The 102,734-nt window shown below is 38.8% G+C and overlaps 1 protein-coding gene across 1 annotated transcript; it reads left to right on the top strand.

The window, feature by feature from the left end:
• The first annotated feature begins 12,955 nt into the window (after window positions 1-12,955).
• Window positions 12,956-86,725, top strand: LOC135467111 (cysteine-rich motor neuron 1 protein-like). The gene is given in 15 exon segments (XM_064744871.1): window positions 12,956-13,452; window positions 36,827-37,081; window positions 47,018-47,129; window positions 51,188-51,309; window positions 54,808-54,990; window positions 60,635-60,808; window positions 68,562-68,678; window positions 74,335-74,589; window positions 76,809-77,075; window positions 77,615-77,769; window positions 77,771-77,831; window positions 78,350-78,565; window positions 79,436-79,624; window positions 80,008-80,103; window positions 84,053-86,725. Coding segments are annotated over 15 exon segments (2,985 nt in total). The 5' UTR covers window positions 12,956-13,118; the 3' UTR covers window positions 84,502-86,725.
• The last annotated feature ends 16,009 nt before the right edge of the window (window positions 86,726-102,734 follow it).

The raw sequence follows: 102,734 nt of genomic DNA, 5'->3' as shown, positions 1-102,734 counted from the left end.
TCAGTCGTGGCTGTCCTCATATGTGAGGAAGTCCTGTAGGACCAGACACTTACATTGTTGTTCTATTTTCTGCACCACTCAGTCATGGCAGTCCTCATATGTGAGAAAGTCTGTAGGACCAGACACTTACATTGTTGTTCTGTTTTCTGCACCACTCAGTCATGGCTGTCCTCATATGTGAGGAAGTCCTGTAGGACCAGACACTTACATTGTTGTTCTGTTTTCTGCACCACTCAGTCGTGGCAGTCCTCATATGTGAGGAAGTCCTGTAGGACCAGACACTTACATTGTTGTTGTATTTTCTGCACCACTCAGTCATGGCAGTCCTCATATGTGAGGAAGTCTGTAAGACCAGACACTTACATTGTTGTTCTATTTTCTGCACCACTCAGTCATGGCAGTCCTCATATGTGAGGAAGTCTGTAAGACCAGACACTTACATTGTTGTTCTATTTTCTACACCACTCAGTCATGGCAGTCCTCATATGTGAGAAAGTCTGTAGGACCAGACACTTACATTGTTGTTCTGTTTTCTGCACCACTCAGTCATGGCTGTCCTCATATGTGAGGAAGTCCTGTAGGACCAGACACTTACATTGTTGTTGTATTTTCTACACCACTCAGTCATGGCAGTCCTCATATGTGAGAAAGTCTGTAGGACCAGACACTTACATTGTTGTTCTGTTTTCTGCACCACTCAGTCATGGCTGTCCTCATATGTGAGGAAGTCCTGTAGGACCAGACACTTACATTGTTGTTCTATTTTCTTCACCACTCAGTCATGGCAGTCCTCATATGTGAGAAAGTCTGTAGGACCAGACACTTACATTGTTGTTCTGTTTTCTGCACCACTCAGTCGTGGCAGTCCTCAGATGTGAGGAAGTCCTGTAGGACCAGACGCTTACATTGTTGTTCTATTTTCTTCACCACTCAGTCATGGCAGTCCTCATATGTGAGGAAGTCCTGTAAGACCAAACACTTACATTGTTGTTCTATTTTCTGCACCACTCAGTCATGGCTGTCCTCATATGTGAGGAAGTCCTGTAGGACCAGACACTTACATTGTTGTTCTATTTTCTACACCACTCAGTCATGGCAGTCCTCATATGTGAGGAAGTCCTGTAGGACCAGACACTTACATTGTTGTTGTATTTTCTGCACCACTCAGTCGTGGCAGTCCTCATATGTGAGGAAGTCTGTAAGACCAGACACTTACATTGTTGTTCTGTTTTCTGCACCACTCAGTCACAGCTGTCCTCATATGTGAGGAAGTCTGTAAGACCAGACACTTACATTGTTGTTCTATTTTCTGCACCACTCAGTCGTGGCTGTCCTCATATGACCACACATCTGTGTTGTTCTTCTCTCCGTTTCTCTCAATCCTGATTGCCCTCACGCGGGACTTAATGACAATAAGCTGTCGATGACACTTGTGGGGTGGTTTGCACGGTTTTACGTTCGTCGAAGAACACTTGTCTTTCACCAACATTAAGTTTGTCAGAGAATTTCCAAATTCCGGTGGGTATCACTTTCTTATACCTGTATGTGAAAATGCATTGAGACTAATATAGATCTTAGCATTCTGCTTTATGAACTACATACTTCCGGAAGTTCTCCACGTGCGAATGCAGCTATCTCTTTTATGGCGTTGATTTCGATAATCAAGTAAATCCACATAAATTGTGGTTAGAAACTGTGGCTAATTGAAGCTTTTATCTATGTCCTTTATTTTTGTTTAATCCAACAACAGAGGATACATATAGGCCTTCATAATTAATAAACCAATATTCATTCAATAAACCAAATATTCATTAAATGATTCAAATTATGTGCAAACTACATAAACAATTGTATTCACAACCAACAGAATAACCTACATTTTATGATTAAAACTGAAAAACTAAAATAGCATTAGGTACTTCAAAAATTAATTAATTATTATCTCTGGCCTAAGTATACCACTCTTCTTGTATCCACAAATACATATAGCTTTACTCAACCGAAAGTTAATGTGGCTGATTCTGTAATTCAGCTATTTTCATATAAAGCCATTCGTACCTTTTTTTAAATTAATTTTTGATGGTATATAATTCCAGACTTGGGTGTACAATGTGGACATTGTTTCATAGATGTCAATCATTGTTTTCACTAACTTTATACGAGTGAGGTCGTGACACGGACATGATACTTCAATTATACAACGCCTGTTGAATGCAGAAATCAAGGCGTTTGGTCATTTTCAAGTTTGACATTTTTCTTCATTGGAAAAAAAAACCCCAATTAATCTCAAGTTTTATTAACTGTAAATGTCTGTATTGTGGTAGTTTTCATTTTTTTTCAAACATATGTCACTGCCATTTACTTAGAAAACTGGATGTACTAACAGTTTATGTTGTCACTAGACTTACAAGCAGGTAAAAGCAGCCATGCGTGTTTTGACTATGGAACAGTAAAGTGTCTTATCTTAAGGTCACAAGATTTTAGCGGAAGATAACATAAAGAAAATTTCTCAGAGTAGAGGTTGAATCCATTGGTAAAGACGTCACACTATATTCACAGGTACTAAAAATGTTCCAGACTATTCAGCATTTTCTGTCCGAACAGCTGCTGGGATAGAATGTATATTCTATATCCTTCATCTAGGAACACGCAAGCGTTGCTTTATCGTATCTCTTGAGTGACCGTTTAAAGGCTAACTCCGGGACAGTTGGGGTCACATCTAAAACTCGGAACTAAAAAGTTGATTTTCCACACCAGAATTCCAACCAACCACTTCCTTAACGACAAATTGTGTCAGATTGTTCCCCTAGTTATATTATCGGACAAACTTGCTCTCCTTATTTACCTCCGATCTCAACACAAATTTTATCCTTTTCGCTATTAAAGTAGACCTACTTTAATCTTATCTGTCATGAATAATTTAATAATTTTATGTTGTTTTCCACCCAGTAACCCTTGTTCATCGATTTACACCAAATTATTCCCCATCCTGTATCAATAACTCAATCAATATCAATTACCATCTTTCTGCATCTCTTCTCCCCACTATGTTGTCTCCATTTCTCTAATGATATCATTGATTTTCACTCAGAAGTCATATTAATTTAAATCTGACACCCGCTTTGTGCACAATGGGTGTCAGATTTATATTCCTTTCCTATATGACTGTTCTCTTATACCACGCCATTTTATGTAGTTGAGCTACTCTTAATCTTAGATAAGAGACAATTATTGTCCAGCCGTTGGACGTTGTCCTTCGATTAAGCAATGTTATTGTTCAGTTTTCACTCTGATATCACACTGTTATCTTACAGCCAGCTAAAATGCCATTGATCTTCAACCGGAAACCATACTGTGTAATGGATGACAATTGTTCTTCAAGAAAACACCAACATTGTTCAGCCACCGATCATTACTCTTCGAGCATACGTCGAAGGCGATAGTATTCCAGTGTTACACCATTCTTGTCCAGATAATAGCAATTGCTCTTCGATCTGACACTATTCAGTATTGCACCATTCATGTCCTGACGATGATAATTCCTCCTCGATCAGACATCATTCAATATTACACCATTTTTGTTCAGATGATAAGAATTGCTCTTCGACCAGACACCATTCAATATTAAACCATTCTTGTCTAGATGATAATAATTCTCGACCAGACACCATTCAATATTACACCATTCTTGTCGAGATAATGATAATTACTCTTCGACTAGACACCCTAGACACCATTCAAAATTACGCCTTTCAGTATAACACCATTCTTGTTGAGAGAATGATAGTTACTCTTCGACCAGACACCATTCAATATTACACCATTCAGTATAACACCATTCTTGTTGAGAGAATGATAGTTACTCTTCGACCAGACACCATTCAATATTACACTATTCAGTATAACACCATTCTTGTTGAGAGAATGATAGTTACTCTTCGACCAGACACCATTCAATGTTACACCAGTTTTGTCCAGGTGGTGACAAACGTCTTCCAATATTACACCATCCTTGTAAAGATAACAATTGCTCTTCGATCATACACCATATCCATTATAAATTATATACTGATTCAAACTCATGGCCGTACGTTGGTTTGATGATAATAATGAAGTCGAGACATCTACAGGTAAATGCATTAAGCTTCACAAAGTACATCTACGTGGTGATGCCTCATCTTCATTATCTTCCTTATTGTCCAGCCTGTGCACCAGTACCCTTTAATCAGATCCCAGTCTTTTCTAGTCAGGAATAAGCTGAAAGTTTGTCTGACTTTGGACAAGGAGGTTTCTTGTGTCAGATGCCGACTTGCAATATTTATCCTCATGATGTAAATTGAATAATCGTACGTACAACATGTTAGCTGACGTCCGTAAAAAATATCTGAAACCCATCTCAATAGCTTACAATTTTTATCTGTAAATGGACAACATCGACAGCGTCGCTTTATGGGCAATATTTTGACCTCAACAAAAGTTCCTACAGATATGGTTTCATCGTTTCTTACGCCTTGAGAATAGTCTCTGCACATCTGGCTGTGAATTGCGTGCAGCGTTTAAACTTAAGTCCACACAGCGACTTCCATGTATCGCCAAGTTGTTTGTTGTTCCGCTGATATATTTTTGTTTCTTTTATCCAGCTCATGCGCCATGTGAACATCTATCAGACGTCTCTTTATCTACCCACTGACATACCTACCTAAAGGCTGTCTGGGTCCTGCACTAGACCCCCAGACACCTGGCGATGTGTCCACGCACCATTTCACCTAAACCAGACGGGGTCAAGGCAGGCCAGGTAGAAAATACAGGTTACAGATTTACACTGTCTTCCAACTATTCTCTTAATAGACATAGACCAGCAATTACGTACAACTCTAACTTACGGTCTTGTTTTGTTAAAAAGTTTTCCAGACCAAGGTATGACACCGTGGATGTCTGTTTGGGGGGCAAATATCAAAATATGGCCATCCTGTATGGCAACTCAATACTTCACACGTAATTTTATTTTTTTTTTTCACGCCATGTCCTTGTGATATGAAAAACTAAATTAAGCGGTTCCCATCCATTACCCCGTGTTTAACTGCAGTACAGTAAGGCAGGGAATGCCAGATTGATTTCCCAGCCTACGGTATCTTATACAATCGCATTGAGTATAAAGGTTTATAAGCCGGGAATTGTGCAGAAAGGGAGTCTAATTGTGACGTGTGAACGGGCAATAAAAATATCTACCCTCATAAATAATTCTTAAGGAGAGAAAGTGCATTCAGATATACACAAACGGATAAATACCTGAGATAGCATGGTTATAATGGAGATGTATAAACGTTACATACCATATACATGTATACGCGTCACGTGAACACATATAGTAATAACTACATAGGTCGAGCTTAGGCGCAGACACGCTAATCTTTTTGGTAGACGTTATCATGAACTAAACCCTCTGTAAACTAGATCGATGTTAGTCTCCACGAAAATTATTAAAAATCCGTGGAAATCGCCAAAATTTTCGTGAATTTGTCTTATATAATCACGCGCCATCGCCTTTTCTTCTGTAATTGAAATGATGCTTAGCGAGGCCAGATACAAATCGCTCCTTCGCTCTCATATTTTTTTGGGTGTATCCCACGGCTTACGTTATGAAAAATTGGTTTCTTTCCATTACTTCCTAATTATACCTTATATCGAGCAAACGTATGCAGTTATCAGCAGGTCTTGTGTCGTCTGTGAAGACTAAACCTCATATATTTGACGGATGGACATTCCAGGCGGACACTTTCACTGATCGGTCAGAGAGGCTCGTCCATATGAATTGTAACACAACCTTCCTACCATGGTTAATGTTTCGTTTTTGATGTTCTCACCACCACATCGAAAACCTTAACCGTCTCGAGTTCTCGCCACGATATGGTTGAAATATTGCCGATGTGGCGTTAAGACATAATTATTTATTCATTCATTCATTCCATAACCATGGCGTCTTTCCTCAAGACAAGGACGCGATACCTTAACATATGATGATTAAAAGCTGAAGAGACTATGCACTCTTGTTCAGCTTGCAGGTATGAATATATATATATTCTATTATTAATATATTATCAATAGCTATATATATGACTGTTCTCTTATTACCACGCCATATATCTCTCCTTAAGAATTATTTATGAGGGTAGATATTTTTATTGCCGTTCACACGTCACAATTAGACTCCTTTCTGCACAATTCCCGGCTTATAAACCTTTATACTCAATGCGATTGTATAAGATACCGTAGGCTGGGAAATCAATCTGGCATTCCCTGCCCTTACTATATATATATATATATATATTAATATCATTTGTTACGCAATTTACTATGGTTTTTGCCATACATTTACACTTCGTTGGGAAATTAGTCATATTAAAACTCTAAATATACAATATAACCTATGAGTTGAATAAATCGTAACTCTTACTTATAAACACTTTGAGCATAACATGAACACAATAGGAAGGTAACGAATATATAATGCTAAATCATACCATTAAAAAATTTTATTTACTGAATGCATTCATACTTAAATCACATTTATATGTATCATGATAGAATGTAAAAAAATTTGCCCACGGGGATTTTATTCAAGATACAATAGTCTTAAGATTCCATTTGTTAATTTATGGCAATAAAACATATCAGTAAATTTATAAGGAATACGATTACCTTATATGTATGTTTGTCTACACGAGGTTAGTTGGACATGCTCAAATTTTTGTTCCGTTCAAACTGGTTGACAAGCAATATCAAGAGTTAGATGTTTCCGCAGGGAATTTCTTCTTTTTTGCCTCTCTGAATAGGGAGTTCAGAAATGACTTAGTGAAACTGAAAGACCCCCTTTGAAAGTCTTTGCGTCAAGATTCTCATCTGAACCTGAAGTTTTGCTGAAGAATATACCTGTATATTTAAGCTTTTATGTATGTAGTAGATCTAAATATGCAAAGCCCACAATTCATATACGGTGAGTTAATTCGCTCCCTATAGCGTCTGAGGTCTGATGACTCGTGAGTGACTTGTCATCGCAGGTATGTCACTATATGATGTTTACAGACACACGGCTCGTTATAATTACATATGGTATAGGACAAAGACGCGATGGGGAAATTGCCAAACACCGGACATTGGTCCATGACAGATCATCTGAACCTTTACGACACCACGTCCTGATTAACAATAATCCGTATTGTACGTATCAATGCTCGCGACATTCCGCGAGACTAGCTGAATGTCGCGACAGACATCTGGGCGGTACAGCTGAGCATAATGACCGCTTATTCCTCACAGTGTACCAAAAGGGTTTATGCGTGAATCATAGGACTTGATAGATTTCACGGCTTTCAAGCAATCGGCCACGACAGATCGATCTGTCTATGTCACCAACGCTGTATTGCACGGTTGTTAAGATATTAAGAGGAAATCACTGCGTCCCAATGTTTGGCGGGCTGGAAAATATCACTTGGGCGCCCCAACTTGCCACGGGCTGTATTAAAGACACATAGACTCATATCTAATAGCAATGTATCATCTCTTCATGACAGGTGATTGGGCATTTAATATACATATTTCTTATTCGTTCACATATGAATTTTCATAAAAGTTTTCATCTACAAGACTGAAATGAATTCTTTATCGGATATCTCGAGCTAGAAAACGAAGTGTATAGATGCTAAACAACAGATAATTTCTGCAAACTAAGATTTTTCTCTGAATACAAAATGATTTTATTCCTCTCACAAGAGTCTGGGCAGATGTGGTCGTAAGATTTTAGGAAGTCCTGTCATTAGAGCATATATCAAACCTTAATAAAGAACAGCATCGTCACTGCATGGAAATATTCAGTACAGTGAAAACTGCATGGAATATTCAGTACAGTGAAAACTGCATGGGATATTCAGCACAGTGAAAACTGCATGGTATATTCAGTACAGTGAAAACTGCATGGGATTATTCAGTACAGTGAAAACTGCATGGGATATTCAGTACAGTGAAAACTGCATGGTATATTCAGTACAGTGAAAACTGCATGGGATATTCAGTACAGTGAAAACTGCATGGGATATTCAGTACAGTGAAAACTGCATGGGATATTCAGTTACAGTGAAAACTGCATGGGATATTCAGTACAGCGAAAACTGCATGGGATGTTCAGTACAGTGAAAACTGCATGGGATATTCAGTACAGTGAAAACAGCATGGGATATTCAGTAGAGTGAAAACTTTACTCAGAGTCAATTCTTTTCATTGCCAAAACAAATCTGAAAGAAAATAATTTTAAAAATATAATAATAATAATTAAAAACATTTAAACTAACATTTAACCACCTATTTTAAAACCTTTTCCAACCTGGAGGAACACTAGTCTGTGAGCAGCCTGCGATGGCTGTGGGTTTCCCCTGCGCTCTGTCTAGTTTCCTCCCCACTATAATTCCGTCATATAAGTCAAATATTCTGGAGTACAGTGTAAAGCACGAAATCAAATAAGTAATAAATTGAGGAACACATCAGTGATGAACTCCATATGGCAATTTCTTCAGCTTGTATTCAGTAAATCTTACGGAAGAGAAAAAGAAAGTCTGAATAGAATCTCTGAACTATTTAGCTATTAGATTCGTGTTTTACGCGGGACTAATGGGGTATACATGCATATGTATGCATCGTGTTGAATAATATCTCCTCGATTTATTGATTGGTATTTTACGCCGTTCTCAGGAATATTTCAGTTATACGACGGCGGCGAAATCGCCATGATGGATAGGCCGATATGAACGCTCGCCATTATAAAGCGCAGCTGAGATACATCGTTTGATTAACGACAACTTCCTTGTGTCTTTTCGGAATCAATGAAACTGTCGATTGCTTCTCTTACACTGTCTTAATTCCTTGGTTGGTTGTGTTGTTTTGGGAACTGGTCATGCGATTATTGATTAAAGTCCATTATTATATGCAAGACGAGTGGTACGACGATGTCTGTTATGACGGGCTAGGTTTACGAGATAATTTCACACATGTAATTAAAATATGCGAGACTCAATGTAATACATTATTTGATACCGATGTGTATCGTACACGTTTAAAAGAAACAAATCCTTGTATCCCTTCACTCGTAGAACCTCGTCTTCACTCGCATAGTTTTATACATACAAGCCTGACCCTTTAACTATACAACTTAATGGCGCACGGTATTTTTTGTATATTGTACCAATGTAACAGGGAAAAAAAACACAAATAATCCCACATTTGTTGTCGCCTTTTTTTGTCCGTGGTACCAACTTCAGGAAAAAAGGGTCATCTGAAAATGAAAATAAACCGCCAGAAATAATGGTGCCCCTTGTACCATGAGGACGGGACCACACTTCTTGTACATCGTCATTGGAAAGGTCAGAGATTAAAAAAAGAGGGCCGTGCTGGAAGTGACATTTTCCGTGTAGCTGTCCCACCTGTTCACACATTTATAATGTAACAAAAACACTTGCACCATTACATCACTCTCATCACCGGCGCTGTGGCAACACTAGCCCACGCGGAGGCGTGCTTCCATAGACTTCACATTCCACGGCTTCCCATTCACAATCATGGATCTGGGAATATCACCAGGCTCTGTCGCTCTGCCCTCTCCCCGTAAAATATGTCCGGGCACGTCTTTTGAAGAATTGGTTGGGGGAGGGTGATGTGATGAGCAAAGGTATGAGACGAATTATATATAGACAGACTACATACAGGTTAGCATCCGAAACCAAAACTAAAATGTTCCTCTCCGAAAGATTCTCTCAGCAGAAATAAAAGTGGAAGGGTTTGCTTGCTTGATTCATTGAATTATTGATTTATTTTTAGATCCATATGCAGGCCTTTTTCAAATTGTACGCCTATATGACGTGCAAGCTTTCATGTGTAAGGAAATGGGAGAACAGAGGCTTTCACAAGTGTGGCAAGTAACAGATTTACAGGTCCAGTGAATGCGATAATTGTCCAGATTTTACGTGTACCTATGCATATACTGTTATAACAATATATAAATATTGTTGACGTTGTTACGATGTATGCGACAAACGCATGTAGTTGTGTAATTTAAGCATTCAGGCTGCGTGTTTTTTCCCAGCATAATGCTGGGCGCCGTCCTTTGAGTGAAATGTTCTTGAGTACGGGGTAAAGCACCAGTGAAATAAATAAATAAATCATTACTGCGTGGATCCAGCAACTCATTCTGTAGCAGATTTATTCTTAAGTTTCTTCCATGATATCTTGCATAAATATGCAACGACATGACTCTGCATGTGTGAATTTCGATATGACAAGAAATAAACAATTATTAAAAAATTAAGGAGGATTATATATATACCCGTCGATATAAACTCTCGCTTCAGGTAAGAAATGTTTCCTTTAAGGTTATAATGCACCATGGAAACTGTTTGGTCAATTTCTCCATGCACATCTGTCATTCACGGATGAGAATGTAATGTACCACTATTCAAACAAATCCACTCCATAAATAAAATGATAAAAGATGGCTGTGCGTGGAAAAAAACAATTACAAGGTCACCTGACTCCAATCCAGCCGCATCCGCTACTTAAAGTTGCATCGCGGGATTCACAAATGTCAACAGTCGATGCATACATTGTGCTCAGATCCCCGCAGCTGCATATGATATAATCATGTTTGCACCTCAAATGTTTTGCCCTCAAACGATATACAAAACTTAAATGACATTCAAGAACGAGCGTCACTCCCATGAATGGATGGATGTATACGAGTTCAGTAACATATACAAGTCTAAATTATGTACAGATATATGTCGGCGCCATTTTAATTTCACAGGTTGTACACTGAACGCTTTAACGTCATTATTTATTTCCTTATTTGATTAAGCCGTACCGTATACTCAAGAATATTTCAAATTTTTTATGATGGCAGCCATCACGATGGTGGGAGGAAACCAGGACGAGCAAGGGTTAGACCCACGAACTCTGTATGTTGCTGGCAGGCCTTGCACGTATGAATGGAGAGAAGCCCGAATGAGCTGGACTTAAACTATGCTACTGTGCATACAGTGTATGGAAAAATCGCCCTATCCCTTTGCATGTTTCAAACCATACATCTTTCACAGCACCTTTATTTGTGATAGTTGTGAAATTTTGTAGTACCAGTATTTCAGAAAGATACTAAATGGGCATCCATTATGCAAATGATACAGCTGGATCATGTATTTCTCAATATACATCTACCGCGTTGATCCAAATATAGTCAACTGTACTTGACGTAAGACGTGTAAAAGTCGCGGCATACAGAGATATACTTAGGTAGACTGCTAGTATGTGTTTAGGAATCAAACGCAACTAAGTTATAGGCCTACCCGCGCTGATGCAATTAAAAGCCAGAATAGACGTCTGTCAATTTATAAAGCAAAGAACGGACCTGCGTTAATGTACTTTTATACCCTATACCAATAATCCGGACCATTGTCAATAAATAATCCTATGACATATTTTATTTATTTAGTTGATTAGTCATTTACACCGAAAGCTGGCCCGACCAGTACGGCGTAAACACCAATCAAATAAATAAATTCAAATCAAATAAACTGACACTGTATACCTAAATTATTTCTCAGAACTATACGATGGCGACAAGCATCGTAGTGGGAGGGAAACTCACCACCATCAGCAGGTAGCCTTATACTACCGATCTATGAAGCTTTGGTGTTTTAATTCTCATTTTTTTCTACCATGATTTATCCGGTGGGTGAAAGACGCATTCGGTGACTACATAGATAGTAGTAAGCGCACCCCCCCCCCCCCCCTTCTCCTCCCATGAGCCTTAGTTCGGTAGAAATTAATTTATTTATTTGTCTGTTTGTTTTTTCTATTTGATTGGTGGGTAAAGGAAACCGGAGTTGCCCGGAGTAACCCACTGACTTGAAAACCTTTCTGACCTTAGAGAGTGGCAGCCGAAATATCGAGAGCTGGAATCGAACCCGCGACCTCTTTGGTCAAGCGGCTGCATGTTAGTTGCGGCGAGCCGGCAATTTAAACATCTTTCAGTGAGGCCTAGCCCGAGCAAGAAAAATACCAGTTTTAGGCCTATGTATACGTATATATGTATAGTCTATAGCCTATTTGTGTTTAATTATTTCCAATCGTTCGCAGTAGGCCTCTAGCATATGTAGCGTATGGGCTTACCGGTAGCCTATAGCCCTGCGTACTACACCTGTAAACATAGCGACCATACATGAACTCAGCAAAACCCTACAAAAAGCCTATATACGAAGTGTAGAAAGATTCCATGCATGTACAGTCTATAGGCTAAGGCCTAACTGAATATTACGTGAAGCCTAGATTACAGGCTGCCTACATGTCTCGGCAGCATAACACCTGTCTGCGTGTGGACCGATAAAGTTTAGAAAAGTTAACGGCCCAAAAACGAAAAATCTTTTAACTGCATTTTTACAACCGAGTTTTTTTTACACAGACAAATAAGACCTACTGAAAGACACGGCTCTACATATTGTGCTCAGTTTATGATGGACAAGCATTTGTCCGATTTCTCAGCATATGAAAATAACAGCTTTTACTTCTCCAGTGCATGGACAGTTAACGTTCGGCAGTTCAGACGGTTTTATTTCGCCTGTCTGTCTCCAGTTTACGTGCAGCGGTTTGTAAGGGGAGCTTTTTGCGCGGTCTGTTTACGACCATAACGTCCAGCGATAAGAAACAAAGTTATCGGAGTACATTTTATTGTTGACATCTCGGAGCAGACTTGTGTCATTTCGGGGCGCTGACCTATCTTCGACATGGGGCAGGGCTTAAAGTGGTTGGCCCTCTAGCGGCGAAGATTGACAGCGCGAAAGAAAGACCCGGATGACGGGTATACCGGAAGGGAACCGCGGTATTAATCGACAAACCTTCGGGGAAGAGAAGCAGTTAGTTACTTGATTTCACAGCGATCGAGGCGCGTCCTGAGTGCGATGCGGCTTTACCGTAGAATGGTGACTGACAGGCTACACGGTCACCCTCATCGAACGACTCACAGGCCACTTTATTAAATCTCCAGCGCTGTCGGGCTCTCGGAGACTCAGTCTCTAGATGAAGGCATGCCCTACCGGGCCCAATGCCCGTGTCAGGGGCCCCATGCCACCCTGGTCTGCTGTTTTACCGCCTTTATTATTGTTTTACTAACTCAGGTTCAGCTCTCGGAGTCTATACTTTGTGGACCTTGCAATCCTCTGCTATGTGAAGAGCTAGTCGACTGTCCGAAAGGCATAACAACTGACCCGTGCGGTTGTTGCGAAGTTTGTTCCAAACTTGTGAACGAGACATGCGGAGGAAAGTACGGTCTACTGGGGCGATGTGCTCCCGGCTTGGAGTGCTTCATATCCCCGGAGATAGGACAGCCTATCACCGGACACGAAGAAGGGGTCTGCAAAGGTGAGTTGAACTTTCGCGTTACTGATCAACAGGTGATTGGAACAAAGTTTGGAAGCAGGTGTCGTTATTCGCGCTCCACATGTATTGAGTTCATGTTTGTAGCAGTTGATTTGTGTTTTTTGTTTCAGTCTGTATGGGTTCGTTATACAGCTCTGGTGAACTGTGTACCATGTATATTGTGTGTGACCTTAGAAAGCCTTCTTGATGTTGACAGAGTTCAAGTGGCTTCTTTGTTAATAATGGCCACAATTTCGCCATTGTAAATTTAACTTGAAATTTATTTAGTCCTTTATTCACTGTTGTGTGTAAATGCAGTCTTTGGTTATGTCTAAATTAGCCTGAAAATCTGGTTTAAGGATGGCTTATATTTACTCATACGCAGACTGCTGTCATTGTTGTGAACTAGATCTTACCCAATTATACAGGTTTAAAAGATGGATTTATTATTTTTTTGAATATTTTACTTATGCAATGGTGGCTTAAAAGGTGAAAGTACTTGTACCATGTATAAGTGTACAAGGCTGTGAATATAATACTGTTGCTTTAGTAATAGGATTGAATAGCAGTCAGGACTGATTGCATTTAAACTTTGCTTGTGATTTCAAAGAAAGTATACATATGTACTCCAGAATTAAATGGAGGGAGTATGATGACATATTGTGATAAATATGAACATATGTGTCTTTAGAGGTAAAACACGGATCAGTATTTATTTGTACTACATGTGATCTTTATTAGCACATTATAATTTCATTTCTATGCATATCGTACAAAAGCTGCACCTGCCTATTATTCAGTAATATACAATATGAATATAGTCAATACCTCTGCATGTAGCCATCCATGGGCCCTGGACAGCATGCTTTTATAGTTGCTACTCCTCCCAAAAAGGCCATAAGTTGAAGTCAGAGCCCTCTTTTTTTGATCACTCTAATCCTGCACTTTAAGGCTTGTCTCAGAGAGCGGTTGAAATCTAGCTTGGATGTCCTGATCATGTGAACAGTCTATATGTCAACTGCTGTTCTTCCCCGTACAACATCGTCATCGCTGATCAGACTCAGAAGTTATTGTTCTAAGCTGCGCTTAGGGAAACAATAGCCATGGGGCAAATTGACGACATATAGGTTTTCTTACAGGCTACTAAAAGTACTTTCTGCTGAATTCAGACAGAATTTTACAAGCAGAAGAGTTTGAGAGACCGCAGATCTATACTTTGTGCCTCAGGTGACCTATCTGCTCATTTTCCCGGATCTCGTTTGTTGCGTCACTTAGTTATTGCCTAAGGTGACATGAAAGATCTGTATGTATAAGCCTGCAGTGTACATGTATATATACATGTATGACTTTAGTTTTAATTAAGATTTTCATTTCCTGATCTAATAATAATAAAGCTGTGGTATGTTCGATGCTTATTGTCCATTGTTTTCTTAACTGTGGGTAATAAACTCTTGTTCAAGTCTTATTAGATCAGGATGATTAACAGATTAATTGCAGATATTTTTAAAATTATTATCATTGTTATATGTTATAAGTATTTTTATTTTTTATTGTTGAATTTTGTTTAACAATTGCGAACTGATAAAGTTACAGTAAGGCCAGTTACATGTATGCCATGTTAAAATAATGCTACGCTATTAATGCTAATGATGGCTGTATACATAGCAGCATGTTAATATACAATCCACAATGTAAAGATTTATTTGGTTGTTCCCTTTCACTTTAAAGACTTGGGTGTAATTTGAAGCATTTGTTTAAAGGCATTCAGGCCAAAGATGGCATTCATGTTGTTGTTTGTTCCTTCTTCTTCCACCTATAAAACTTTTGAAAAGTTTCACTGCCACTTACATTAGCATTCCTCTGTCTTCAGATTCGAAATATTTCATCACATTAGGTGCATTTTAAATGTATTCATTTCAGATAGGTTTCCTCTTGACTGTAATTTATGTTTTGTTTTAGTCTTATCTTTATTCATGTGAACATTTTTTAAGCCATGGTAGGTGTAATTTTGCATATCTTGTATGTCTGTAGCAGATCAAGACTTGGTACTTATGAGCATTGGGTGTTGTAAGGTTCGCAGTGCCCCTCTCAGCACCAAGCCTGAAACAGAAGAAGTTTGTTGGTGCGGTGCCATTAATTGATGATCTGTTGTATGCTGTAACTCACTCGCTTCCATGAAGACAGTCAGTTCAGAGTTTAACCTTGTAAACACTGCACCAAAGCAAACAAAAAAAAAGACAAAAAAACATCTCAGTTGGCTGAAAACGTGAATTGCATGTTTTTCTGCCCAGTTTATAAGGGTATTTGTTTAGGTTTGTCCAATCCGTCCTTTGTGGTCTGTTGATTCCAGACTGCAGCATTTTTTTTTTCTTTGCAAAAAAGTCATTTTGCATCCTTTCTGCAATTCAGGTTGCGTGCTGTTTTCTTCGACTGTGACATAACAGTTGTGTGAGTTCCTGCAGCATAGATGCTGTATAGGACTGGCAGGCTGCCATGTGGTTAGCATGGCATGTGTATGTGTCAGCAGACAGATTCGACCCAATACCTGGGCTATGAATGAGTCAACAGAACGCAAGTAGAAGGGATGGCACCTAGTCCAAGGCTTGTTTATGCAGAAAGGCCCTTGCCCACAGCACATGTTGTTGCGTGGTCTTATTTGTGTAGTGTCTGTATTTGTCCGTCTCCTGCTTCCTCAATCAATTTGGTAGGGACGGGGCCAGGATTTAGTTTTAAGACATCAGCACCCATGATGTGTAAGCCAAGGCTTCAGACATACTGTGTAATCAGCATGCAAGCCAAGCATACAAATAGCCGATGACAGACTTCAGCTAGCCATTGACATGTAAGTCAAGGCTTCAGACATACATGTACTCTGTCCTCTGCATGTAAGCCCAGGCCTACAAATAGCCGATGACAGACTTCAGCTAGCCATTGACATGTAAGTCAAGGCTTCAGACATACATGTACTCTGTTCTCTGCATGTAAGCCCAAGCCTACAAAAAGCCGATGACAGACTTCAGCTAGCCATTGACATGTAAGTCAAGGCTTCAGACATACATGTACTCTGTTCTCTGCATGTAAGCCCAAGCTTACAAATAGCCGATGACAGACTTCAGCTAGCCATTGACATGTAAGTCAAGGCTTCAGACATACCTGTACTCTGTCCCCAGCATGCAAGCCAAGCCTACAAATACATGTAGCCTAGCTAAGGACATTTAAGCCAAGGCTTTAGCTGTGAAGTGTCGCTATAAAGTTTAAGCCCAAGGCTTCAGCAAGCCAGTGACATGCAAGCCAAGGCATCAGCTACATGCAGCTCATATGTAAGCTAAGGTTTCAGCTAAGAGTTGGCATGACACTTAAGCCAATGCATTGATCCGCCAATGGTGTGCTAGCCAAGGTTCAACTATTAAGGTCTCACCATGACATGTAAGCCAAGGTTTGACTATTACGGTCTCAGCATGAGGTGTAAGCCAATGCTTCAGCTAGAAGTATAACTACCTTGTGTATACCAAGGCATCAGCAAGCTCATCATGTGTAAGCCAAAGCATCAACAAACCTGTCATGTGTAAGCCAAGGCATCAGTAAGCCCATTATGTGTAAGCCAAGGCATCAGCAGGTCCATCAGGTGTAACCCAAGGGATCAACAAGCCCACCATGTGTAACCCATGGCACACTTGTAAGCAAGCCCATCAAGTGTACGTCAAGGCATCAGCAAGCCCATCATGTGTAAGCCAAGGCATCAACAAGCCCATCATGTGTAAGCCAAGGTATTAGCGAGCTCATTGTTAAGCCAAGACATCAGCAAGCCCATCATGTGTAAGCAAAGCCATCAGCAAGCCCATCATGTGTAACCCAAGGCATCAACAAGGTCATCATGTGTAAGCCAAGGCATCAGCAAGCCCATCATGTGAAAGCTAATGCCTCAAAGCCCATCATATGTAAACCAAGGCATCAGCAAGGCCATCATGTGTAAGTCAAGGTGTCAGCAAACCCTTCATGTGTAAGCCAAGGCATTAGCGAGCTCATTGTTAAGCCAAGACATCAACAAGCCCATTTTGTGTAAGCAAAGCCATCAGCAAGCCCATCATGTGTAACCCAAGGGATTGACAAGCCCACCATGTGTAACCCAGGGCACACATGTAAACAAGCCCATCAAGTGTATGTCAAGGCATCAGCAAGCCCATCATGTGTAAGCCAAGGCATCAGCAAGCCCATCATGTGTAAGCCAAGGCATTAGCAAGCCCATCATGTGTAAGCCAAGGCATCAGCAAGCCCCATCATGTGTAAGCCAAGGCTTTAGCAAGCTCATCATCTGTAAGCCAAGGCATCAGCAAGCCCATCATGTGTAAACCAAGGCATAAGCAAGCTCATCCTGTGTAAGCTAAGGCATCAGCAAGCCCATCATGTGTAAGGTAAGGCATCACCAAGCCCATCGTGTGTAAACCAAGGCATCAACAAGTCTCCATATGTAAACAAGTGCATCGGCAAGCCCATCATGTGTAAGCCAAGGCTTTAGCAAGCTAATCATGTGTAACCCTAGGCATCGGCAAACCCATCTTGTGTAAGCCAAGGCATCAGCAAGCCCATCATGTGTCAGCCAGGGCATGAGCAAGCCCATCATGTGTAAGCCAAGACACCAGCAAGCCCATCTTGTGTAAACCAAGGCATCAGCAAGCCCATAATGTGTAAGCCAAGGCATCAGCAAGCCCATCATGTGTAAGCCAAGGTATTAGCAAGCCCATCATGTGTAAGCCAAGGCATCTGCAACCCCATAATGTGTAAGCCAAGGCATCAGCAAGCCCATCATCTGTAAGCCAAGGCATCAGCAAGCCCATCATGTGTAAGCCAGGGCACACATGTAAACAAGCCCATCAAGTGTATGTCAAGGCATCAGCAAGCCCATCATGTGTAAGCCAAGGCATCAGCAAGCCCATCATGTGTAAGCCAAGGCATTAGCAAGCCCATCATGTGTAAGCCAAGGTATTAGCAAGCCCATCATGTGTAAGCCAAGGCATCTGCAACCCCATAATGTGTAAGCCAAGGCATCAGCAAGCCCATCATGTGTAAGCCAAGGCATCAGCAAGCCCATCATGTGTAAGCCAAGGCATGAGCCAGGTGTACATGTAACCAGTGACATGAAAGTCATGACTTTAACTGCGTGGGCCCCTTGAAGTGTAAACCGAGGCTTTTAATGCCAAAAATTTCTAGTGCCAGTAAGGTATCACCCTACCTTTAAAATAAACCTGAAAACACCTTTCTAAGATCAGTAGAGCTTTCAGAATGAGGCAAAATAAAGAACTTAAGTCAGGGATGAAATCGTACTCAGCAGTTTACTGGATTTCCCAGGCACTAACTATGAATTTATGACTGAATGTTTTTTGCTTTGCAGAACACGTCATATGTGAGACCTCAGAAACTTTGTACATTTGTCTGACATGTTATCTTTCTATTATTTTATGGTCTTAATTTTATTAACGTGCACTCTAAAATTATCGTGTAATGGGGTTGTAAAAGATTTCCACCACTAGCTGACACTTCACCAGTGGTACTTTGACAGCCACAAGGTTATGTCTACATATGGAGGTCTCTGGCCAATCTTAATGTGCACTTATAGTTGCACAGATGATGCTTTATGAGTGTTGACGCTTAACACAGGCTGGCAGACCTCATAATATGTTTTGAATCATACTGATTTCCCCAGGTCATGGATGCGCCAAAACCACTTTTTTAGTAAATTAGTAAAGTATATGTGAAGACAAAAATGTGAAGTTTTGATGCCTGCGAAGTTAGTACAGTGGTTTTTCCTTCAGGCTACACACTGATCGGGGGACAACAAACACTTCTTTATATACACACATTGTAATTCAGGCTGTCTGAGTTACATTGCGGATGTCTTTTCACATTTATGAATATCAACTTGGTACAGATTAGGAATTCTTTTTTCCTGAAATAAAAGTGATTTAGTCCTGGTAGAGACCTGTGGTGTCCCTACGACCGCAGGGACGTAGCTAGAGCCATTTTTGTTCTGGAAACTGATCAAGTTGTATTACAAGTAAATTGAACCAAAATATGATGGTTTACCAAAAAAATTTAGGTCTGCATAGAACATGCCTTTAATCTCCGAATTAAAGGCTCTTGGAAAGCATCGTTTAGAGTTGCATTTCTTTATGCACATCCATTATGTCACCTTTAAAGTTTGAGGTCAGAACCTTGAAGTTTGTGTAAGATTTCTTTCAGTTAACTTATACATTCTGTACTCAGTAATCATCAAGGTTGAGGCCCTTCAGAAACACTGTTGTATACCAAACACACATACACAAGAACAGGTACACAGTACTTTTGTTCAGCTTATTAGCAGAGTTTACAGGGGCAAGTGCTGTGTAAAGAGGCTACAAACTTCTGTCTGTTCTAGAAATAGCAGCTGCCTACTCGTAATATACTAGGATCATTCAGCCTGGTAGTATCAAGCCATTCTAGAATTGCATTTCATTCAGTCCCATGCTTGCCTGTTTGACTCTCATCTCTAAATTTGAATAAAAACCTGGTTTTGTAGTTTGAATAAACACTTATATGTGGATGGAAGCGTAATCATAAATAGCATTCATATACATGACCTACAGACAAAATTATCAGTGTTTGTATTTGAAGCACAAGGTCTTGTTTTAGAGCAATGTTTGTTTATCTCGACCATGTTTTCAGGTTGTACACACAGTGATCGCACTCCAGATGTTTTGGCAGAATAAAGTTCACACATCTCTGTCTGGCTTATGTCTAATCACGCTTTGCTTTTCTAGTCACTTACATTGAAACAAATTGAAACCTCTTGCTTAATTACTTGTGTTTGCAAACAAACAGCTGGTTCATATTATTACAGTAATACACATGTACCTAGCCCAAAAAAGTTGAAAAAAAAATGTTTAGCATTTTTTTTTTTTTTGTTGTGGAGAAGTTTTTTTTAGTTTATTTATCCTGAGGGGATGAAGCCAGACTGAAGTGGCAGTGTGAAATGCCTTGAATGAGTGGAGGGAAACTGCTCAAGGCCTTATGGACAGTTTGACACCTACTATTGTTATAACCAACATGTGGAAGTGTTTTTTTTTTTGACCAGTAAACACTTGCAAGCTGAGGATATGTGATGAGTGCAGAACAGCTGACCACATTCCAACCTGAGCGGTCAGTATTGGAGCCAGTTTGTGCACAGAGGCCTGTGTGCATGGACACAGCAATAGATTTGGTCATTGGCATAGCTAAGATCTTTTTTGTCCTTAAATATACATGCTCCTGTTTCTTCTTGCACTATTAGGGCAGCTGATATTTGGTAGATCACTGGTTTTGAGCTGACGGATTTGTCTATAGTCTAATGTTAATGTCAAAGGAGCAACTCCAGGAGATAAAGTTATTGCATCTTTGGATTTCAGTATTTTACTTTGGCCAATGGCTTGAATGTATGATCAGAGCTGTCTTGAAGGAATTTGAAAGTACATGTACAACTTGGTGTCAGATGAGGGGCAATGCTGTTAACGTCACTGTAATATGTATTGCAGCCTCTGGCAAGTCGTATCCAATCTTTATTCAGGGTTTACTCTTTCCTTGGGGGACACCAGCTGTTTTGATATACAGACATGTATCTTATACATACATGTACATGTATATGGCCAGTTCTGTCTGGAAGACATTTGAAAGTATTACATGGTATCAAACAAGAGGCAGTGCTGTTAACGTCACTGTAATATGTATTGCGGCCTCTGGCATGCCGTATCCAGTTTTTGTTCAGGGGTTATTCTTTCCTTGGGAACACCAGCTGCTGTTTTTATCCAGCTTTTATGTATATATGTACATGTATGATCAGAGTTGTCTTGATGGCATTTGAAAGTATAACTTGGTATCAGACAAGGGGCACTGCTGTTAGCATTGCTGTGATACATATTCCAGACTCTGGCATGTCTTATCCCATTATTTAAGGGTTTATTCTTAACTAGTGGTTGAATCAATATGTGGCCACAACCTTAAATGGTTATTTACATACTCATGTTTAATGGAGGGTTTGTTTTGACGCCCTTTATGGGGAATACTGTTGCCAGTTTGTGTCTTATGACAAATTTGCTCACATGGACTAAAGCTGTCAGGCTCAGGTAACTGTTCTGTTTATCAATTACAGAGTTAAAAGGTGTTTACAGTACTTCAAGTTAATACCGAGAACAAACACAGTAATGTAGCTGTGACTGAAAAAGGCCAATATCTTGCCATTAACATTTTTGTATATCGGTGCACTTAACAAATATTGCCTGGCACCCATTAGATCATATAACTATCAAGATGTAGCAAACTCTTCAAGAGTACAAGTCAGGTGACCCAGTTTTTGGGGCATGGTTTTCTGGTCAGGCTGCCATTGACAAGTTATTATGCCCTTTTAATGTAACAGCCTATTGAAGTAAAACATGACATTCTCTTGTGCTCAGGTATGAATTGCCATAACTATGAAAGCAGATTCACATACCTGAAGCCTTCTCGCTCTTGTGTCTTGTAACAGCTAATCATCATGGTAAACTTTATTGCTCATTAAAAAAAATTTGCATTCGCTCTTTTGTGTTCATTGGCCTCATTTTTGTATGATACCATGTTATTCATATGTACATGTATATAATGAAATTTTGAGCGACCCAAACAGAAATAAGTCATCTTCAAGTCTGCGGTATGAACACGTGATTAAGCATAGTTTGAAATAGAACTCCCAAAATAATTTCCAACAGGTACATGTACATTGTGATGTTGTTGAAAATTGACACCTTTTTTAAGTGATGATGCCGTTTTTCTTTGTTTAGACAAACATCTGCTTGAAACATGTTGAAGTCAGAATGAAATTACAAGAAAGCTACGTATATCCACAGTTATTGACAGTTTACAGTACTACAGTGTATTTTGTTGCGTTCAAAATTGTTTTGAAAGTTTTGAAGGCTGTGTACCGTTCTTCCTCAAGAAATTACAGCATTAGCTTGAGTAAATCAAACTAGGATTTTACACTAGATCCATACTATAGATCAGATGCACGAACTTTCTCCTGCATCTCCAGGACAGTAGCATAGACTTTATCTGATTTGTCATCTAATGTATTGAAATAAAACCTGTGCGCAGATTAAGGAGGAAGGTTCTGGAGCCCTGTTGACATATTTAGAGCATTTGATTCAAAAACACGATAGGCAACTCTTTGTTTCTTTGTATGGGGGAATCCTTTACCGCTGAGAGCACCAGCCACTTTCACTTTTTACTGCTGCTATTTCTGTTCATCCCTGCCATGTGTTGCAAGACAGACGTAACGAAATGTCATTTACTAAATGGGTGGGTGCTAGGTTAAACCTTTTACAGGTTATCAAAATAAAGTAACAATGCTTGTGAAATATGTCTTCAAATCTGGGTGCAGCCTGTGTTGTGGATGTACTTGACCCAAATGGATGGTCCCAGGAATTGCATATGTGGCTTTGTTCTTCACAAAGCGAGAGTATCTTGGAGTTTCGTGACAGTGTCCATTCTGTGGTTTGACATAGCGACCAGGGGAAGGGTGGGGGTGAACTATAAGCTGAGGTCTATGCTGTAAGCATTGATATACATGAGCTTGACATTGATGTTTATTGCGCTTTAGTTCAAGCACATAAAATTGCCGTGTTTTCCATTGTGTGGATTTATTGAAGGACCTGGCAGTTTGGTTCAGCAGGAATGTCCTGACAACCTGTCAAAGCCACTTTTGTTAAATTGTAAACAATATTAGCACTGTAAATGAAGTACAAATATTCCTGAAACCAAATGATTTCCTGTGGTTGTGAGAACTATATATATAGATAGTGTTTGTATTCTTGTCACATATACATATACATGTTAGCTTGATTGTTCTTGACATAATTAACAGCCAGGAAGGTCTGGCAGCAACCTGCAGATGGCCAAGCGAGAAAGCTTTTCCCTGATGCCATGGGGCTCTGCCTGGTTTCCTCCCACCGTAATGCTGGCCGCTGTCATAGATATGAAATATTCTTCAGTATGGCGTAAAACACCAATCAAATAAAATAAATAAATATTAACAGCCATGTTGAACAGATGCGTTGCTTTCTTCTCCATTTATTATACTACAAAGTTATTGTACTCTTACATAACCAATATCCTGGGGGTATTTTCCAGAACATTTTAACCACAAGTGAAATGAGTGACACTTTAGATAACTTTGCCAATTCAACTTCTTTACTTGTCCATTTCTCTGAAAGAATGGGTTCATTTTGAAGCTTTGCTTTTTTTTTTTTTTTTATACTGATTTTCATGTAGTTCACAAATTGTAGGCTGTGAACAATACTGAGAATCAGTACATGTATTTGAACAAAATATCACCTTGATAAATGTACATAGGAGTTGACTAAACACTCTGTTCACATGCCCTATATAGAGCTATGGATTGTCTGTGAACTTTTGGCTGTGCTGTAGTTTAGCCAGAGCTAATTTCTGGGGTGTTGACAGTATACAGCCCCATTGATTGTCATGGAATGAGAGTAATTCTGGTTTATAGACAGACACAGGTTGCATCCATCACACAGTTAAGGTGCATGTAATAGCCGTCTTCATTGGAATGGATGGTGAGCAAATGGCCTATGTTTCCACCTGTTCCAATTCACTCCTCTGAGAGATACTGTGTTGGGGTATCAGATGGCTCTAGGTGGAATGTGGCCCCTTTAAGAGATACATGTACATGATGAGGGTGTGATTAGGGTATGCCTACCAATGCTGGCTCTGGGGGCAGGGATATAGATGTAGGACATTTTCATTGGTACATCATAAAGTTCATGTATCATGTGTATTAGGTGTTAGGGGTGGTTTGCTGATTACCCCCTCACACACACACACACACTCACACACACTCACACTCACACACACACTCACCTTATTATTTCAAGAACGTATATTTCATTTTTGTTAAAGATGATTTGACTGACTTTGTGTATGGAACATACATGTATGCATATCAATGCATGTCCATCATGTCCTCTGATACCAAGTTTTCGGGGGAACACATTACAAATTATAGCTATAATGTACCTACATGATGCACATGTTCCCATATTAATGGAAATTAAATCCATTGTACATACATGCATTGATGTAGTCCTTGATAATATGAAATTGTTACTTGTTTCATGATGAGTTTACTCTAATTTGACCTTGCACCTTGTTTGTGTGTGTCTGTATGTGTGTGTGTGTGTGTGTGTGTGTGTGTGTGTGTGTGTGTCTGTGTGTGTGTGTGTGTGTGTGTGTGTGTGTGTGTGTGAGTGTGTGTGTGTTCTCATTGATCACTAGACAGGAAATTAATAGGACTCCATACATCTGGGGTCTGTAGGTTTGTACACATACACTGTGCATGAACTGTTAAAGAGTGTGTAACGAACCCGGACTAATACTCTTCACCCCCTGAGTTAGGAACAGGGAACAATGGAGCACTTTTTAGACCACCAGATAGAGATCTATGTGAATTTTAGCTTGGACTATACCCACAGGTCTGTTTCACAGCGGTGTATATATATGTTTTTTTTATATATATATGATATAAACCAGCTGATCTCAAGACTTAGTTAAAAAAAAAAACAACAGGGTCAGAATAAATGCTGAGCATATATATGTATAGTATCTGAATGGGGATCTGCAAATTATTTTTTTATTTTGTTGATCGCATAATTAGTTTTCTTCACAGTGCTAAAAAATATCCAGCTTTGTTTCGAATTCACTTTTGTGGGTAAAGAAATTGAAAAATTCACCTTTCTTTGGATAAAGTTGGTTTTGAAAGGTGTTTATTTTTACAGATAAAACTACATGTATTCACATCTGACGTCTCAATGCTGTGTTATAGTTTGCACCAGATATTATACATTTGCCTCTAGTTAAGGTTTTAAAGAATACATGTACATGTAAGTTGTTTATGGTATTTTGTTTTTAAAATCAGCTACAATTTAATTTAATTGTTCTTATTTACATGAGGTGTTTCTTTGTATAGAAGACGTTTGACATTACACCTTGCTGGAGAAGCTTTCTGATTGTTTTGTCCTGTGAAACCTGCACATGTGCATGCTGTCTTCGCCTGTAAAACAGCAGATGCATTGTCCTGCAACTTGTTGTTGAGAGTGTTGTCCAAAAACTGAAATAGAATGCCAGTTAAAAATACCTGTCTGCAAAATGCATGGTCAGTTTTTAAGAGAAAGGTGTTAAGGTATTTGTGTTTCAGCTGTCGATTTGATCAATGTTGATGTGCTATGGCTAGTCTGGACTTAAGGAGAGACAGGTATGCGACCATGTATACGAAGTTTAAAAACAACACCAGGTGTGACGACCCTGGTCATTGATTTCCAATGATTTCACCGGATGGATTGTTAATTTCACTGGGAATAATTTGTCTGGATTTGGCCCATTCTCTTTGTTAAACACCTTTCTGAGTCATACTCAATATGCAGATACAGTGTGGACAAAGTGTGAAAGTGCATAAAGGTGTCCATTGTTTTTCTGTGCAGGTTACATATAGTGGATGATTACGTATACAGGAAGATCTATGTGCACATATTAAAATATGTATATTATAATCTGTACATGGTTAATTAGACACTTTGTAAAGTTAACAATTAAGCTCTATTGTCTATGTTGGGTCACATTAACTTTCTAGAAATTGCGTCTGAAACAATTATGTCTACATCAGATAAATGATGAGTATGTCAACTAATTTAGTTTGGTCATGTGAAATGCACCGAAACTGTTCTTAAGAGTATTGCAGATTTTCCGGTTGTTAGTATTTAGGCATTGTCATGACTATTTTATTATGTTGAAGTTTGTATTCGACAGTTGTGTTTTTGCATCACTGCTTTGGTATAAAAGTCCGGTCGTTCACCTGATCAAAAAAGTTGTTTTTGTCAAAGAAGCCTGCATTATGGTGCATTTATGAGGATAAAATAGTACACATTAAGCTCTAATACACATGGAGATATATTTAATACAATGGTCTCGCAGTAAATGTCCTAAAATTTTTACCCCAAACATTTAAATATTTAAGGAAAACTAAATGCGCTAAAATATAGCTTTTGATGCTGAAACTTTACAACAGGAACTGGAGAATCATACAAAAGGAGGAAATTTTTCATGATTGAAAGTTTGGGTCATTTACTGTCATAAAGGTTACTTTGTCTTCTGAAAAAAAACTTGAAATATTTATTCATGAAATGTACAAAATATTCAGTGTGATCTGTATACGTGCAAGTGTTCATTCTCCATTCATAGATTTAGAAGAGAGATGTGATTGAATATTGTTATCCCTCCCCCATGCCCCACCCCTTCCCAAATACATGTACATGAATAGCTGAACCCAGGCAGCTCTTCTGTCATGTGGGGATTAGGTTAATCCCAGAAGTAACCTTGTTAGGTCAACTATGGTCAGACCACTGGTCAAGGGATGGTCTGACCGGTCAAACTGAATATTGATATTGTTATTGTTAAGAATCCCATTCAGGAAGCAGCTGTTGCATTTGCATTGATCCGCAGTCTGTGCTGTCATAATTGTCGTAAACATACACAGTTGAACTTTCATAAGTTGAGTATATATATATATATATATATGTTTCCGAACCTGCTTTTTATATTGTTGTTAGAAAGCTGTTCCCCGATTTTTTGTTTTTGAGTTTCTGTTTGTTTTTCCTTATTTTTGTGCGATTTTCACACTGCTTGAAAATTGGTTCATGTAATTGACTTTCTGAACTTGTAAACTGTTTAAAAGCAACTTGTCTTTGTTGTTACATAGCTGTGCTGATAAAAGCATGTACATAATGTGTGCGTAGAGTAGTATTATTTTAGCAGTTTACATGTAAGTCAGGCTTTCGGAGAGGTTTTGCTGAGGAACAGGGTAGTCCTCAAAAGATAAGGCTTTGTACTGTATGTATGCATCATGTACTGTATATGCTTGAGATTTTACTGTGGTACTTAGTTTTTCAGTCACATGTCAGTGAGCAGTCACTAGATGTGTGTACATATACTGTGTCTTCTTGTGGCATGGCAAATCCATGCTGCTAAAGTGCTGCAGACACTAAAGCGTCATGCCGAAGACACTAAAGCATCATGCCGAAGACACTAACACTTCACCCAGTCACATTATACTGACACAATACATATATAGATTTTCTAGCTGTGTGTAACAAGATTGATTTTCTCATTTTTGTACAGGTGTCTGGTCTCCTCCATGCATAATACTGGGCGCTGTTGTATGAGTGAAATACATCTAAAGTATGGTGTAAATCACCAACTGAATAAATAAATAAGTCATGTGTAGGTAAATGCATATTAAAGGAAAAATATAGAATTGTATTTTTGTTTTTTTGTGATGCATGTAGTGTGTAGGTTTTAAAAGCACTAGTAGTGTCTACAGTTTTACATCCAACAGAAATCAGTGGTTTTTGGTGGGGGGGGGGGCGGAGAGAGAAGAGATGCCCATCCTTTAGCTGCCTTAATATGCCTGTTCAAGCGCTTGCCAAGGTCATGTTAATGGTAGCTGGTATCAAGCTGTATAACACACACATTGATGTGGTGGGAGCATTGGACATTGGTCTGTTTAGTTGGGTGTGCTAACAGGCTGTCAGTGGGGTATGTAACCTGTGGTTTGTATATATACACAGATCACTGGGGCACTGACAGGCCTGCTGACCCCAAACCCACCCATATGGCAGCCTCTTGAAACTTGATTTAGATAAACTCATTCCTTGAGCTGTGTAAGGAGGTGTTAACACATGTACCAGTAGAGAAATTTAGTAAATATTTCCTCCACAGTGGACCCCTGATGACAAAAATTTATAAATAGTCCATGACAGATGGGGCAACCTTGTCTCACTCCACTCAGGGCTTAAAATGTGGGCTAAGGATTTCCTAGTAATTGACTATGCACTGTCTCCGGTTTAACCTCAGATATTACTGATATAAAAAATTACTGCTGGATGGTAAGAAAATAATGCTTTGAAGTATTTTTTTTTTATTCTTATACACAACAAAGGTTGTTTACTGTATATTGAATCATCTGCAAATACTCGTACAGGAGTACACTTCCTGTGGTATCGAGATATTAAGATGAGCTTATCAAGCGTTGAGGTAATTCAATCAAATTTGTTTTTAATAATACCATAAATAAATTAAAAAGCAGGTAAGAAAAACCATCAGTGGTAATTGATTGAGTACCTCTTCAATTTCCCAGCAGTATTTAATTGATCACCTTGGCCTAGCAAATTATTTGGGAATGAGTGCTGTATTAATACCTTCTCCACAAAGCATTACTCAGTTCATAACAATTAGGAAAAGGGAAGGTGATCCTGCAGCTAAAGCCTCACTTAAATGAATGAATGAATAAGTCAGACCAAAATCATTACATAGCTTGTTTCATGCTAACACTAAGATACCAGGACACAGCTGTAGTCACATGACTGCATCGAGTTACTATGATGTCAAAGGTGAATTAGGTGTATATTACCTGCACAACGCTGCAGGTAAAGATGAAAGGGAAATTAAGATGTAAGGAATGCTCTGAATGTCCTAAACACATGTTGACAGTATTTAGATAGTCTATTGATGTTCTCAGGTACATGTAACACATTTTTACATGTGCTGTATAATAGGTCTGTCTCCTAGATAATGTGCCTTGGTTGGATCCGTCTTCCAGTGTTCTACTTTGTGGTCAGCCCTGGACCAGCTACCTGTCACTTATGTACAGTGAAAAATATTTACACCACGTTCCGGTAATTTATGACTTCAGACTAGGGGGCCTATTGTAAAAGATTTACATAAATGGATTTGCATTGTGGGTTGTAAGAGGGTCAAATGAGACCATATGGCACAGGTCAGTACCAAAGCTCGTCATCTCATTGGGGTTGTGTAGCCAAGTGAATAGAAAAGCCTCCAGTCAAACCAGACCACAGAAAGCTTGACACTTTCAACACTCAGTGATAATAAAGTTGTAAATCAAGGCCCGTATAAGAGTTATGATGAAGGTTGATGTGGCAAGGACATGTGCTTATTCTGAGACAGTGTGGATTTTTTTATCCATTCCTACATGCAGGATGTACTGTAACAATGACACTGTCCAGAACATGTAGCTTTGTGTTCTTGTCTACTTTCAGTTTTATTAAAGTTTACATGCGTCTCTTCAGTGATATACATGAACATTAATTTAACTGAAATATTTCTTTTAAATAAATCAATCGAACTCTTTTTTTTTAATATAACTGACTCCAAACTTGCCCTCTCCTCTGTTTCTTGGCCCTCGTCGGACATAAAATTATTTAGTGTAGTATGAAACATTATTTCTGGCTATATAGTTTATTTTAGATGAAAAAGATATTATAAATGATGACATTTTCTATAGATCTTCATAAAATCTTTTTGATTTATTATTTGTGCATATATGCAAGTCTTCAGGAAGTCTCCATCTTTATGATCTGAATAGTATAATAATTGATGCCCAGCTGGTCGCTGCATAAACAATTGGTGCGGTGGTACATGAAAGACATACATTTGCTTACACTAGTGTACATGTATGTATAGGCAAAATTTGTTTTGTCATGTAGGTTCTGTCTTTGTGCCGTGGCTCAGTCGGTTAGCGCGCTAGCGCAGCGTAGTGACCCAGAAGCCTCTCACCAATGCGGTCGCTGTGAGTTCAAGACCAGCTCATGCTGGCTTCCTCTCCGGCCGTACGTGGGAAGGTCTGCCAGCAACCTGCGGATGGTCGTGGGTTTCCACCGGGCTGTGCCCGGTTTCCACCCACCATAATGCTGGCCGCCGTCGTATAAGTGAAATATTCTTGAGTACGGCGTAAAACACCAATCAAAAAAAAAAAAAAAAAAAAATCTGTCTTTGTGACGCAAAGTTACATGCAATCTTAAGATAAGAGATGTCTTTGCCAGATAATGTACATATGTGACTGACTTTCCTTTTTAGTTTCCACGGTTTTGGACATATCTGAACATAAAAACAATTATTCAGGGCTTTATAATCTTTATCAGATGCACACTTACTAGTAGCTACATATGTAGTGTACATACATAGAAAAGTCGTGACCATGTGTTTTATCGGACAGGTATGTAATCATTGTCCTGGTATGTTCTGTTTGAGTTATATCTACTTTCATACAGTAAGCTACGTATGTAACACAGCCTTATGAAAAGACCCCTAAACTGCGAGCTTGTCAGACTGGTATCAAATCTGAGTGACCTGATAACGAATAGGTCATCTTCAGCTCCCAGTGTTCCAAACTTGTTTAACATGCGCTTTAATCCTAAAGTTAAAGAAAAAGCCATTTATAGGTTTATATGAAAACTCATATGCATATATGTGCTATGTTGTTTGTACTTGTACGGTAATGGCTGTTTCTTTATGTTTGTCTAACTCTGTGAAAGTACGTATCACATACCTGCATGATTGTTCTTACATTTTGGATGATATATCAGAGACTTTTATTCATTTGCCACTGAATATCATTGAGCTGTGAGCTGAGAATTTTGTCACACTTACACAGTACAAGCTGGATCTAAGCTTACATCTGGATGAAAACTCAAGGTGTAATGTATACTCCAGTGTTTAATAATACATTGTATTTGTCGAGCCTTGAGTTGTAATAATTACTGTTGTACATTCGTAACTTTTTACATACATGTATATTGGAACCATTTGAATGTTTTTTGAACATTGATAAGACATTTACTTGATTGTTTACTAGAAATTCCAGGATAGTTCATTTTAAAATTTACTTGTAGTTTGTGACAAGGAAGAATTATCCTGACAAAGAATACAGCTCAAACTGTTTTAATTAATACTGTCTAGATGCCATTTCCATTGAAAGTCTCTTGGGAAGAACTTTATTATGGATTAAGATGATCACATCTTTTAAAGTAACCTGCTGTGAGAATGGAAATTGGATCAGGTTGTTATGTGAACTTGAACAGAAAGAAGCAGTGTTGGTCCTGTCTTAGAGATGATCAGAGGTGACTGTCAAGAGGGACATCTGATTGAAGGAGTTGTTGGAATTTCTGCCAAGCAAATGATTTGATGCCATTCACTGCAGGGAAGCATTTTCAGCTTCACTTCCTGCTGGATATGTCATTGTTTAATCCTGACAGATGATTGTCACTTTTGTAATAAAATTGGCGGTAAATTGAGATGGCAGCCGCCAAAATAGACATCTAGTCGTTGAGCGGTCGTATTCAAACACGGACTGACTGTAACTGTAGAGGAGTAATCATGCCAGGGCACATTGTGTAACCTGTACCTAATGAGGCAGACCTGGGTTTATGACCAATAATTGTAGAAGATGAGCTAGTGCGGCATATTCTATACCGTCCGTCTGACATTCCTGTCATACCGTCACCTCACCGCGTTCTACGCGGTCATGCACACCGTCCTTCAGCAGAAGGCCTCCCTTTTCTCCCACTCCACGGGCTGCTTTATTACCCAGTCACGCCTCTAAAATGTCGTTAACCTGATCCTTTGAGTGACTTTTTCAAAACATATTTTGGAATTTAGGCTCATCTCGGCCATAGATTTATCCATGCTTTGAAATCAGGGCGTCTCAAATAAAATTTTTCTCATATTTTTTTTCTGTGCATTGCTCCTATTTTAATTTCATCAGAATGGGATGTCTTGAAGACACAAAGACACTCTGTGGCTAAGATAACCATCCTCATCTTACATACTTTATGGGGTTTGTCCTGGACATCGTCACCTGGATGTGTAAACTAAATACTTCTGTACTTGCTTCTGTTTTCTGAAGACACCTTGATATGAAGGTCACCATAAGGACAAGATAGTTTATCTGTCTGAGGCAGCTTAATACCCTAATGTATAAATAAATGGTTGCTGGAAATCCAGCAGTGAAGATAGAAATTATGTTTGCATCTTCGTCCATCATAAGACTGTTTCACCGTTAACCTCGTTTCATAAAATTATTTTCTTTACTATTATGAGACTGTTTCACTGTTACCCATGTATCATAGGATTGTTACTTGTGTATCATGAGACCATTTCACTGTTACCCGTGTGTCATAAGATTGTTTCTTTTATATCATGAGATCATTTGACTGATACCCTTGTATCATAAGATGGTTACTTGTGTATCATGAGACCATTTCACTGTTACCCTTGTATCATAGGATTGTTACTTGTCTTTCATAGTCCATTTCACTGTTACCCTTGTATCATAAGATTGTTACTTGTGTATCATGAGACCATTTCACTGTTACCCTTGTATCATAGGATTGTTACTTGTCTTTCATAGTCCATTTCACTGTTACCCTTGTATCATAAGATTGTTACTTGTCTATCATGAGACTGTTTCACTGTTACCCATGTGTAATAAGATTGTTTCTTGTGTATCAGGAGATCATTTCACTGTTACGCTTATATCATAAGGTTGTTTCTTGTCTATCATGAGACTGTTTCACTGTTACCCTTGTATCATAAGATTGTTACTTGTCTGTCATGTGCTCAAGCATGTGCCAGTATTAACACATTGTACTTATTGTATTTTATTGTAACTTTGTATCAAAGCACTGTTACATGTATTTGTTTATCAAGGGACCAGATCTTGTGTATCACAGGATGGTTACTTGTTTGTCATGTGATTGCTTCTTTGTACATCGTGGAAATATTTCTTTTGTAACTTTATAAGCATGTATCACAGGACTGCAATAATGTCATTCATTTGGACATTCAGTAGGACTGTTTGTAATGTGTGTGGCAGTTCTGTTTCTTGTGTATCACAGTACTCTTACTCACGTACTTGTGTGTGACAGGGTTGTTACTGTTGTACATGTACTTCTGTAGGGTGACAAGACTGGCCTATTTTAGCACCTTTCACTATACACCTGTTGATGAAGTGTCATTGTAGCTAAAGCCCAGCCCTCTTATCTCAGCCTGGTTTATTGATTGTTCTACTGGCGATTGAATGGCTTCATTAACCCATATAACAGACCCCCAATGATCCTTACCTGGCCGAATGTACCTGCCAGGTAAATGTAAACAGGCCGAAGGGGCCAGGCATGGGGGCTGCAGACAGAGAAAGATATGTACCGTAAACCATGTAAAAATCTGTCTGTCCAGACTGCTTTGAGAAGCCTGTCTGGTTTAATTAGATTATCTTGTTCATCTGTGTGAGGTGTAAATAGAATAGATCCTTGCTGAAGTATGGTTTTGGGACAGTCAGGGATTTTCAGAAGCAGGAGGTGGCTCAGTTACTAAGGCACACATGCCCTAACCAGGAGGCAAACTTTACATTTCAGTAGGTGTGGGTTCAATCCTGGGTTTGGATGGGGACTTTGTAGATTCCACTGCTCACATGTATTTTTTGGGCCTACATGTTGGTTGCAGTAATTTCCTGGAACTATTTTAGCAGTTGTGCACTTGTTGAAAACCTTTTGTCTTCAAACAGTATGGCATGCAGATCTGTAATTTATTTTATTTATTTTATTGGTGTTTTACACCGCACTCAAGAATACTTTACTTAGACGACTATAGCCAGCATTGTGGTGGGAAGAAAGGCACGTCTGTATAATGTCCAAGTTGGGAAAGATTGTGAGTAACTTGCTGAAGCTCAGTGGCACTGGAGTTTCCTCTGCATATACACGTACATGTATTTAGCTAGTTTAAAAACATGCAAACAAATAAATCATTATGGTTTGTACTTGTATGTTCTCCATAGTTAAGCCATTTTGGTACAAACATGATCTAAACCATCCAAATATATCGACAGAATTTAGGGTTTCCAGAGTGCTTAGTTATATTTATTATGAGTATTTAGTACCCTATTAATTGCACTCACTATATATAAATGTATGCAGTTATTCTTCAACTTTTTTGCATGTTGGCAAGGTGTTTGTTCAAGCATACTCTGAAGACATTGTTCTGTGTAGACTGATGGAATTATACTGTTTATGGAGCCTTGAAATAGGCCGATTCAGTCAAAGTAGTTTTGTCTCCAAAATCAAGTTTAAAATGTGCATAAGTTGCATCTTTTATGTGTGGAGAGGTTGAGGAATATTGGGGATATATAGGTGGTAACATGATCGTTATAGCAGGGTAAAAAGCATATTTTTGTATCACCTTTTCATCTTCTTATTCATACAGAAGCGAGTGGAAATCTTGAGAGAAAACTTGAAACTGGACCTGAGGAATATTGGGCCAGTTTAAGAGCAAAATTCTGACACTGAGGATTTGGGAGCAATATATAGCCGTTGTCTTGGAATATAGCCATTTGGATATACTCCAGTGTAGTCTAAATTTAGCTCATTCGAAGAATTTCTCTGAGGTTCAGTTTCCTTTTAAAATGATAAAAATAGACAAAAGCATAAAGGACTCAAATTTTTTTTTTTTGTGGCCGAGAAATTGGCAGCTAGACGAAGACTGGTTTAATTCTGAGAAAACATGGTATCAAAGACGTGGCCGACGTGGTATTTAGGCTTGAAGGGGCCTCTTGAGCCTGGCTTGGGATTGATGAACAAACAAGCCTCTGTGTGTTGATTATAACGGCACACTTGTGTGGAAATCCAACATTACCCAGTGAGAGTGCGTAACATTCCACAGGCTGGTGTGCGCGCACAGAGCGGTTCTGACATGCTGCTCCCGTGCCTTGGAGTTCTGTAGTGCCGACTCAAGTCCTCATCTAAGGCTTATAGCAAGGTGTCCCGTTGAAGATATGTCTGCTGTATTTCAGCTATGCGAGCAAATATGAGAAATATTTGATTGAGATTGTTAGGTTAGATTTTTACGAGTGGGCCCTGTCATTGTTGATGTCACACAGCATGGTGATGATCACCAGTAAGTCAGTCCTGGCCTTGCGTCTGACCCATTTATACCTCCAACAGAAATCACAATATTTATCCAGCCAGAGAATGTTGCTCGTTGCAGATATTTTTCCTCAGGTATTGAGTGTAAGGTGAAAGAAAAAAATCTGTCTTAGCCCTTTGAAGATGTACTCCTTTAGTCCGTTAGTTGGAACAAGTACAAATGTACTCAAGCATTCATGTAGTGTATATGTAGAGATTTGTATCAGTGTTCTGTTATTCTGCAATTAATCAAATTCAAGATGGTCTACTTTGTGAATAAGGGCTACTCCCTAATTTTTGCATATGAAAGATCAACTTTTAGTGCATTGTATGCACATTTTTAATTTGATTTTGGAGACTAAACTACATTGGCTGGGTTTTCCAGTTTCAGGGCTTCACAAAAAGTGTAATTTTTTCAGTCAACACAAAATAATGCCTTCAGAATATGCTTGAATAAACACGTTGCAACCATGTGTAAAGGTGGAAGAATTACGGTAATATATCGTTAATTTGTCATACAAAGAACCAACGTATACCCACTTTAGCATGTGATTTTGTAACTCTCAGTGACTTGCTGGGCAGACAGCCAGTTCTTAGTAGAGCTCAGATGTCCTTGACCAGTGATGATATCATGTTTTATTGTTATGCTTTTGCCATTGCCTTCGTATACATGGTAGGTGTCACAATAGCCAGGATGTGCACTGGTGATTGTTACATGTACGTGCTTGTAGGAACACACATGTATGTTGTAAATCAAATGATTGATGATTTGAAAGATCGTAAATAAATGATGATGAATTTTACCAAGTAGTGATTTGAACATCTTGAAGTCAGTATTATTGTCATGAGCATTACCATCATCACGAGTATGGCTGACAGTGTCTTTCAATCATAATCACTCACTCATTCATTCTTTTAAGTTGAATGTATTACTATGAACTGTAGTGTCACTGTGATATAAGTAATTAAGGCCATGGATCTGTATCATAATTTATAGTTATATATATATATATATATATATATATATATATATATTTACATGCATATACATGTTCATAGACTTTTCCAGAAGTATATATATAATATATATATATGTATGGTTATGTTTTTTGAGTTTTAACAAAGAACTGCTTCTTTTAGCTGGTCTTAAGTACATGTACATGTACAGGTATGTCTGTCTGTGTTATTTTATTCGAAATGTTCTCATTGTGACATCAAAAACCATTCACTGCTTCTTAATTTCAATAGATTTTCGCCACAAAATGGCAGAAATATTGCCGTTGTGGCTGTAAGGCTGAGCCATAGTCATTCATTCATTCTGTAGTGATGTTTGATTTCATGACCATGTGTTGTTTTTCTCTTGTTGCTGTTGGTGTTAATCAGCTCTCAGACCAAAATACTGAATGTATTATTAATAATATTAATAATAATATTCAGGTGCTTCCCTGTTCATTTACTCCACCTGTTAATAGCGTTATGCTAATTTTCCTCTTTCTTTCTTCTCTCTCACTTCCTTCCAGAGGTAGGACTGAGTAACTGTGCCAATGTGAACTGTGAAGAAGAACCCGTGTCCCAATGTCCCATCGACTCCATCCTCATCCGCAACATGAGTCTGAGGGTAGCTCACAGCTGCTGCAAGCCGCCGCTGGCCTGCGAGTGTAACCGTACTGCCTGTGTGCGACGGGCGTGTCCCGTGGGCTACATAAGCACCCTGGTGGTGGAAGGGCTTGGGAAACCAGGAAGGTGTTGTGATCAGTACAGGTGTGAACGCTCAGGTGAGATACCTTTAATCTCATGATAATCAACCTAATACTGATACCTTTTCAACGATAAAAACACAAATAAAAAAAGTAAAGGTGATTAACATATGCAAGTTGAACCACAATATTTCTGATCGAAATATCGGTCTATTAATTTGGTCCCGAGCAGAAGATCAATTTAGTCGTTGAGGTCATGTTATGCATGGCTGGTATTTTTTTATCTCTTTTTGTCTGATCCGTGTTTAGAACTAACTTACTGGCGAGGCTTTTGGCTTTAAGGCAAGAGTATTTTTGTGATGGAACCCAGAGGAAGCAGTATCATCCTACTGATGATCTGTTTCACAGATCAAGTTCAAGTCGAGTTCAATACTTAAACTTTTGTTAAAATTAAATTTTTAAAACTCGATGGTAAAATTGTACCACCTGATTGGTACAAAATCAGCAGCCAGAGTGTTATCAATTTGATATAAATATATATATATTTTATTTTGAGTTTAATGTGGATAGCAATGTAAGGCTAAAACCTTATATCGCTGTGTGAAACAGGGGCTGATTTGTCATCTAGTAACAGTCCATTTCTGTAGTACTTCACCTGTTAGAAATGGTACTTGCTGTTGCCTTGCTTCATGCTTAACACTGAGAGGTTTTAACAGAGTAAGGAAACCAGACTTGTTGACCCGGTGTCAGGATAATGTGACTGGGTGGGGTGTCATGTCTGGTGTCTTTGGTATATTTCAGTGGTGACAGCAATTTGGTGGCATTGACTCGCCCTACCTCAAGAAGATACAATATATGTACACATACCTGAAGACTCCTTGTCGTAATATGATAAATTGTTAAGTACATGTACAACATAAAGCCCCAAACATGCATACATTCATATGACTCCATCAAGCAGTTTGGCAAGTTTTTTTTTTTATGTTTTTGTTGTATTTCTGTGTCTTTAATTCTTCTAGGCATCTGTGGCTTTGAGTGTGGAGGTTTGTTAGGAACTCGTTGAAGTTGTTTGTGGTGTTAAACAGTAATCAGATGAATAAGTATTTAAATAAATAGAGAAATAGCCATTGTGGTTGTCTTGTCATTTGAGTGACAACCAGTCTGTCAGTCTGAACCTTCATGTGTTCGTGTACTTCACCAACTGGTGCATGTCTGTCATTGTAATAGTATAGCCTGAGTTATGAGAGGGCCAGGGGCTGGCATAAATGTGTGATTAGCAGGCTTACTTGTTGTATGGTTCATGGTCCTAAAGGGAACCACCCACACACACACAAAGCTGGAACGTTCCTCTATCATTAATGTTATTCCAAGTGTGGCAGAGACGTGTTAAATATGACTGTGACATAAACACAGCCAGTTATGGTATGTCCCTCATCTGTCGCTGGAAGCTGGCCTAGCTTTGACACCCCCCTGCAGAGTCATGTGACGCGTCCGTGTGTCGAGAGGTTGTATCAAATATGCAAGCTATTACATAGTGGATAGAGAATTGAACACTGGGGGGCAGAATGGTTGGGGCAGACCAAGGCCTAAGGTCAGTGGATGAAAGCTCACAAAATCTTAACTGTTTTGACTTCTGTTGACAAGGATAAGTGTGCGAATGTGAAGGATAAGACCCCATGCATCAGTTTCAATGCATCTCGATGCTTGGCATATCTACTGGAAAAAATCTTATCCAATGAGACGGATTGACACTGAAGTGGTATTCATTCGCCCTTGTCTTTAAATGGTCACACGCTGGGTGTTTTGTAATAGGCTAGAAACAGGCAGTAGAAAGCTGTTTGCTGGTGCATTTATCCTAGCCAATCACTTTGGATTCACTGACCATTTAAAGAGAAGTAAAAGTTCGGTTAGACATTAACACAATCATGAGAGTCTAAATTTGCATTTGCCTAACACTTAGACATTGTCGACAAAATTCTGTTTGGCATCATATTTCAGTTAACTGAAGATGTACTTATAAATTAGATGTATGTCCTCAAAGGAGACAGATGAAACCGTTGGGTATATAAATACTTCTTTGAAAAGAGAGGATCTTACGTAGAAATAAAAGAAACTGCTTACATTTTTAACTTACTTGAAAACAGTCTCTCAGTACATGTAGTCTCTCTCTCGTAGGCCAGTGATGTCACGGCATATTTTCATGATGTTTCACTTGTATGGTCACATAAGATGTGTTGCCAAACCTCTCACATACAGGTAACTACATGTACATTCATCTCCACTATCACTTAAGATGCTCTGATCATTCCATCGCAGTTTTTACGTTCAACTCATTTCTTCATAATTATGTAAAAAAGTGGTTTCAAATACACCAAAAATATTTATATTTGAAAAAAAAAAACAAAAGAAGATGATGAAAATGAATATATACATCTAAATACAAAACGGCTCAATTCACTTATGGTGGAGATGAAGGGTGTCAGAGCAAGCTGTCTGTTAAAACAAGATAACATTGACTACATGTCGCTGTATGAGGCAGTGATAAAGGTGGAAGCATTGAAGAATCATGTATTTTTGATTGTACTCTGTAGACAGACAAGATTAAAACAGAAAAATTTGTACGAGTAAAATTTGGTAGGTGGCTGTAAAAATTTATTTCTAACTGCTGCCTGTGGCAGGTCATTTTTTTTTCAAACATTTCTACCCGTGATCTCCATGCTCTCTAGACATCCATGTACTACATTGATTGTGTCAGATGTCGACAACAATAGTATACTGATTTACATGTGCTCATCTGTGTGTGCGATGTGAGGACACACAGAGAGGTGTGTGTGAGTAAATGCCTCCAGATAACATCAACGATATATCAGCTATCACCCATACTGCCCTTAATATAATGTAGTGGCACGATGGTTTTCTTTGAACTCGCGGGACAATAATTAATGTAACCAGAATGGCGAAACTTCTGATTGGTTTAGCTCCTTCTGTAGTCTTGGGTGACGGTAGGCAGTATGATGTATGTATTTGTTTGAATGGTTTAATTCAGCACCTGTCAGCTACTTTTGAGTTATTAATTAACTTAAATTATCTTTAATAGCACAGCTGTCAGGAAACGAGTTAGATAAAGAGCCATTTTCTTAATAAGTTTTAGGACTTGAAGCTAAAGGTGGCCATGATAAAGTTAAGTAGATGTTGATACACAAAAAGGTTTCTTTGAAGATTTTTGTAAAGCGTGGCATTGATTATGCCGACATCACTTTCCTAAACTGGTCATTGTTGATTGTGGAAGACAGGTTCAAATGATTGATCTAGATGCTGTTAATCGATTGGCGCAGCATGAACCACAATATGATAAGTTAAACCCTAATATCATATATTAAAGCCAAAATCTTGATGTCGTTAGTGTCCTGATTTAATATAATTTTGACATCAAAATTTAGTGTACTAACTATTGAATATTTAGATTCCTTGTGAGTCATACATGTATGTTTATGCAAATTTGCAGTGACCACTTCAAATATAATGTCCATTCAGCAGTTAATCACAATAAGTGTAGACCGTACATGTGGTAATGAATTTTCGGTGGCTTCTATTGACAGGTGGATCATGTAGTACAGTTTTGAGAATTTTCAGTGACATGACACCCCACACCTCCCAAACCCCCAATTTCTTTTTCTTTTTTCAGTGCAGATCTTGCCAGTGTCTGGTTTTTGTGCACTTTTTTTGTGAATCTTGCATCAGGTAGCGAGAGGTTTATCCATGTTCTATTTGCATCAGATCAGACCAGACATTACATAGCCTGTGGAGTGCTTCCGTAAACAAAATTCTCTCGTGTAAACGCAACATTGGGAGGTCACTCTGTCTTGGAGACTTTTACATGAACAGCACTTAATCCATCTAAAAATATAAAGTAACAGAGGGGGGCTAATTGTTTATACCTGTCTACCAGATGTCAAGACGCACCAAATTCAAGGCTTATTTAACAAGGATGGAGTGAGGTCTTAGACAGACACATGTCACAGCATGGAGGTCTTACATGGACCGAATTAATGGCATAACTGCATTCTTATCACCCCAGTGCCAACTGGTTGATGGATGGTGAAATTATCCAAAATGTAAAAATCTTTTACACAAGTATGCTGTTGGTTTATTTTAGTGTTCATGGCCCAACTTTACGACTTCCCTAGTCACGCGTGCTTTTTCCGTGTCAGGACCCAATTTGAAATGGTATCAATTTTCCAGATTCCAAGGGAAAATTCTTCGGGTTAACAAGTTTTAACGATGACCATGTAATGGCTACATTAAAATGTAATCAGAAATTTACAGGCACAGTGGCAGTTGAGTTATTTCTGTCAGGCAGCCATCTTATCTTCAGCTTACTCACTTGGAAGTTCCCCTCTGATGAGTGGAACTCTTGATAACCTTTTAAAAAGGTGTCTGTATAAAGACTGATTTCTCCTTATCAAAGCAATACATTTTGATATAAAAACCAGCTGTTTGAACATGACTTTTACCTTATGTACCAATGCCTGCCTGCCTGCCCTTTTGAATTTACATGACTTCCATGTTTATACCCTTGGAAGTACTTTGGTGCCATTCATAACACTTTCCATATGTGACACTAGTCACTTTTTTGCCAACAATTAATTCAGCACTAATATGTAAATCTATAGCTAGTGGGATTTAAGAGTAGTTCTAAATCATCACTAGTGCTGTGTGTTGAATATTAATCATTGGTAAAAAAAAGAAAAAGATCAAATGATCAACCAGTTAATAGTAATAAATTTAAAATACCCTACTGTAAGGTACACTGCGATGCTATTCATTTTTTGGAAATTGCTTGTCATGTCCAGGTTTTGGGCGGTTTATTGTTCCAAAACTATTGAATGGATGATTATGGCTTAACGCCACTTTGTCAATATTTCAGCCATATACTGGCGACCAAAACTATTTAAGACTATCATTTAGCTGAGTATTGCTATGCATTTTCTCTACATCTCTCTTTTCCAATCTCAAGTTCATGTTATGTTGAATGTACGTATTGCTTTGATTATTCTACTGATGCCATGTTGTTGTGATATGCAATATGTGATATGTTGTGATTTATCATCTAATCTATTCATTCCCTTTAATTAATATCCTGTTGCTGTTATTCTGCTTTGTTCATGTTGTAATTCATAATTTCATTCAAAGTGAATGAACAAAGTAGGGCAAACTTAGCAAAAGACAAGATACCAGCACAGGCAAATAGTATACTGTCTTCAAATTAAGAATGTTACTCTGACAACTTGAAATAGATAAAAGAAATTTAGCGTTTACAGTTTCTATTTTCCGTTTCAAGATTACCTATATAGATTTTTCTTCAGTTATAAAATTGGAAAACGACATAAAACCCTCAATGTCTATAATATCTTCAGTATTCCACAGTGGTAGCCTGTGTGTGGCTGGGTGTCTGGGATATTTAGACCATTAGAATCAAGTTTGTTAGTAAATGTTTAGACTGATATATCCCAGAGGTCAGTGTTTATCCGGGCTGAACGTGTGGGGAGGGTGGGCGTAGAAAACTAGCCTGGATTCCTCTCTCTCTTCACTAGCCCTGCCCCTAGCTTCTTGTTTCTGTTATTAGAAGACCTTAGAGCCTGACATGACTTGTATGTCAAAGGTCACAAGATAGCAAGGGCAGAAGTGTGTTAATAACTGCATTATAGCTTTGTTTTTGACACAGAGACAACTTGGCGCCCGGCTACAAATTCCTGCTTGAGTAGGACAATCTTTCGGTGGTATAAAGGAAAAGGGGAAGTGTCTGGTGGTGGATGGGGGATCTCCTGTATGTTTAATACCAGAACTTGTCTTCCACATCTGGTGGCAGTCGTTATGTACAGATATATGTGTAAATCAACTGTTGGTTGGTAACATGTGAGATTTCAATTAGGCCATTTTAAAGTTTAAATGACCAATAAACTTTGTTGGCTTGACAACTGAAGCTTCATCTTAACAGTACAGGTCTGTAGATTTCTCATGAAATGAACTGAATGAAGACTTTGGGATTTTTTTTTTGTTTAAGTGGAAAATAAGGTACAGGGTATACGGGCATCATAGATGCCAAAATGTTTGCTAGTCTTGCAAGTTTCTGAAAAGTTTAAACTTTCTTGTGTCAGCGGTGTTGCAGTGCTGGTTAAAAGAGACATGAAAGTTTTGTGTGCATGTGAGTGCATGTGTTTTTTTTTGGAGGGGGGGGGGAGCGATTAATGACAGTAAGTGCCTGTAACATTCAGTGTGCCTGTAACATTCAGGTAGCATGCCTGTAATATTCAGGTAGTGCCGGTTGATGTACAGATCAGCTAGCCCTGGTGGCCATATTTCTGTTCCTCTTCTACCACCCACCCCCATCTGCATCATGGCTGGTACAGCTTTACCTTATCTCTTTTCCTTTTACAGTCTTTCACTTAACGTTTTACCAAATAAGTCCAAATGTGAAACATGGGTGTGCACCGATGTGGGATAAGACCAGGCAAAACATACTGTATATATGCTGATAATTATGCTTGTAATTAAAATTTAACTAGTGCGTGAAACATTAAATCCAGATTTTATGGTGTTACCCAGATTAATTTGCCATGATTTCACAGGTAATGTGTACGGTGTGTCATCGCACAGGTGGAGCTACTGTTGAGTCATCATGCTCATTAATGTTCCTATTGCCTCAGCAAACAGCATATACGATTATTTTTTTGTTTTTTGAATGTAAACAGCTTCTGATAAAAAAAAGAAAGATCATAACAAATGAGTCATATCTCTATGTGTGAATAACTTCACACCAGTGTGAAGTTGGATTTGTCATAACGGAAGTTTTAAGGCTTGTCACATTTCATAGCTGGAAATTTACCTATGCCAGATTAAGAGATTTAATGTATGCGAATTAGGCAGTGTGTGCGCTATTCTCAAATGAGGTATCATTCATCTACTTTTTGAAATCTCTGTGTATGTATATTGTCAAAAGTTAATCTAAGTCAGGAAAATATGATAAATGGATGCACAAAAAATGTCACATTGTCAGTTCTGATTGTACAGTCACATTTCTTTGTTTTAACACTTTTCTATAGAACTGTAAATTTTGAGCAGCAAATGGAGTTCAGAAAGATTAATTAGGAACTGTTAATTGTAACTAATTTTGAGAGATGCAAGAACATACACACTGTTACTTGTATATGCAGCCTTTCTAACTGATACAAATCTAATTTGAGAATAGCTACTTCGTTATCAGTTTTGAAATATGTGGCTATAATTCTTCAACCTTTTTACATGTTTACAAGGTGTTTATTCAACCATATTATGAAGGCATTAATCTGTGTTGACTGATAAAATTAAATGTTTTATGAAGCCTTGATTGGTTAATCCAACCAATGTAGTTTTGTCTCCAAAACTTAAAAATGTGCATAAATTACACTGATAGTTGCTCTTTCGTGTGTGAAAAGTTGTAGCAATTACGGTACATGTTAATATGTAAGACCTTGCCATTTTTTTTACAACTCTTGGAAGCTACCTGTAAATGAGATAGGCAAGCAGTTTGAAAGCACATGTAAATTTCTTCTGCGATCATTAAAAACAACAGTAAACAACTTGACTCCATCATGCAAGCACAGTTCTTGTTGGAACATAAATTGTTCGCTGAATGTTTAAAGTTGTGTGTTTTATGAAAAAGAAAAAAATGCTCAAAACATTGTACTATGGATCAGAACAAGGTCTCCAGTGACCATCAGAAATCATCGAGAAGCATTTCTTGTACTCTAAACACACATCTTGACATAGTCTCCACCCACTAGTTTCTTGTGGAGGCCTGACCATAGCGACTTTAATGCACAAAGTGGCAGATATCTGTGGCTCACTCATGGCCCAGGTGTTTCTTTCCCCCTCTGACGAACACAGGACGGAATTCCATGTTTACATTGAGGCTACCTTTGGCTTGACCTCTGAGAATAATGCTCTCCGATTCTTTCCCAGTATCCGAACACGAGGAGCTTGTTTCCTTCTCAGACGGCGTCATTAGGGCAAAAAAACTGAGTATTCACGGGGCAAAAACTTGTATTGATAAAGATGTTGGGATTGTTGATAGATTTTTTTGCCACATGTTGTTGTGGTTATAAAGGATGCTGACTGTACATGTACATGTATGTGTCCAGCTGGTAGTGGTTGTGGTTTGGTCCAAGCCAAGGAGATATGGAACAACTTGTAAATCAAAGAGCCGAGAAACCACACATGGGTGCTTGTGGGTGTCACGGTATGTACCTCACACCAGCTCAGTTAGCTTTGCAGGCATACTAAAGGGTTCTGTGGAATTGTCAGAATTTGTAGCCACAAAGATAGCCTACCCAGATGTAATCCTTGTTTATTTAATTACATGTATAATACACATATTCAATATTGGGGGCCTCCTTGGTGTGCCAGTGTGGCTTGATGACCCAGGAGCACCTCATCACTGTGGTCACTGTGAGTTCAAGTCCATCTCAAGCTGACTTCCTCTCCAGTTGTTCTTGGGAAGGTCTGGCAGCAACCTGCGGATGGGTTTCCCCTAGCTCTGCCTAGTTTCCTCCCACAGTAATGCTGGCTGCTGTCGTATAAAATTTCAATCAAATAAATAAATATTCAGCAGTTCATTTGGCTTTCTATGACCAGCAAGTACCATTTACTTGCGGCAAACAGTTGTGTAAATGACATTGGTATCAGTGGTACTTTGACTTGTACATATGTATGTATTGTTAAATATATAAGTTATCTTCTTTTTATGGCATTAGTTTGAACATTTTTCAGTTGAAAATGGAGTAATATTGGTTACATTTACACTTGCCCATAAAAATTAAATTTTAATTGGAATTAAGTTTACTGATTTGTAGCATTCATTTTCTTTTTATGTACATGTGTGTTTGATTTGATTTTTCTGAAGTTGAATTTTCCAAATTCTAATGTAAATATATGGAGTTTTTCATTTAATGTGAAAATTGCACAGTTGGTGTATTTTGTACACGTACATATATCACAAAGATGTATTTTACTGGTAATTTTAACAGTAGTAGACAGCAAGACAGTGAGCACTTGTAATATACAGGTGAATAAAAATATTGATTTGAAACAGATGTCTGTATCTCTATTAAAAATTATTTTAAAATTACTAGATATAAAACATGTATATTGATGAAATCTGAAGTGTACTTTAAACTGATCTGGTCGCAATGAAAAAGAAATGTTTCTTTCACACTTTACAGATTAAAGATGTTGTAAAAACTGTTTTTCACTGATTTGGCAACCATTATTGGCAGCGTTCTACTACTCAGATTATTTTTAATGCACGTAGTTATTTAGGTGCAGGTGTCTGCACAGAGGAGACCCTATCATCAGTTGGCATGTTTTCTGTTTGTTTACGGGTGCTGAAGAAAACGATAATGAAGTCTGTTAAATTAAGGCACACATGCTCCCATGGTTAATTACCTGTGATGGTTTTTGTCACAGCCTTTCGTTACCTTAGCACTTGGTAAAGCCATCAAAGAAGGCCCTGCAGATCTGACTTTCATTTCAGCGGGATGGGATTCCTCGGATTTTCCACAGCCAACAAAAGCTGTGTAGCATATGTCAGCCTGTATTGTTGAAAGCTTGAGAAAAGCAGTCTGGCACAGAAAGGAATTTGTGGCAGAGAAAGCTTCGCAGCTAGTCTTATCCCATTGCCATGGCGCGTTATGGCCAATGGAGTGTGGACTCACCATAGTAATTGGCCATCAACGCAGAGGGGTTAGCGCCAAACATTTACAGAATTATGTCACCCTGCGAAGAAAGGCGCAGTTGGCATGCCGTCCTGAGGGATAAACAAGGCTAAGGGCTCAGGGGTCTTACATGTTCGTACTTCACAAGCCTTTACAAGTTCGACATAAATGACACAATTATTTGCCAAGTTGTTTTCACTTGGGACTTGGATTTCTATAAAAACAGGAAATCACTTTTTGTGTTTATTTTTATTTTCTTCAGAAAAATGTCGCTCCGTTGTGTGTCCTGCCGAGGTGGAACTCGCCTGTGAAGAAGATAGTTTTAGACCACCGAATGTGGCTTCAGCCGATGGGTGCTGTTCCCTTGCTCAGGGGTTAGTTCATGTTTACATCCATATCAACTTGACTCTTTTCACTTAAAAATAAATGTATTTATTTTAAAATGCCAGTGTAAATTGGATATGAAAATGCACTTTTTTTTTTTTGTCTCTCTCCATACAGGTGTTGTGCACATGTCTTTGTCTGTATATAACAGCAGAAGTGTGGAATTCCGTGACTGGCCAGTCTGACACGCATATCTCAGCTGATTGAAAAGAAAAGAAAAAAAAGAAATAACAAAACTTCTTGACACTGTGTAAAAGTGTTTTCTATCACTTAACAGAGATAAATTTCTGACAGTAATGCTTGTCCATTATTTAGTTTTTAGATGTACTTAGCTTGACGGGTTAGTTTTGGTTGTCAGATTATTCCTCTGTTTGTGCATTACAATGCATTTTAGGGTCGTTTTTTTTTTTTTTTTTTCAGAAGTGCATACATTTACTTTCAAACTAAAAGAGCTGTTAATGCATTTACACTACATAAAGAATCCATTAACCATAATTATATGGTTTGTCAGAATGTGTCTTTGTTGTTGTTGTCAATTTACAACCAAGTGTCCGTAGTGTTACACTCTTTGGTTTGCTAACGAATACATCCACACTAGGTGACAATTAAGGTTTCTTTTTTTTTTATCTAGCATCAGTAGAATAATTTGCAACACATGCTGTACATTGCCATGCTATATTAGCATTGTTTCTGTCAGTATTATCTTAGACACATTCACGATTTAATCATTCAAATTAACTTAAACAGGGGTTGAAATTAACATTTTTGACCTAGCTCTTACCCCAAGAACAACCATTAAAAACTCTCACATGCCCATGGGAAACCCCACAACTAAAACCACATGCCCTGAAGAAATTTTCAATGTCTGGGTCCTGAGGACAACTTGTGTATGTACTTTCTACCCATTGTTGATACATTATTACAGAATTTCTAAGGAAAGTATTAAATGAGATTTTGAAAGGTTTTATTGTCCAAAATTTATGTAAATGTAAAGTTTCCTCTCATGTCTTCATTGTAATATACTTAGCCCCTTGTATGGGGTATTAAAGTGACATGTTCATGATACAGGGATTTGATTCACACTTAAGCTTGAGTCACACTTAAGCTTGATGGTAGGCTTTTTAGTCAGACTTTTGCCCTAGTCTGCGGATTTTGACTCTCTTACTTGCAAGCCTTGTTGCATGCTTGAATTATGTTTTAAAAAGACATCAAGTGGCCGTAGTAAACCACTGCCCTTTGTCAGGTACACTGCCTGAGTTACATCTACAGATGAACCAATGAGAGCTTGATTTGAGCTTGTAATCTCATTGGCCACACAGCCAGCTAGGGATGATTGGTTTGGCCTTCTGACTGAGCCTACCAAGAGCCTATAAAGGAAGGTAACTAAATGTGGTTTTTACTTTGTTGTCAATTCTGCTGACTTTTATTTCCGCTGTTATAAAGCCTTCACTGACTTTAAAATATATATCAGGTTGATCAGATGCATATTCTCAGGTTGCGAAACATAGGTGTGATTACATAAGCACACAAGTGATACTTGTGCTGATCTCTGACATTGATATTTAATTCCTCTGACATTCATTATGTATTGTTCTGACTTTTCTGGTTCAAATTTTGACTTGGATTATATTATATCTGACTTTTATGAATTTAACTCTGAATTTGATAAATTTATTTCTGACATTCAAGGTAATTTTTTAACTTGAGAGCATATTACTGTCAAGAAAGTTCTTATCTCTGCTGTGGTGGCGACTTGGAAACAGATGAGTTTTGACATAAGAGGCAAAGCAGATGTTCTTTTATAGGCTTGCATCCTTTGGAATTATCCAAATTTTAGCTCAAACTTTGTACAGCACATTGTTTACATTTATAACAAGAACTGTCAAGGTTTTTTCCTGCCAGTTTCTAATCATAGTAACAACAATTTAAAATGTCACACTCTCTGTCTCATTATTAAATGTTGCAATCATAAAACAGTGTGGCCAAACCAGAAAAAGTTCAAAAGTGTTTGTCACTGTGATTTCAAACATACATGGGCATGTTCCATTTTTTCAAGCTAAAGATATAGAAGATAGGAAAATATAAGAAAAACTTTGAAGACTGTTTAAGTTTAGCTGGGCTTTTCCCTGTGCTTTCGCACATGCTCTAAGACAGTGCATTTGTTACGTGCATTGCCAGTGATTAAATTGCAGGGCGAATATGAATATGTAATGAATATGTACAGAAAGCAACAGTCAGTAAATGTACACGTGAAATTGTCTAACATATGACAGCAACCCAGGGGAAGCTTGAGAGTTTAGATTGCCTTTTGGTGCGTTAGTAAATAGAACTTTTAGCCGCTGCTGCAGAATTGTCTGCTTGATATAACTTTTGCATCTTTTGTCAATCTGTTGGTCCTCTCATATAATGCAAGTCATATATATCCACAACAGTCTATTGATGAAAGCTATCGTGTATACAGAGCTAGAACTCCAATATCATTTTAAGATGTGCTATTTGCTTATGTTGGACAGTTAGGTCAACGCTTCAGGCATTGGTGTTCAGAAATTCTGTCAGTGTCTTTATTAAATTTCTCAAAAATGTTCCAACAGAAAAACAAGCACTATTCATTTTGCAAGAAATGCATGAAAGAACTATGGTTATGTTATTGAGTTTTAATCGTGTGAGATTTCATAAGTTGGAAGAAAAGAATGAGATTTTTTAAAACGAAAAATTGGTTAAAAACCTCAGGATTATGCATTTTTGTACATGTATAATAAATGCATGTTTGGAATACCTTTGTGGCATAAGATGGGCACCTGTTTTGCACACCTATGATTTTGTACAGGTGCAAAACAGATGAGGCTTCCTGACAGCCTATGTACTTGCATACCTGCATAGAATCTCATCACAGGTTAGCAGCATCTTCAGCACAGCTCCAAGCAATCTCTACCACATGTTCTTTGATATCATAACAGCATAGCTGACAAGACAATATGCTACTTCTCATTCCCTCACCTTCCATCAGTAACTATGTACTTATGTAAACGGTTGTATTGCCGGATACCTGTGGTCGGGGGAATGCCCTTTGCGGGGGAGAGGCGATGATCTATGGCTACCCACACATTACTCTGATCTGCCCGTGTTATGATTTGATTCATGACTTGCGTATCCGTGTAGGAGTCGTAGCCTGTTCATTGCTCATCAGATGGTATTTGGTACATGTTATATCTACACAGATCACCTTTGCAGTGCTAATAACATAAGTAATGTTTTTAAAGGTAGAGAGTGTGGGTGATCGTGGTTGGATGAGGGTGGGGGGGGGGGGGGGAAGCTGGGTTGTATGGAAGTGGGCCTCATTAGTGGCTGAGAAATCTTTGACCATTGATTTATTTATTTCGTTGGTGTTTTACACCATTCTCAAGATTATTTCACATATATGACGATATGATATGATAGTGGGGGGGGGGGGAGGGGGAGCGGAGCGTGTGAGGGTGGAACCGGGCAGAGCCTTCAACTATTGAAGTTGGATGGTTGAATCTTGTAGCCATGGAATTAATTGTGGTTTGTGTTAAATTTTTCTGGTTCATCACAGGCATTTTGTATTGTAGTGTCTTCTTTTGGTTTAATAACTAGTGGAAATTGAAATGTACAAGTATCCAATGAAATGTTTGGAGATATCTTGAGTTGGATCTGTACAAATACCATACTGTACAATGAAGAGTACATCTAACATGTCAATTCACAGTACAAATACACAGAAGTCATGTTGTCTACAATGTCCATTTCTCTTGGTTTCGTGCTGTAGATGATGATGTCATGGTGTCCAGTTTTATTGTTTTGTCTTTCATATATTGTGTCAGCGTGTCCAATTTCCTGCCAATGTCTGCAGATGTTGTTGCAAACATGTTCAGTTTTCTGTAGATGTTTTGTAAACATGTGCAATTTTCTGCCATTGTCTACAGATGTTGTTGCAAACATGTCCAATTTTCTGCAGATATTTTGTAAACATGTAATTTTCTGCCAGTGTCAACAGATGTTGTTGCAATTTACTTCTTTTCTCTTGCAGATGTCGTTGTAAACCAGACTACTGCCCCGAGGTGAAATGCCCTGCTCCTCTTCAGATAGAAGTGATCTCAAAAGCTACAAATGAACCCGGCTCTTGTTGTGATGAATTTCGCTGTGTGAATGGTGAGCTGTGCCATTTTTGATTCTTTTTAATATTTTCCACGTAATAAATGCACATAAAGCTGCAGACTTATTGCCAGCTCTCTTCTCTGGTCATACATGAAAAGGTCTTCCAGCAACGTGCAAATGGTCAGGGTTTTCGCCGGGCTCTACCCCGTTATCGCCCACCTTCATGCTGGCCGCAGTTTTATGAGTGAAATATTGTTGAGTACAGCGTGAAACACCAATCAAATAAATAAATAAATATTGCTAGCTCCATTTGAAATCGATTTCTGAAAGTTTCTCAAACTAATGAAAAGGTGTGACAGTGAGCACTGAACTCTGTGAAGTCTTTCCTTAAGAAAGGTTTGAGACTCAGTTGAAAATTTTACACCAATTATTTACCTTTATTGTCAAAGTATTGATCACTGGATAGACTTGATTTGATACTTACTGATGTAAGGGCAGTAGAAAACAAAGAGAAAAGAATGATGTAAACCTGTTTGTTTAATGTGGGGTTGTGGAATTTGAAGGGGAATGGATATTTCAGTTAGAGGAAACTTTGGTGTGACTCCTAAGCCATATTTTACTAAGTGTAGTTGGATTGGTTGGTAAGTTATTTGGGATTATCAGCAGCGGCACAGGAGGCTGTATAAGTGGCTGGCTGTCGGTTGGTCGATCAGTCGGTCATACTTTTGGCAACCAGTCTTTTTTAAGGAGGGGCTGTATTTGCTTAACGAGGGACCTGAGTGCAATACAACATCAACCTTTGTTTTTGGGATGTTGCATATTTGCAAATTTTCACTCGTAACTGTCCAGGTGTGTCAATACCTTAGCTGAGCACCTAATGACTTGACCAGCAGAACCATTGCTTATGTAACAAACATGTGTGCAGTGCAGAAGAAAACAAGATGCGTAAGCAGGAATTTAAGCTGCTGGTACACCTGGACAAATATCTACTACATGTAACTGGTGGATTTGGTCCAACAGGAAGTCAACAAGAAGTTGAGGCTCACAATCCATCTGCACATGGAGGAATGTCTAAGCTTTGTTCGGGAAGGGTATTGTGGAAGGATTGTGACAAAGGGCACGTTTTATGTCAGTTAATTGTATTGTTTTTGTAAACTAGCCCTGCCAGTACCCCACAGGAGATAGCTTCGGCTACATGGCAGTATGGAAGGGGAGAAGCTGTCAAATGTTCCACAGGAGGCATTCGAATTGAATGTCTACAATTTGGTGAAAACAAAGTGTGGGGTATGAGAGTAGCTTGTTTTTAGCATTAGGAGCTACATGTATAGGGGTGGGGATAGTGCATTGAAAGCTATGGGGGTGGGGATTCTGTGGTACAGGGTGGAGACAATATGGGCTGGAATGTTGTCTGTGTTACAGCCCTATGCTAAGGTTGCCAGTCTGATAGCTCTCCCCAACCACCCTGATACCTCCATCAATGCTTTAAGTATGTGTAAACAAATAGGGGCTACTGTGAATGTGGATAGGTGAGACCTGGTGGCCAGAGGCGGCTAGTGGGCTTGCTAAGAGGGAGAGGGTAAATGGTAAACTACCCGTCACAGTTAGTAATCTAGACTGTGTGTGCACTCTCAGTGGCTCTCAGATACATTGTCTGCGGAGTATAAGCAGTAGAGTTCTTCCATGAGATATTTTTTATTTGCATTTGAATAATTTTCCAGAATTTGTTTATTTGATTGGTGCTTTACGCCGTACTCAAGAATGTTTCACCAGCATTATGGTGGGAGGAGAGGCAGAGCCTGGGGGGAACCCATGACCATCCCCAGGTTGTGCCAGACCTTCCCATGTACGGTCAGAGAGGAAATCTGCATGAGCTGGACTTGAACTCACAGCCACTGCATTGGTGAGAGGCTTCTGGGTCATTACGCTGCAGTAGCGCGCTAACCAAGCGAGCCACGGAGGCCATGAATTTTCAAGAAGATACACGTTGTGTTGCTTAATTAAACATGTGTTCATACTTCACAAGGACTGTTTTTGCATAATGTGCTTAAGGAGTTCTTAATAAGTTTGGCTAGGCATGTAGGTTAATGTTTCCAGAATCACCGTGTTGCAGATTGCATTCATCGAAGGTTATCAAAATGACAAATCAGTGAACCTTCTCCAAAGCTGGTCTTAAGTTTGATTTATTTATTTATTTGATTGGTGTTTTTTACGCCATACTCAAGAATATTTCACTTATACAACGCCGGCCAGCATTATGGTGGGTGGAAACCGGGCAGAGCCCGGGGGAAACCCACGACCATCCGCAGGTCAGACCTTCCCACGTACAGTCAGAGAGGAAGCCAGCATGAGCTCAACTTGAACACACAGCGACCGCATTGGTGATAGACTCCTGGGTCATTGCTCGCGTTAGCACCCTAACCGACTGAGCCACGGAGGCCCCCTAATCTTTAGTTTGACAGTATAACTAAATTGTCTTCATCCAAAACAATTGTTGCTCACTAATATATTGGGGTCTGGTGAAAAGTCTTGTGCTTTTTCATGCCAGTGCATATTTGTTAAACAACAGATGTTGTTTAATTATAATTATTCTTTTTAAACATCCATGGATTAAGCCATTGGTCATATCTGTCTGTCTCCAGAAACTAAAACGCATACTACACTTTCTGATCAAAAATCCGGTCTATTTGAATGATCAAATTTGGCAATTTAAAAACTTCAGAAATAAAAAAAATTTGCCAAGTAGAGACATGTGCAACATTGACAAGATTTGTATTGCACATTGAGGCATGTATTAAAGGTGACCCATTTGGTTGACTTAAGTCTTTCATGTCAACAGCCAATTCGTATCCTTCATACATATTTGTAAAAGTCCCAGATTGTAGAAATGGAATTGCCACCTGTGCTTTTCATTTGGATATGCTTGACTTCTTATATTTATACATGCAGTAATACTGCTGCCAATACTTCAACAGTAGTAATACTGGATCCGAAGGCTCTTGTTGGTTTTTCTTCATAATCTTTACAGCCTTGTGAGTACAAAACTTATGAATACACTGTATTTGTGCTGTAGTAATACTAGATCCGAAGTTCTAGGGTCCTTGTAGGTTTTTCTTTCAGAATCTCTACAATTTTGTATTCACAAGACTTGTCAGTACTTGTACAGTAATCAGTATTGGAACTGAAGTCTCAAGGTTCTTGTTAGTTTTTCCTTCAGAATCTGTACAGTCTTGTGAGTTTAAGACTTGTCAATACTGAAGTGTCAAGGTTCTTGTTGGTTTTTCTTTCAGAATCAGTACAGTCTTGTAAGTTCAAGACTTGTCAATACTGAAGTCTCAAGGTTCTTGTTGGTTTTTCCTTCAGAATCAGTACAGTCTTGTGAGCTCAAGACTTGTCAGTACTTGTACAGTAGCTATACAAGAACTGAAGTCTCAAGGTTCTTGTTGGTTTTTCCTTCAGAATCTCTACAGTCTTGTGAGTTCAAGACTTGTCAATACTTGTACAGTAGTAATACAAGAACTGAAGTCTCAAGGTTCTTGTTGGTTTTCCCTTCAGAATCTCTACAGTCTTGCGAGTACAAGAACCATGAGTATGCTAATGGTGAGGAATGGAGACTGGACAAGTGTACCTCCTGCATGTGTCGTAATGGTTTGACCTTCTGTAGGGCGGAGACCTGCAACACCTCCCTGTGTGTCTATAACCTGGTCCCTGAGGGGCAGTGCTGTCCTGTCTGTAAAGGTGAGTACAATTGTTTTTGGTTAACGATACATAAATGTCCAGATAGCTTGCTGGGGGGAGGGAAGTTTTTTTTACTGATACGCCTTTTTTTCATTAATTACCCTAACTGACCAGAAATTTCGCTACAAAAGTGGATTTTTGGAGGCAATTAAATGTCACATAATATTATTTTTTCCAGTATGGTATCATCTTACCATCCAAACAAACTTTAAAGCACCTTTCAATAATCAAAAGAACTCTTACAATCTGGAAAAATGAGGAAGTTAGTCATAGACGAAATTTATGGTCATTTAGAAATTTGTGGACTTTTCTCAGGTAAATCTTACTTTATTGCTGCCCAGACAGCCTATGGCTTTATTCAGTGTCCAGTAATTCTCTCTCTGCAGGTATGTGTGCAGCTTTGTATAAATGATCAGGTGCTTGCAGTACATTTTACTAAGTCAGAAGTGTAGGAGGGTTGATTGGTGAATTATTTGGGATTACTAGATTGGTTGATCAGTTGGTTATATTTTTGATTTGTGATCTTTTATTAACTTGGGCTATTTGTCACCACCTTTCAAACTGTGTTAGTGTGAGAAACTGTGAGAATCTTTCAAACAAAACTTATCAAGAAGAATAGTTGTTTTCCCTGGGCACTTCCAGGTGTCCACTGCCTCAAATCCTAGGTGTAATAATTATAATACGTAATTGGAATATTTTATCTAAAAATAAGTAAGGAAGTTGTTGGCTTTAGTATGGTTTTTTGTACTTGCTCTGTTGAAGAAATTAGCATTTGTAAATGGTTAAAGGCTGATGGTGGTTTAAGTTTTAAAATTACCTGAACCAAAGGATGCAGCTATTCATAAGGGAGTGTTTGGAAGATAACCTATGGTGAATGATAGGCCTGTCTGACTTCTGGAACTTTCGAAACACTTTGTCGATGTGTTTTAAGCTGCCAAAGACCTTGTGTTATCCCATTCATTATCCGGTGTTTCACCTGTAGCCTAGATTTCTCAACACCTGTGCTCAGGTAATTGTATGAAGCTATCAGGCAAGATGGATGACCTGCGAGAGACAAATTGTTGAGAACTTGTTAGGCAACCTTTCTACTGGTGTTACAGTCATGTGCACAACAACAACACATTCACCTGATGGCCCTATTCTTCAGTCACACTGATGGACAACAGTCTTTTTGATAATTAAATCCTGGACAGTCATGATCTTCACCATGTTTTACTGTAGCAATCTTATTAAAGTGATGTCCAGTCAGTGACACCGTAATTGAGAATATGAAGTTGACCATCCTTAGTCCATAATGTGGACTCATTCATCAAGGTGTTGACCATGTAGTATCACTGTAACATGTCAGAATTGTCACCATCACCTGCCAACTTAGATATTTACCTTTTAGACCAGGTTGATTTGTGTCCTGGAATCCAGTTAGTGCCCCAGGTGCCAAACGAGGCACAGGTTTGACACCTGACAGTTTGTAAAGTGTTAACACCAGAAAGATGGCTCCATCACACTGAACTAAGAGGAATACGTTGATAGAATACCTTTATTCTATGCTTTTTGGTAAAACTGTTAGGACTGTTAACCCATCTGTAATATATACATGTATACTTGTAGAATATAATTTTTGTTGTGCTATTTTCTATTTGATAATATGTATATGAATAATAATAAAAATATATATGATATATTTTTTTATTTAGAAACCAAAAGTCTTGGGTATATAATGTTTTTGAAAGCTTGATTTTGTGGTTTGTTGTTTACCTTGTACACTGTGCTTGTACAGTAAAAATAACACCAATCAATCATGAAACTGAAACAGAGTTAGGCCGAGATCAGATGTCAACCGTTGTAAAAGATGCTGTAAGGAGTGATGCATTATACTTGTAAGTTAAGTGACATAGGCCTTGCTTTTTCCTGTTGTCGCGGGAATTGTTGGTAGAAAACGATAAAAACTCCATTCTGCATCAAGTCACGAAATTCACCTATGAACCTATGAAATTGTCTTGTAAACAAAGTGGTACAAAATTTTTCTCTTTGTGATTTACATACATTTAGCTTATCTCTTTTTTATGTTGTGGGTTTCTTTAAAGCAGAGTTAACAGTTTATCATAGAGCAAGGTGGTGTAATGGAATGAGAAGAGCTTTTAGTTTGAATTTGTGCCTGTCAGCATTTAAGTGGTGTGGGTAACCAACATGTGTGTTAGTATGAGGGTGGCTGTAGTGAAGAGTTGAAGTCAGTGGCTTGGTGTGGGGCAGCTTTTGGGTGGTTCCATCATTTAGACCTCTATTATCAGCTATTGTAACCTCACATCACATCAATTAAGCGCAAAAAATGGTCGCCTTTGCCAATTGTTAAATTACCCCAAGCTTGCTGTCTTTTACAGAAAGAGTTGGGACAAAACAGATGCCAGTAAACAACCTTTGCACACCCTATTTTCTGTACTTACAGTTGTAGTCTGGTGGTCTATGTAGATTGGCGAACTGGGTGTTTGGGGTTGTAAACCCTGCTCAGTACTTATTTCCGAGGCTGTCATGCCAGTGATTGATATATTTAGTGTCATAAGTGATTGTGAGACTGTGGAGAAAAAGGCTTCATTGTTGTCTAAGAGCCATGTTAGCTGACTGTCTAAGTCCCGGTTACAATGTGGGCTTATTGTGTTGTCTAGTCTGAGCTCACAGATGGTCGGGGAGGTTGGTGGGGGGGGAGGGGAGGGGGACAGTGGTTTTCAGTTTCCTGGGTTTTTGTCATAGACATTACCACACAATGACCAAGTTCATCAGAGAGTTTTGTTGAAGGATAGATTTTTGGATTGTCGTAGTTTCTTCTGAATTATTTTCACACTAACACAGTTTGAGAGTTGATGGCAAATTAGGGTTATACTAAACTCTCTGTCCATGACACAGCTATTTTCAGCCATTACTGATTGTGGATCTGGTTTCTGAAACCAGGTAAATGGTGATCTCTTATCAAGATATTCTCTTTTTAACAACAGGTTTTATTTTCTTGCCCTACCCTTCTATTCTCAGTTATAAGGGAGAGTATAATAGTGCCATATCTGAGGACTTTGTTGCCCATAAATCTGGGTTAAATTGGGTGAATTCAGACTTGTCACCTGTACATTTACAAGTCCAGAAATATGGCCCAGTGAGGTAACAGGTGTTTACAAAGCAATAATGTTTAGAAAACGTGTCAAATTTTCAGTCCTATGAGGTGGAAGATGTTAATACTAATAGTATAAGTAATAGCACTGCATAATCTGCTACACGTTGAAAGATAAGTAAGTTTCTTACTTATGTAGTAGTGTGATTTGGGTAGCTGCACTGAAGAGGATTGGTTTATAATTTGGATACAGAAAAGGGACCTATTAGAATATAGCTACAAGGAAGAGAAGAAAAAATTACGAAAAACAAAATGTCACTACTCTTCTGGTTATTGGTGTGTAAAGCATTAAAAATGTGGATATGTAAAATGACCATCTATTTTTTCAATCAATCGAGCACTTTGTTCGTCAAGGTCAAAACTTAAGACCAAATATGATGGAATCTACACAAGCATAATGTGAATCAAATAAAGTTTCCGACGATCTGGACTGAGTTTTATTTAAGTCTCAAGAAATTGGACTTTTGAGTGTAGTGAAATAGAAATATACGTGTATCATCAGAAAACATCTCAGCTCTGCCCGGTTTCCTCCTACCATACATAATGATAAGTGTAAAATATTCTTGAGTACGTCATAAGACACCAATCAAATAAATAAGTAAATAAATAAATAATTTCAGATGTTTATATGCATACTTAAAATGAAAACCCCGGGCTCTGCCCTGTTTCCTCCCACCTTAATTCTGGCCGCCGTTGTATAAGTGAAATATTCTTGAGTACGGCATAAAACACCAATCAAATAAACAAATAAATAGAATGAAAAAAGGAGAGAAAAAAATGATACCCAGTTCTGTGATTCAGAGGTAATGAATCTTGTAGATAGTAAAGTTGATAATAGTGAGAGGTTAAAAATTCCTCTTTTCAGGGCTCTTTTGAGATGTCCAGTGAAGCCTATAGCTGTGAAGCTAAGCAGGAGTAGGTGCTAAAACCTGTGTCTACTCGGACAATGCTGGACATGTTTTGGGGGCCCATTGATGTGGGTGGACTGGGATAATGGCTGTGGCTGTATGAGGGTGCAGGGGCCAGAGATCAAACCTGGACACTGCCCCTGTCCCCAGAGATCAATGAGCCCTGGTATGAGGGGAACCTGTATATATCACTCCCATATGAGGGGTTATACCCCTGTGGCCACTCAGATCTGGTGCGATTAGCCATGACCCTGCCTTTCACCTTAGTTTGCCCAGGTTTCTTTATGCCCCGGAAATAAGCCGCTGGGCCAACAAAGCTGGGATCTATCAGGGAAACTGATGAGGGCATTGACAGCTGGCTCAGTGCTTTTCGGTGTGAAGACAAACATGACTGTCATACTAAGTTACCTGTTATAAGAGGGCTTTCTCCACACCCAAGACACCTGTTTGCCGAGCTATTTGCTTTCTATTGTCAACAGATAGATTAGTTATCTTTTGTTGGGGGGGCTCAGACACTGACCCTGGCCAAAACCCTACAGCAACCTTTTTTTATTAGTGCCAAATAAAGTAGAGAAGAATTGGTAGCTAGCTCAGGGGTTTATTGACAAGGAATATCAGTAGTGTTATCTTAAAAAACAGTACTTGTTAATGTACACCTGTGTCCACATGACATAAGACAAATCTTTAGGGCTTTGTCCTGGGAATGAATAGTTTGAATATTAAAAGTGATGAAATAATTGTGAGACTAAATTAGAGTGTGTGTGTGTGGGTGTACGATGGTCATGAACACCTGATGAGATGGAAGGGGTAAATGTTAAGATCTGTTTCACAAAGCCATTAAGCACTGTTTGCTTGCTGCTATTAGGAAATTAAAGTGGAATACTAATACCTGACTACATTCCTCTGGCAGAGTGATTGAAGGAGTGTATGCTAGTGGACATGGCTATTTTGATACTTCCATCCTCTCCTGTTGAACTGAAGAATGTTTTGAGTCAGTAAGAATTAATAATTACACAGTAACCTGTGGATGGTTGTGGGTTTCCCCAGGGCTCTGCTCAGTTTCCTCCCACTATAATGCTGCCCGCTGTTGTATAAGTGAATTATTCTGGAGTATGGCGTGTCAAATAAACAAGTGTCAATCTGCAAATTTTATTATGGGGTGGTATATGGAATTCAGAAAGCTAAATTAACAGAATAAAATTGATTTCCTGCATTATGTTCTTGGGTGGGTTTTGATGTTAATTTTCTCATTCTCTGGGTAGTATTCTCTCAAAGTCGTAATTGGAAAACAGCATGTTGGAAGTGTATGTGAGTATATATACCTACATGTTTGTGAAGCTTTGACAAGGTCTGACCTAACCCTTGATTCATCTAGTCACTATATAGCATTTGTCAGTCACCAATCATCAAAAAAGGTAGTATGGCAGAAAAACTGGTGAAATGTTGAAGGGAAGGAATGATGGCTTTCCAGTATGAAATTTCAAATATTTAAAATCACCCATCATTTTTTTTTTTTTTTTTGGTTAATATTTTGTTGAAATGTACTTTACCTGTTTACATGTAACTGTTATTATTTTGGCAGGTTGTGTATCTGACACTGGTCTCCTGTACAACAACTCCGAGGTGTGGAAGCAAGGGGACTGCGTCACATGTCGCTGTGACGCGGGCAAGCCTCTGTGTCAGGCGGAGCTATGTGCACGCCGTTGCCAGAAGCCCCGCTACATCCCAGGCCAGTGCTGCCCCATCTGTGATGGAGGTGAGTTTGCCCAAGAATACACAAGAACAAATCAATACTTACATGTTACTTAAACGTGTTAATCTATTTTGTATATACCAGCGGATGAGCAATGCTACTCCTAAAGTATCCTCACCCTAAATCCTCAACTCTTTTGCATATGAAAGACTCGCTTTTACTGTAATTTATGCACATTTTCAATTTGATTTTAGATACAAACTACATTTTTTAGATTAACCGGTTTCAGGGCTTCACAAAAAGTATTATTTTTATCAGTTAACACAGAGTAATACCTTCATAATAGGCTTAAATAAACACCTTGCAAACATGTGAACAGGTTGATGAATTGCAATAAATTTTGTGAGTAATAGATATGACATAGAATAAAAAGAACAAAAGCTAGCCCCTAAATTTTGGAAGTGAACATTAACCACTAAATCTTGGCCATGAAGTAATTTCAAGTTAATCAGAGGTAAAGTTCTTTTTAGCCCCAAAGTGTACAATGAAATTTAAACCAATATTATAAGAGAGAAAGTATAAGAAAACAACTTCTTTGAAAAAGTTTGTGGACATTTACGTAACTTTAATGTATACAGACATGAATATATAAACATAAAAAATTATTTTTTTGCAAAAAGTATTGTATTAATTGTGTCCAGAAAGGCAGAGAAAATGTAGCACAGTAGGTATACGTGTCAGTGTAAAACTAAAGGAAATTGACAAAATTGATTTGCCTGGTAAACCGATGTTGCTGATGACAGCAGATACTATTGTAGTGAAATTTGGTGCCACAGGGGTGTGTCAGAACTTGATATATCATGTATATGATGATTAGTATTTGGTCTAACGCTCTACATGCACCTGTATGCAGGTAAATCATGACTGCTCATAAAGGGAGAGAGATCATGCAGCAGTATTTTCTTGAAAAGAGTATTCATAGAAAATTCAATAATGATTTGACGCACCTTGACTGTATTATTTTCTTTTCCAGTGTGTATGTGTTATTTTCACACCGCACGAGCGTGAGTGGTCAGTTTGATGAGTGATCAATCCTGTACACTTGTATCAAATTTGCGTTAATTTGAAGTTGGTATTTTCCAAATGCCACTGCCACATGTCAGAAGCTTGTGGTCAGTTGTTAATCCCTATGTGTGAATGTCAATAGGCTTGTCAGATTGGCCACTTGGCCATTTGTGCTGACCACTGACCACAGGCACATCACTCCCCACACACACCCTTCCCCTATCCAGGTGAGATAAAACCTGTACAGGTAATACTTGAGGATTAACCTAAACCAGAGACCACAACAAATACAGCTCAAGTGATTTCAATTCCCAGATAAACCATTAACATATGGTTAAGTAGCCATTTGCTGGGTCACAGGCATTAACTAAGGATAAAGCTTTCAGGTCATCTGTTGAGTTGTTGGGGGGCTCTGTAAGGGGCTGTTTAGGTATCTACATTTATATCATCTTTAATAAAAAAAATTATACAGTTTACGTGAGAAGGCCTTGATTGCTCCGTGTGTTCTTCTCTTGTGTGTTTATCATATTTTTGAATACCTTGACACTTATCTTAGATATATTTGCAGACAATTATTAAACACTTTATGAACACTTTTAAACTACTGTTTCTGTTGTATTCACTGATTGATTTTGTAATCTCTCTTCTGCCCTCACTAAAGAAAGCTGGCTTCTGACTTTGCGAATTTGAGGCAAAGGTGCAAGAGCATTTCCAGTATTGAATTTCTATCAATTCTGACAGTAAACTGAGGAGTACAGTACTTCGCTTTTGAGAAGCAGAGCAGATATTAATGATACCATAAACTCAGATATGTCAACCTGAATGAAACAGTGCCAAAAGTGAACCAATCACTCAGTAAATCACTTAGTCATAACATGTGTACAGGGGTTTGTTCCCAAGCTTCTTGTATGAAAAAAAAGTAGCATTTTTTCATGATACTAAAATTTCCGTTGAACAAGCTGGCATAATTACCCCTATAAAGTGCCTAGCTGTCATCTGTTCGTGTAAACAAGGTTTAGCTGGGTTAACTGTGGCATGTCTGATGAAGTGACAGGTACACAGGTAAGACAGGCTGAGTGGACCTGAAGTGATTGCACCTGGCCTGGGGCTGTCATCTTCTCACCTGTACTTACTACAGGTAAACCTGTCACTGCCCGCAACATAACCTCATTCGGACAGAAGCACTAATGATTGCATACCTGTCCAGAAACACAAAACCTATGGGACTAATTGACCGGCACTCTGTCCCCTTAAACTTGTCTTTGAAGCGCTGTGATCGAGTTTATATTCCATGGTAATGAACACTGAATGCAGGATCCACATGTATATTATTTATTGTAGATGACAGTAAACAAGTATATTTATGAAGGACAAGCTACAAACGTTTGGATTGATGATTTTACAAATCCTTAAGTTTTTTTGTGGAACAACAAAATTTCGAATTTATTAGACATTGCTGAAGTTCAAAAGTACATATGTAACAGCCGAAATTCAAATTAATCATGTTTATATAACAGCTAAAAGGTCAAATTTTCATGTATTATGTAAAGGCTAAAGTTCACATTTACTACATAAAGACGGGATTAACACACATCTTTAAGAGTATTCATTTTTTGTACAACCCACTATGTATGTGTAGATAAAATTTGAAAAGTTTATTCAGAGATTTTGAAACACATGAATGTATGCTGAGAAAGAGAAGTACATACAAGTACGAGTGAAACATCGTTGATATATTCACCTTTGAATCTATACATGTGAGCACATTTGTGCATTCCTCAATGTGGCAAGCGCTCCATGCTTTCATAGAATACAGGAGGTGGGCTACGTGTATTACATACCAGAACATTTTATGTAGGTTACAGGCTTTTATTACAAACCCTGATTGACAACTATTTGTGAAATGTCAGTTAGCCAAGAGATCAAGGTTTACACATCCTACATATCTCAACAAATTGTTGAGATAGACCAGAGGTAAATATTCCAAATTTTTGTGTATGAAAATTGATTGACAAATGTACTCTCCCAAAGTGTGAGAAGATGAGAACATTTTTTGTCTGAATTGGATATGGTATTTGGTAAGGTTAGTGACAAGATTGACCTTGTTTTTGACCCAAGCCAGACAGGCCATTGTTTTACTACTAATCTCCTACTGCTGGAATGTCACACATTTCTCCTGTATCATCGGTGATCAAAATGTTCGCATAATAAAAACCTACATACAACTCTCTCAGTTTAATGGGCTTCAGTATAACATAGAGCATATCAGTCATGTAAGGCGAAATTATGCCTTGGACTTAATTGTGTTCACTTGTCAGTCCTATCATGTTTGAATTAAATTCACATTGAGAAGCAGGATTTCACATGGCACGAACTATATATCCCATTTTTTGGACAAAGTCGTTATTGCACATATCAGTATATACTTTCAAAAGTGTCAGTGAAGAAAACCTTTTGTTAATTCTTTTCAGCCAGAACCTTAGTGATCATATAATTATTCAGTGAAATTCATGATATTACAGTACTTGTAAATTGGCTTTACGTTTAGTATTCAGCATAAGACTACATATGTATCTGTATGTTCCTCTATGGCAGGTTATGAGTAGCTAACAAACTTCATACAGTGTGCTTACTCATAAAACAGGGTAGGAAGAATTGACCCTCAACAGCAGCAGGAGCCTCCGTGGCTCAGTTGGTTAGCGCTAGCGCAGCGTAGTGACCCAGGAGTCTCTCACCAGTGCAGTTGCTGTGAGTTCAAGTCCAGCTCATGCTGGTCATACGTGAGAAGGTCTGTCAGCAACCTGCGGATGGTCATGGGTTTCCCCCGGGCTCTGCCTGGTTTCCACCCACTATGATGCTGTCCGCCGTCATATAAGTGAAATATTCTTGAGTACTGCGTAAAACACCAATCAAATAAAGAAATAAATCAACAGCAGCGTTGTAACGAGGGAATATATTCCAAGCCTGTGCATATTCATCAACTCTGCAGGGTGTTTACGTTTTAGTTGTGTTCATAATTTTACAGGGATACAGAATTAGTGCTGATTAGAGATACGGTTTCCTGGGTTAAACTTTGCAGAGTTGGTCACGCTTGAATAATATCTGCCATACTTAAAAGGATATGCCTATCTCGCACACCAGCCAGTCAGAATAGATTCTGTATCCCTTAAATCTGCATTTTCTGATGATTGATACTTGTAGTGGATCAGCTGACATGCAATATACATGTACTTATCGGATTTTCTTTATTGCTAATGTACATGTAGATAACAAGATAGATCTTTTACTACATGTTTTGAAGGTACATAGACATGTAATTTGTAATAATGCAAAAGCATACATACACAGAAAAAACTGAGAATTCGCATATTTGACGTTTCAATATTTGAACAAAATTTTATTTTTCATCTTCAAGATATCTCAATTTTTTTCGGAGTATCTGTGCTTTTGCATCATTGCTAAGCTTATGGGTGGGTCAACACGTTTTTGTATCTTGTAACTTGGCCCAAATTTCATATGTGTAAAAGTTAGATTTAAGTTTGCGCTTTTAGTTTATAACTATCTAATTTGTCAAGATTGTTCAAACTAAGGCAGTTTCCAAGAAATCAACATGTAGCAGTTCAGTATAACTGAATGTTGTTTTCTTTTTTTTTTTCAGAAAAAAATAATGCACTAAATCTTTAGCACAAACCTTATAATGTTGACACAAATATCCTATGATACTTACAAATACAGTGTCTTTATAAAATTTTTACTTGTAAATGTAATTTTCTCTGTTACAGTTAATAGGTGTCACTAGCGAAATCAAATTCTCTGTTAAGAATGTCTCAAATTACTGTTTTTCTTGTACCTGTACTAGTTGTAAAGTTTGATAAAGTTTGACCTGCTTTATAAATTTTAGAAAGTTTATTACCAATTTTGAATGGTAACATATGCACAGGCAAGGCTGCTAGATGTGCTCTTTTAAAATGACATAAAAAATTAGATTGGATTTGCATTGATTGATGTATTAAATCTCTGACATAGCCGCTTTAGTCAATCTCTGTTTCTTCTGTAAAGATTGTATAATTTTGTACAGTTCCAAGGGAAAATTCGAGTTTACCAGTGCAATTAGAAACCTAGAGATTGCAGAATGTTTTTTGTTTGATGAGTTGCAGTGTAGAGATGATGTCTTGAGTCTCTAAGCTAAGCTGCCTAAATACCACAGACATCAGTTGATCAATCTAGACTATGACTGACAGGTGAGAGATCGGTGTATATCGTCACACCTGTTTGTCAGTAGCACACACCTGTGTGAGGAGCTAAGCTTTGATAACACTGATACCCTCTATCTAGCCGGAACCCACCAGGGGGGCCATTGTCAACCTGATGTCATTAGACACAACCCCAGTAAATCTCCCCCAATCTTATTGTTCCTGGTTGTTAGCGTAACAATGCTATCCTTTCATGATCGCATAGATCACCAGAAAATTGCACCTCTTTAATCGCTGCAAAGACGCAAGGCTTCCTGTGGCCATTCACGTCAACATAAGTTACTGCGTTGGGCAAGAAGAAAATGCAGTGTTTCAAATTCCTTGGACGTGTCATTGTGGTTTTCATTGCAGGTATTGGATAACAGCTCTTAACTCCTCGTTTCTCTTTATGGGACTTAAATGGCAATGTTTTATCACTGAAATGGAGAGTGTCATAGACACCATTGCTGACATAGTCAGATACTTGTGTAGATGTGTCCTCCTGTAGACATCACACATATGTCTTAGTTACATGACACATTGAGTGAGTCATTATTCTTCTAAATCCACAGGTAATCTTTTGTCTGCTTTTGCGTGTTTAGGATCTAGATTTCAAGAGATTCTCTTCAGGCATTTCTTGCATGGATGCTATCTCGTAGATTTCAAATAGTTTTAGGTGGTTTTTTTTTTTGTTAGGCATCAAATTTTATATTGTTAGCATGCCAAAACCATCTCAAGGGCTCTTGTCAGCATGAAGTAAAACTGGCCACTTCACAAACATGATTATCTCAGAGTGAAGAGTAGGGAGCAATAAGAGTGCATTACCCTTAAGATTTGGCATAGAGTAGGTTAGTACTTAATTACAGGGTTTAGCCATGTGGAAACCAGAGCCGCCAAAAATGTAAATAGCTGTCAGAATTTTGGCTCAAATCTTGAAGTATTTTGTTTTTTTATGTTTGTGTTTCCTCTCCTACCCCCTCAAGTGAGTATCTGAAGTTGCTCGGGTATGATTTCAGGAAAACGTGCTTTACCTGGGGTGTCTAACAAGCTATATGTAGCAACAGGTGTGTGTGTGTGTGGTTTTTTTTTTTTTGGTTTTTTTTTTAACGTAGAGCGGATTGTTACCATTAAGAATCAAGTGGCCGGTGCAAACATCAATCTGACAGCTAGCTCAGTCCTAGCTTCCAGGTGGTGGACAAATATTAACATCGTGATTGTCGTGGTGTTGTCAAATATTTCAGTTCCCTACAAACCTAGTCTCAGTGTCAATAAATAAAGAATATTGGCAGCTAAGTGAATGTGGCAAGCAAACGTTATACACCTCTTAGAATTGTGCTGTCGGTTTCCCACTTTGGGACAAGGTTACTTCCCCTTTGTTTCACCATGCACAAGAGGTTTTCCAGGAACTTTTCAGAAATCTTCAAAGTCTGTCATTATTCCTATGAATTGTGGAGTTTAGTCATGGTATTATTTATGAAAAAATTTCACAAGGTAGCTAAAATAGTTTTGTTGAAAGATGTCTCCTGGAGTTGTATTGTTCTCAAGTTAGTGAATGTTAATAACAGTTTGCTGCATTTTGACAGAACTGTGAACTATAATGTTTAATGGCTGGTGAACCCATCGTTTACTGAAGAGTTCAGGTTTCATTATTAAAGCATTCCACACCAGTTAAGGTGAATTTTCATGGATTTATATACAATTTGTACCTCACACATCATTACCCATAAAGATTAATTTAGTTTCTTTTTTGTTTTTTTTTTTTTTCAAATTAATGTGTACTGATTTAAAATTATATGGGATGACCTAATACTCTTAATTCGCTGATTTTGGACTGGTGAGGTAACGGAGAGGGGACAATGAAATAGCACTTTGAGACAATGAATTAGATATTTGTTAGGAACGTACATGTGTGAGTACATGTATTGTTAAAGGGAGGACTACACATAGACAATGTAAGTAGGCCTTTGTAATATGTGGATGCCCATTTAAATATCATTGCTCAGCCCATACAGTTGTGCAATAAACTATCACATTGACATCAGCCTTTTATCAGAGGCTGCCATTTTCCTGCTTTGTACACATGAAATTAAAGTAGCAGTTAGTGATCCAGTGCCAGTTTTTGTCTTCATAACAAAAGAGTATCAATAACGGAAATCCGAAATAGCAGCCCAAGTCGGCTCTGCTCAGTTCTGAAGTTTTTCAGGGCATTGAAGTGTTCAGATGTTTTGCCAGTGTTCAAGACGATGTTGAATATGTCAAGGAATACTGGAAAACAAAATTGCTAAATGTGTGACTTTTCCTGCACAGCGTCACAGGAATTGCCAATCCAGTTTTTTTAGTCGTAGATAAAATTGTTTCAAGTTTGAATTTGCATGGCTTTTGATTTTTCAATTTTACAACTTTTGTAAATTGTATTTAAATGTTGAGGAAGATTGAAAAAGGTTGAGGAATGAAGGTCTGTAAACTTATTTTGCTGTTTTGATCATAAATCAGGTGAATGTTTGTGGTTGTTGTTTCAGAAGCATCTGTGATCACTCAACCTGCCCACTGTCCAGACATGAGTAACTGTAGTGCGGTGTGCCCGGGTGGACTTCAGAGGAACGCCACAGGCTGTTACATCTGCAAATGTAAACCAGGTGGGTGGTGAAACCATCTGTTTTCTAATTTGTCACAGTTTTAGTGACACCTTACATCATTTTTTCAACATTCTTAAGGAACATTTTAACTGCACATTCTCATCACTTTAAGATCCAGTGTGATGTGAATTTGAACATATAAGAGTTTCTCTGCCTGCTATGTTGCCAGGAAAATTCTTTCCTCTGAATGAATAATATACGTAGGTATATTTTGTATCAAATTTCCTATTCATATTAAAAGTTTTTCTGATATATATAAGTCAGGTAATTTCCTCTGCCTGGTTTCCTCCCACCACAATCAGGATAATGCTGGCCGATGTTGAATGCCCTAATTCTTTAACCTTTTCAACCACCGCAGCAACCAATATTATGAAATATTCTGAGAACACTACTATCGGGTGCAGAGAAAAATAGGTTGGAATTTTTATGAAGTCTGCATATTTAGTGACACAAGCAAATCATTTTTACCCTCAATTTCATAATAATTGCGTGCATGGATTTCTCTAAAATGTGCGTTTTGTGGTTGAAAAGGTTGAAGATTTACAGAAAGTGAAATATTCTTGAATATATGATGTAAAACACTAATCAAATAACTAAATGAATAAATAACTGAGGCAAGTTCACAACAGTGTGTGCACTCTTGGAGACTGAATGTTTGTATGTTGTATATTTGAAAACACATTTCTTTCATTGTATACTTCACATTTTAGCTTATGCTTGGTTGAACTAAACAAGCATCATGTTAAAGAGGTTTAAAAGAACAGTGGAAGCCATATGTGTTTAAAGTTTCACTATTTAAAGGGAGAACTATTTTAGTGTAACGCAGTAAGACTTTTATATAGGAAACAGAAGAGAACGCATTGTTGCATTCAGACCCCTGAAAAAAATAAAGAAGAAAAAAATACATATTGGCAATTTTAATATCATGTTACTTGAGTGTGCAGACCTTCATGGCACTGCCTTGTATTTCTGTCCCATTTGTAACTGTACCTAACAATAAGTGTGTTCAAACTCCTTATGGGCTTAATTAACTTTTCTGAAAGATAACAAATTTTATGGTCCAGTGTAGAAGAATTTGCCTGTGCACGCATTGAGCATATGTCAAACTGGCTTATTCGTACAAACAGATCACCTGGGAAACCTCAATAAATTAACCCTCCCATGTACAGTTTACCTTTTAACCATGACGTCGTTAAAAACAGGTAAAGTAGTGTCAGGGGCTCAACTGTAAGCTGACCCCTGGAGAAGTAATAAACTTCTTTTTTTTTTTTTATGAATGAAGTTTGTGAATGGCCATTGAAACACTAGAGACTCTGTCCGGCATGTCAGGGGAGATGTGTGGTTCATGTTTTTGCTTGTCAAATATTTAAGCGGCAATTGTGACAGGTTGAGCCAAGAGTGTCCCCATTTCTCTGTGTGTTCAATACTCGTGTGCGTTCATTTCATTGACACTATTTGTCTAAGCTCTCAAATGGCCCTTAATGAATACTGGATATTGTTCCCTGCTTTACAAGGGCCTCCTATTGAGTTGACAATATGCTAACTATCAGTGACTACAAAAATAAAAAAAAAAAGGCCACAAAATCTGGAGAAATACTCAGTATGTACTCATGATCCGAGTGTTTAATGGAGTATGGTGTGAATCCCAAATGCAAGAGATTGATAATATAAGTGCCCTTGATCAGTGACTTGTAATCAACCTGTGTAGGAAATGGAAAACTCTTACAGTGTATACATAGATGACTCAAGAATGGCTTACCTTTGACAAAAAAGACAAAAAACACTGTACCTTGACAATTAATGGACAGACTCCCTGACGGGCCTGTCAATTGTCTATATAACAGGAGCTTGTGGTGTTTGTCTTATTTGGTCAGCAGTGTATAAGTGTATTTTTTTTTTGCTATAGCTGTTAACAGTATTTCAGGGTTCTTTAATGAAACGTATGTACATAAGAGTAGTGATTTTTTACAGTGTTGTCACCAAGAGTGACAGATACACATGAAAATCATTCAGTCCAGAGTTACTGCACGCAAGCTAATAATGGCATGAACTAAAATTGTATTACTCATTGCTGGCCATTTGCAGCTCTCCTGTCACAGTATTTCATCCACATGGCTGTGATTTAACAATTGAAAATATGAGCTGGTGATATTTTCGCCAAATGTGTGGACCAGGACGGGAGGGGAAGGGAGGAAAAACAAACGACAATGTCAGTAGAGCAAGACCTCACAAATCTAACAGGGACAAGGCTGTCTTTTCTCTGCCGATATTAAGTTGAACTTGTGCCATTCTTATCGGGTTATATAAACATTTATCAGGGAGTGCAGACAAAAGGCCGAGTTTTCTCTAATGTAACGGGCATTTGTGATAGGTGTGTGGGTCAGGGTAGGTCTGGGCCGGTGTAGGAAGCTTCTGTCTCCCGCCATGACCCTTGACACAGCTCGGAGCTTCTGGAGCTTCTGACAACTCGCAAGCTTTTCTCTGACATTTCTTTGTGGTCAAAGAGCAGACTCACTAGGCCCCTGGGTATTTGTTCTGGCTTCCTCATAGCAAATTACCAAATGGAACTGAATAAGCAGTGGTGTTAAGGAGCCTGGACACAGTCCTTGGCTGTACCCAGATCAATTAGTGCTGGTAAGCACTGTTAAGTCATGCACAGTAAATATGTCCGTGTCTCTCCGCTGGTCCTCTTAGCATTATGCCGCAAACAAGTGTCAGATTGTCCGCGTGGACCTGGCGCTTTGTCAATAGGATTTGTGGGTATTCTGTTGGGCTAGATGCTATTGTAATGATAAATCACCCACATAGCCACTCCTCTCACAATGAAGACGTTCGTCTACACTGACCAACTACGTAGCCTTTTACTCTGTCCAAGAGAAGGAAGAGGATTGCAGGCCATTTTCTCTAAAAAAAAAGTTCTGGGTATTTATTGTCATAGAGAACTGAAGACATACACAGTTTGTACAAAACGTATTAAGGACCTTTGGCAGTGAATATTGTTGATTTCCCCACTCTCACTGCTTTTGGGATTTTGGTGAAGCGATCAACGATATTTGTGTGCTATATTTGAAGACCACTTGTCTTCAACAGATAAGGTGTGCTTATATGTATGTGATATGTGGGAAAGTTTGTCACTAACTGCCAAAGGTGAGTGCAGGCAGACAGCCACTCCCAGTTTCCTCCACCTGTAGAACTGATGGCCATTGTATAAGTGAAAATTTGGCGTTAAACAATAATCAGATCATTAAGTAAATCAATCAAAACATTTTAGCACCAGAGTACAGGATAAAGTCATCCAAGTTTTTCTGTACACATGAACCAATGAGTGACAAATACATTCCTCAGTATGTGTAACTGCTTAAATCACAAATCAGATGAAGTAATAAATGAAGAATAGGATTAACTTTGAAGTTGCCAGGGTATGCTCACAGGACTTAATATCTTGGTCGGTACATGTATACCGAGAGGGGCCCTCAGGAGTGAAGGACACAGCAGTCAAGTGTAACCAAACACCGGAAAATTGGTCAACTACTCGTGTTCATTACAGTAGATGATCGGGGAGGAATGGTCCCAAACCACAGGTTGTCAACTCAGCGAAAGGCCGATTGATTCGAAATGCCAGATCTGTTGTGCCAGGATATATAAGCAGAGTTTTTCATAAAGAAACACTACGCTACTGTGGGTTTATGAATAGATAGGCTAAGGGCGGAGTAAATTATAGCAGCACTGCTTTCTCTCTTTACTCCTTTGTGACGGTCTCTTTTTTTTTTTGGCAGTAGGTAATTTTCTTCCATCTTGAAGCACTTAAGCGGTAGTGTAATAATAGGGTGGAAAATTTGTTCAGCTAGGCCACCATTATGCCAAAAGTTTCTAAAGAGCCCTGATTTAATTGGCCGTTTAATTTTCACTTTTTTTTCGTCTACCGTTTGGGCTAACCTTTGAAAATATTGAAATTGCTTCTGACATTCCTGTCTTCTCCTGCCATGGTTGGACAGTGTCATGTCATGGAGATAAGAACCATGGGAGAATTCTTAAAGTTTCAAGTGGAAGATGCGCCATACAAATTAGTTTCATTCGTTGGATACCAAAGGGCCCGGAGAAGTTTAAAATTGATAATTAGAGGTAAAAAGAGAGCTTCTAAGCTACCCCTACGGGAAAATATGGTAAAAATGTTGATATTATTTACACCAGGTTACGGGTCTCAGTGGGTGGTCGAACATATCTCCTCCCACACACAACTTCCCCAAGGAATTACACATCAGTGAGTCTTTGTCATTGACATTTAGGCCTGTTATTACTTGGGTGTTGGGCCCCCATAGCCACAATGACCCAGAAACCTCTCAGCAGCGCAGTGGCTGTGAGTTCAAGTCCAGGTCATGCTGGCTTACCCTCAGGCGATATGTGGGAAGGTCTAGCAGCAACCTGTGGATGGTCGTGGGTTTTCCCATGGACTCTGACCGGTTTCCTCCCACTGTAATGCTGCCTGTCGTCATATAAATGAAATATTCATGAGAACGGCATAAAGCACCAATCAAATAAGTAAATACTAGTACTTGGGTATGAAGTCCAAGTATACATAGTAAATGGAGGAATTGTCTAACTTTCATAGTTCTACATAGTTTTGACCTGTTTAGTTACATTTATGCTTGTGTGTAGAAGATATATACATTTTCACTTTGATACCTTATATTAGATGTGACTAAAAAACATGCATAATTAAGGTTATACCCCTTTAAAAAATGATTTGCGTGTCTACTCTCTGTCCACTTTTTGTCTGAAAGAAATTAGGAATGCTTTTTTTGTTTCAGTATTTAATGACATTAGATACATTTGTATACCTATGGAATTAGCTTACATCTAGACAGTTTATCCAGACAGAACTGCCACGGCTTTGTCAGACAGATTTATTAAGAGTTATTCACTTAATTTATACGGCATTTGTGTAAGTGGGAAGGTCTGCCAACAACCTGCAGATGGTCGTGGGTTTCCCCTGGGCTCTGCCCGGTTTCCTCCCAAAATAATGCTGGCCGCCGTCATATAAGTGAAATATTCTTGAGTATGGCGTAAAACACCAATCAAATAAATAAATAAGTATACGACATTTGTTATAAACAATTAAATCTTTCTACTAGATAGCCATATGTTGTCATGTTTTCTTGTCTAGGGCCCAGTATGAATTTTCCCTTGTGAACAAGTGATCTTATTCTTTAACTCAGGATGATATTTTGGATTTCTCCAATAGCTGCAGAAAAATAATTAAATGCACTGCTATTTTAAGTTTATAAATACAATAATAAAGTCTTTGGAAATAGGTTCAAAACCTTACCATTCACATGTTTGTATATTTATTAAATTTACTTTGTAATTTACTTTACTGAACAACTGAATTAGGAAAGTATGCATTCACGTATCTGTCATTGGGCCAGTCAGTTCTTAGAACTTGCCTCAGCAGTTTTTTCATTTAATTAAGATATGTCTTAGAGGTATGTGTGTCCTTTTTTTTTTTTTTTTTTTTTTTTTTTTTTTTTTTTTTTTTGTACTTGACAACCAATGCTGTAAGATCACACATGTACATCTCACTGCATGCCATCATTCACCCCAGTAATAATAACGGAAATAATGTGTAACCAATGAGTGGCTGTTTTTGTTGCTGCAGAGAACTGTGACTTGGAGTGTAAATATGGCTATGTTGTGGAAGAGACAGGAGAAGAAGTGTGCGAGTGTACCAAACCCCCTCATCACTGCTCCCGTCTGGACTCCTGCAAGAAGTACTGTGTCTATGGCTTCAAGAAAGCTCGCTCAGGCTGCCTACGTTGTCGTTGTAACAAGTGTCCTCCCTTCAACTGCACCAAGCGATGTCTCCATGGTTACCTGACCAATGATCAAAGCTGCACCATATGCAAATGCAAAGGTAAGAACTCAGAAATATAGAAATACCAATTACCATTCCAAAGACTGTTGACAGGAATACATTTAATGGGAGTTAAATTGAAATCACTAGAAGTTCTGATAAATAGAATAGTGGCAGAAGAAATTCCTGAACTGTTCATAGTGGAGAGGACACACACCAATGACTGTGTGTTCTGTGTTCTACTAATGTGTATATTTTTGTGTGTCTCCAGAATGCATTGATTATGGTTTCCTTTTACTTCATACCTGTATATTTGCCTTATTTGTTTATTTTCCTGTGTTAAAAATATCTGGAATTACGGGTTTATGCAACAGGAAATTTAGAGTTTGATCAAAAGTCTTTGTGTCTAATCTGTTCACAAAATATGCGTTAATTAAGCCCCAATTTTTTTTTTTCTCGTTTTGACTAATTCAGTAATTTATGCAGATTTAATAGAAAGATTCTTTTGTTATTGTACATGAGAGCCTTTGATCTTCAATGTAAACAAATGAACTTGTAACAATCAGTCGAAATATATTTTGGAGTCTAAAACTGTACATACTGCATTCAATTTGAACTCAGACTTCAGATTCGCTCAGTCTGTCATGATCCAAAACATAAGTTCAACAAAAACTAAAAAGTTAAATAAAGAAATGTCTTTGATTTCTGAACCTATTCCTGAGCCTAAGTGCCTGTGTGCAATATGTTTGAGCATGTCACAAACATCAGTGGTTACCAAGACCTGTCCTTGAATTGAACTATCATATTCCGATTATGTGGCAGACGAGGTTAAATTAAAGTGGCCTTCTATTAAATCGTCTGAATCATATTTCAAAAGCTTTTTCTGCAGTACAAAATTGCCTGTTTCTGTTTGACTTTGCTGTATGCTTAGTACATGTACATGTAGCTGTTCACATTTGTTTAGTAGAAATATTACAAGTTCTTGGTCAGCATGTGCTGTGAATGAATGGCAGGGATATGGTATGCTAGCTGCCTGCTTTCTTTTTTTTTCTTTTTTTTTCGGAGAGTGTTCATTTCAGCACTTGAAGTGTCCAGCACATGTATACAGTCTGAGTTGGTGCCAGACAGAATGTGTACAATGGTTTGTTGATAGAATCAGAGAATCACAGTTAAAACCCCGGACAGGAATGTTAAGTGTCTGTGTGCCTAACACAGAGTATCCCTCCACTTAATCCTGAAACACTATTCTCCTGTGGAAACTAATCTCCTGTGCTTTTTGTTTGGAGCTTGGATTGGACGGACAACTTTATCTTCTCCAGCCACTAGAGAGTTTCAATAGGGGAGAGCATTCAGTCGGCAGTTATTGAGGACTTGTACTCTGATCTCTGTTTACCCTCTTGATTAGGTGCTATTATGGAGGGAAGATCAGTGAGGGCTTGTGTTGGTTTCTGTCTGGCTAAGCTCAGCAGGATTATGTTTGTGTGTGAAACTCAATCCAAACATCTGGCTATTGGGGGTGTAATGAGATACAATTTGTAGTGTCACCTCTTTGCATGGTTCTAAGACTGCTACCTGAGGGGCACCTGTCCAGTAAAAAAAAAACAAATGGGACCCTGCCCTGGTTGGATGGGGTGGGGAATCACTTCCATCAGAACTGACTAGCCTGATGGTTCCCTGATAGGTAAAATTGGGTATGTTTTACCATCTGGCAGAGTTTGTTTTGGGGAGGTTTTGGCATTTGCGGCCAGCAATCTTTAGCGATGCTTCAGGATAAAAACCATTATTTTTTTCTGCTGCGGCTGTGATAAGTGATAGGACTTGAGGCAGTGTTTTTCTTCGCAGTATCGCAGTATCTCTCTCATACTGCAGGCTATGCTCTCATTTCAGGAGAGCAGACCTGCGGACCAGTCAAGAGCTAAATAAACAGCTTAATTCTGGTCCAGTCAGTGGAGTAAGGTGGTGTGCGTGGGAGTGTGACTAGATACCTCACTCTCTCTTGACTCATTGTAACACCTTTAACACCCAGATATATCGTAACTAAACTATTGGATAATAAATAGGCTCTGTATGCTGGATTTTTTCTTAGTTATAATTAAGACACACCTTTAAAAATTTGTGATTTGATTAAAGCCACTTATTTAGTTAGATATTAGAAAAATGAGATATAGAGTTGAAGTTTTGGTAGATCAATTCCTATTGTGTGGTATAAATTGTTGTGCGACAGTCTACATATATTAATTGTTTGCTTCAAGTCATGTTCATTTTGGTCTCCTTGACAGAAGCGCCTTGGTTGGTGGGTAACCGCCAGGCTAATCGTGTGACCCCTCCCCCAGAGCCGACCACACCCTCCTTACACTTCACTGAAGAGGGCCGAACCTGCCTTTCCCCCATGGGAAGGCGACACGATGATGGGGAATCGTGGCACGACGGCTGTCGGCGATGTTACTGTCACAGTGGCAAGGAGATGTGCTCCCTTATTACCTGCCCTTCCCCCAGGTGTACGAGCCCTGTGTTCAGGGTGGGGGACTGCTGCCCAACTTGTCCAGGTAAATGCTGGGGTTTTGTTTTTGTGTAGGTTAACCTAAAACTGGTGGATAAATGTATTTGTGTTGATCTGCCATTTTCCACAGTTTGACACTTTTCAAGGTCAGATGATTCTTCATTCACATGCAGTATCACTTAAATGAGTGTTTATTTGGTTAAGCGCTCTGCCTGCCCTTGCTCATCCAAAACCTGCCTTTATTCCTATTATTAAAAGAAATAAAATGTCTTCAGGTATTTCATGACAAAGTCGAAGCCCCAGGATCAAACCTGGGTTGGGTCATGCTAAAGACTTCATAAATGGTACTTGTTGCTGCCTCGCATGGCACAGTACTGAGAGGTTAGACTTAGAAAACCGGACTGGTTGGCCAGGTGACAGTATACTGTGACTGGGTGGGGTGGGGTGTCATATGGTGTCGTTGGCATGTTAGTTCAGTGGCAGCAGCACTTTGGATCATGGACTCATGAGTCTTGTCAAGTACGATGTTAAACCCCAAACATACATACATAATGCTAATGAAATAATTTACTCTTCTCATGACAGACATCAGTGTTCCCGCCGTTCCAGGGACAGGAGAACAGGAGCGCTGTGTCGCTGTGAGTGGGAACCATTACGCAGAGGGGGAGACCTGGCATTTAGATGAGTGTACCCAGTGTATCTGTCATGACGGAGGTGTGATGTGTGAAACACAGACTTGTCCCCCCCTTACTCTGCAGGTTCCCTGTCAAACTCAAGGACAGGTGTTGTCCTGTCTGCCCAGGTAAGGCTGGAAAATTTTTTTTTATTATTGTCGCTAATCTTCTAAATCTTCAACCTGTTCGACCTTTTAAAGCACTTTTTCAGCGGAATTTATGCAATTAATATGTTGTTGATGTCAAAAATGATTTGTCCGTGTCACTAAAGATGACAGTTTCATAAAAGTCTGCAGATTATTTCTCTACACTCCATAGTTCTCTCAGCACAATGACCCAGTGAGCTTCTCACCAATTGCAATCGCTGTGAGTTCAAGTCGACCTCATGCTGATTTCCTCTGCAATCATATGACAAGGATGGTCGTGGGTTTCCCCTCCCATTGTTTTCTCCCATCATAATGTTGGCCGTCGTCTTATAAGTGAAATATTCTTGAATACGACGTGAAATACTAATCAAATAAATAAGTTCTTTTCAGATCCACATTTTCAAATCCATGGGCAGAGTCGTGTTTTCATGCATGTTTATGTGTAATGGAACTCTGAGAACTACACATACATGTGTACATGTATACTTTTGTCTTCGCAGGTGGGATTAACATTCCAACCGAGCTCACCCCTGGTCTGGGAAAATGTACCTCCCCATCAGGGACCGTTTATAGCCACGGGGACGTGTGGCAGCCGACTTTGTGTCAAGGCTGTGTGTGTAAGCGGGGTCAGGTCCACTGTTTCTCCCAGACCTGTCCCCCAGCAACCTGTGATAAACCTGTCCTTAAGAAGGGACAGTGCTGCCCCAGCTGTCTCGGTAAGACTCTTTGAATATATATATTCTCTTAAATTCATGTCAATATAAATAACAGACAACAGCATTGAGAGAAAAACCAGAGCAGTGACAAAACTGTGATGGTTGTCAAATGGTCACACTTAGCTAGTGAAGTGCAGCCTCTTGGCAATTTACCTCATTTAGGATTTTATTTTAACTGTTCATGAGGACCTCAGTGGCTCAGTGAGCTAAAGTGTTGGTCTTAATGATGATGCAGCTGCGTGATCTGCCTCTGATCAGGATATAACTGCTTGACTTGAATCCAGTTTACACGGTTTTGAGCCGCTGTGGCGTACATCAGGAGGTTTCCTAGCTAATTGGGGTGAGACGATGGTTTACTCTGGGTATTCAGATTCTATTTATTTAAATTATGTACCTAAATTGAGAGCTTTTAACAAATATAATCTTATTGTATTCCACTTCAACCGCCTAAGGCAATTTTTAAGATACATGTAGGTAATTTTCTGACATATTGCATGAGTCTGTTTATGGCTGAAAAATCTCATAGTCAGGGGCCATGCTGAAAACTACTATTGGCATGGAACAAAATAGATACATATTTGTAGCCAATAGTTTTGTAAAAGGAAAGATTTTCAGGTTTACTTCTGGTGAAATCTGTTCATGTGATGAAGTGAAGTGATATAGAATCTCGCCTGTACATGTATGCTGTGTGAAAAATATCCGCAAGTAATGTTCATGATGATGGGCTCCGATGCTGTCCGTAGTTTTTCAAGAACATGACCTGTACATTGGTGCCTATGCTGCAAATATACATCAGATTTATTTTTCACGCTCACTGAAAAGCTCTAAAACCCATGTGTTGAATAATTACACTGTGGTGTCCAATTTCAGAGGGTAAAGTTAATGCTCTGTGCACACACCATGGTGTCCAGTTCAGTGCCGGTGAGCAGTGGCAGGAGGACAACTGCACCATCTGTCAGTGTAAGGATGGGGAAGTGTCCTGCCAGAGTACCGTCTGTCCTGTCTTACACTGCACCGTACGTGTCAAACAACCCACAGAGTGCTGCCCTGTCTGCCTCAGTAAGTCACCATGTTTTAACTCCTTTTTCCAATCTGCAATTTGGATTAAATGCCAAGTGTCAAATTATAAACTTGTACAGGTACATTCAGTTACGGCACCAACGCTCTTATTTATAATGTAAGGAATGGAGTTAGAAGAATCAGGACTTTGAGTTTCAGTTACTTTCAATTATTCTTGAGTCCTATTTTAGAAAATAGAAATTATAGACAATTTTGATCATTGAGGTCATGATGGGTTTCTTCTGCATACATTTACATGTTCAAGATACTCAAATGTAACCCAGGTTTCTCGTAACACTGGGTTGTTTTCTTTCACTTTAACCCTTGTTTTAAAAATGGTTTGTCCCCTTGCACAATATTCATTGAAGATCCACATATTTCAGATAACACTACGTATACGTTCCCTGCAAGAGATGATGGTCTTGTCCCTCCACCAGCTAATCATCCACCGGATCAGCTGGATCCAGACAAGGACGAAGGTATGTGCAGTACAAAAACCATATATACCAAGTTGGTAGTCATAGTCAGTGCTTACTGATTTGATTGGTAATCAGTGCTTACTGATTTGATTTGCAGTCAGTGCCTACTGATTAGATTTCTTGTCGGTGCTGACGGATTTGAATGATAGTCGTACAGTGCTAACTGATTTGATTTGTTGTCAGTGCTTAGTGATTTGATTTGTAGTCAGTGCTTACTGATTAGATTCTTGTCAATGCTGACATATTTGAATGATAGTCATGCAGTGCTTACTTATTTGCTCCTTGTAACATTTCTTTTGCTTGGAGATGATAGTATACAGAGTAAGCTTACCAGCCATGCTGCTTTCAGTGGCGCGGTGCTAGCTCACCAAAAACATTCTTGGTGCAGGTGCCCAACATTCCACAGTTATTTGTTGATCCCATGTGAGACCTTAAAGGATGGACTATTGCTGTAGCATATGGCCAGGGTTTGTCTATCGCATGTGAGACCTTAAGGGATGGACTATTGTTGTAGCATATTGTCAGGGTTTGTCTATCCCATGAGAGACCTTAAGGGATGGACTATTGCTGTAGCACATTGTCAGGGTTTGTCTATCCCATGTGAGACCTTAAGGGATGGACTATTGCTGTAGCACATTATTGGGGTTTCAGGAGCGTTGTTTCAGTGTTCTCGAATCAGTCTACAGGCAGACTGAAGGCAAACTAGTGGCTGACTTGTGGGTTGATGCAGGGTTGTTTTGCATGGTTATATGTATTTTACCTGTTGATCCTTGCCCTTCTGCCTGTGTATAACAAGAATTGAATCGCAGGATATAAATTGACTTATATCTTAATACACACTGCAAGTTAATGGTCAGTTATCACAAGGAGTATTCTCGTCTTGGGATTTTAATTAGGAAGAAATGTGAAGGATGTACAGGTAAAGAAGGGATGTGGAATTTGTTGAAATTGTGTGCTATGCATGTAGAAGTAATTTAGACAGTTCTGACAAACATCTTCTTGGTTTCATGGTAATGTACTTTAGTAGTGATACAAAAAGTGTATGTGGGCAGTACAAACAACTGTTAGGGCTTATTTTGTATGCATGTGCTTTGGCTTTTTCAATTCTGTGTGTAGATGTGACTCAGGCTCACTGGTTTCACATTCGTTGAGATTGAGTTGCACGGAGAAACACCACAGCAGATAAAATGAAAATCACTTAAAACTGGTCCACATTTAATGTTTCCTGGTTCAGGTAACTTAAGAATTTGTTTGATTCTTAGGAATTCTTAAGTAAACACAAAGTAATACTGGTACTTCAACTATATTTCCAATTACTGGTATTTGAACTGTTGAACGTGTATTTGTGCAGAAATGTGTTTGTTATTTTTTTTTTTCATGTGAAGTAGCATTAACAAGATTACTGGGTTGACTCTGTACTATCCCTGTCAAGATTATTAACATGTTTTACCTTAATTAATTTTTTTCTACTGGGTTTACGTATTTAAGCGTCTGTCCTGTAAATGACATAAAGAAACTAGCAGGAAGTTTAACAGGGTTACATGTATCCGTGCCAACAGTGCTGAGAGGAAAAAACAGATTTAGAGCAAAGATGTATGTTGAGGTGAGCTTATGAAGATCTGGAATTTTTTTACGACCCCTCTGATTCAGGTTTGTTGGCAGAGCCCAGACAAAAATACCACAACGTTGAGTCACATGCATGCAAAGTTTTTTTTTTTTTTTTACTGATAATCATCATCAAGTAAATTACAAGTCTAGGTGCAGTACATCGAAAGTGTCCAGGAATTGAGCTTTCTGGTGATAATTACTTCTCAGTGAAAGCTGCTCTATGGAAAATGTCCAGTAGCACCTTGACAATCTCCCCTTCATGCACTGAAGAGTGAACATATGGTTGTGGTGTTGGTGCACTTATACCAGCACTGGAATTTGAGGTAGATATTGGTTATCTTAACATACACAGGATTTTATTAAAGACAAAAGCCAATAATAAATATTATTGTATTTGGACCTAAATTCAATTTTGTCCATGTCATTTGGACTTATTTGGAGATTTGTTTCTTAAGATGCTTACACATGTAAGAGGAGACCCTGCTGGAAAAAAAAACAAGTGTAATACAAGTAATATTTTATCACTTTTGTACCATTGCAAAATTCAGGTCAAGTGCAGTATATTGTTATGAAGACTGTTCTCCTTTGCACAGAAATGCATCTTTCAGTCATTGAAGTTTTGGTTAAAGCAACACCTATCCATTACTAAGCTTGACAAAGTGACTAGCAAAAATGTATGGACCAAAAGATATCTGTGTAAGAAAGGGAGAAAAAAAAACTGGAAAACATCCAGACACACATATTTCAAGAAGCTCTGGCTGGGGTATAACCATACATAAATGAGGTTTCCAGTATAAAAATAAACAAAGAAAAAAAAAGAGCTTCTGTGTTGTTCAGATACTTTACTAGTCTCATCAGAAGTGGTTTCTGTATATTTACGCACCTGCGTTTATGGTGATGATATTTTAACGATACTTTTAATAGGATAATTGTTTTCCATAAATCAGCAGCAGTAGTTTTCTTGTGTGCTTCGTCCCATAGATGGCACAGTTAGACGATCTTTGATGACTATGCCAGGTTGCCTTGGCAAGTGGCTTAACTCTTGTTACAGAAGCTAAGATTGTAATAAAGTGACAGCTTTTCAAAGTCTTTTAATAATCACTGAAAAGAACAGAAAATGGTTAATTCTCTTCCACTCTTGTTTTTGGTTATGGTTATTTGAAAAATCAACAGTAAGGTCGAAGTTTGGTTTGATATTTAAATGTCAGACCAATTTCTTGCTAAATAATTCTTGATGCACCCCTCATGCTATCTGTACCAACCAGATTTTGGTGTATCTTTGTCCCAGTTGAGTAAATTTGGGTTAGATTGTGTGTGAAGTAAGGTGCCAGTTGCCCTAGGCCAGTATATCACTCCCACTCCATGGTGGAATGTAGGATCACCCCCACATGTGTAAACATGAATGGGGTCGCAGAGTCTGATGTTGGGGTCACCCAAATTGTTAGTACACATGGTTCAGTTTGATACTTTTATGTTGTTTTAGCTGCACAAGACCCTGCTATGTTTTTGTGACCTGAATTCAGTTTATTTGTCAATGGCATGTGTTGTGTTATGGCCTTTTGAGCAAAATTTTAAAAAAGGTAATGAAACAAAAATGCTTTTTGTAGTGATATGGCCTTTGTCTGGCTGCCAATCAAACTTAGAGGACTTCTTGGAAGTTTATTTGTAGAATTATATTTCACCGGTTAAGTGTGAGCATTTACCAAATATCAAACTGGCGTTGCTGCACTGGTTTTACCTTCCATTTCTCTTTTATTTGCCAAACTCAGTTCTTAATGGAACTGTGGCTGTAGTCTTTCTTTCCTCTTCTGTTATCACTGCTCGCATTGAAGTTCTTGTATTTAGCGGAAGTGTTATGTTCGGGACTTTAGAAGACCTGTACATATTGTGAAGTTTCAGTGTTAAAGATAATTGTGGATTGGTCAATCTCATGCATGTCAAGAACACAGCAGTTGCCTTTATGTGTTGATATACCTTTGTTGTTAAAGTCAGCTTCTCGATTGAAGAAGACCCATCATGAACTGAATGACAGGGATTAATTACAGTATCGTGGAAAAACACAATTTTCGTGTCTGAAAACAAGCTGAAATTGGCAATATCTAAGACATTCCCTTTATAGGATTTTGTGTTGATTGCACTCAGGCATGTCAGGCCCCATGGTGAGTGAATGGCCCATGTTAAAAAAGGAGATTGAAAAAGAATCAACTGATCAAACAGTCAAACAACAAACACACCAACATACTTAGTCGCAGCCAAAAACGCTAAATTTTAAGGGTAACTATAGATGACTTGTACCTTAGATCTGCAGACATTGAACTAAACATGTACTTTTTCTGTCCAGGACCGATAGAGAAGAGTCCAGAGAAGAAGAACTACCTGGTGGCTACAGCTGTCCTCGCTATCATTGTCTTCATCTTCCTCTTCCTTATCGTTGTCTTAGTCTACGTTGTCATGCGACAACGACGCACAGGCACCTTCAAGACAAAGATGGATCACAACATGCTGACGGACATCAAGATCCGCCCCAAGTCCACCAACCTTGACCTGCAGGGGGCCATGCCCTTCCTCTTCGAGCCCTCCTTACATTCTAAATCTTTGAACTGTGGGAAAATGCCTTCAGAGATCACACCTTTGACATCTAACAAAGACATGATGGGAAAGCCAGGTGAGGAGCAGGAAAAATCACTGTTGCCCACAGAGGAAGACGATGTGATATGGAGTAAACTGGTGTGTGGGACAATGCCAGAGCTTCCCAACAAGCTGCTGTACGAAACCTATAATAATGCGTAACGCGTCCAGAGGACAGCTGCTGTCATTGGTCGCTGGTGTAATGGAGTCAAGCAGACCGGGACAAGCAGAGCTGGATGGTTTAGAATGTTAAGCCTAGCCATGGTGGCCTAGGACAGAAAGTGATCGACTGGACAGCCTACTCTTCATGGTTGAAGAACAGTTCATTCTCAAAATGTTCTTGTCATATTGATTGTATTATGTAAATGTCCAGTGTTGTGAATTAGATAACTGCAGGTGCTTCTCAAGTCTACCATGAACAGGTCATGATGGCTGCATAGAACCGACTTGCTTTCAGGTAGATGTTGAATTTGATGCTCCACCAGTAGTTGCTACCTTCGACACAAGAAGCATTTCTGAAAACCTGTACCAATACCATGCATGTATGTCACGCTATTGGCATTGAACAGTATTTTGCTAAATTGGCTAAGTTATCTAGCCGAGTACCGAAAGTATATGGCAGATGTGGACTCCTAGAGAGGTAGTTCTCTGTCAGCACTTCTTTGTCAAGACAAATCCACTGGACATTGGAGTACAGCAGATGTGTGCCTGTCAGGATGGCATGATTTTGAAAAGGACTGATGGAATTATGGAGAAGAAGCAATCTCTGTGTAGGTGACTGCCAGCATAGCCTAAGCTTGGAAATAGGGGCCACAGCCACTGTCTTTGGTTGTCGTGGATACAGGTCATTCCATTTCTGTGTGTAGGTGAACCAGACTTGTGACTTCAGCCCGTATTGCTAAGCTTCTTCATATGTGTTTTTGGACAGTTTTATCAATAGTATCTCCTACATACATTGTATAATATGAACTGTGTATAATACCTTTTTACTTACCATTTCTTTAATATATTAAAGGTGGCAGTGCTAAAATTGAATAAGTTCCTTTAGCGATATTAAATGTACTGTTTTTTTTTTTTGTTTTTTTTTTTACATTTCTGTTGGCATGTTTGTGAATTGTGTTGTGGTCGTTGATTAGATGAATTTATGTATACGTATGTATCTTCATATATTTCGTGGCCAACAGGCCAGGTGTGACATAAGCTCTACATGTAGTGCAGTTTTGAGGTCAATCAAATGGTTTTTCAAGTGATTCATTTCCAAACTACTTGATGATTCAGGGAGGGTTTGTGTAACAAACTGAAATTGATAGGTTAGCAAGTCTTGTTTATTAGGTATTTTATGGACATATATATATATAAATATACGTTAAAAAATGTAAGTATATATCACCATGTTATCATAAGGTTATGTCTACATGTAGCTGCATGTGGATGTTTGTCAGTCGTGCTGTACATACTCCCATATATGTGCATATCAGATCTGTTTTGTGATTGAAATGACACAGATGTTTGAAGAGATTGAAATTCAAAAACCGGAGTTTTGAAAAAAAATGTTCAACCCATGACACAGACAGTTAGTGTTGTTTCTATATTTGGCACATCTTGATTATTATTCTTCAGCAGTGATTATGCAGTTGACTTGTAAGCAGACTACATGAGAATCTGACAGTAAGTAATTTATAACTTAATATGGTTAAAATTTACTGTATTTCACCTTAAGCTTGGTGTGTAAAAATGCACTTTACGTGTAAAGACCATAAAATGATACTTTTGATACCAACACTAAAGTTCCTCTGAGTACAAATTAATCCGACATCACAGAAAACTCTTAAGTGGCCCCGTAGGGTCGATGAATAAATTAGAATTAAGCAAAGTGTGTAATTTGAAAAGTGCTAAACTTTAGGTGAAAATTTTACAGTAGGTTGATAGTAACAAAATAGCTATACAAGTGCTTAAATAGTTGTACAGGAGCCCATTCCATCTGTGCAGCCATTGGCTGAAAAGATTTCATGTAGCAGAGGCTCATGGTAATTGTATACTTTAACTGTCTCATACACAGATATTGTGGGGATGAATACATTTACCACTAGCAGGAGAAATGGTCCAGGTCGAACCCTTTAGAATTGACAGAAACAATTGAATTGATGATTTTTTTTTTCTCACAGAGTAGCAAAATGGAAGAACTGATAAAACCACAGCAAGGTTGTCACTAATGATTTAAACCTCCAAAAGTTTTATACTTTTATATTAATCCTGCAGATCATGCCATAAATTTGATAATACTCCAAAAAATCTGCATGCATTTTTGGTACTTGTATTAAAAGAAATTTAAACTCTTCGTAGACTCTTGGTATTGCGCAGAATCAGAGCCCCATAAGGTTAAAGTTCCATTTTCTGGCCTGTAAACTGTCTTATCACTGAAAAAGCACTTTCTGAACATTTCAAACATCCAGGTACTGTTGGCAGTTTTTTTTTGTAATGTTATTTTACAAAAAAAGGGCTGTCTGTTGAAAAATTCTTGTCTTCAAAATGAAGTTTCTTTTTTTCTTAAAACCGCCTTGAAACCTTTATTGTTGATGATATATTTGAAGTGCTAAGTTGATGGGATATATGCATTGTTTGCTGTGCAAATGGAAATCAAAGAGCCATGGTTGTTTCACCCAACTTGACAGGGTTGATTGTTGTTATGTTTTGTGTCCTGGTCGCACAAGGTTGATGTAATGTTTACTACTCCAAGAAAACGGGAATAGATGTATATTTTGGTACATGGTTTTTGCGAATAACTAGAGAAGTGTTTATTGCTGTTGAATCTGGTTGTTTGTTGTTGTTGTTGTTGTTGTAACCTTCATTCCGTATAAACATCTCTGGAATACAAAAACTTTAACCTAGAATTTATTGATGGAATTTTTTTTTAAATTTGGTGCTGTGTGGAAAAAAACAACAGCGATATGTGATTTAAGGTTGCTGAATAACCAGTCCGTGGTATTTTATCCTCAAATGTACATGTAGTTTGGTATCTTGTTGATTTTCAATCACCAAGTACCATCTTAAATATCATGGTCAAATTTCACAGCAAAAAGCTTAAGTATAAATCGATTTTAGCGGTGAACGACTCTGAACCATATTTTTACCTTCTAGAGAAGGCATATGTGTATTTTTGCATATTAGTAAAATTTATTTTTAGGAAAAAATTGGATTTGGATTATTGATGGTAGATTTTTAGAAAATGTCTGTTTTCGAGATTAATTATATATGAAGTCATACAGTTTTGGGTATAATGGCTACTGCAATGTGCGTTTAAGGAAGTGTGCTGGAAAAGAAAGATTGTTCAGTTTTAATCCATCTCAACATTTTAAAATTGCCTTATTTATCAGGATGTTAACAAAGTGGCCCCTTTAAAGGCTTGATAAAAAATTTCCTTCATTTCTTGCAATTTTTGATTGGGACAGCCTCTGGTTTTCAACTATTTCTATTAATATTGACCAAAGATTTCAAATCTTTTACAAGAATTTTCATTACTAGAAAATATTCAAGTGCTGGTTTCTGTTATTGCTTCTAATCAAGTAATCAAGAATTGTTTTCATTGAAGTGTGTTTTTTTTTTTTTTTTTTTGGTTTTTTTTAAACATCTTCTACAAGATGTTTACCTGAGAAGTGAATCTATCAAATTGGAAAGTTTGAATCATGTGTAATCTCACAAGTTACTCAACAACTGATACATTTGATTTCATTGGCTTTGCAGTTTTGGGGTTTTTTTTCAGTGTAATAGCTTAACTATGATTTGGGTCTATGTACGTGGGGCCATTTGAACAAAGCCACGATGGGAAATTTCTCCTTGTTTCCTCTTGCACATTTATTTGTCAGATTTTGTACATAGGTTTTACACTTTGGTTTACTTGTATTCGACTCAAACCAAATTTGGTTCTTTGTAATGATAATTTGTAAACAGCCAATAAGTACTTATTATGTGAACAATTTCATCGCGAATGGTGTATAAATTTGTTGCCTGGGCTATATGTTACATGCAAACGGTTCTTTATTTTTATTTTACTCGTTCAAAGGCAAGATACTTTTGCTAAGCAAAGGTTATTGAAAGGATCACGCGCCAGCATGAATTCTGGAGTTCCAGTTGGTTAGATATTGCAGGAATCTTCTAGAACTTGCTGATCCTTTCGCACTTATGCCAACACAGTTTGTTTCTCCATGTTCAGGATACCACCATCGACTAAGTGGCTGGTGTTATGGAGCCTTAGCGATACTGATTGACTCTTGGTGATTTACGCTTTCTGGACCATGTGTTGCTTTCGTTATTTCACTGTCTCGCCTTGTCTAACAAGTGGTCTTCTTATATTTACATTACATTTTTGTGCTTTAAACAAGTCTATGTATTAAAGATCATAGCAGCACAATAAACTTCATCTTAAAGCAAAATTTGGGCATTGTTTTCACTGATCGTTTATTTTATATAGGTGGTTACCTTCATCGACCTTGGAGCGCACAGCCATGCACTACGATTTATTTATCTGATTGACGTTTTACCCTTTACTCAATGCATTACAAATGATGTGTGCATTTTGTTTTTAAATCTATAAATCAACTGTTCAGTAATTGTTAAATATCCAAGCCTGAAATGGGTTTATATTATCTTCTTCATGTGCGTTGTCAAATAATATCTACACATTGAATTTAAACCTATTCTTGGGTGCAATGCAAAACACCACTCAAATAAATAATTAAAACATAAACAGTTGTATTATCAGAAATAATTGGATGGGACCTGGAAATGCGGTGAACCTTGTCATCAGCATTCATATGATTAAAGTTTCCACAGTTTGCCAACAGTTAATCTGGTGACAAATACATGTGTAAAGAGGACAAGAGTTGTTTCTTCCTATCGGCTTCAAGAGAAGTAATGTCTCAAATTACAAGGAATGTTGTTACCTGTGATCTGTAAGATGGCGTGGAGTGTGATTGGAGTGTGGCAGTAAGTGTGGAGTCTGACAGTAAGAGTGGAGTGTGACAGTGTGAGATTGAGATAGCATGGAGTTTCACAGTAAGATTTGTGGTTAATTGGAGTGTGGCAGTAAGTGTGGAATGTGACCATGAGAGTGGAGTGTGACAGTGTGGGATTGTGACGTGTGGCGTGTCACAGTAAGAGTGGAGCATAATTGGAGTGTGGCAGTAAATTTGGAGTGTCACAGTAAGAGTGGAGTGTAATTGGAGTGTGACAGTAAGAGTAGAGTGTGACCATGTGGAGTGTCACAGTAAGCATGGAGTGTAATTGGAGTGTGGCAGTAAGGGTGAAGTGTGACCGTAGGAGTGGAGTGTGATAATAGGTGTGGAGTGTGAGATGTCACAGTAAGAGTGGAGTGTAACTGGAGTGTGGCAGTAAGTGTGGCGTGTGACCGTAAGAGTAGAGTGTAATAGTAAGGATGGAGTGTGACAGTAAGAGTGGAGTGTGATTGTGTGGTGTGTGACAGTAAGTGTGGAGTGTGATGGAAAGTTTGGTGTGTACCAGTAACTGGGGAGTCTGATAGTAAGTGTGGCGTGCGACAGTAAGTGTGATGTATGACTGTAATGTGTGACAGTAAGTGTGGAGTCTGATAGTAATGTGTGGCGTGTGACAGAAAGTGTGATGTATGACAGTAAGTGTGGTGTGTGACAGTAAATGTGGAGTCTGATAGTAATGTGTGGCATGCAACAGTAAGTGTGATGTATGACTGTAAGTGTGGTGTGTGACAGTAAATGTGGAGTCTGATAGTAATGTGTGGCGTGCGACAGTAAGTGTGATGTGTGACAGTAAGTGTAATGTGTGGAATCTGATAGTAATGTGTGGAGTATGATGGTAAAGTGTGCAGACTGATAGTGTGGCGTGTGACAGTAAGTGTGGTGTGTTACAGTAAGTGTGGAATGTGATGGAAAGTTTGGTGTGTTACAGTAAGTTTGGTGTCTGAGAGTAAGTGTGGCATGCGACAGTAAGTGTGATGTGTGACAGTAAGTGTGGAGTCTGATAGTAAGTGTGGAGTCTGACAGTAAGAGTGGAGTGTGAGATTGAGATAGTGTGGAGTTTCACAGTAAGAGTGGTGTGTAATTGGAGTGTGGCAGTAAGTGTGGAGTGTGACCATGTGGAGTGTCACAGAAAGCGTGGAGTGTAATTGGATTGTGGCAGTAAGGGTGGAGTGTGACCGTGAGAGTGGAGTGTGATAGTAAGAGTGGAGTGTAATTGGAGTGTGACAGTAAGTGTGGAGTGTGACAATAAGTGTGGAGTGTCACATCGGGTGTGAAGTGTGACAGTGTGGAGTGTGACAGTAAGAGTGGAATGTGACAGTAAATGTGGAGTGTGACCGTAGGAGTGGAGTGTGATAATAAGTGTGAAGTGTGACAGTGTGGAGTGTGAGATGTCACAGTAAGAGTGGAGTGTAACTGGAGTGTGGCAGTAAGTGTGGCGTGTGACCGTAAGAGTGGAGTGTAATAGTAAGGGTGGAGTGTGACAGAAAGCGTGGAGTGTGATTGTGTGGTGTGTGACAGTAAGTGTGGAATGTGATGGAAAGTTTGGTGTGTGACAGTAACTGGGGAGTCTGATAGTAATGTGTGGCGTGTGACAGAAAGTGTGATGTATGACAGTAAGTGTGGTGTGTGACAGTAAATGTGGAGTCTGATAGTAATGTGTGGCATGCAACAGTAAGTGTGATGTATGACTGTAAGTGTGGTGTGTGACAGTAAATGTGGAGTCTGATAGTAATGTGTGGCGTGCGACAGTAAGTGTGATGTGTGACAGTAAGTGTAATGTGTGGAATCTGATAGTAATGTGTGGAGTATGATGGTAAAGTGTGCAGACTGATAGTGTGGCGTGTGACAGTAAGTGTGGTGTGTTACAGTAAGTGTGGAATGTGATGGAAAGTTTGGTGTGTTACAGTAAGTTTGGTGTCTGAGAGTAAGTGTGGCATGCGACAGTAAGTGTGATGTGTGACAGTAAGTGTGGAGTCTGATAGTAAGTGTGGAGTCTGACAGTAAGAGTGGAGTGTGAGATTGAGATAGTGTGGAGTTTCACAGTAAGAGTGGTGTGTAATTGGAGTGTGGCAGTAAGTGTGGAGTGTGACCATGTGGAGTGTCACAGAAAGCGTGGAGTGTAATTGGATTGTGGCAGTAAGGGTGGAGTGTGACCGTGAGAGTGGAGTGTGATAGTAAGAGTGGAGTGTAATTGGAGTGTGACAGTAAGTGTGGAGTGTGACAATAAGTGTGGAGTGTCACATCGGGTGTGAAGTGTGACAGTGTGGAGTGTGACAGTAAGAGTGGAATGTGACAGTAAATGTGGAGTGTGACCGTAGGAGTGGAGTGTGATAATAAGTGTGAAGTGTGACAGTGTGGAGTGTGAGATGTCACAGTAAGAGTGGAGTGTAACTGGAGTGTGGCAGTAAGTGTGGCGTGTGACCGTAAGAGTGGAGTGTAATAGTAAGGGTGGAGTGTGACAGAAAGCGTGGAGTGTGATTGTGTGGTGTGTGACAGTAAGTGTGGAATGTGATGGAAAGTTTGGTGTGTGACAGTAACTGGGGAGTCTGATAGTAAGTGTGGCGTGCGACAGTAAGTGTGGAGTGTGATGGAAAGTTTGATGTGTGAAAGTAACTGGGGAGTCTGATAGTAATGTGTGGCGTGCGACAGTAAGTGTGATGTATGACAGTAAGTGTAATGTGTGGAACCTGATAGTAATGTGTGGAGTATGATGGTAAAGTGTGCAGATTGATAGTGAGTGTGGAGTGTGACAGTAAGTGTGGTGTGTTACAGTAAGTGTGGTGTGTTACAGTAAGTGTGGAGTGTGATGGAAAGTTTGGTGTGTTACAGTAAGTTTGGAGTCTGATAGTAAGTGTGGCGTGCGACAGTAAGTGTGATGTGTGACCGTAAGTGTGGAGTCTGATAGCAAGTGTGGAGTCTGACAGTAAGAGTGGAGTGTGAGATTGAGATAGTGTGGAGTTTCACAGTAAGAGTGGTGTGTAATTGGAGTGTGGCAGTAAGTGTGGAGTGTGACCATGTGGAGTGTCACAGTAAGCGTGGAGTGTAATTGGAGTGTGACAGTAAGTGTGGAGTGTGACAATAAGTGTGGAGTGTAACAGCGGGTGTGAAATATGATGGTGTTGAGTGTCACAGTAAGAGTGGAATGTGACAGTAAGTGTGGAGTGTGACAGTAAGTGTGGAATGGTAATAAGTGTGACAGTGTGACGTGTGAGATGTCACAGTAAGAGTGGAGTGTAACTGGAGTGTGGCAGTAAGTGTGGAGTGTTACCGTAAGAGTGGAGTGTGATAGTAAGCATGGAGTGTGACAGTAAGAGTGGAGTGTGACAGTGTGGAGTGTGATAGTAAGGGTGGAGTGTGACAGAAAGTGTGGAGTGTGATTGTGTGGTGTGTGACAGTAAGTGTGGAGTGTGATGGAAAGTTTGGTGTGTGACAGTAAATGTGGAGTCTGATAGTAATGTGTGGCGTGCGACAGTAAGTGTGATGTATGACAGTAAGTGTAATGTGTGACAGTAAATGTGGAGTCTGATAGTAATGTGTGGCGTGCGACAGTAAGTGTGATGTGTGACAGTAAGTGTAATGTGTGGAATCTGATAGTAATGTGTGGAGTATGATGGTAAAGTGTGCAAACTGATAGTGAGTGTGGCGTGTGACAGTAAGTGTGGTGCGTTACAGTAAGTGTGGAGTGTGATGGAAAGTTTGGTGTGTTTCAGTAAGTGTGGAGTCTGATAGTAAGTGTGGCATGCGACAGTAAGTGTGATGTGTGACAGTAAGTGTGGAGTCTGATAGTGGGGCGTGTGACAGTAAGTGTGATGTATGACAGTAAGTGTGATGTGTTATAGTAAGTGTGGAGTATGATAGTAAGTGTGGCGTGCGACAGTATGTCTGATGTATGACAGTAAGTGTGGTGTGTGATAGTAAGTGTGGTGTGTGACAGTAAGTGTGGAGTCTGATAGTAATGTGTGGAGTGTAATAGTGAGTGTGACGTGCAACAGTAAGTGTGGTGTGTTACAGTAAGTGTGATGGAAAGTTTGATGTGTTACAGTAAGTGTGGAGTCTGATGGAAAGTTTGGCATGCAACAGTAAGTGTGATGTATGACAGTAAGTGTAATGTGTGACAGTAAGTGTAGAGTCTGATGTGTAATGTGTGGTGTGCGACAGTAAGTGTGATGTATGACAGTAAGTGCAATGTGTGGAATCTGATAGTAATGTGTAGAGTATGATGTGGAGACTGAGAGTGAGTGTGATGTGCGACAGTAAGTGTGGTGTGTTATAGTAAGTGTGGAGTGTGATGGAAAGTTTGGTGTGTTACAGTAAGTGTGGAGTGTGATGGAAAGTTTGGTGTGTTACAGTAAGTGTGGAGTCTGGTGGAAAGTTTGGTGTGTGACAGTAAGTTTGATGTATGACAGTAAGTGTGATGTGTGACAGTAAGTGTGGAGTCTGATGGTAATGTGTGGAGTCTGATAGTGAGTGTGACGTGCAACAGTAAGTGTGGTGTATGACAGTAAGTGTTATGTGTGACAGTAAGTGTGGCATGCGACAGTAAGTGTGATGTGTGACAGTAAGTTTGGTGTGTGATAGTAAGTGTGAAGTCTGATAGTAAGTGTGGCGTGCGACAGTAAGTATGATGTATGACAGTAAGTGTGGAGTCTGATAGTAATGTGTGGAGTTTGATAGTGAGTGTGACGTGCGACAGTAAGTGTGATGTATGGCAGTAAGTGTGATGTGTGACAGTAAGTGTGGCGTGCGACAGTAAGTGTGATGTATGACAGTAAGTGTGGTGTATGACAGTAAGTGTGGTGTGTGACAGTAAGTGTGGAATTTGATAGTGTGACGTGTGACAGTAAGTGTGATGTATGACAGTAAATGTGATGTATGACAGTATGTGTGACAGTAAGTGTGGCGTGCAACAGTAAGTGTGATGTATGACAGTAAGTGTGATGTATGACAGTAAGTGTGGAGTTTAATAGTAATGTGTGGGGTGCGACAGTAAGTGTGGCGTGCGACAGTAAGTGTGGTGTATGACAGTAAGTGTGATGTGTCACAGTAAGTGTGGAGTTTGATAGTAAAGTGTGGAGTCTGATAGTAAGTGTGGCGTGTGACTGCGCACAAGGCATTCATATTCAGTTTTTAAATAGTCACGGTTCGCAGACCAACATAAACCCAAGCATTCGGACAAGCAACTGAAGAAATATTCACAAATATTCTCTACTCTAAAGCTCTGACCTGGGCCGTGTGTTGGAGCTGTGAAACGGGACATAAATTCCACATGTGATGAGACTACAGGCCTACCAAAATTACATGTAACTTATGTAATATGTAACAGTATTATCGTTAATAGGGATTACACTTTCTGAATATAAACGTAATATTCCACATGTAATTTGGACCTACACAGAGGTTTACTCTTCTGTGTATGTGAAAAATGATATGGATTCTCACTAAACCGAGCGCAGGAACCCACGCATGTATACATATATAAAGGTATATCTGTGCTAAATTTGTATAGCAGTGAACCTGTTGTCCCCAACGGCTGACGATTAACTCTGACTGTACAATCTAAATATTCGTTCTGGTTAAACTGAGGCCTGCCAGCTCACACGTACATGATGGCGGAACGTTATGTCTTGTAATCTCGTCACATGATAACCATTCAGCCGTGAATCACTTCTAATCGGTGATTTATTAAGGATATGCGTGAACGTGATTAGCGCCAAGGTGATTACCACCATGCTAGACTCAAACGTCTGTATGACGAGAAGACAGGTGTAAATAAAACAACTATACAACCGCAGTGTTTTTCAAAATTATGTTTGTTAATAAGTTTTGGATGAAAATGCCATAGACGCTGTTTAAAGAAGATACTTGATGCTACATGCCATTTAGCTAAATTTATAAATAAATTTTGCATCTAAACGCGATAAAAATAATATAAAGAGTATACTTGATGTCAGACATGCTGCGTGCAGATTTAGTGTTTACACTGGAACTAAATGGGGTAAAATATATGTATAAAAACACATATTAGGCGTTCTTTAGATAAAGTTTCTTGAATTAAGAACCGTTGGTATCCAGTAGGCGGACTAAATATAGACCTACCAAGGTATACATATTAACTCCTGATCTGACACTTGCACTGTATACGAAGCTCACGTTCAAGAAATCTGCAAAAAAGTAATCTGAAGAAACAATTTGAGCCAATTATAGGTTATAGGTTACGCCGAAGGGCATAAATTAGCCCTGGCAGGAGCTGATGTTTTTCTCTTAATTTGCGGGAACAAGTCAAATATTTACTTTTGCTAACGCGTCAGCTGAAGCGTAGGAGAAACGTATTCATATACTGAAACGAGATCTGCAACCACCGGTTGATAGCACGCGTGGGCAAAAACTAAAGATTTGACGGACCTAATCAACGTACTTAGGTACATGGTGACCATGCTGGGCCTGTACTAACCAAGGTTGTTATGGCTGCACCGGTGGTTGGGATTGCCTTATGCCTCTGCTGGTTTTATCATCATACGCGCAACGATGCACAGATGCTCCAACAGAACAGCTGCAATATCTTCTAAAACAAGCACCGAAATCTCTCCATATCGCACCAAACACTGTTTCGGCATTCGCGGAATTTGGTTAGATACTCTGGTCTTTTAAGATGAAGCTATATGATTCCATACACACGATAACATATATTAAAAAAATCCAAAATCCTCAACAGGTTTACTTTTTTATACGCAAGAATTGGAATAATATCAAGTCACGAAATACAAGAACATCCGCTTGGGGATGCCAGAATTTATCTGCGTCGTTATCTTGCAGATAGTTGGATGACTTAGATCGTGGAGATATAGTGTCACCATCCAGCCATAATGTTTACCAGATAGAAGCGAGCTCACGGACATGGACAAAGTAAAGTTGATGTTTTAAACAGCAGAAATTTTTTTTTATCACATGGCTGCCAGTTACATGACTGCGATGACAGATAATAAACATCCATAAACCTCTCATAGTCATCATGGCACAACTTCCGGATTACCATTTGCGTACGTCGAAAGTACGGGCTGGCGAAGATGTACAGAAACATTACATTTTTGAAAGACGTCTTATTATTCACCAGGAACATATTATATCCTTACCAAAAGTTCCCAGCCACCAGGAGTAGCAGTTCTGTTGTCCTAATGATTCGTGGAGAGGCTATGTTTTCCCGAACAAAATTTCGACAAGTTAGGATTTCAGTTAATTACTGTCACTAAGCAAGTTTGGAAAGGTTTGTGTACAAATACATCTTGCTGAAGGCAGTGTCCTTCATAACGATATGTGACGTGTATGACCATTGCCTAATTTGCATAGGCAAGTTTTCGATACCTGACACTTCCTTACGACCCAGTAATACACAATGAAGGGTTGTGGATAAAATGGAAGTTCGTACACAGACGCACAAATATAAATATACCGAAACTTCATCAGTTATAGTTAGATAATTGCTTCCGATAATTACTTGACACATAACTTACATGGATATGTGTTAAAAATGAGCAATGTCTAGACATCGTTTGCATTAAATTTTCACAGTTTCCTACCAACCAATATTGTTTGTATACTATACATAGCAGGCACATACAGAGGGCAAGAGATGTTACATCAGACGCCTCGGCCCTCAGTACGGCCTGTACATCCGTGTATCGGGTTGAGCAAAGTCCTTTACAGAAGTGTAAGCCTTTTGTCAGGCGAGTGTGGAGGAAATCTCACCATTAAACGGGTTCTCTTTGACACATGAATATGGGCAAATATTTGCAGTTGAGCTTTTAATATTAGGCCTATATCGATATCAAGTGTGTGTGACAAATGTGTTATCTCATGGACAAAGAGCTATTGTGCCACACACCTACTAAACATCACTTACTTAATAAGTTCGCGAACCTTTACCAAGACCGTTGTTCTCTTTTGTCGAATTCAGGCAGGACAAAAGAATCTCTTCTCGTTGACTTCGAGAGAACCCAAAGTCCCGCGAAATGACTTAAAACTGGAACGATGTTACTTGTTATGATATATGGAGGGTGCTCTGGTTTTACTCTGTATGCTGTACGTCTTGAAGTATGTTGTACTCCTGTACAAACCGGGATTCTCTTCGTGGATTAAGCATCCCCGAGGCGGCCCCTTTGCATTGTTTTAATGTAATTATATCCTAAATGTGCTGACAACACAGCAAGTCGAGTAATTCAGTCTAGACCAGTGACGTCTAATATATTGCAGTTAACATCATTGTCTTATTCTGCTCAAGCTATTGTGCTGGGGGCATGTAATTTGCTACTTTTTAAGCATTCACATGAACAGTTAGAATAAACCCTTAACTGGAGTAAATTAACAAGAGACCGAATTTCCCTGGTTGAGTGTAACAATTTGCCAGATATTACAATGTCGTCGCTGCTTGGGATTTACTCTCTGTGCTGAGCGTCTTTAATTATAACGTAGTAATATAAGTGTGGAGTGACAGCGTGTGTTCGTTTAAATCAAAAGGTTCTTCTCACAAGGGTTATGTGTCTCCATGTGGTGGAGCATGTGGCGATGGGAATTTTCGGAGTGCACCTCTGCAGATAAAATCGATTTACGAGAACTGATTAAACATATACATAAAATGGCCTATTGTGATGGAAGAAGTGCTTTCTGACATATGCATTACTTTTCATCATATAAATAAATATTAGACGATGCCATTACGCGTAATCCAATTGTAGGCCTACACCATATACTTCAAGCAAATGACACAACAGTCCCTTGTTATATACCAGATAAAGCCATGCAGGTGAAGATATACCCAACAAAGTACCCATTTACAATTAGATGTATATATGCTTAAGTACGAGTGTGGAAATACGTACCGCTAGCTGATGAGCGATTATAGTACAGGCTGTATATTATACTAGTATCTACTCCTGCTAACAATTTGTGGAGTCAAGTCAAAAATGAATGAATGAATGCTTGGGATTTTACGTCGTGCTCAACAATTTTTCAGTCATATGACGACGAATACTCAATAGGTGTGTGGACGTATAATGTGTCTTCTTGTAGCAGGGCGGGTCCATGCGGCCAAAGCGCTGCCGCTACTGAGGTATCATGCCGAAAACGCCAGATATGAGACCTCTTCCAATCACATTATATTAACACTGGGCCAATCGATCCGTTTTCCTTGCTCTAATCCCTCAGTGCTGAGCGCCAGGCGAGGCAGCAACAAGTACCATTGTTAAAGTCTTTGGTCTCGGGTCTTCCGGCTTCGAGATATTGCAAAAAGACTTACCCGCATTTTGTTACCACTGAATTATAAGGATCCCATAATACTGTAATAACTTTATGTCTATAGCCTACTCTTTATTGGGGTTATGTTGGAACCGAAATCAATGTTGAATAATGTGGTGGCAACGTAATACTCTCAAATGGCAAGAGACGTATAACGTACAGCATTCTGGGTACTGTAAATTTAGTCATCCAATCAGACATTCGCGCGCCAGTCGTCAACCAAGATGGACGTTCAATAATTGATGTTAATAATCGCAAAAGCCAATTCCCAAGGCAACTTTCAACGCAAACTACTAAAAATACAAAGAAAGTATTTATAAAGCATGAAAATAAGGCGGGCTCATGCAAATAGAAGCAGTCAACAGTTTCCAACGATGACTATGCACCCTTTATATTTAATTAACAATACATCGATGTGTATCACAATAAGAATTTCTCCATGCATGCAGAAATTATACCTTTGAAAATGTATGAACTTTTCCAATCTTCAAACTACTTGATGTTCTGCATGTTATACGGATTCGCCTAATAACAAAGACTCTGTAATACCGATTTGTACCTGGCTAATTAAGTTGCACTGGCCTATAGGATTTGTTAGCTCCTTTCTTTATTCATCTACGGTACACCATTATACAGTAAATCCGAAGGTATCCGACGCCACGCTCAAACCTTACCTTAAGCCCTGGGAGGATTTTGTCATCGGTGCTATATATGCCCTATTTAAGACTTTGGAGCATGTTCAAGTTAAAAAGTCAATTCCTTCAAGTCTCTCTTTGTCCCAACAGCGGATTCATTTAAGAAATGGAGACAAATCCATCACGTTCCTCGCGACGTATGGATTAGGGCTTTTCATTCCATGACCACAGTCAGAGAAGATCCCTGTATTTATACACAAGGCGCCCGAATTTGGTTATTAAACTGTCACGACTGGCAGAAACTAATCCAGTCTAACTTTAATCCCGTTCAGTGGGATACAAAAAGAGATATTCTCAATACAAACCCAGGGCTAATCACCTGCTAAGGCTTTGACCATGACGTGTTCGACCTGTGAAATTTGATATTGCTCTGTATCCCATTCGTGATGGGTGTATATGAGAAGCAGTCTTCTTGCTGGTTGAAAAACAGCTCAGAACACTTCCATAGATAAATATCAATATAACTTTCAGTTTTTGAATTTACCAATTTAGAATCACTAAACTGTAAAAGAACATTTTGATCCTGCTTATAGCGTGTCAATGTTACACCCTTGAAATGCAGCACCAAGCTTTATTACTCGATCTGGTGTCGTTCCTTCTATGCACGTGTCAGGCTTAATTCGCTGATTTGAACATGGAAATATGGAAAAGTGACGGAAAAATTATACAATTATAGAACCACAGTTTGTTTCACCAAAGGTTAATATCACACAAACAGATTTTAGATCAAAATGCGGACGACAACATTTATAGAAAATATTTTGAAAATATATTTATCCTGTAAGTAGATCTATAATTACATTTGAAACAAAACTGCCTGCATGATGTCTGAACGAAATGGGGACAAATATTAAGACATATTAGGCGGTTTCTCGCATTTCTATTTTTCTTTTCTTCTTATTATGACGTCGAAAATACATTATTTTTCTTCAAGGATCGTTGGCATAGAGTCCGCCGACTAAATATAAACCAAGGTACGCGTATCTATACGTTCTTCAACCCACACGTACACCGCACAAAGGTCTTTTTCAATAAATCAGCCAAAAAAAAAACGTCTGAAGAAACAAATGAACCGCTCACAGGTTAGGCTTCCTTGGAGATCATAAGGTAACCCCGGTGGCAGCTGATGATTTTCCCTTTTATTATTTTTACGTTTATTACTGTGTCAGAAGAAGAGGAGAAACGGATTCATGATTCAAATGAGATCTGCAACCACCGGCTGATAGTGGTGGGATCCAAACAGCGAAAGATTTGGGAATCATTATCAATGTATTGAAGGTGGGTAGCTAGGGCCAACCAAACTTGCTATACAGGCGTATTCGTGGGAGCAGTGTACCCATTGGTAGATGACGAGGTTTCTTTCAGGACGGAATTACCTTTCGCCTCTGCTGGTGTTATCATTATTCGCGGACAGATGCTTAGATGCTCCAAAAAACAGATCCAGCAAGCATCGAGCCCTTTCCAGATCGCACCAATCAGTTACAGCATTCGCGAAATTCGGTTAGGTAGGCCCGCGTACTCTGGTCTTCTAAAGATACCCAAGAATATTTCACTTATACGACAACGGTCAGCATTATAGTGGGAGGAATCTGGGCAGAGTTCGTGGGAAAAAAAGACAACCATCCGCAGATGGCTGGAACACCTCCCCACATATGGTCATGGAGGAAACCAGTATGAGCTGAACAACCGCAACCTCTTTTAAAATGATGTTACGATGCCATACATGCCAACGTAAAAAAAAATCCAAAATTCTCGACAGGTTTATTTCTTGTAAGCAAGAATTGGAATAATATCATGTCACGAAATACAAGAACATCCGCTTGGGGATGCCAGAATTTATCTGCGTCGTTATCTTGCAGATAGGCGGATATGACTTGGATCGTGGAGATATAATGTCATCATTCATCCATAATGTTTATCAGATAGATACGAGCCCAAAGACATGGAAAAACCCACGTAAAGTTGATGATATATACAACAGAGTGTTCTCATTACCTGCCGGTTACCTGACAGTTATAAACGTCATTGGGACATTATGGCATAACTTCCGGACTACGGTGTGAGCACATCGAAAATGCATGGTTGTTCTGTGGTACTTTTCACAACCAGATACATTATGCTCGTATCACATTCTAAAAAAAGGTTTAAAATTTTATGTACAAAAGCCCCTATGTATAAAGGAACCTATGTATAAAGTCTCATGTATATACATAAAGGCTCTTCTGAACAACTTAAATCGCACAACAAAATGGCAAGTTGAGATCTTGCCGGCGAATGGTGTGGGGGTCTGTTTCTCAACTGGCCTCGGCAACAATTCGTATCGGGAGTGAGCGAGCTAGGCTTATTGTTATGTGCATGCCGACCCCAGAAACTTTTAACTGACATTTGGTTAGTGAGGCGTATAAAGTATTAAAATTCCCCAACATAATTTAGAATCGTATGCTTAAGTCTACATGTATAGCTAGTTTACCAGAAACAACAGTTCGGACACGAGATTCTGTTGAATATGCATCACAGCATTCAACTGAAACATTTCGGAAATTTATCACAATGTTAACGTGAGATATAGCATTCTTCATTTTCACAAAATATTATATCCACAAGTTCTGCAACTCTTGTCATCATGAAAGGACGTCCTTCACCTGTGAAAGATGAAAACTGCGGTACGACTCTGCATATTAATCAACGTAAAGAGTTCCCCAGACAATTTTTGTTTGAGTTCGTGAACAGAAACAAATATCTACCTCAGAGAAAGGAAATGGGCAGCTTGCCGCCAAAAGTACAACGATGAAAAGAGCAATACGTGGTAGTATGCCAATTAAATAGAGTGCTGTCAGCCACAAACCAATCCACTTTTGAGTATACTAGTGTATTATGTCGTGGAAATTTGGTAGGCTGGTATTCAGGAAAATACTTCCTGGTATATAGGAAGGAGAGTAATTTCTAAATCGACCGCTTTGCAATTTTTCTAAATCCAGCATCCTTACCAATGTCTGTAACCAACAGTTCCACCAGGAGCAATTATTGTGTTTTGTAGCCTTAAGAATGATCTCTGTTCGACACAATGCACAGATTTCTCAAAGTATCAATTCTTCATTGATATAGTGATTGCGCTCGCCACGACTGCAGACTTCACACAAATTAAGACACTTGACAGTTGCAGAACTGTACAATTTCTATAAATGTGAAATTCAGGGGGCATTCCCTGATTGTGACATACAGATTAAAAATGACAGCACAAATTCAACGCACGTAAAACTGAATTTTCTCTCAGAAAGAATAATGGGATAATTAGGATTTCTGACCAGAAGACAAGAGGAAAATATAAAGATGGCTTTTATTAACCTACGTATCAAACATTCTGCATAAACACATTTGTGTGCGAGAAACCACAGTCACAATC

This window comes from Liolophura sinensis, chromosome 6 (assembly GCF_032854445.1).
Source record: "Liolophura sinensis isolate JHLJ2023 chromosome 6, CUHK_Ljap_v2, whole genome shotgun sequence".
NCBI lineage: Eukaryota > Metazoa > Mollusca > Polyplacophora > Chitonida > Chitonidae > Liolophura > Liolophura sinensis.
This window is presented reverse-complemented; position numbering and strand designations above follow the sequence as displayed.